Below are 123833 nucleotides of genomic sequence, written 5' to 3'. Positions count from 1 at the left end.
TAGGACCCTTCTAAATTATTAAAATTGTTAAGGAAAAGAAGATAGTATATTAATTTATATTCCCTATACATTATTAAATCTACCTAATATTCCTTATTACTTTATTAGAGCCGTACTATAAGGATCCTACTATAGCAGCGCTATAAAGGGAAGTTATAAATATTAAGGAGGATAATATTTAATACGAAGTTAAGGCGATTATAAAATATTATAGATTTAATCATTAATATTAATTTTAAGTTAAATAGAAGGGGTATCCAGATAATAAGAATTTGTAGATTTTATAAGAGAATATAAATTATCTAAACCTTTTTAAAGAATATAAAATTAAGGAAACACAATAGTAGCGTACTAGCGGCGGACTAACTACTAAATTAATAAAGGTTAATTAAATAGTAGGAAGAGAATAGTAATTATTTAGAGATTTAAAATAGAGACGTAAAATACAAATATAAACTATAAAATAGAAACGTAAAATATAAATATAAAATGTAAAATATAAACGTAAGACGCAAAACGTAGACGTAAAATATAAATGTAAAACGTAAACGTAAAATATAAAACGCAAACGCAAAATATAAACGTAAGATATAAAACGTAAACGTAAAACGTAAATATAAAATGTAAAATATAGACGTAAGACGTAAATGTAAAATATAGGTATGAAACGTAAAATGTAGATGTAAAATATAAACGTAAAACGTAAAACGTAAATATAAAATATAAACGTGAGATGTAAAATATAAATGTAAAATATAAATATAAAATATAAAATACAAATATAAAATGTAAATGTGAGATATAAAACGTAAATGTAAGATATAAATGTAAGATATAGATATAATGAAATGGCGAGAAAACTATAACAATAACACCAACACTACCACGACCAGCACGATGTATAAGGACCGTAGTTCTTAACTATCTAATCAAGTAGAGTGGTAGATGATTTTCAAGTCTTTTCGGATGGTCGAGATGGGAGGCATTAAATTAAATACAACTCATTGGAGTCACGCATTTGTTGAATGGCTTAATATTCAGTTTTCGCCGGAAAACAAGGGTAACTATCGAATCTTTCTACATCTTTCTTTCGAATATAAATAGGGATACAAATAAACATTTCCCTAAGAAGGATAAAGGATTACTCAATATACTAAATAAATAAAGATAAATAATTAACGACTATTAAAAACTAATTTTATATAATTAAAAATTACTAAAGAATTAGAAACTAATTATTTAGTTTAATGAAAAATTTATATTCTATTAATTTTCTATCCTATTTCTTTATATTCAATTTCCTTCTTTTTCTATTCTTTTTCTATACTAACTGTCCAGGTTTGCTCAATCTAGAAAGTACTTCCCTAATCCTATATACTTTGAAAATTTTTGAAAAAAAAAAAAAATCACTACTAAAAACCAATATATATATTCCTATATACTACCCCAAATCAAATCTTCCCTTTAAATCTACGATAAATCCCCTAAACAGACTCACCTTCATATATATATATATACATAATTAGTACCTTCCTCTATTATTTCTATTACCCCTATATCCTTTCTTACCTTTTATAATTAAATATCTTTCTCTAACGCCTTTAATAAGGAAATAATTATTTATTCTCTAAATAATATTGTTCTAAATCGTTCTAATAAACTATAAAGGTCCCTACAATCTTAAACGAATATTTAAATCAAATCTTTCCTCAAATTCCATTATAACTTAAAAAGGGTTATTAGGATTGTATTTAGAAAGGTTATCCAAATCGTACTCTATATAGCGAATAGAGTAGACTAAAAAGTTCACTATAAACTTATAGGAATTAAAATCAAATAGTACTACTACTTATAGTTAATCAATTATTAAGCTTTAATTAATAATAGAAATTTCTCTAGCTAAGTAAAAACTCTCAAATCCGGATATTGGGGATAATCTTTACTACGATATAAATATAGGGTTTAATAGTATATACTTATATTAAGAGGAATTGGAGGGAATAAACAGGTTCGAAGGCCTCTTAAAATTTAAAGGGATTAGTAACTAATCAATCCTCCTTACCTAAGCAAATATCTACACCAAACTCATAGGTGATCCCAAAGCACCTAATAGGCTAATACTTTTCGGAACCGATAAAGCTCTATTTTCTAATAATAGTTTAAAAATTCCTATATTTTTAAGCGGAAGAGGAGTTTATAATTATATACGATTTATTAGAATATTAATAGAAAAAGCTCCAATTTCCCTAGGAGGGTTAGATATAGCTAATATTAAATTATAATATATTTAATTATTAATAATTAATTAAATAGAAGCGCTTCGTTACCTAATTGAATAAGGATTAAGAGGTAACAATATTATTAGATAAAATAAAATTAGAGTAAAGGATAGTTAATTCGTTATCCTTAAATTTTAAGAACGAATTATAATTTATTGAGGCGGAATTAGAGTTAGAATTGAATTTTAAGAAGAATTTAGGGGTAAATAAATATTATTTAAAGAAGAGATTAATCTTCTAACCTCTCTTTATTATATTATAAAAATAGGAGAGGAAGAGGTGGATAATAAAAAGTTAAATAACGAAGAATTTTTACTATTATTTTTCTTAATAGGTTTGGTTAATATGTATTGGAATAGAGGAAGGTTAATTATAGTATTAGGGCTATTATATAGTTGGTAGCGAGGAAAGATTTTTATACTTTCGAGCCCTTATAATTAGTTTTCTTTAATCTAAATAATATAATCCTTAGACTATATAAGATACTAGGGCTTTTCTCTAATACTGTATATATATTTACTTTATTAAGAAAGGATATTATTAAATCTACTATCTACTATAAATAATACTTCCCTTAAAAGATTCCTAAGTAGGCCTTTAGATTACTATTACTTTATTTATAAAGTATTATAAATTATTTTCTAATATTATCGTACTATAATATTCTCTCTCTATTCTTATTTAAATATTATATACTCCTTTAATACTATATTCTACTTCCAAATTTCAAGTATAAATATTTAAAAATTTAAATTACATTCTACTAATCTTATTCGTATAATTTCTATTACTATTAATCTACAAATCTAATTAGATTTTTAAGTAACGAAGTCGATTTAACGAATAAAAAAGCCTAAGTTAGACTTTATTACCCCCCAAATGTTAAATCTTTAAAATAATAAAACTAAGGCTAATTCTATATTCTTTAGTATAGAACTATATAAATTAGAATCGTAATAATCCTATTGGCCTGCTAATTAATTAAAGATAATTACCGAGAAATATATATTTTATAGGTAAATAAGGATTACTTAAAACCTTTTTTCCTTTATAGGTGATTTAATATTATTTGAATTAGTTGTATATTTTAGAGTTTTATTAGTATTATTCAATTGAGTATACTCATTCAATACGAAGATTATTCTTAACCCCTTTCTAATTACCTATAGAAATAGGGTAACTAGATTATTAATATAGGTGAAGGTATATTTATCAATACTATCCTAAAGGTTGGCTAAGTGTACTGCAAATCGTTTCTAATTATAAAAATTATTTTTATTTAGTAAGAAAGTACTTATTTAATTAAATTATAATTTAAAGCGGAAGAGCTTACCGAATAGCTCGTCGGCGTCCAATTCGTTATAAGGTAGGCTAAAATCAAAATACTAATTTAATTAAGTGCCGCTTAGCCGGGGATAATTAAGAGGTATATGCTTATTCTTTAACTTCGGATTTCGAAGAGGGTTAAAATATATTTTATAAACTTTATACTTATTATTATACTTTAATATCTAATTACGTAGTTAATTTATTTTTATAATATTTAGCTATTTATTAATTATTTTTAATAAGCTAGGGAAGGATCCCTAACAATCCTAAATATATTAATTAGTAAAGCCTTGGAATACGGTCTTTAACAATTCAAGCGCAATATTAGTATTTAACCGAAGTATTCGATTAATAATATTCCAATTGAACATTATTCTAAAAGCTTCCTAAGTCTATTTGAATTAGAAGCTTAATAATAGCGTAATTACCCGTTTATTAAATTAATTAAAGATTGGTACTTTATTATACCTTTGTAAAAGTTAAAGGCTATGAGTAGGAGTAGGCTGCTAGGGTTATCTATCGTTAATATTATTAGATTTTATTACTTTAATTGGGTTTAAAGTAATTTGAAGCTTTTTGCCTTTAATTTTATCGGATCTACTTATATTATTATTACCTAAGGTAGTCTAAACCTTATTATAGGAAAAAATACGGTTGTTAGAAGATATATTAATAAGGTAATATTGCGAATAATTAATTTATAGGCGTTGGAGGAAAAAAAATTGAGATTAATATTTAATATTTTAAAACGTATTGAATTATATATAGTAAAAGAATTAATAATATAAGTCGGGCTGGATTAGGGTTGCTTTAATAGAGAAGAAAAAGTTCTAGAAATTTTTAAACTTTTTAATATTATTACTATAGGGAGAAGAAAAGGAAGGTAGGAAAAAGGCTAGGGGAAGAGGGTATTATATAGATAATTTATAGATTATCCGACTATTAAATTTAAATATTAGAAATATCTTTTTAAAATTACTATTTACCTAATTAGTAATATAATATTTAACTTTATAATATTTACCTTTAATATAATTGATTTATTTATTCTTTTAAAGTAAATACTTAAGCGGTAAAGGTAATAAACTATAAAAGTTTAAGGTAATAGAAATTTTTTATCTCTTCTTTTTCTAACGGTTATAGTAACCTTAATAATTACCTAGAATAATAAATTTTCTCTAAATAATTACCTTCTCCTAAAATAATAAATAATAAATTAAATATTAATAATAATCTATTATTAGGGTATAAAAACCTATTTCCCTTAATTAAATTTCCCTTCTTACCTCCTTCCTTTTTTAATTAATTCCCTATTATTTTATTAATTTTCTTCTTTCTATATTAAATACCTACTATTAAAATATCTACTTATAGCTCCAATTAACTTTAAAGATACGTAAATCCTATATAACTTCTTCCTCCTACTATTATCAATTAGCTAATTAATACCCGTTAGAACGCCTATAAAAATAATATTCATTAGCCGCAATACAATAATATTTCTAAGCCAATTTATCCCTATTTTATTTCTTACTAAATTTAATATAATAACCGCCCTAAAACTTACAAATTTCTCTATTTACGAATCTAATAATAAATTGGGCTAAGATTTTTATTTATAAATATTATTTAAGGAACTCATACGCTAACAGAGGGCATAAAATTAATTATCACTTATTTAAGAGTCTATACTGTACTCTACCCTCTTAAAACATTGTATTTTATTCTTTTATAGGGATTCCCTAATTATTAGGAAACGTTCTTATAAATACTTAATAATTTTAAGGCTAAGGGACAACTTCTAAATTAAGTTAAATAAATAATAACTTCCCCCAATATAGTATTGAATTTAATTTAAGTTAACGCTAAAGGTAATTAACCATTTAATCGCCATACCTATTATATAATTCAATAAAATAAACGGTTGAAAGCGTTAATTATTCAGATCTTTAATAAAAATACGTATTTTTATTTATTTAATTAATTCTCTACTAATTTTCTTCTCTAAATACCAATAATTCGCTATAATATAATTATTATATTTCGATATACTAAAAAGAATATATATTAATATTCCGCAATACCTCTAACGAATTTAAATAGGCTATAATTATAAATCCTTTTATAAAATATCGTTTACTTCTATTACTTAACTTTAAGGATAATATTTATAATAATTATATATAGTATTATAAAATAGCTAAAGAGTATACTATAAATTCTATTTCTTTAAAATTTATTTCTAAAATAGGTAATTCTAGTAAACTTAAAGCTAGATAGTATAGTAATTGGGAAGTTTAGACTGTAATTAATATTCCTCCTTTATAATTTTATACTAAACTATTCTTTAAGGGTGAAATTGGGCTTTAAATTGAATATCTTCAATAGGAAAGGGAATTGTATATTAGGGGTCCAAGGTTAAATTCCTCTAATATATAAAGGTTAATAAGGTAATTAATATATTTGCGTAGTATTTTAGGACGGGAATTCTAATATAGGAAATATGCAAAAAATTTTTCTCTAGGGGTAGTAGGGGCAGTTATTTCAAACGTTTTTAAACATTTTAATTTTTCTTTTTAATTTTTGTATATTACTAATTAGGAATAAAGTAAATTTAATAATATATAGGGAGATGGTAAGTAAAGTCTATAGGGAATGTTTCTTAGTATTATAATAATGTGTAATCCTTTTTATTTTTCTTTTCCCTTCGAAAGGAATAATAATATTTACTCGGTTCCTTTCGTATAAAATAATAAATTAATTAAAATTCCTTACTTCCTAGCCTATATATTAATTTCTAATTTTTAAACTTCCTTTTAAATAAAATAATCTTAAATTTCCTATTATTCTATTATATTATCTAATATATTTACCTTCTACTATTTTATTTAATTATATAATCTATAGTTTTTCTAATAGTATTTTTATTAATTACGGGTTCCTTTAGAGTCTCCTTCGGGCATAATAAAAGAAGTATCTCCTATTCAATTATATTATAATTTAGTTCTAACTATATACTATTATATAAAAAGTACTTTTTAATTCTTTTAACCGGATAAGGGTTCGTAATATTAATTCCGTCTAAAATTTTTAAAAAGTATTTATATTTGGAAGCAATCTTTCTAATACAAAACAGGCCAAGCTAATAATAAGTAAATTTTCGGACTAAGTTTATATCGATTTGTTGAATACAATTGTAAATTAATACTAAATCCCCTACCCGTAGTTTTGTAATATTAAGTCTAATCTTTCCTTTATTTATTAAATTGCGGTATTCTATAGCCTTCTACTATATTATAGAAATTCGCTCTACTGCAAGGGTAAATTTATATTTATTATTTTAGAATAAACGGGTTTTAATAAGTATTAAATCGAGCCGGGCTTCTAGTAATCTATTATCCCGTATATTACCCCATCGTATAATTCTCTAAGAAAGCAAATTAAATTTAATTAGCGAAATCGGATTATATCCGTAACCGAAATAGAAGGGAGTAAAACTATAGTTTCCCTAGATTGTAGTCCGATTTATAAATAGAACGTAGGGTAATTAGAGTTTCTAATTAGATTCTATACTACCTATAATCTTTATTAATATTATAATAATTAGGAAATATCTAATTTTATTTACCCTATTTACTTTAGAATTATAAAGTAATATCCTAATAAAAGGAATATTGAATTTCCTTAATAATCCTTTATAATCTTTATAAAATTCTAATTTACTATTAATAACGATTAATAAGGGAAGGCCCTACCGATAAATAATTTATACTTTAATAAAACGAATAATATATTTCGAATTCACTATAAAGAGGATATTTGCTTCAACGTAACTAGTAAGATTATTTCGTACTTTAATAATCCCTATCCTTTTTCTATTTTTGCCTGGTATATATTAGATATTTAACGTCTATTTATAAAATAGTTGTAGTAACGGATTAATATATTAAAAAATATTAATAAACCGTTTCGGATTCTATTTCTAATAATTTAAATAGGATCTAATGCGGTTTTCTATGTAGGAATAAATACCCTTCTACTAATAGAAATTAGTAATATAATAGTAAATTATTTCTTTTCCCTTATAACCAACTTCATTATAATATTTACGGAAAATAATATTATAATTAATATCGTTATTTATAAATTTATATAGCGCTTAATTGATATATATAAGCTACAACCATAAGGCTCCTTCCTAAAAGAAGAACTTTAAAGCCTCTATCTTAAAGTATTATTATTCCTATTCAATAATTAAATTAATAAGTAGTTTTAACGTTTAAAAGTATTTAATAATCCATTGAAAATTATAAATCCAACGACCCTTTAAAGGTTCCTAAGTTTTCTTCCCTTAATTTAGTATTTTATTAAACTTAATTATATAAATCTATTAATCTATATAATTATCGATATCTTCTTTATTAACCTTATCCCACTAATCTATTACCGAAGGAGGTATACGGGAAAGGCTATTAATAATAATATTCTTTTTCCTAGGGATATATTTAACCTCGAAATTAAACAGTCGGATTTAAATAATTTAGCGTATAATTATTACTATTAGGATATTAAACGCCGTACTATTTAATTAATATACTATAATCTACGTATTAATTTTAATAATAAAATAGATACTAAATAAATAATACTTTAGCTGTTTTAAAATATAAAGTAGCCCTCGAAGTTCTTATTTAATAGTATTATATTTTTTCTTAATACTTAATTAAATACCACTCTTAAATTGATAAGGGTAGTGTCGGCTATTTAGGCCAACTTATTTAAAGACTACTCCCTAACTAATTAGTAATACGTTTATTATAAGGAAAATCTCGCTATAACGGACATTATTATAAATAATAGGTATAAAATAAAAATAGATAAAACCTTATATTATAAATATTTTAAAATAAATTATTTATTTTTAATCTATTACTATCCAATATTTTTCTTAAGTAGAATATATAAGGGTTAAATAATAGTATTAAAGTCCTTAATCTAAATTCGGTAATACCTAATAATTTTTAAAAAGACTCTTAATTATTAGAATTCTTTACCCTTCTATTTAATAAACTTATAATCTTCCTACTAAAGGATTTTAAATACTTTGAAAGGAGAAGGTCGTCGATTGTTCTTTAAATAGAAGTATCCTACAAATTTAACTTCGGGCTAATATTATTTAGATTTCCTAGTTATAATAGTATAACTACTAAGTTCGATATTAACTAGGACCTTATTGATATTTACTAAATAATTAAAAATATATTTTTATATTCTAAATCTAACTTTAAATCTATTATAATTTATAATTACTAATTTAATATAAATATTATTTAAGTAGGGCTAATAAATAATCGGAATTAAATTATATAATACCCTAATTATTATTCTAAAGAACTAAACAATAGAATTCGTTCCTCCTTAAAGTAATATAATTATTCTTTTTATTCCTATTACACTTTAGAAGGTAATTATATCTTTACTCTTTTTATTAAAAGGGATTTAATTATAATTAAAAAAGAAATCGAGGAGGGAAAGTATTTTAAATCTTCCGAATTCTTTACTAAATTCTTTATAATTAAGAGGAATATTAGAATCCTATAAAATAATAATATTAATCTATTAAATATTATTAATCAATCGAAAACCACTATCTTTTTTAAATACTAAAAATTAATTATTCTAGTAGGCGGTATAACTATTTTTTAATATTCCTTATTAGACTTAATCCTTTAATAATTTATAAACTTTCTAATAATTAACCTTTAATATTAGGATTAATTTATATTACTATACCGAATATAAGACCGTTCTAATTTTTTAGGGAGGAAAAACGTCGGATTTAATTTTCCCTATATAGTTAAAATTCTAAATAAGAGTTATTTTATAATTATAAAGAATATAAATAAATATCTCTTATTCCTCTTTAATCAAATTATTATATAAATTATTAAATATAATTTAAAGGTATTCGGAAATTAGCTATTCTCCTTTAAATATTTTCGAGAAACGTAGTATAATAACTTTATCCTATAACGACGGATAAATCTTCTTTTATTACTCTAATTTATTTTTTAAAATTATAAAACGTTATAATTTCTATTCTAAATTTCCTTTTAATTTTAATCTATTAGAAGGTGCGTTGTCGATTAATAATACCTTCTAATCTTTTCGCTTATATATAGTACAAATAGCGAAGTTCTTAGAAGGTATTATATTATTTATTAGTAATTTATTAACCTTCCTATTAATAAGTATAAGCTTATTATTTTTATAAATTTTCTTCCCTTAATCTATATGCTTCAACCGTTGTACCGATGCTTAATATTGAATAAAATTATATATTTATTTTCTAAACTCCGCTATAAACTTCTTTTCTTTAATTATAAATTAAGGAATACTCCCTATAATTATTATACTAAGTATATTACCTAATTTATTATAATCGGTATTATTAAAGTCTCTAAATAAAAATTTTTCAAATTGTTTAATATTGAGTGGTTCGTCCTATAAAAATTCTTAGAAGAATCCTAAGATGGCTTTTCTTAATAAATAATATCTTTTCTAAATATACTATAAATATTTTAATAATTTATTAACTATCGAATCTTCTATTTATTTAAGAATATTATTTTAGGCTTTACTATTATACTAAGTAAGAATTAATATATTAATTTTAAAATTAATCTTTAAATAATTAATAAATTTATTTAGGGGGGACGGCCACTTAGCGAATTCCTAAATATACGGCAATACTTATATACTTAGCCGCACTCTTTCTTTCGGAACCAGGGCGGCTTTAACGATTATTTCCTCTATTAATACGTCTGTTAATTCAATACCGTTAATTAAATAATTCAATTTTACTTAGGTATTTTTAAAGAAGGGCTACCTAAATATAATATTATAATATAATAGGTAAATAGTAATAACGAAGAAATATACTTCCTGTAGAATATTAATTAATTATATTTAATTATATATTTTCCTAATGAAATTCCGTTTACCGCCGTTACTATTTATATTTAATATTTTAGTACTAGTAATAATTAATCCGTATTCCTTAGCTAAATTATAAATAATTGTATTTACTTCTACGCTGGTATTAAGGAGGGCTCTAATTTTTAGCCCTTTTTACTATAGGGAAATAAATAAGGTTAGTAAAATAAATATTTTAATTACATTCTCTAAATACAATAGGTAAAAGAGTTTATATAAATAGGTATATAATTATATAGGAGTAATTACCTTTATTATATAGTCAAAAGCGGATTTCAATATATCCTCCTAAATAAATTTAATTGTACTGTCTAATCTTTAATCTAAATAGTAAATAGAGGTTTCGGTAGAGTCCGGATTTTCTATACTGTCGTTTAGGTTTCCTATAATAGATATACTATTAATTTTGTACTAGGTTAAAGGAATAACCTTATTTGCTTCTTTAAACTAATTAATTATTATACTACCTTTATAGGAGATTTTAATAACGTTTTCCTTATTTAAGCTAGTTTTATATTAAATTAGAGTAATAAGTATAATAGTAAACTATTAATCTATATAATATAATTCCCTAATTCGATAGAAAATATTATAATTGATAGTTTTAGAGACGAGAGGGTATTGCTCTTTTACTTATTGGATAGCCTCCTTTGTAATAGTGTCGGTATTAATTATTCTAGTAAATTTTATAAATAAAGCGTTAAGTTTTATATTTTCCTTATTAGAATTGGGGGTTAGTAGATTAATTGTTTTATTTTTTATAGTCGGTTTAAGGATCTTTATCGGCCGGTTTACCGGAGGTATTTAATTAACTTTTAGGGAAATGGGTTAGGGTAGATTATTTTTAAATATAGTAGTGCTATTGTTAATAGTATCCAATTGCTGTAGCTGCTTAATTAAACGGTTAGGAAAGGATACTTCTCCCGCAAGGCTTATAATTTACTTACTAGACCCTTTTATATTAGTGTTTTAGTTAAATAGCCTCGGATTAATTACAATATTGGTTATCTTCTAACGGGTATCCTTAATTTTATAATTTAAAGATTATATTTTTTAAAGGAGTTGTACCTAATTTACTTTAAATTTATATAATATTTCTATAAGAATTATAAAAGGATTTTGATATTTAAGTTGTATGGAAGAATTTATAGGGGCTTCTATATAATATAAGGAAGAAAGTATCTGTTTAGTAGATATAATATCGCTTTCCGATTTTAGTATATTTTCGGGGAGTATATTTAGTAAACTATTAGGTAGAAGTAATAATAGCCCTATAATAATAGGATTAGACTCTTCTAATATATTCCCTATTTCTTTAAATACTTATCCTTCAAATAATAGTTAAATTAGATAATTTTTAATAATATAGGATTGGCCTATAAAATAGCTACCGAAGTTTTAGGGATATTCTACAGGCGTTTAACGGATTGTAACAACTTTATATTCGGTTAGAGATTTCTAGTATACCTCTTGGGTAATATTTAATCTATTAATTATATAATAATAATTTAATAAATTAATACCCGTTATATTTATAAAGGTATTTGTACTATTATTCCTTTACTATTATTGGCTATAGGTATTACTAAGTAATAAGGAGAATTCTAATTCGAAGTAGCATTTTTTCTTTAATATCTAAACATTCTTTTCCCAACGGTCGAAGATAGCCTTATATTCGGGAGATATTCCGTAAACTGCTATCTAAGATTATATTAAAAGTCCTAACTTCCTATCTTTAATGGTTGAAATTAATAAATTATTAGGAATAAAATTATTACAATCTTCTTTATTACTAATAATAATAGTTATTTAGGAAGCGTATATAGAATTCCAAAATTGAAAAACTACTAATTTACCCTTCTAAATATTATCCACTATCTCTTAATATTAATTCTAATAATAATTACCACTGCACTAATAGCAACAAATCTAGTAAGAGTCTCTACAGCCTTAATTCCCTCTTCTACCGCCTCTTTATTTACCTCTTATAAAAGAGCTGTTTATATATCCTCCTCCTTCGTTAGTAGCGCTTCCCTAATTAATTATTAATAAATAATTAATTTGAACTTCCTCCTTTTATTTCTTTACTAATTTTTTATTAAATTAGGACTATATAAACTTTATTTGGTTAAATTCTTCGATTATTTTATTAATATCCGATTTTTCAATTAAATAGGAAATAGTAGACGCTAAAATAGTAATTTAATTTACCGAAGGAGTTTTCTTACAAGAAGGTTAATTGGAATTACTATCTAATTTAATTAAGCTACTTCTCTTTTCAATGACTATTAATACCTTTTTTTTAATTTAATCTATATCGAGGCTATTATTTAATAAAATAGCCACTTTATTGTTAATACGAATATTATCTTTAAAGTCGAAATATTCGTAAATAGCTTTAATCACTTTAATATAGAATTGTAATTAGGTTATTTAATAGACCTTTTCTTTAAAGCCTATAATTGTTATAATTATTCGCCTAATCCTCTTCGCAAGTTTCTTATAGAAATTACGTACTACTATAAATTAAGTAAAATCCTTCTCTTTATCTAATTATTTCGTTAGAAATATTAAATACCGAAATATTATTTTAACAATCTTCTCTCTATTATAAGGAATTAATTTATTATAAAAGACTTTTAGTAAAGTAGCTTTACTATCTATTTAATTAAGGTCCAATGCTAAGAATTCTCGCTTTAGAAGATAATAAAATTCTTTCTATATTTAAATACCCTTATTAATAACATCCTTCGCTATTTCTCTACAAATCTTTTGGGCGTTTAATATATACTATTAGTACTAAATATTCAATTTAATTTTATTAGAAAGGCAATAGCTTTAAACCCTATTATTGAATTCCTCTAAGTATATAAATATATTCTTCCTTTTAAATTGTATATTAGGCGTGTAGTCTTTTACGAAGGAAGTTATAAAAGTCTTACCTATTAACGTTTATACTAAATATATATTAAATAAACCTTTAAATAGGTCTATACCTAAATTTTACTATAATTTATATTTAGATTCTTACAATTATTTAGATTATTTAAACATTATAATACTTAGTCCTAACAGTCCTAAAGAAAGATATTAACGATTATTAAAAGGGGTAGAAATAGGGGTAATAGAATAATAGTCTTAGGGGTTCGGAAAATACTATTTAAATTTAAAGCTTTAAGAATAATTAATTTTTAATTTAGTATAATAAAGTCTTAAAGGTAATTAAATAAGTTGTAAAAAAACAATACGAGGAAGCGGAGGCCGGGTTCGAATACTAAGTAGAGGGGTAAATAAAATATATAAATATAAGGTACGAATAGAACCGGGTAGGTTTAGTGGTAAATTTTGAATAGTAAATTGGTTGTATCCGCTATTATCTCCGTAGTAAGGGATTTAATAACGGTCTTCTCTATTTAGGTTGGGTAAAGGATTTCCTAAAGGGATTAGTAATAAGTTTTTTAATAGGATAGGTAAAGGCGTTGGAGATTAATTAAGTCTTAGAAAAGGAAAAAAAGTAGTTTTTAACGTAAGAATAGAGGAAGGAAGAATAGGATTCGGGAAAGATAATAAGAATAATTCTAGTACTAATATAGGAAGTTAATTTAATGCTCCCTAATCGGTATCCGAAGCTAAGATTATAAAGATATTTTAATTATTCTAAATCCTGTTAGTATTGTTTATATTATTTTGCGTACTTGTCTTCGTTTTATTTTTCGTTATACCCCCTTTTTTTTTTCTTTTTTTCGGTTAAGGATTTTTATTCTTCTTTTAATTATTTCTCTTTTAATAAAGTATTTATATACTTTTTCTAATTAGAGATTTTTTATTAGTATTCCTCTTTTTATCCTTCTAATATTCCTTTTCTTTTTCTTTTCCTAAGTAAAAGGAACTTCTTTAGTTCTTATTCTCTATTCTTTTCCTTTTTATTATTTCTATTATTGGTATTAGTAAAAAGTAATTCCTATTTACGTTAGTGATATCGTCGTTAAAGCCCTTTTAATAAGGACTTATAATAATTAATTACTTCTTCTTAATTCTTTAAAATGTAATAATAATAATAATTATAATCTTGAGAGTCTATTAATAATAATAGTTAATATATTTTATAAAGGAGGAATTTAGAGATAATAGTTAATACCCTTCCTTTTAAGGAACTAATTATAAATTTTCGAGGAAAAGGGTCTAGGGGCCGTCTAATCTTTCTACGCTTAGGCAAGGGTTATATACTATTAATTTAAAGATAGTAGTCCCTAAAGGCCTAATGCTAATACTTACCCTAATTATCAACAGATTCTTTTATTACTTATTATTCTTAAATGGTCTTTCAACTAAACTACCGCTTAAATAGCCTATTAATTGTCTATTCTTATTATTATTTAAATACTATTAATTAGGCATTTATTTATTTATTAAATTATATAATCGAATTACTACTATCTAGTAACTTATTTATCGTTTGTACTTACTTACGTTTAATTATTATTATTTAGACATTTATTTATATATTTTTCTTATCTATTAATTATACTATTATTCGTACTCCAACGTTATATTCGAATAGTAGTCGGGTAATTACTAATTAGTTATATTATTACTAATCGTAGTACGGTTATTAATATAGCTATATATCGGTTACTATCGAGGGCCCCGGACCGTAGTAAACATCTAATATTAAAAATCTTTATTCTTTTTTAAAATAAGGCTATTCAAGCCTTTTCGTAATAATTGATCAAACATTGTTAATAAATATCGGACAAACCTCAACGAGGATAGGAAGTTGTAAATTCCCTATATTCATTTTAGCTAATTTAGTACAGAATTTTAATACCTATTTCGTCCTTGTCACCAATTTGAAATAGCGAGAAAACTATAATAACAATACTAATACTACTACGATTAATACGATATATAAAGACTATAATTCTTAGCTATTTAATTAGGTAGAATAGTAAATAATTTTTAAATCTTTTCAAATAGTCGAAATAGGAAGTATTAAACTAAATACGACTTATTAGAATTATATATTTATTAAATAGCTTAATATTTAGTTTTCGCCGGAAAACGAAGGTAACTATCGGATCTTTCTATATTTTTCTTTCGGATACAAATAGGGATACGAATAAATATTTCCCTAAGAAGAATAAAAGATTACTTAGTATACTAAATAAATAAAGATAAATAATTAGCGACTATTAAAAACTAATCTTATATAATTAAAAATTGTTAAAGAGTTAGAAACTAATTATTTAGCTTAACGAAAGGTTTATGTTCTATTGATCTCCCATCCTGTTTCCTCATGTTCGATCTCCTTCTTTTTCCATTCTTTTTCCACACTAACTGTCCAGGTTTGCTCAATCTAGAAAGTACTTCCCTGATCCTGTATACTTTAAAAATTTTTGAAAAAAAAAAAAAATCACTACTGAAAACCAATGCATATGTTCCCATGTACCACCCCAAATTAATAAGGCGTAAAGTAGGGATGTGAAAATAGAAATATAAGGTAGAGATATAAAGTAGAAATATTAGAGGGGATAAGAAATAGAAAGGGAAGGTAATTTAATTTAATATAGGATATTAATAAAGCGCTAGGTAAAATATAGCCTATATTTTCTATTATCGCCCTAAATAAAAAAATCCTCGGCGGCGTCCGCTATTATTAATATAGGATTAGAACCTATAATTTTAGGAAGAATATTCCTACGTACTATTATATTTATTAATAATATTTATAAATACTATTTTATACTATTTATTTATAATTTTCCTTTATAAATTCTAATAATTCGTTCAATTTCCTATTTATAAACGCTAACCTCCTATTAACCATCTAATACTAAGGACCCTAACTATAATTAAAGAAGGGGGTAATATAAATAGGAGAATTCGGCGCAAAGATATTTATAGGAGAGCCGCTATTACTAATAATAAAACTACTAATAGGGGCTACCGGATTAATATTAGTATTAGTATTACTAATACTACAATAGCTAAGTCTCAAATAGCCCTTACAATCGAAGTTCCTAGCTCGGAATATACTAAGCAACATCGTAGGGAGACTATTATTAATAAAATATACCTATATTGTAACCTAAAACGCTACCATAGACCAATGCAACCGTTATAAAAGGGGGGTAAGTAGGGGGCTACTAATATTAATAAAGCGTATAATCTCGGCCGCTATATCTTATATATTATTTTAGAGATTACAAATACCGCAAGGGACTTCGAGTATATAGTAGCGTAGCGATAGCGAATATTGCGATCTCTCGTTGAATTTTGGAAGGAGAAGACGTTAGTAAAAAAAAAAAAAAAAAAAAAAAAAAAAAAAAAAAAAAAAAAAAAAAAATAGGGGAGATATTAAGGGGAAAATAGCGTACCTTTAATCTAGTAGGTATGCGTATTAATTAAATAGAGTACTTTATATAAATTTAAAGTTAGGGCGCTAACGAACGCCTAGGTTAAAGTAGTATTATATTTTAAATAAATAAAAGGGCGGATATTATTAGAGCATAAAAAAGGAATAGCCAATTAGAAGTTAGTTACGGGCGTAAAGCGAGAGGAAAGAGAGGATAGGACGGAAAGGAAGAAAATAGGAAGGAAAAGTAAATATATTAATCGGACTTATAAAGGAAATAGAAATTAATATATAAATATATAATAGAAATACGTATATCCATAGCGGAGGGCGGTTTAGGCAAAGGGGTAAATAAAGTGGCCGTAAAATTAAAGGAGGGGGTAATAAATATAATTATAAAGGTAAGGATGGAAGGAGGAAAAGAGGAGAGGCGAAGAGGGTAGGTAGAAGGGACGTTATATAAATAAGGGAGGAGGTTCCTATATAAATATAAATTAAAGTAAGCGAATATAATTTAAAGCGGGCGAATATAAAATAATATAAAGTAAGTAGAACGTTAAGTAATTATATAGGTAGTAGGAGGGGGTAAATAGAAGAATAAAACGAAGGCGATAATTAAAAGGAGAAGGATAAAACGAATAAATAATAGCGGTAGTTATAAAAAAATAGGAGGGAAAGACGGAAAATAGGAAAGTACATACCCCGGATTATAGTAGGGAAAATAAAAAAAGTAGTTAAGAATTATACTATTAAAAAGGAGGGAATAATATAAAGAACAAAGCAAGGGTAACGGGAAGGCGATAAGGAAGGAATAATATAAATAAAAGAAATTTATAGAAGAAATAATATATAGAATTATAGGAGGCGGGGGATGGAAACGAAGGTTCCGAAGTCGGAACCTATAGGAAGGGGGATCGTATCCAAGTATTATAATAAATTGTAATAAGCGCGAATAATAAAGAATAATTTACAAGAGGAACTTCGGGTTTTAATTACATAAATATTCCAAAGTAGGCGTAAATAATAGAAGGTACTTTACAAAAGTATTAAACCGCGCCATAAGCGTAGATAACAGATAGTATCCAGGGAAAAGAATTATAAAGCATAATTATATTAGCATCCTAAGGTATTTATTAATACTTTTAAATTCAGAATAACACTCCTTATTAAATAAAATAAAATTTACTACTTTATACGCCTATAGAATAATAGTCTTAATAACAGTCGGGAACCCCGCCAGTACTTTAAATTTAATACCGGTTTTATATCTATATTAGAATTTATAAGAATAAATATTACAATACCGATATTCTAGCGGGTAGCACGCTAATACTTTAAATTTAATATTAGTTTCGTATCCGTATTAGAGTTTATAAGAATAGACATTATAATACTAATATTCTAGCGGACAATATACTAATATTTTAAATTTAATACCGGTTTTATATTTATATTTGGAATTTATAAGAATAGATATTACAATACTAATATTCTAGCGGGCGGCTTCGTATCTATATTTAGAATTTAAGAGAAGGGATATTACAATACCGATATTCTAGCAGCCAGCTTCGTAGTTATATTTAGAATTCGGGAGAATAGACATTACAATACTAATATTCTAGTAGGTAGTTCGCTAGGGGCGGAGCGGCTACAATCCGGAATATAGCGTCGGCGGCTATAGTAAATAACGCCCGATAACGCTATAGTACCTAGCGTTTATTATAGAAGTTCCGAAGATAGAACCTATAAGGGGGGGGGTTGTATTAGGAAGCTAAAAATTCGTATATAGAGGCACTTTAACGGCTACTATTCCCCTTCGTTAATAGAAGTATAGGATTATTTATAATAACGCCTATATTGGGTCGGACCCGCGGGAAGGATAATCCGGTACCGCGCCGAGGCGCTAAACTAGTATAAGGCTCTATAATGCTCGTTAGCGGAGGAATAGAGTTTGTATAGGTATAAAAGAGGTTCAACGGAGTGTATCTTATTGTAGTTGGTAGCTATCAATACATCTTTGGATTGACCTCTAACTTGCCGTCCCCTACGTGCGGCTACGACCGTAGTTACCTCAACCTACCTTTCGCCTACGTTCCTGACACCGATTTAATAATTAGAAAAGTTATTAAGAATTAAAACGATCCGTTGACTGGGCTTTTTGCGGGTATAATAGTTATAAAAGGATTGTAATTATTCTACTATAATTATACCCGTTATTTATACTTTTTTATTATATTTCTATATAATTTTAGTACTATTAAAATTAAATTATTTTAAAGTATAAGGGACCTTTGTTTTGCCTATTACTTAAATTTCAAATTAATTATTGTTAATATTATTAATCGTAAGAGTAAGAGAAATGTATAATTTATTGTATTTAGCGCCGGGTTTAACCTTGCTAAATAAACCGAGGTTTGGAGTTTATTTCCAAAAGAGCCTAGTCTTATTTATATTATATTGGTTACCCCGCAGGAAGTTCGCTACGAAGTCTCGTAGTTGAACTATTTTATTAAGTATATTAGAATTGTAAATTAGCGTAGAAGTAGCCTTACTAGCGAAGGTACTCTTAAATAAATTATAGCGATAGCGAAAGAGATAATATTACTTTTTTTTAAATTATAGTACGAATTAAGGGTTTGTTGGTTTGTAGTTTTAAATTTCTAAATACTAAAGTTATAAATTCCTTACCTTTTACTATAAAAATTTAATAGAAATACTAAAACTACGAATTTCAATACCTAACTACTATTAGTAAAATAACCGTTTAAAAACCGACTATTCTCCCTTACGTACGCGGGGAGTTTATAAGAATTGGGCATCGAATAGTTCTTACAGATTATATTTCTTATTAAAATAATATAAAATTATATATTGTAGGAAAGTGAAGTCTTATTTCTTCTTAATCTATACGGTAGTAATTCTCTAATTAGAACGAGGGGTTTTATAATAGAACTATTCTTAGAGGAGGAATCTCTATGCTTACGTAAGGGAGTCGCGGTTTATAGTATTGCGGTGCTTATAAAGCGTTTTTTTTCTACCCCGAGATATAGTTTTTTAAGGAAGTTACTATTATACAAATCTATTAGCAATAGGATTTCCTAAAATAATAAAGAGGAGGGGAGGCTACTGGATATATATATTAGCACCTAGTAACGTTATAATTTATTCAAAATAGTTTAGTATAATAGTATAGAAAATTGGGATTTTTGGCGGTTTTAATATATATATTAGGGACTTAAAATCTGGGCTATTAGGGGAGTTGTTAAGGGGTTTTAATAGCCCTATTAGGGCTAGTAAGGGTTGTTAGACTAATTAATAAATGTATATCCACCAATTTGACGGCCCGGTAGATTTGTAAAAATGCACTTTAGCACTTGCCTATACTAAATAATTGCGGCCAGCACTCTATAAGCATTTAGAGGGTGTTATGCACGAGCAGGTGCATGCACGAGCAGGGGTAATTACTGTAGGTATCAAAGACTGTATATCGTAGTACAGCCTCGCGAATAGTTGAATCACTCACTATCCGCAACCTAAGTCTGGGCTCTACCATTAATGTGCACAGACCAACGTTGATATCCGACGATGGTTTGACTTTCCAATACACTACACTACTATGCTTGGCACTGCCTAGGTGCCTCTACCTATACAACAGTTTCTTCTGAGACGAGACAATCACTTCCGTACAACATTATTGGCCAGCCCACCGTCTGGATCACAGATATCTCCTTCCCACTATGTGATTTTGGATTGTCCAGTTCGGAGTTGATCGGCTTCGTTTCCGAAGGGTATCACTTCAAGGGGTTGTCGGTTGTTGCAAGGCTCGAACAGCCAGCATGACTAACCCCTTCCAAGGCGGCTGAATGGCTGGCTGCTTCTTTACCGTCGAGCTCACTATGGCGTCGAATTGTCTGGATGTTTGTTCTCAAACAATGGCTCCAACCGTCCCTTCAACAATGCACATTGCTTCAAGCCCTCTCGGTAGCCCTGCTTCTCCAGATATGGCTGGCTGACCTGGTTTTTGGCTCCTTCACTGACGCTATGAGGCGGTTTGCCAACATCACTACATACTGCCGTTATCTGTTGATATAACGGGACAGGAATACACCCTCCAGGACTTTATTAAAAGTATTGTATTGATGTTAATGTCTAACGTGTTAGTATGGGTCGATTCCGGTTTCGACTTGACAACTCGAACGCCAAATAGAATTAGGTACGTGACGAAAACAAGTGATAATATCAAGATAATTAATTCTCACCAAGTCTAGTAGTGAATGATGCCGTTGGTGAGGGGAACAGGCTATGAGCCGCCAGCTTCGACAACTCACGGGGTAAGAGAGCAAGAGCTGTCAAGAGCCAAAGTTGACTCAATGCAATCGACCGTCCAGAATACATATTCGAGGATGGGTGTTGCCGTGGGAGCCTCCGCGTGGGATGCCGAGGCGAATAAATGTGTCCCAATCTGTCCCTTCACGCGTAGCCATCTTAACGAAACCAAGCCATGGCCTGTTAATTTACCTGCTCGGCAACGTCTGCATGACAATTTTTCTGTGGTTCCGCGAGAGGTACACACACACATACACACACATACTTATATATACGGTGGTTGAAGACCCGGGTCAACTACACCATTCGCGTACTTCAAGAGGACTGCCATTCCTCATGTTAGTCCACGGACTTGACTGGCTCACTTAGTCATCTGGCCCTCACCTTTCACCTACGTGTTATCGATTCTGTTACATTCTCTCTCCTTCCTCTCCTCGTTCTCTTCGCTTTCTGCAACACCAATGCGGAATCTCTACTCCGGTTCCGGAAATGCCGGTATTTTCAGGTTGCATTATGTCTTTCCCAATCAGAAACTATGGGCGAAAGAGCTTCCTGTCTCTGTCGAGACGTCGCGACTATCAAGGGCAAGTAAAGTCCAATAAGCACCAAGTGGCCTCGAATGATGAATAGTCTTGTGTTGTGTAACAACATTGTAGCCACTGTAGCCCCTTTCAGCGTTGTTCGTTGGCTGTCTCTGTCTGGGTTACTGTAGTCGAGCATTACACTTGGAGGCGAAGGGTCTGAAACTCGCCATCTCGATGCCCTCGGTAAATTTGCCTGTCTGTCCTTGTGTCTTGTCTTTGTTTTGGTGATGTGTCATTGCAGACAGGACAAGGAAATGTCAACCTCGACTCCAGACCGCTTCCGTGGTTCAGAACCTTTGGTTTCCATAGCCCGAGGCACACCACCGTCGGTTTTGTGTCACTCGAACACGTTTCTAGGTGAAAAAAAAGTTCGAGTTTAGGTAGGTATGTCGTCTTTTCCGTGTAACAAAGGACCCTTGATCTTCGTAGGACATTTCCTGATGTGTGTGCGAGTGCGTCGTGTCCGTGTGCTGCCCGGTAGCGAGTTCCAGATCCCACAAGTCCGTTCTTTGTTGCGTACCTAAAAAATTCGCGACAGATACTGAGAACGACTTAGTTCGATGTCTATGGTCACTTCTTGGAAGAAATACAGAGAAAGAAAAGCCATTAATTCGCTAGGAAAAATACAATGTTCCTTCGGGCTTCTGGGAGGATTATGCTGGAAGCATTTCGAACAACAGAAAGACCAAACCTACCCCTTATTTGACTGGTAAAAGCAAAAAGGACAGGATGCATGGAATCCGAAAGTAACCTTTATCATGCAGGTGGATGGCGTTGGGGTTACCTATCAGTTCGAAAAGTGTTCCCAATGGGGACCATCCGTTGCCGTCACGATGCAACTTTGCGCTGTCAATTGAAGCTGCATGACGTGGGTGGGACGGGCCTCGAGCAGGGGGGAAAAATATGAATAAAAACAACAATAACAATAATAATAAGATTTGAGAACTTTCAACACTCTGTGATCCACGATGCCATTCGAGGTAAAGCTTTTCATTGCAGTGATGGTGTGGTACTTTGTGCAGGATCCCATGAACCAAGGTGCCGAAGCCCTATCATGATTACAGCAACCGTACAAGTTGCGTTTGTTGGCCTGTGAGCAGATGACTATTCACATATGCTTGAGCCCAGCTGGAGCATGGTTCTTGTTCGCTATGATACGACCGTGGGGGTTTGTTGACGATGAGCTCGCTTCTGGCCATCCTTTCTCTGGTTCTGCGCCCTCTGCTTGCAGACGAGAGACAGGATTACAGAAATCCAGATATCTCCGGGTGCTGCCACGACAAAATGTCCAGGGATTGATCAACAATGGCGTTAATGACTCACGGTAAGAACAGAAACTAGCAGCTGCGAGACGACCGCAGTGCAGTCTGCGGTTCGATGTCAACCTACGACAAGCGAACACCGGCTCACAACAATTGCTGATGCAATGCACTTTCGATGATGGACCAATGTCGAGCTCGAGACGCGGGATGTGCAAGAGGGAGACAAAAATCGACAGACCGCCCTTCATGCTGCCGTTAGGACCGGGACGCTACTAGTAGTGTATGTAGTCACAGGTACCTCCTTATCGGGCTCGGCACCCGAATCTGTCCGTTATCGAGCGGGCAAATCGGCAGGCTTGGCGTTGCCCGCTGTCTGGCGAGTCCCGTCTGGATGGCCCCAGTGCAAGATGGTTCAGGGGTTTCGGTGTCCGGACCGGTGGGTGGAAGACCCGGCACCCCACATCGTCCCCAACCTCCCCCGACAGTCCAACCTCACAACCGACGCGCCGTGGCACGATGGCCCTGTCAGGTGCGGGTGAACATTTGACTAAAGGATTTGTTGGAAACCCCGAATATTCGTCCTTCTGTCGAAAAGGGTTGTACAGACCTTGTCTCTTACAGGGGGCAACTTTAACCGGCGCCTGTCGATTCGGCCGCCGAAAGGGCAGACTGCGGATTCAGACAGGATCAGGATGTGTATGCGTGTTGAGGTTGTTGAACAGATTCTGCTCCAGAAAGCAGGTTGTGCTCGTGCTTGCGTACGTAGGTAGCTATGCCTGTACGCGAGTGATTGTCGTTTCCATCTGATACCAACGTGGCCCAGCTGGGGGGAACTGTTGAGGTGCCATTGGAAGGTGGATGAATCGACCAGGGAATACAAGATCAAAGAACCATCCCGGGGTTAATCACGTTCACTCTTTTGACGTTATTATGTACTGTGTATTTCCTGGGGATATCGGCGATGGGCGTTTGCCATTGGTCGTGGCACGGGGTCGTATTACTAGCAGAGTCCCAACATATCGTGAAATAAACATCTGATTCGACTTTGCAATCTGAAATGACAATGTCCTCTGCCCCGGACCGGACAGGCAGATGCCACGGGCGGGCAAGTCTAGAGCCCGAAAACCCCGGAGCGTGGACAATGGTTGCAAGATCCCTGTATGTGCCAACTTGTATGGTAGTCTACCCCCAATTGCATTGCCCTGGCGCGCGATCTCGGGCGCCCAGAGTCTCGTCTCCCCCCTTGACCGCCCGCCGCCCGGCCGCCGCGCGCGTGGTGCATGGGAAATGGAGCTCCAATCTCCAGGACAGCCGACGTGCATCCACATCGGAACCACCTCACGAGAGGCTAATGAGGTACATCTCCCGCCATGTCCCTTGCGGGAGCCCGTGGCCTGTTTGTCGGGTCCTCAGGTATATAAAGAAGGCCCGTCAACCAACGTCTCTTGCTCGTTCTTTTGTCTCGATCCCCCATCGTCTTCAGAAAGATCCATACCGGTCACGACCTCGCACTCCCCTCCCCTTAAAGCAACTAACCATCTGATCGCGCTCCCGAGCCGCGATCCCATCATCCGCCAAAACGTTTTCCAACCTACTCAACTCGTAAGTCGACGGTTTCCAGGTTTCTGCCGCCGTTTGCATGTTCCTGCCATCCCTACGACCGCCCTTCTGTTGCGTTTTCATGCCCTCGTTTGTTGACCCTTCACCACGCGGGTTGGTGTGAGTGAAGGGTCGGGGGAAATGTGTTTGAGGTTGTCCCATATTCCCTAGCCCAGTCACAACCCTTGCGGCTCTGCGCTTTGTGCCACTGGCGGCCGTAAGAAAATATTACAATCTTTAGATCTTTCACTAATATAAATTATCAGAGTCCATCACCCGTACGCAGGAGCCCGTTGTTCTGCCTCGCCCGGAAGTTCAGCGGACTCGGTCTTTACCCCATAAAAGACCGTCAACAGCCAAGATAGCCAACCAACCACTTACCTGCACCTGAACAACCACCTTTACCGTCAACATGACTACCAACGGTATCAACGGCACCAACGGCGCTCATGCCAACGGTGATGGACATATCAACACCACCCCCAAGACTTTCGTTGTCAACTCCCCCAACGTAGTCTACACCGACGAGGAGATTCGCTCCAAGTACACCTACCGCACCACCCTGTGCACTGTCGAGGGCGACAACTATGTCGCCGTCCCCAAGGAGACTGTCTACGACTTCAAGGTCGACAGAAAAGTCCCCAAGACCGGTCTGATGCTGGTCGGCTGGGGTGGCAACAATGGCACCACCGTGACAGCCGGCATCCTCGCCAACAAGCACAAGTACAGCTGGGCTACCAAGGAGGGTACCCAGGAGGCCAACTACTACGGCTCCGTCATCATGGGTTCCACCATCAAGCTCGGCATCGACGCCAAGGGCAAGGATGTCAACGTTCCCTTCCACAACGTCCTCCCCATGGTTCACCCCAACGATCTCGTTATTGGCGGCTGGGATATCTCCGGCATGCCCCTCGACAAGGCCATGGATCGCGCCAAAGTCCTTCAGCCTACCATGAAGGAGCTTGTTCGCGAGGAGATGTCCAAGATGGTCCCCCTGCCCTCCATCTACTACCCCGACTTCATTGCTGCCAACCAGGAGGACCGTGCCGACAACGTTCTCCCCGGCTCCAAGGCCTCCATGGAGCACGTTGAGCAGATCCGCAAGGACATTCGCGAGTTCAAGGCCGCCAACGGCCTCGACAAAATCATTGTCCTCTGGACTGCCAACACCGAGCGTTACGCCGACTTGATTGACGGCGTCAACGACACCGCTGACAACCTCCTTAAGTCCATTGAGGCCGGCCACGAGGAGGTCTCCCCTTCCACCATCTTCGCCGTTGCCTGCATTCTCGAGAGTACTCCCTTCATCAACGGCTCCCCCCAGAACACCTTCGTCCCCGGCGCCATCGAGCTTGCCGAGAGACACGGTGCATTCATCGGCGGTGACGACTTCAAGTCCGGCCAGACCAAGATGAAGTCTGCCCTGACCGACTTCCTCATCAATGCCGGCATCAAGTTGACCTCGATTGCGTCCTACAACCACCTGGGCAACAACGACGGCTACAACCTTTCCTCGCAGAAGCAGTTCCGCTCCAAGGAAATTTCCAAGTCCAACGTGGTCGACGACATGGTGGCCGCCAACAGTGTCCTGTATAAGGAGGGTGAGCACCCCGATCACACCGTTGTGATCAAGTACATGCCCGCCGTCGGCGACGACAAGCGCGCCCTTGACGAGTACTACGCCGAGATCTTCTGCGGCGGTCACCAGACCATCTCGCTCTTCAACGTGTGCGAGGACTCTCTCCTTGCCTCGCCCCTGATCATCGATCTCGTCGTCATCACCGAGATCATGACCCGCATCCAGTGGAAGGCTGCTGAGGCCGGCGCCGCTGCCGAGAAGGACTTCAAGCACTTCCACAGCGTCCTGAGCGTCCTCAGCTACATGCTCAAGGCCCCCCTCACTCCGCCCGGCACTCCCGTCGTCAACGCGCTTGCCAAGCAGCGTGCTGCCCTTACTAACATTTTCCGCGCTTGCGTCGGTCTCGAACCTGAGTCTGACATGACCCTTGAGCACAAGCTCTTTTAGGCTGTCAAGTGTCAAGCATGCGCGGCTGCAAGCATATTCTTGAGTGGAGGATTTAGAGATCCGAGCTTTTAGATGGAGGGATTTTGGGGTAATGCGAGCCAGCCTGAGAGTCGCTGTTTGCAACAGCACAGCGTTAATGGGAAAATTTGAGAAAACAGTTAAGAGCGGGTGATTTGCTGCCAGGAGGGAAATTAGAAAAGAAGATTATAGTTAGTAGCTTGATCTTTGCTAGATGCCCTGAAACGTACAATAATGAACACCGTTCTTACATGTGTGGTTTTGCTTGACCTTGGTGATTGATGTGCAGTACTACTGTGGTGGTTGTTGACCGTAATATAAACTCCTACCACATAAACCACAACATCTTGTCATTACTTTTCCTCCTCGGGTACTATCATTCCACGTCCATCATATCAACCATTAGAGTCACCAACGCCCGTTTTCTCGAACATCTTCACCATTCCACGCCCAACACACAGAGCCGCTTGACCCCCGCAAACCAGCCAAACGTCAAGGTAACACGGGAGTACAACAGCCGTTCTTCCAAGTCTCTAAGTTCCAATGGGTCAACTTTGATCAGGTCCTTCCAGATATATTGGTCAGATTGAGGCACAGCATAGTAAGCATCATGATTGTCTTCATGTGAAGTAGTAAGGTCAGAGAAATCGTTATTCGGCGATGGTTCAGTCGCTGTTCCATGCTCGCCGTCAAAACAGATGCCACGACCACCTCTGAGCAACTCAGACCATGCTCTGTCGCTCCATACTAACTTGCACGGGGTGACGCATCCTGTTTCGTCCGCGACAGGTCCGATTACACGGGGGTTGATGGTCAGTTCGCAGTCTTTGTGGCAGTTCTTGCACGTCGCGGAGGACTGGTTGGAGTAAAGTGGGAAGTTGCAACTGGAGATAGGTAATGTCAGTTTTCAGTAACTAGTCTTTTTTTCTCGCCAAGAGTGGAAACAAGAGGCATGCTATTCTGCACCAGCTGCAGTGGCGACCTGCGATCGGAATCGCTGCGTCTTCGGGCAACAATCAATATATGAACTTCGTTCGAAAGCAGGTGGGAATGGAAGAGAAAAGTACGGAGAACGCGTCGGGGCTCTTTTCAACCATAGATGAAGGCGACAAAAACAACAAGAAGCTCCGTCGCCCGGGAAACTTGGAGGAACGAACCATCATGCTCCAGCAGCGACCTACAAAAACTGTACCATGGGTACCTCGCACACCGGCAATATTTTTGTGAGTAAGGCCTGGTTCCAGACCTTATACATGATATGGTCCGTAGGTAGAGGAGTAAAGATGAGCGATGGGAGAAAGGCAGTCTTGTGTGAAGTACCGTACGGGCTAGTTCCGGTAAACCGACTCACCATTCGAAACAACAGAGTCTGTTCTGTCTCTGGTTCTCGCAGATACTGACACCAAGGATGAGGACGTTGAGTTTCCCGGTAAACACAACGCTGGCGTCCTCTCTCACCCTCTCATCCACGTCTGCCAAGGTATAGAGTACCCTGTTCGGGCCGTTGATAGCTTGTTCGACGTCCCATACACCAACGGGGAACGGCGTGTGTGCCCGCTCTCTCTTTCTTTGAGCTTCAGCCATTCGTCGAAGCCAGCGAGCATCGGGAAAGTCGGGGTCCACATCCACTATCGAGTTCAGGGCAATACCCAGTCCTGGGTTTTCGTTGACTTTCTTTCGGGGATAGAACTTTGGGTTGGTTATAAGTAGGATGGTCTGTCCAGCAGTCCATGCGCGTGCCGAGATAATCTGGTCACTCCAGAGTTTGAGAACACCATGATCTGTTTCGTCACAGACATGAACCTCGACCAGTTCCAGAGTGCTTGGATTGTTGTTGGCCTGGATGGTCTTTCGAGGGCCAATGCTTGAGACACAGACAAGGATTTTTGTCAAGATATCATCCTCGTGCTTCCCCTTGGTACGAGTGCCTTTCATGAAGGCTCTGAGGCTTATCAGTCCCGGCATCTGAGAGGACGCAGAACTAGTGTTATATTCCAAAGGGATGCGACAAAGACCCGTCTCCTCTAAATTAATTCCATCTTGGTGGAACTTGATGCATGATTGCGAAGCCGGGCCTGGGTGAACAGGAATAATCATCGAAACGAAAGGGACTTGGATAGTGGCTGCCGTTGAGTATTCGGCCACAAAGCCGGTCCATACTGTGACCAGGTTCCCGAGGTGGAGGTTGATAAGGTCGGATTGCGTGCCGAGAAGTTTTATCTGGATTTTCTTTGGTGTGAGCCAGATGTCCGGAGATTTGTTTCAGACGAAGATGAAAATGTTAAGGATGTTGAACTCACGGCAACTACTCCAGAATCGTCTTTGACGACCATGAAATGGAATCCAGAGGGAAGAGAGGAAAGGGCTCTGGGCTGATGGTCAGGCTTGGCCGGGCATATATTGACAATTCTCCCCATGAATCGGACCTTGCCTCTTCCTGGCTGAAGTTCGGAAATGTTGACTCTGGCATAACTGCCTTGTGGCTTCCACGTTTCTGTCAACGGCGCTCGGCTTATGTCTGCATGATTGGATCTGGGTGTTCCTAGTAGTGTCTGGGAGAAGGCGGAAGAGGCAGGTGGTGCCTTTTGATAAAAGGATTGAATGGGTGGAATGACCATGGTCGGTGTTCGTGACAGAGGCGCCGGACAGTTGCAAATAGGTAATTAGCTTCCAGTATATGGACCTGGCCAGGATGCGCCCCGCTAGATGTAGATAGGTAATGGTTTGACTTGACGGGGGACACAAGTTCGTAGAGCCCATGTGTTGCTTCGGTCAACTAGCGAGAAGTGAGAAAGGAGTGGAGGAAAACAAAGTCGAAAGTCGGACTATGACTGCACTGGTGGTGTGGGGGCGGCAGTAAGGTACTCTTGCTCTGCCCATCTCGAGGAAGGTGCTTGAGAGCACTTGCCTATGGCAAGCATCAAGGACCAGGGGAAGAACCAACCCACTCACTCCTTCTTTCAGAAATGCGTCTCATGCACCTTGCTTAGGAGTTTGCGACCCTCCGTTCAATTCATCCATCAACTCCCGTTCCCGCGGCATACCTCTATGATCCGTATTATCTTAGTACCGACACTCTTCTTGCACCCGATGTCTGGTAGATAACCTCAACTCTATGCATGCATTCCATCGGGTATGTACCTAGAAAACCATTATCCTTCAAAGGTATGCATGTTGCAAATCTGGCACGTTTCTCTACCCATTGCTTCCACCTGTTTCCTTCATCTTCCCAAGTCCTCGGCCATGAAGTAAAGGTATGTGTTGTGGAACCAGTCTACTCCTGTCGGTACGGTCTTCACCATCCTGCTTGCGAGATGCGTGAAGGGTAACAACGCCGGCACTTGTCCATTTCTCTTTAGAGCTTCGATTTAAGATCTCCAACTTCTTTGTCCGCGCGATCACGAAGCTGCCTACGCAGAATCTTGCCAGACTGTACGAGTTACGCATTAGCGCTTAGGTGTGTGCAACGTCAAAAGATATAATCAGAACTTACCGGATTCTTCGGAATGTTGTCCGTAAAAACGACGCCGCCCTTCAGCTGTTTGTACCGAGTCACCTTGCCGGCCATCCAGTCGGCAATCTCCTGTCCAGTGATCTTTGACTTGGGATTCTGGCGAACGATGTAGGCTCGAGGAACTTCCTCGCCGTTGATTGTCACACCGATCACCGCGGCATCGGCTACTTCAGGATGCTCGAGCAACAGCCCTTCAAGTTCAGCAGGCGCCACCTGGTTACCCTTCACCTTGATCAACTCCTTCAACCTGTCGACGATGTGAACAATACCTCCAGGCTTGTATGCATCGAAGTAGGCAATATCGCCCGTCTTGAGCCAGCGAGTGCCATCTGCGTCGACGACAACGGTATCCGCTGTCGCTTCAGGCTTTCGCCAATAACCGCGCATCAAATTAGGGCCTGTAACCCAGAACTCGCCTCTTTCCCCTGCCTTGGTGATCTCGACTTTTCCGTCTAGGGACATCAGCTTTCCAGAGCAGTTGGGCATCATCTCGCCCACGCCTGAGCTGGGCTCCTTGTTGAGAGGATCCCATGACATGCAAGTACATGTCGTTTCCGTCATGCCCCAGCCCTGGCGAAGACGAAATTTCCCATTGAACAGCTTCTCCGCTTCGTCGGAGACCTCTTTTGCCAACGGAGCGGCTCCGGAACCCAATCCCTCGACACTTGAAAGATCATATTTCTTGGTAAGAGGAGACTTGGCCAACGCGACCACAATTGGTGGCACGCAAGTCAGTGAGGTAATCCGATAGCGCTGAACATACTCAAGCATCTTGACGAAATCGAAGCTCGGCATAATGTAGATGGGGATGCCGGCCCGCGGCATGTTCGCGACAAAGTATGTCTGGCCATAGGCATGGTAAAGCGGCAGGAAGCAGAGGGCACGGGCTCGCTTTTGCCTTTCCTCCCAGTCGGGGTTGAGGTTGTTGAGGTGAATAACCTGAACTCCGTTTGCGACATAGCAATAATGACTGATCTCAACTCCCTTGGGAACTCCAGTGGTCCCGCTGCTGTAGTTGAGACAGCATGTCGTGGTCTGCGGATCCTTTGGCTCTTTCCAGCTCCAACTCTCAGCTTCTTTGGCATTTCCCTGAAGAAGTTCTGTCCAGTGCCTAGCTCCCGCAACCCGGCCCTTCAGCCCTGGTCCAGGATTGGAAGATAGCGCTACTTCCTGTGCTGCAGGAGTATCTCCGCCGAGAACGAAAATGCGATCCCTCGGCAGGCCAGCCTCTTTAGCTGCCTGAAAAGCTGTCTTAAGGGAGCCCTGTGCCGTGACGAGGAAGATGGCTTCACTGTCGCGAAGCTGGTATGCCAGCTCTCGGGCCACAAAACTGGGATTGGCACCTGTGAAGATGCCTCCGGCCATCAAGATGCCAAGGAAGATAGAAGGGAAGAAGATGTTGTTGCCAGAGAAGAGGAGCACTCTGTCGCCTTCCTTCAGACCAGCTTGTTGTAAGCCCAAGGCGACGCGCTTGGCCAAGAGTCGGTAGCTGCTGAGGTCGAGGTAGTTCGTATCAGGTTCCTCAGGATCGATATATGCACGACGGTCTGGAAGAGGACCGCAAGGCGAGTCAAAGATCCATTGTTGCAGGGAGCACCGAGGAACATCGGCGGCCCATCGTGATTTGACCGGCATCTTTTGAGGGGAGATTTTCTTCTGAGCTTTCCGTTGAGAACGGTCTGTGAAGAAGGGGTCAAGTACCGGCACCACCTCTCGTTCATATATGTCCAGGGGCGGGGAAGGGCGGAAAGGAGGTGAGTGAAGGACAGAGCCACTAGGTGTCAAAAGTCCAGCGCCACAAGATAAGTGAATGGGATGGCTCAACGGGAACAGCTGGCTATAGATGAAGCACGGCAGTAGCGTACCGAGAGGTGACCATTCACTCGAAGCCGCTGTTTGGACAACCTTCCTGACCTCCCTCCCAAGCAGGGACGGAAGATAAGTCCGTCCCCCAGTGCTGCCACTCCCGCGTACCTCAGCATCTCAAAAGGTATGGACAGGGACCGGTATGAGTGAGTGGACAGGCTGCCTGGTAGCGGAGCGAACTTTGCCTACTCTTGAACGCCACTGTTCGTCAAACAAATGTAGGCATTCAAGGTTGCCCATTTTCGGAACTCAGCTTGCAGTCAATTGGCTGAGAAGGCATCAGGGTGTCTCCTCCCCCCGCATTTACAGGGGAGCAGATCCCCCGCAACAGCTTGGGTCAGGGGTTGTTGTGCCGAGGCATGGAATTTCTCCTCTTCGAACAGGAAGCCAAAGAAGAATTCTTGCATCGAAAAAGATGGAATGCCTCGATACATGATGCACAGGCAACGGACTTCCTAGGTCCACCAGAAGGTTGGGTCGTCAATGACACGAAAGCCTTGTGGTCTCGGCTGTGACGGCGAAGCAATGTATGGGATTACTTTACAAAGGTGAAGAGATATACTATGTAAAAGTACCTATCGATGTACATCAACCTTGAACTGTTCGCCTCAAGCTTGTGCGGCGAATCCAATGGAGTGGACGGCCTCAACTGTTCCCAAGAAGAAGTCTACGGGTGACGATTGATCAAGGGGTATTGTCTCTCGTCTGAAACTTTGGCATTGACCAAACAATACATATTAGGCTTTGGAGCCGATGGTTATTGTTTGTCGTACATTTAGGGTATTCGCGCCGCCTTCCGGCATAGAGGCTCGTCGTACCGTGAGAAATGGTAGTAGAAGTACATATGTCCGATGGTTTCGGTAGCTGTCCAAGAGTTCCGGAGTGATACCGGATCGTGGAAAGAGCGGTTGAGGTTCTTGTGGTCTGTGCTTTCTCACTTGCCTACGCACGTACGTACCTTGTCAAAGTACCTACCCTCCTACCTGTACCTACCTGACCGTGGGATTTGCCCTTTGCGACGGCCCAGGACTTCAGCTTGCCTCTTACTTATAGAAACATCTTCATGTCGGCCACTATGCCTTTGCATCTTTTTCTTTACAATTACGTGGGTCTTATACTTCATAAAACTTATTTTTCTCGGAGCTGCACCATCGTTTCTTGCAATATCTGAGGTCCGTCAGATTCGCTGAAAACGAAAGATACTCGATAGTCACGATCTCATAGAGTCATAGGCGGTAACGCTGAAGCACAGGCCATCCCTGCTGAGCCTTGGAATGGGTTGAAAACCGGTCATTGACTTCAGTTGATGTTGGTTGGTATGTGGTCATGAACTTCCTGTTCACTGCAAGATAATCACCAACAGTATTTTGCGAAGCCAGGAAACTCGAAAATTAGTATTGCTAGGATCAAGGTCATGTCGTATTGACCTTGTGGTCGGTCTTTCCCTTGTGTGGTTTTATTTTTCTTTTTCTTTTTCTTACTGCGTTCAAACGAACAAATTGCCGAATTGGAACCAGATGGCAATCAGTTGAAAAAATATCACTGCAGTTTAGAGTTCCTGTTTTGCACGGGGTTTTCTCCATTTGAACATCGCATCGCATCCAACAACCAGCACCGAACCCCCGTCATTCGCGATCACCCCATAGTACCACACGTCTTGAGTTGCCATTCATTTACATTTTTTTTTTACCATTTCTAAGACGCAGCAACTTGTTCAAGATGGCTCCGCCGATGATTGACCCCGCGCTCTTCGACCAGCTCAAAGACAACATCGAGAAGGACAGCAGTATTCGCAAAGATCTTGAGCAGATAATCGAGGAGCTCAATCAGAATGTCTCTTATACTCAGGGAGTGTTGACCAAGATCCATTCCACTCCTCGTTCGAAATGTACGGTCCTCGCACCTGGGCTGCCTTCTCAGGAATCAATCACACCCCATGTCAAATTGTCTATCCAAACCCCCGAGGACCCTTCTCAAACTGTTCTCTACCTTGGGATCTGTGGGATGAGGCATTGCGATTATGCTGATGATGAATTTCTCAAAGTTCGAAATGGGATGCTGACTTACCAACTCAGATCCCGCACTTCTTTCTCAGGTTGAAAGTGGTATCAAGAAGGAACTGGAGACAACAACTCGGCTAGCCCAGTTTGCCTCGCAGTACCCTTACTACAAGTGAGTATAAGCACCTGTCACGTACTTGAGGCCATGAGCTGACGGATCTGTCCCCAAGGTACAACTACAAGTGGGGCCGCACACTTCAGGATGCCATCGCTACGGTGCTCCTTCATGCTTGGTTGGGCGGTATGGGCAGCGACAGCAAGCCTGGTGAAGTCGGTCGTCTCCTGACTTTGGAGGAAGTTGGTCACGTATTCGAAGGTAAGTTCCCATGGTTTCATTGGTTCCCGCTGTCAGAAAGCGCCGCGGGGCACTGGAGAGACAGATGCTTACCACTATGAACTCCTTTTTTTCTAGTTCCGGTCAACCTCAAGGACCGTGACGCCTTCCACATCACCATCGAGGAGTATCTCTTGGCTCTCATCTCGGTCGTTGAAGACCTTAGCCGCCTCGCCATGAACTCTGTGACATTAGGCGACACAGAGCTGGCTGTACAGATCAGTGGATTCATCAAGGATCTACACGGAGGATTCCAGATGCTCAATCTGAAGAACGATATCCTGCGGAAGAGGGTGGACTCGGTCAAGTACGCTGTGAAGAAGGTCGAGGATGTGGTGTATGACTTGTCTTTGAGAAACCTCATCCCGGCTAAGGATGCTCAGTAAATGGTGATGAATCGCATGTGTGGTCAGAGACTTGCATGTTAGGGATGTTTTGGAGGCCCTGAGGCCATAGTTGATGAGAGGTGTGTCGTCCTATACGAACCGGCACGTATGGGTGTAGGCATCTGCGAAGCGTTCGGCTATACATAGAAGCAGCGTGTATCCCACAACTGAAATGTGCTGAACAGGGTTGGCTCTGACCAGCCTACCAAAAGAAAAAAAAAAGAGGAAAAAGGGGGAAGGATAAAAAGAACCATCGACAGTATGTGTTACATTTCATTCCCGACTGAGGCCTGAGATATTCAAGATTATTCTTCAAACGTCGCTAGTAACAAGTCCTTGGCTCGCACTGAGAAGCCAAAGTTGCAGGTGGTAGAGGGTTAGGGTTCTACGCTTGGGTGCTTACAGTGGATCCCGAATTTAACCGTCTAGAATAACCGTCCAGCCCGCCATCAACTGGAAGCTTGGCCTGTTCATTCCCTCGGCAACATCGCTTCTCTTCCACTTTCTTTGCGACGGCTGCTCGGTCAACGACTGTACATGCAGGTACAGCCCCCCTGCCACTGCACCAATAATCACGATCAATTGGCGCCACGAGGCTTCTTCAGCTTGCCTCGTTCAGTCCATTTCGTGCAACCAAAATGCCCCTCGTGGATCCGGTAACAATGTCCTCGTCAGCAATCGTGAAGGGCGCCGTAGCCCAGTCGACATCGACAACAAAAAGTACACCTGGAAGCCAAGCGACAGAGTCATCGACGACGACGGCCGGTTCCAGCAGCTCGCTGGCGACTCTACGACCCGTCCAAATCAAACAAACGCCCGCTGCTCAGACCATCCGCCATGCTCTACCGGCCGCCTTGACCGCCTTATACCTGTTTCGATTCGACGCCCTCGTCACCAATCCCGTCCCAGTAATGCTCAACGCCTTGCCCGTCGTCGTGGCATTCCAGATGACCTATGCACTTCTTTGTCTGCCTGCGGCAGGCGAGCCCGCGTCAAAGTCGAACCGTAAACCCCGGCCGGGCGAGAAGAAGAAGGGCGGCGACATTGGGTCGAGCACGATCATTGTATGTCATGTCCCATCTTGTTCTTTTCCAGAGATCATGCGGTCTCGTTGGGAGTATACCTCGCTAATACTCGTCATAAAACTCTAGACCGCACTCCTAGCCTCCGTTTTGACCTCTATCGTCACCCCCTTCCTATACTTCGCCATGGTCCTCTTCGGCGCGCCCTTCCTCACACATGGGTCGCATACCTTCCTGTGCGCCGCGCACCTTGCCCTCCTTACACTCTTCCCGCTCTTCTACGTACACGGCGTTGATTCGGCCGCCTGGGCTGCGGTCGGCGGATTCCGTGCACCGCTCGATGAGACCTTTGGCGGTCTGGTGGGCGGCCTTGTGGGCGCGTGGCTGGGCGCTGTGCCTATTCCACTGGATTGGGACCGCGAGTGGCAAAGGTGGCCGGTTACCATTCTCTGTGGTGCTTATGGAGGTCACTTGCTTGGTAGGGTTTTGGGAGGAACATTGTTCTGGGGGAAGAGATTTTGAGTTGAAGGGGATGTCTTTTGAAAGCTGGCTTTCCTTCAACGGAGGAATCCTCCTCTGCTCCTGGTCATCCGCTACGTAACTTGCGCCTCATCTTCACGGCGGGAATCGGCGGTATGGCGTAGGTTATCTTGGGGTGTGACATGGTCGGTTGTGGTACTGCTGGTAATGGTGTCGCCTTTCTGCAGGTCGGAAACGCACAGAGGGAACGGGGTAACGGGTCGTGAAACCCTTTTCGGGTTTGGAGGTTGACCGTTACCCGGCATCAAAATAATTCCGATCAAGTTCCTCCAGAGAGCAGTTAATGTTTTGTGCGGACTCTGGATACAATACCGGAGGACCCAGGATCGTGGAAGTCAAGAATGACGGCAGAAGTTGACGAGGTTAAGCATGGAGGCCGATGTTAGGAGCTGTTCGACGATTTGTCGACCAATCACAGCACCGCCCGAGATATCACTAACACGACATCATCGCGGAGCCCTACTAGTACTATTTCCCTTCTGAAAGGTTACACTCGATACATATCCAAGAGTGAGCCATTTAAAAACATCCTGAGATTGTATCCCCGTCGCAAGGCGGTCTGGATGAGACCTTTACACATGTTATACTTTGCTAATGTGGTAAACGGCAATGGCGGTTACTACACTCCACCATTAACCCCACCAGTGCAGCACCTTTTTAGCGGGGATACTTATTGATACCCCTGGATGGACAGTCAGATCGACTCCGATGAGGTCCGATCCGTAACTTGGGTGTCCGATATGCCGGTCGATCGAGCGAAAACGAGATAAACTTTAGTCCGTTTATTTCTGTTTCAGACTTGACTTTGGAGGGAAAGAAGCACATGTAGTCAAGTGAGATTACTAACCTGCGCATCCCATACCTTCTGGTATTTCCTTCCTTTATTGACGGGCTTGGAACCTTCTTGACATCCATACTTCGACAGGATCTTCCGGTCCATGATATAGAACGAGGAAAGAATACTTCGTATGCCTTGAGGTAGAAGGAAGCCAGCGACACCATGGGTGCCAACCTGAAAGAACACCAGCAACAGGCTCCAGGCCCTGCTACCGCACCGGTAGCGGTCCAGAAAGCAGCCGCGAACTACAAGGGATTCGTAGCTGGCGTCTTTTCGGGCATCGCCAAGCTCTCCGGTGCGTATTTATTCACACACACTTGCACTGACATAACTGTTTCCAACGTCACACCACCTTCATTTTGATTCTTAATGTAGAACCAACGTTACTGACCCATCCTCACAGTCGGCCACCCCTTCGACACCATCAAAGTGCGCCTCCAAACCACCGACGCCACCCGCTTCTCCGGCCCGCTCCAATGCGTTACCCAAACCATCCGCAACGAAGGTATCCTGGGTCTCTACAAGGGCGCCAGCCCGCCACTGGTCGGCTGGATGTTCATGGACAGTGTCATGCTCGGCTCTTTGACCGTCTACCGCCGCCTTTTGCGCGACAACCTGTTCAACCCGCCCTGGCACCCATTGCACGACCCCGCCAAACCCTTGCCTTCGCATGGCCACGGGTTGGCGGGTATCCTGGCGGGCATGACGGTCAGCTTCATTGCGGCGCCCGTGGAACACGTGAAAGCCAGACTGCAGATCCAGTACGCGGCGCGTAAGGAGGAGAGGATGTATAAGGGCCCCATTGACTGCCTCAAAAAGGTGTACACGCACCACGGCATCAGGGGCGTGTATCACGGCTTGGGAGCGACGATATTGTTTCGCAGCTTCTTCTTCTTTTGGTGGGGCACGTATGATGTGTTCAGTAGGTGGATGAAGCAGTACACGCAGATGAGCACGCCGGCTATCAATTTCTGGGCGGGCGGGCTGAGCGCGCAAGTGTTCTGGCTGACTAGTTACCCGAGCGATGTTGTAAAGCAACGGTTCATGACGGATAATCTGGGAGGAGGGCTCGGCGATGGCGTCAGGAGGTTCCCGAGGTGGAGGGACGCCGCGGTGGCGGTTTACAAGGAGAATGGCGCGAAGGGATATTGGCGCGGGTTTTTGCCTTGCTTCTTAAGGGCGTTCCCGGCGAATGCGATGGCACTGTTGGTGTTTGAGGGCGTCATGAGGTCGTTGCCTGGGTAAGCGGAAGTGCTACCGAGGTCGGACATTGGGTTGGGGTGATATACCTCGAGAGGTTATGGCGGCGCATAGGCGTTGGGTTATCTGTTTACGTTTGGCTTTTGGGTATGATACTCCTAGAACGGAGGCGTTATAGATGGTTCACGATTAACCGGCAATGTTACAGAGTTCACATAGTCACATGCGCATGGGATAGACGGAAATAGGTTTGGCCAGAACGCCATGCCTCACAAGGAGGCGACTTGACATTTGTTCATTGAACCCGGTTTCCCGCTAAGCACAATGCACACCCGTCCATCATATGGTATTCCCTGCCAGATAACCTCAAATCTCCAGAATTTCCCTTGGGTTATCGAATTTACTCCTCATCCTCCTCAGCCTCGTCGTTGACGACGTTGAAGAACTTGAGCTCGTAAACACCGCGGGAGGTGGAGACGACACGGAGCCAGTCACGGAGCTGCATCTTCTTGAGGAACTTCTTGGTCCTGTGTCGCGAGGTAGATGGTTAGCGCCAGTTTGGCTGTTGATGGTCGCGAGGGGGAACACGTACAGGTACTTGAGGTAGCGGCCAGAGAGCTCGTTGTGGGCAACGATCTCAATCTTGCCATCACCAACCTGGGAGATCTTGATGGTCTCGCCGAGGTTGCCGACGCGGCCCTCAACCTTGATCTTCTCGGTGAGGAACTTCTCGAAGGCAGAGACGTCGAAGATCTTGTCGCTGGCGGGCTGAGAAGCGTTGATAACGAACTTCTTGGTGACCTTGGGGCCCTTGCCCTTGGCAGACTTCTTCTGTAAAACACAATTTGACTTAGCCTACTGCTTCACGCCATGGTCGCTCAGACCAACATGAAAGCTGGGGGGATTCCACATTGGCTGAGGATTGGGCCAACAGCAAAGCGATGGTCATGTGGGCGAACATACGGTGATGGGAGCCATTGCGTCGACGGGATGGAGATGTGCTTGTGGGTTGACAAAGGACAAGTCGAAAGAAGGACGCAAAGAGGTTGGATATCCTGCGCCTTTTGTTGGGTTCTGAGGGTTTGGTGGACGGAAGTGGTGAAGTGGAGGTCGCAACGCGCTGGGTGGAAAATTTTTGACCAAAATGTGTGGCCTAGGCCTGTCAAAATTTTAGGGCTCCGTCGGCAGGCAGAAGGCGGGGCTTGGCGTACGGGTGCACGGGGCTCCACATCGGCGACAAGTGGGGAGTTCGGCCCATCAAGGGCGGCCAGCTTTGTCTTCCCACCGCCCTGTCGATCACATCAAACTCCGATTTTCCATATCCCGTCCGTGCTTGTTCTCGAGTCCAGATCTGACGAAGGCACAGTTCTCTCCTACGCTGCTGGCCATGATTTCACACTTCTTTGCGTGCCTGAACTGGAGCATCTTGAGATATCGCATGTCTGGATGGCAACCTTTCATCAAGTCATCGGGCTGCCTGTTAGTGGTCCATACTGTCGGTCGACGTCGAACACTCGGCTTGAGAGGTTTTGATGACCGGCAGCGGCTGTATCTTTTGCTTTTCAAAGTCAAGAAACAAACACATATCTTTTCTTCCTCGACAAGTAACGAATGGCATGTGATATATTCGAAGGGCCGTTCTGTTGTAGAGCCATGGGCTCTTGGTCTTACCCGTTGGGGAGGGGGATCAAGTTTCCTACCTGTTTACCAACTCTGCTTTGTAATGTATTCAATGCTCAAATCGTTGAACCTTCAATGACCAATCTCGTGTCCATCGCGCACATCCCACACAGAGAACCTCACGCGACCAAAGTTCTCTTCGCATCCGAAGCCCAGAATGCCAATGACCATACAACTTCCGCCATACCCGGTATGGCCTGCTTGGCAGCCGCCCAGCTATGAAGCCGAGCCCTGGTCATCGCTTGAAAGAGACCTGAGATTGTACACTACTATCGCGCTTCGCTTAGATTGTGCGGTGAAATCAAGATCATCAGTGATGGCACCGGAGATCGTTCTGGGCGTGAGCCGGCCGCGCATAGCTGAGCCTTCCAAGCCTTCATTTCATGGTTAATGCGCCACACTTCTTGCGGGTCATTCTGGTGATGTCACTGGCTTGGGATCTTGGCAAATGCTTGGCTCTCGCTTGGCCGCTCGAGGATAGCGCTGGACGGCAAGCTCCTGGCGGATCGTAACGGTTCGGCTCACTGGACTTGGTTACGTCGTCAACGTTAGGACCTTTTGATTCGTAGTGTACATATTTAGTGTACAACTTTGAAGACTGTTTGCAAACCATGATAGGCATGAATGGCAGCATGAGAATAAAGTCCCAAGCATTTTCATTGCGAAGGGGCTTTTCAATCTACCCATCCCCGTTGGGCGACCCAAAACACTGCCCGTGCTCAGGTTCCTGAGCTGTGGCGGTAGATGCTTGAACCACATGTGTCTGGGGCTGTGCTGCGGTGTCGAAATTATAGGTACAGTTCAAGTTCACCCCTAGAAAGTCCGTTAGGGCGGTACCTCCTCTGCCTACAGAGGGCTCTTTCTACCACTTTTAGGTTGGCGATGCAAGAGTCCTGGAGTCGGGTAGCAGCGTCTGGCCCGTGGTTGCCCGCTATGGATGGAGGCCCTTGGTGCATGTGCCTTTTGCGGTGGTTTGCACCAATTTGAGTCACGCCGAATAATCCCTTGTCCTCTCCCTTGTCAAAAAAGAGCTTGCAAGTCTCGGGCTAACAAATTTCTAAACATTAACTATGAAGCGGTGTACACTACGTTTTATAGTACTTGTAAGTTAGCGCTATAAGACCCTGTGGTTCTTTCGCCGGGATGTCCGCGTGTTTACCCTGGTTCATTTTGATCACTCATGAGGACTTCGGAGTCCCGTCCCGAAGTCGAGCCCCAGCTTCCTTGTTCAGCATCGCTCCAGCACTTGACCAGGCGGCCCTCTCTCAGGTGTGTTCGTGTCGGGCACAGTTCCTCGCTTCTCAAGGAAGCATTGCGAGTTAACATAGATGTTGACAAAACTGGGTAAAGTAAGACGGCAAACCACCGTGCTATGTCTACCTCGGTACCTAGGGTACCTTTGCCTGTTCGTCGCTGAGTGGTGTGTACCTTATGACGTATTCTAGCCGACTCTCCAATCGCGTGTGTGCACCGCCTTGTACATGGCTTGCTTTGCGCGCGAGCTTGCGAAAGGTTGGACCATCATCTCATCAGGTTCCCTCGCCTACCCGCTTGGCCTCGAAGGAAGGGAACTGAACTGACACACAAACGGCTCCAAGCAGCCAAAGCAAGGAATGGACTGCCCGGGCAGAGGAAAAGACTACACAGACAAGCGCACCCTGTTCCCTGTCCCGTTTGCCCTGCAAGAGCACAGAGGTGTAAGGGCCCCGCCAGGTTTACAGATGACCTCTACAGTTCATCTTGGCAAGGCTGTCCCGTAGGTCCCATGTTGTTCCTATATAATTCTCTCCCGCCCGCTTGTCTCGCCGCTGTTTTACGTCAGTCCACTCGAGCAAACAACAAAAAGCATCATCCAACCTTCACACCCAGCAAGCCTCCAAAACTTTTCGATCAACGCGCGATACTCATCCCAATCTTTAATACCTTACAATACTAATCCATCACAATGGCTTTCACCGCTAGGTAAGAGCCAGCTGGCTATTCCCACCTGCTTGACGCAGCGCGGCGTCTCTGGTTCTAGGTCACCATTGCTGACATTTGCATCCTCTTCAGCGACATCTGCAAGATCATCGTTGCCGTTATCCTCCCCCCTCTCGGAGTTTTCTTCGAACGTGGATGCGGTGCCGATCTCTTCATCAACATCCTACTCACCATTCTGGGTGTAAGCTTTCCTTTCCTTCCTTCTTTCCTTCTGCCTTCCAGCTGTCGCACACATCGGAACCCTTGCTAACTATTGCCTGCAGTACCTTCCCGGTATTGTCCACGCTCTCTACATTATTCTGAAGTATTAAATGAGCAACGACACAATAACGACAACAAGAAACACCAACTAATTGATCTTCTTGTTTTTTGTCGTCGTTCGTGAAGGAGAAGGAAAGGGAAAAAGAAAATGTTACATCGGGAACCAAGTGGTGTGGGCACATCACCACACCTTCATGGATAGGTTGATTCCTTTTCCCGACGGTTCCGGCGCTTGTTTTCGCCTTATGATACCCCTTGTCGAAATTACGCGCTGCGCCCTGGGGGATTTACGCGGACGTTTCGGCACGCATTTGTTGCAGGCATGCGGAAAAGCTCAGAAAGTGAGAGAAGAAGAGACAAGTTTAATTACGATAGGGAGGGATGGGCGTTTAACGAACGGGTTTACGAGAACGCAGGTGGAAAGATGGGGTTTTATGTAATGGAAGGAGCTCAAGGGGTTAATAGGCGCTCAAGGACAACAGAAACGCATGCCTTGCGGTTATGAGCATTTTGCTACTTCAAATTCGCACTATTACGCCGGTCACTTGTGCTCTTATGAGCTCTCCAAGTAAGCTGATTTAAGGGAGTTTGTGGGATGCATATCGTAGGATAAGGCTCCTTTTGCTGTCCCTCCATGCGCTCTTGTTTGGTAGCTGTTTATGACACTCTTACGCATTGCCTTTTATCTATCTACTCGGTTCGCGAGGGTGTACTAAACTGGGCTGTGTTCCTCTTTCGGCTGTTTATGCTCGGCCTACCCTGAATGATAAGATCTATGTGAAGGTCAGTAAAGTCATTTGAAATGGTAGTAGAAAGGTTACCCACATCATTCTTCCCAACCGTAACAATCTGGTCTTCCGCAACTCGGATGCCGCCCGCACCTTCGACGTAGGCAATCGGCGCATCACCCATAATCTTCCTGGCCACGTCGGCTACGGTTGAGTTCTTCTTGACCAACACGCAATCTCTGAATACCGCCTTATTCGCCGACTCATTTGCACCCGACGTAAACGTCGTCGTATTCCTGACTGGGAAGACCGGCACCAAGCCGAGGATCTCGGCGGCTTTGGACAGCACCTGATTGACGCCCGTGGAGCCGAATCGGTAAAGGACCATGTCTTTCAGGTTCTCTATCCTGTTCCGGTTCTTCTCGTCCAGCTCTTTCAAGCCTCCGCCGTCCGGATCGCCGTCGGCTATTAGGTCTTCCCTCGTGTCAACGAACTCGCTGCCTTCTGTGTACTTGATATACCCTTGCTTCGCCATCTTGCGCAAGAAGATTTCGGAGATCGCAGAACAAAGGACGATGGAGTTTGGATCTTGCATCTTGGCGATCTTGGCAATGTTCTTGTCGGCGTCTGGGTGGTCGATTTTGTTGAGTGCGATCACCGTTGGGAACTTCTCGTCGGTGAAGGCGTTGACAACGCGGTCGACGGTTTCCTCTGGGTGTCGGAAACTAGTGTTAGCACCCACGCCGCAGTCGGACTGACGATACCCACCAAGGTGTTTAAAGCAAAGTCGCAAACGTACCGGACCACTCCTCCAACGGCTCCTTGAGCCCCAGCTTATCCAGCGTCCGCGCCACCACCGCAGCGGTACTCCCGTAACCACTGAACTGTGCCTGGAGCGTCTCCACCGCTGTCGCCTTGACAGCAATATGCCTCCTCTTGATTGAACCCCACTTCTCCCAAAGGTTTCCCTTGATCCAGGCCACGATCTCGGAGCGCAGCCACGCAATGTCCACGGATGGATCGTACCCGCGCGTGACCTTTCCTTCGGCGTCTGTTGTGCCTGAAGCGTCGACAACGTGTATCAGGGCGTCGGCATGTCGCAGGTCGTCGAGGAACTTGTTGCCCAACCCTTTGCCCTCATGCGCGCCGGGGACGAGACCGGCTACGTCGAGCAGTTCAATAGGCACACTACGCTTGCCATTGACGCAAGACCCGTAGTTTGGCTTGCACCTTTCGCTAACATTGTAGCGCGCGCAGGCGCAGTCTATCTGAAGGTAGCCGATCGCTCGTTGGGGGTCGATGGTGGTGAAACTGTGGCAGAATAAAAGGCCTTGTAGTCAGCGCAACATCCTTTGCGTCTGCTTGCGGTTGTATTCGTAGACGATGGCAGTCATTTTATGGGAGCAAACAGGACGATGTGTTTCATGTGTATAGACTTGAGAGAGACAGGCAGAAGATGGGCAGGTTGTAACGGAAAGAAGCCTACGGGAAGTTTCCTGTATCGCATGGCAAGCCGTATCAGCAGCCCGTTCGTATGAGACGTAAAGCGTCCATCTTCGCAGCCGAGATGTCGAAGGGAAGGGAAGGTAAATGTCTTTGTAAACAAGATCACGAAACTACCCACCGACTTTAGAGGAAGCATCTGTTAGCGAGTTGAGCGTGCTGGATTTGCCAGCGCTCGGTTTGCCGACCAGTCCGATTAGAGGATCTCGGGGCATTTGGAGGGTTCGCTCTGGTTCGATTGGCGGTAATCGAATATGCCAGATGGGCTAAGTTATGATGATCCGGATTCAAGAAGGTGTTGAGCCTAGTAGGGTGATTGCTGAATGCGGCAAAAAGGTCTTGACTATCGTGCTCTGTTCAAGACTCCAAGGCAACTTCAAGCAGGCAGCTGCAGCTCCCAGGTAATTGTGGAGGAGAACGAAATTGAAATTCGTTATCAGCCCCACCAAATAGAGATACGATCGCCCGCGCTGGACGGGACGCAAACGCTACTGCCGTAGTCTATAACTGAGTTGAAGTGTTGAAGTTAATCCTAGGTATCTTTCTCGCTATCATTGTCGCTATCGCTGTTATTATCGATATTATCATTATGTTCATTGTTTGAATTTACTTGCCTCGTCACTATAGTAATATGTCCAATACGAATCCTTAGTGCACTACGACTTTAAGCCAAGACCAGGCAGCACGAGTGTATAGACAAGGTACTCACAGAAGGCAGTTGCGACATTGGGAAGCTGTTCCCACACTCAAACGCCTGTGCAGTCTTGGCGGATGTGTGCGTGTGCACACACACACGACTTTTTGGCAAAACGGACTATCGATGAGATTTCATTTGTTTATATCTCTACTAAACGAAGAGATAAAAGAAAACCAACTCAAAATTCTGAATTAGCGTACTTAAGACTATGAGGAGAATAGTCTCTCATATAGGAGAATTGAGTTTCTTCATCTTCGTCTTTCGTTTCAATAGTCCGTTTTGCCAAAAAGTCGTGTGTGTGTGTACACGCACACATCCGCCAAGACTGCACAGGCGTTTGAGTGTGGGAATGCTAACTGGGAGTCTTGGGTTAGGGTTATCTATCTCAACGGTCGTACATTCAATTTACTCCATCTTACAAGCAAGACCTTTACGACCAGGGTGCTTTTGTTACGGCAGTTGCTTCTGTCGGTGCGGGTTCATCGTAGATGGAGCTTAAATAAACTCTATAAACTCTCTGTTATCTTATACTTACTTCTTAGCAGGGTGGAATGCACCTCTCTTCCTGTCGTACATCAAGCAGTCTCTCACAAAAATGGCACAACCTGGGCTCCCAATCGAGACACTGCCCGCTTGGGCTCTGCTCAACGGCATCACATTCCCGCATGTCAAGGTCGCCAACATCGAAGGGAAAGGCTTTGGCGTAGTAAGGGATGGAGAGCTCAAACCAGAGGTTCCTCTTATGACGGTCCCAAACAGCCTCGTTCTCAACGTACAAGCTGTTGATGAATATGCCAAAGAAGACAAGAACTTCAAGCAACTGTTGGGTGCTGTTGGACATCATGTATGAGCGAGCTGTCACAGATCAATTCCCATCCCCTCTCTATCCGGGAACTCCCGACCTTCCCTATTGACATTGTCCGGGAAACTAGCTGACGTTATCTTGCTTACACGACAGTCAGCCAGAAGGGATACATTATTATTTCTCCTTGTCCAGTTGGTTCTGGCTTCTAAAACACACCAAGCTCCAGTGGGTGTCTCAAACCCATGGACCGAGTACATCAAGTTCCTACCCAAAACGGTCCTCGTGCCCACACTGTGGACAGAAGATGAGCGGCTACTTCTCCGGGGTACATCTCTCGAGTCAGCCGTGAACGCAAAGATGACGGCCATCACTGCCGAGTTTGATGCGGTCCGGGAGGCCGCATCTAGCCTTCCGATCTGGAACGACATACTGTGGCCATACGAAGACGGCAATTCTGCGGCATCTCTACGCAGTTGGATTCTTTTAGATGCGCTTTACCGGTCTCGAGCCCTCGAGTTGCCGAAGTCGGGGGAGTCCATGGTGCCATGCATAGACATGATCAACCACTCGACCCGTGCGTCGGCTTACTATGACGAAAACTCCAAAGACGAGGTAGTCCTTTTGCCCAGGCCAGACAGCAGCATTTCACCTGGTGAGGAGGTGACCATCAGCTATGGCGATGCCAAGCCGGCTGCAGAGATGCTGTTTAGTTACGGGTTTATAGATCCGGAAGCGACTGTTGAGAGCCTTGTGCTCCCTTTGGAGCCGTTTGAGGACGACCCGTTGGCAAAGGCCAAGCTTTTCGCGTTCAAGGACCTGCCCAAAGTTCTCGTGGCTCGCGACAAGGGTAGCTCTGCCGTGTCATGGAACAGCCCATTCGCCTACCTCATGTGCGTGAACGAGGAGGATGGCCTGGATTTCCGGGTGCTACAGGACAGTGTGGGTGGCCGACAGCTCCGTGTTTTCTGGCGAGAGGAGGACGTTACAGACCGGATAGGGGACTTTGAAACCCTTATCCAGAACTATGAGGTATCTACACTTATCAAGTTGCGTGTTGTCACTGTGGTCCAGGAGCGGTTGCAGCAGCAGCTTGAGAGAGCGCAATCTTTTGCGGATCTCGCTTCACTCCCCATCGGCGACGTTGACCTGATGAGGGACGAGTGTCGCCAGGCTGCTTCTCTTCTCAGGAGGATCGAAACCGATCTTCTAGAAGTTGTGATAGATGACTTGGAGAAAGAGGTGAGAATCCACCCCCGCAAAATCCCAGGGTCTCCCCCTCACGCGATGGCATGCAAGGTAACTGACAAGATGACATTCAGAGGCGTATGCTACTGGCTGATGAAAACGTGGTGGCATATCTCGGGTCGATGGAAACTGCCGAATCCGACTTAGTTGGCGAGGAGGCGTCCAATGAGCCCGACGATTTCAGTTGACGAACCACCCACTTTTGATATGGAGACTGCAAGGCATCGTGATGCTCTCTGATCCAAGTGTCTGAAGGTTTCTTCGTGAAGGTTTCTTTGTGAAAGTTTCCTTGTGAGACTTTGTTTTGGTATGATCGGTTTGTAGGCCTAGATAGGAGATTGTGTAAACACCAAACCATAAGCTCAAAATATACGTACATCGACGATGCCGCCGTAATGTTTGGCTGTCAATGAAGAATGAGGACTAGGCATTGAGCAAATTACCCAGACTACTGCGATGACAAGGCCAAGAGTTGAGGAGATTGCGGTGTTGAGGCCGATCTTATGCTCTGGGAAGCCATTAGAAATTAAGAGAACGAACATTTTACATGAAGCGATTAAGAACATGGTTGCCCCAAGCTTTACACTTTCCAGACATATGCTCCTGGCGCAGGATGACCACGAGTTTCATGTCGAGGCATGTTGTTGAACCAGCTTCTTCCATGTCCGGTCGCCCAAATGGTTCCGCCCAGAAGGCCTGGGACCACCACACAATCTCATATTGCCCCGCATTTCGGCGATGAGTGGGAGAGCAGCTTGATATGTTACCGGGGCTCTGGCCAGCGATGTGACTGCGCTGATTGGGTGGTGATGCTCGTGAGCTTAGTTTTACTGTCTATGCTGCAAGATCTCTGGTCGGAGTTTCTGCCAACTTGCGGACGGTGTATGGGCGACATAGAGTAAATCCGAGATCTGGTTGTCGAGAATTACTAAGGCCACGAAACGACGGACTACCATGGTTCATCCTTTGAGATTCGTTGTTTGCTTGGATTCGCCCGAGTTCGACTCATCAAAGTGGTGATATATACTGCCCGATCGAGAGCGAAAAGGAGAGGAACCCGTCGCTTGGAGTTCGTTCTTGGCATTGCCCAACCAAAATGCGGGGAAGACCAACTCCAGATTTGGTTGTGAAGAGACGGAAGGTTGGTGGAACAAATTGATCCTGCTGCAGCATTCAACCAATCAGAGATGGAATTATTGGACTATGCTATGCGGTACGGCCCCGCCGTTCCAGGTCGTGTTTTTACCTCTATTTACTGTGTGGAGGCGGCCGGCCCCATCTCACAGCACTGTTTTATCCTTTGGAGGTTCCGTCGTGTGCAACTGTGACGGCCATACAGAGCGTACTGTAACACGTACATACATGTAAGTACTGTGTACATCGGTACCTAGGTTTCCCCTAATGCATCATCGCTCGCGTCTTTTATAAGAGCGAAGTGAACCACCACCACGCAGACCGGTGACCGTCGAAGATCGGACACTTTTCTCCATATTTTCTGACCATAGTTATGGCTCACCGAAATTTCTTTGGTTTCCGTTATGACTGGTGTGTGTTCCAATGGCCCTGTTACCGTAGTTGACCCAGCACACTTGACGATCCATCGGTGGGCCAGCCCTGGGCAGTTTGAATTGATCGCAAAACGTCCACGTCGTCGTCAGCGACCCCTTTTAGTGGAGTAGGCTGTTCATGTCTCCAGAAGGTGTTTATTTCGAGGTCCGTTAATACACCGTACATTCGGTGCTTTTTGATATGGAAGTATCTGCAGGAAAGAGGCTTTGTGTTGCGCGTGGAAGTCAAATGACTAGTCTCAAGTTATGAGAATCTGGGTTGGGTGACGGTGTGGAAACCATTCAACGTCCCGGAGCCAATCCGAAACGCTCCTTTCGATGCTCAATACTGCGTAGGTACATGCGCGCCTCTTCCGCCTCACACATTGACACCCAAGACAACGGACACTGCTAGTTGGCCGTCTAGTCCCTAGTATTACATATTATGGTTTCAACATTGGAATATCTTTGCCAAACTACAATGTCCTCGACTATGCAAGGTGAAGAGGGCTGCTGATCCCAAGACATGAATACCATGGTTGTCATGATCCTATTCACGAGGAGTTCCCTGTCTCTTTAAGGTTTCAATGCCCCCATCCAGCGTCACGCGGACCATGGACCAAGTCTCGCTTGGCCTCGAAGAGGTTAATCCCTAATCCGAGCCATCGGTGCCCATGTATGTACAAAATGGGTTCTCGACCGAAGCCGCAACTCAAAGAGGAGGCTGTTCGGCGAGGTCCCCGGCTGGTTCCTGAGAGTCCTAACCACGAAGGGTATCGTCCCGTGGTATCGCAGCAGAGGCCGTATGACGGTGCAGCTTTCAATTTCGCTCAGGGTTTCGGTAAGCAAAACTGCTTGATGCCCAGCCCGATCGGGATGATCTTGAACTTGGCCTCGCTAGTCTCTAGGTCGTAAGCAGGTCAGTGTTCTCGTTAGTGGCTACTTCCAACAACTGCCATGACCTGACGATCCATGCAGCTTAAGACAACAGGGTCTAGGCCAGCCATGATGCCATCAAAAACGCCCGCCAGCCCTCGCACGTCGCCGTCCCAACAAACACAAAAAACAATGGCGTCCCTTGACGGTAGCCCTGTGGCCCCATTCATGCCAGGAGGTGCCGAGGTGCCCCGGATCTCGCTTGAAAATCCGACCACAACCCTCTTTGAGAGCCAGGTGGAGGTGTGCTGCTGTGTAGAAATAGAAGCCGGTGGGTCCCTCGCGACCGCTACAGGAGCGCTGCGATTCGTCGGCTGGACCGGATGATGGGGCTAGTGGATGCCGTGGATTCTCGCTCACAACGGCCATGATGATTGGCAAATCCATTACAATACGCAGTACATTGGATTTGACGAGTAAATCCCTGTTCACCCCAGATTCTTCTTTGGCCAGGGGATGGCAATCAAATGGAGTCGATAAACCCAAAAGGTAAGCAGGGTCAAGGTGCTCCGCTCAATGGACATGCCCCAATCGCTACGCAGTAGCGCAGTCGTCCTCACTTCCACACCGTCCGTTGCCTTGTCCACCCTGCAGTCTCACACTGGGACTCTCTGTTGATCTTCTGAGGCTTAGCAGAAATACGGCGTCGAGGCAGCAGCTCAAACGTCAAGATGCTGTCACGGACGATAGCGTCCCGACGTTCACGTCCGCCCTTGTCGTGACCCTCGAGGTTCCAACTTTAGAGGATCTTCGTTGTGTACTTGCGACGTCGGTACTGTAGGTTGCTGTGCAAATAGAATTAGAGAGATCTCGTAATGGCATGGTAAGAATCGGGTACGTCTCGACTAAAGTGTTGAGGTGACTGTTCTCACCGATCAACAGAAAGGCAACGGTACCGTACCGAGTACAAGTACATACCCCACGGACGACCAGGGACTCCTTCCCGCCCGCTTTTCCCCTCAGCGTGGCATCAACCCTCCTCGCGCCCTCGCTGCCTCGCTGCCACGCAGTGCTACGCTTCTCGCTGGCCCGCTAGCCAGTCCTGTCCCCCTGGTTCCGTCCCTCTTGGCTCACAGCAACTCACCAATGTACCCCGTATGCTCCTTCCCACGGAATTCATCCTTAAATCACGCCGCCCCGCCTGTCGTGCTCTCCAAATCCCCCCCTCCCCCCCCCCCCTTTTCACTGGACCGACTCGACTTTTGAAGGATTTGGAGATCTTGGCTTGCTTCTGTCTTAGATTTTTCACCTTTAGCTCCTTGACTTACACCACCATTGCCACATCCATCACCACACAAGCAGTCATCTACCGCCTCAACTTTAACTTCGCCTGTGGATTACGACCAAATCAAAGTCAAGAACAGACACCAGTGGGAACGTGTCAATACCATATACGCCAATTGCCTTTTCTTCACCACTACTCTCTTCGACCATATCAACCTCGGCATTGACTTTTGTGACGATCCAAGACGGGTTATATTCCACGATCTGGTGCTGTATCGACAACCTTGGGTTTCGTCCTCGACACAAGCACTTGCCCGTTTTACCCACAACTTGATTACCGACATCATCGACTATCGACAGGCACGGGATTATCCCGGCCGCGTGAAAGGCGCCCAAAATGCCCGGCATTCTACCCATGAAAGTTATCAAGGTGGGCAACAGCTCACAAAGTCGTATCGCTCAGGCTTGCGACCGCTGCCGCAGCAAAAAAATCCGCTGCGACGGGATCCGACCGTGTTGTTCGCAATGCGCCAATGTTGGGTTCGAGTGCAAGACTAGCGATAAGCTCAGTAGGCGCGCTTTCCCCAGAGGCTACACAGAATCGCTCGAGGAGCGAGTACGAGCGTTGGAGGCGGAAATCCGGGAACTCAAGGACTTGCTGGATGAGAAGGACGAGAAGCTCGATATGCTTTCCAAGATGCACAGCAATCGCAGCCGATCTGCCGAGCCACCTCGAAGCACTCCGGCAGCAGAGATAAAGAGGGATTCCGGCACACCGGCAAAAGAGGATACTTTCCGCGTCCAAGCATCGCCCTTGTTGCTCGGTGTCGAGAATTCCGACTCCTACTTCATGGGCGCTTCCAGTGGCCGCTCTTTTATCGGTATGTCTCCCCACTCACCCCAGCAACTCCCGAAAGATCCGCATTCTTGATGACTGACTACGTATCCAGAAACATTCAAGCGTAAAATCCAAGAGAACGGCAAGTCCTGCACCGACTTCAACCCAGAGGCCTTCTTGCACATTCAGGGATGTTATCCTCTTTCGACAAAGCTGGCCCCTCAGAGTATGAGGATACCGCCTCGGCTGTTTTCTGATCGCTGCGTGAATGTTTACTTCCAAGAATGGGCGCCATTATTTCCGGTTCTCCACAAGCCCGCTTTCCTTCGTGTCTACGAGGAATTCGTCGCGGATCCTGAAAAGATCAAGAACAACCACAAGCTCACACAGCTTTACTTGGTCTTTAGCATTGCCGGCCTGTCCAGTGAGCAGCCTGACTTTCAGCAGCTGGCCGCTTGCGAGACACAATGGCACAAGTCTTTGGAGGCTGTCTTGATGGACAACACCATGCTTACTCTCCAATGCCTCATCCTTGCTTTGATGTACTGCACTGTCCGGGCCGACTATAAGCGGCTGCAATACTACAAGGGCATTGCTGTGGGACTTTCTCACCGCTTAGGTTTACATCAAAGCCAGAAGCGCTTCTCATTCGGTGCCCTGACTATCGAGACACGAAAGAAGGTGTTCTGGACTCTGTACACACTTGACTGGTAAGTGCACTCGTTCACACAAGGCATGGATAATTTCTAACAGATCTAGCTTTTCTGCCGCTATCCTTGGTCTCCCAAAGCTTCTCAAGGATGAAGACGTCCACGCCGAGTTCCCATCAGACACCGACGACGAATATGTCACAGAAAAGGGATTTCAGCCAAGCCTTCCCGGCGAACCTACCAGGATCTCCAGCGCACTTGCCTTGTTCCGAGGATCCCGGATCCTGGGCAAGGTCCTTGAGAAGATCTACCCGGCTGCCACTTCGTACGAGCTGTCGCTACAGCAGATGTCATCACTTGAGGGAGAACTCACCGAGTGGTTTGAGAACCTACCGCAGCACTTGAAGCTCAACTTCAAGCAGGACAAGCCCTCGACCGATGTGACAGGCAGCAGGTCTCCTCTTCTTGCCCTCGCCTATTATTATACTCGAATCCTTATCTATCGGCCGGCTATTGCATCTAGCCTGGGCCCGAAGGCTGCTCCTGCACTCATGTCTGTTGCCGAGTCCAGTAAGAGCATTGTGCAAATAGTTCAACTGCTGGAAGAGAGGTCCATGTCCTTCTCTTTCTGCCTGAATAAGGCAGACATCTTGATCGTCTGCGGTATGGCGTTGCTGTACCAGACACTGGGACTCAAGCACGACAGCAAAGTGTTGAAGGATAACGAGAAACTGGTCAACGGCGTTGTCAAGATCGTTACCAAGGTGAACGCTCCAGGATCGTACGATTTCAAGAGGATCGCTGGAATGCTGGTTACCGTCGAGGAATCGCTTCCCCAGTCCTTGCCGACACCCCCGAGACAGTCTCCAGAGGCGTGTATGCCCACACCACCGGCGCAGCAAGGATCTCCTTCACCTCCAGCTGTTGATCGCGGTGCTCAACCAACCCTTGCTCGTCACTCTAGCGCTAGCTTGAGCGAGACAGATCTCATCATGCAGCGGGACAAGCTACTTGGGATGGCTGTGACTCCTCAGCACCAACAGTATCAACATCAGCAACTTCAACAACAGCACAAAAATGAACTAAATCGCGCCCGTTCTCAAACGTCATTCGATAGCTTACGGCAAAAAGCGCAACAAATGCGACCTCATCATCGCCACTCTCTGAGTCATGCCCAAGTCGCCCAAGCTGCGCTTATGGGACGTACATCGACTGGCACACAGTCGACCCCAAACTTGGATTATCTTTCATTAAGTTCACCTCAGTCACCCGTTTCCCCGGTACAGATGCGCAGTCAACCTCATCAGCCCCAGCAACAACAACAACAACCACCACCACCACCACCACCACCACAACAACAACAACACCAACGCTCTTCCATAGCATCCTCTCACTCTCAGCAAGGCCAAATGTTCCCGCAGAAGACATCAACCGGCATGTCGACAGCTGAGTGGGAAGCACTGGTAAGATCGTTGGATGGTGGCCCGGTCAGTCTGTATACTGCAATTTACGGGGGTCCAGCTTTGGCACCCTTGGAGACACCTGCGTCTGCTACACCTTCGTCAGCCACGGCATGGGGGCAAGATCCATGGGATATGTCATCGTTTAATCTTGGTGACTTTGTACCAGGCGCTCCAACAGCACAGAGCGTTCTCAGTTTGAGTGAAGAAAGTATTTCTTCTTGCGATGATGTTCCGTCCGGTGACATGGGTTTGAACAACGGAAATATGGATTACCGCAACACGCTATTGCCCGTGACGTCAGCGGGCACAAACAACTTTCTTTTGGATGGATTACATGGGTATGGACTCTAACGACATTGGTGGACAATAGGAATATTTCTTGGAATTGGTGGGCGCGGGTTCTCACGATACTTTTTGGTTATGACTGGGTACAGGCCGGGAAAACTATTTCTTCCATTTGGATATGTTGGCCAAGGGTGGAGTTTCTGGGAGTGCTTCAAATTTGCCAGGTTACATGACAGAGAGGAAATCAACCGAGGTCAGATAGTGTATCGAGCGGACGACGGCTTTGAGAGCAGCCGCGAGTGTTGCAGCGAGCCTAGAGCAGGGGTGGCGAGTAAGTAAGGGATTATCGTCATCATGTGCTTTCACACTCCTATGGACAGTCCTTTTTCCCGCTGTTTGTTTATGCAGCTCTTTAGCTGTTGAGCGGGATGCTTCAGATGTTACCTGAGTACCAAGCACACGCGATATTGACAGGCAAGGATGATCATAGTCGCTATCTGATACGAGATACTTGCCATTCTCACCCTTTCCCAGTTATATTACTGGTAGAATGCAAAGATATTACAGACCAAGTCGCATTTGACGTGACATCCGAGCCCTATCAAACCCGTTCTCGACTTGCTACAACCGTCCGGTCGTTACTACCATGCCATGGATTCTTCCCGCCCGTTTCACACGTGTGTAGAGTACCCCAGAAGACGGGTAATGCCTTCTGATGCGCGCGCGCGCCTTTAGCCTGAAGTGAAACATGAGGCCCTCCCATTATCTGGGGGACAGGATAGGCGTACCGACGGCAATACTAGGCTCTTCATTTTCGATATCCAGATTACTGTATTGCTGAAGGTTTGATAACGACGACTTGCGACATGGCCACAGTCCATCTCTAGTCAAGTTCAAGGGATCATTTAATTATTTTATTTTTGTTTTTCCAATTTTGTATTCTATTTTCTAGGAAAAAGGGTAAAAAAGGCCAGGCGGAATCTTGCTTCGCTTGCCGCCTCGCGTCATGTCGCCCTTACCATAAACCCCTGAACATCTGCATAACAAAACAAGCCTTTTTGATCGCCAGGACCGGCAGAGTTGTAGTGTAAGCCGGCGCCGGGCAGCGGACTTCGGACAGCGGACTACGGAGTACACCTCAATGAACGTGGAATTCAGTCGACCCTCACCGTACAATAGCACGAAGTACGGCCTGTCTCTGCAGTGACTGCCATGCTTATCAAGCATATCGACGACAGAAAAAGGTGGCAATACGAGTCTCGTTGGCAGTATCCGCCTCGCCCGCCGGCGCCGTGCCAGGAACAGGGCTTCTTGCGACTTGTCATGTTTCAAGCTCCCGGCCTTCCGCAACTGAGAGACAGGTGGAGTCTAGTGTACTGCCGGCGTACACCACATAGAGATAAGGAAAAGAGGAGCCATGTCTGTTCTCTTCAAGTTGTTTTGTTGACTACACTAAGTCCAGTGTGTCGAATGGAGTCAACCCCTGGAACGGAACGGGAACGGAGCTCGAAAAAGCGAGCTTGTCAAAGGTGTCAACGATGAGAGCGGAGAAGGAGCCTTTTCGAAGTGAACAAGAGTTGCTGGAGCCCTGGGGATACACATGCAGACTCCACGGCGTGATGTCATGCCTGGTGCCACTTTCACAGGAGGTTCCACGCATTGCTGCAATTGCCTGGAATCCCGACTTCTTGCCGCCCTGTATGAAGTACACTATGCACTCCTCCCTCTACGATAGAGAAGAATTATGTATCTTCGCGTGTCGAAAAGACATACCTACCTATGATTGACGAAGTGGCCATGGCTTTTGATCAGGATCACACCGATAGTGTGGGAAGTGCGGCCAGGGGACCACCTGGGCGCATGTCCCTTCTTTCCACTTTGCATGCATTACACTACTTGCCGTTTCTGTCCGCTTACGGCCTCAAGAGTAGCCCGGCCGCAACGATGCCTACCGGCCGGCCTGAAAGTCTGGAACAGGTACGCGTGCTTAAGAACATACCGAACGCTCGGACACGGTAAGGGCCGGCCCGGGTTCAAGTGTCCGACGACCGAAGATCTGCAGGGTCGTCTCCAAACCTCCTACACTCTGACGGCTCATCGAGCCAAGGACACTAACAATTGTCCTGAAGGGGTCCATGCGGATAACAATGGACAACACAACAACATAACATTCACAATTTCATACAGTTTTACTAATCAAGAGTATTTCCATCACCTCAGTGGTCCAAGTTTCCGATGAACTGTCCAGGTCGTGTCTGAGTTTCAACCTACACAGTAAAAATTTCGAGGATCACCATTCCAAGCCTGTTAGTGTAGGGTCGATCCAGGGCTACGAGTTGCCGCTTGCCTGCCTGCCGCTGGTTTGGTAAAAGTGGCTGAGGTGTGAATAACGATACTACCTCTACTCAGGGCAGATCTTCTCTTGGGGTAACCTTCCAACCACATCTTACCTTTGAACCCCTTAGTTTTGCCATTTAACCCGTCTTCCCACGATCGACTTTCAGTACAACCATACCGTGAAGAGCGAACTTGATCAAACATTTGCAACGAGCGTTGTTAGTCGGAAGGTCCTGAACGGTTTGGTCGCCAGGACATGTCGCACTTACAGACACATTCAGGGGAAGAAGCCCCACAGGCAACAGGTAAACATCGATCTCGCCATGTTTCGAGCACCAAGTTTCTACCAACAACCCGAAGCTAACCACCTATCTCTCGCCCATCTAGAACCTCTTACTCGCACCCCTTCCAATTCCGGATCAAACACCAGTACAGCCAACGGCAATGGACAGAAACCTGCGGGGCCACGGCTTCCCCAAGCGATCGCGCATCGTGGGTATAAAGCCGCTTTCCCCGAGAATTCCATGGGAGCTTTCCAAGGAGCTGTGGACGTCGGTGCACATGCGATCGAGACTGATTTGCACTTGACCAAAGATGGGGTTGTCGTACTTGTACATGTATGTTTTCTAACGTCCTTTTCTTTATCTCGTTTCCCTTCACCTACATCCTCAGTACGTAAAGTTGTGAGGACATCCGTGTTAACGCACGTGTGTTCAACAGGATCCGTCCCTCAAACGATGTTTTGGCATAGACAAAAAGGTTTCGGAGTGTGACTGGGACTACTTGAGTACGTTGAGGACTATAAGGGAGCCACAGCAATCAATCCCGAGGTTGCAAGATCTGCTAGAGTATCTAGGGCAACCTGGTTTAGAGTCGGTGTGGGTGTTGTTGGATATCAAAGTGAGTTTGGCGGTCTTCTTCTTCTCAACGTGAATCCGAATTATGCTGAGATATCATGGTCAAGATCGACGACGATCCGGACGTCTTACTGAGCACCACAGTCAAAACGATTGAATCTGTGCCAACGACACGAGCCTGGAATGAGAGAGTAGTCCTCGGTTGCTGGAATGTATGTGATAATTTTCGCTCATCGTCAATCTTTTCTTTTCCTGCGTCTCACTTACTCATACCCCTTTAAAAATAAAGGAAAATTACATCAACGTAGCCAAATCCTACTTCCCCTCCTACCGATTCGCCTACATCGGCTTCTCCCTCCCTTACGCCTCCCGTTTCCTCTCCGAAGCCCACTCCAACGTCGACTTTAACCTCATGCAGCACATGCTCGTCGGTCCCATCGGCGCCCGCTTCATCAGCAAGATCCGCAAGGCGCAACGGAAGCTCTACATATGGACGGTTAACGAGGAACGGTGGATGGAATGGGGGATACGTAAAGGGGTGGATGGTGTCATCACGGATGATCCAAAGTTGTTTTTGGAGGTTTGTGAGAGGTGGTCAGAGAAAGGGAAGGAGCAAGTAGGGTCAGGTCCAAACAGGGGAGGAGAATTGAAGAATGTCCAGATGCATGTAAATGCGTTCATGCTGCAGATCTTGGCGGTTATGTTTATTTGGGTTTATTGGCCAAGGTTGGCAACGAAGGGAAAGAGGAAGCATGATAAGGAAGAGCCTACGACGGTGGTATGAATAAAGCGTGGCTGATGAACAAGTGGTGGCATTTGGGGAGACGAGGTAATGATTAATGGGGGTGGGGTTTTGACTTTTGCCTTCTATTTCATGATCAGTAGATGTAGATGTTGTTTCTCGGACAGGCTAGATTGCCGATGTGAGGTCGATTCCGGGACGCTTGGGATGTTTGTTTCAGGTCGGTAGCTTTCTCGTCCAAGCGGGAGAGGTATTCTACAGGAGCGGTTCCGTGGTATCTCAATGGATGTTTTACTTTATCCTTCCTCGGAACCAACAAAACCTTATTTCGATCTGCTTGGCAAGTTCCCAGTCTCCAGTGAACGCCAACGTAGTTATCTCGTATCATGGCCATCCTAATTCCTAACACCCACCAAGTGAAGTTTGAGGTTGCATGCGCTATGCATCTCCGTCACTATCATAGAGCACATGTTTCATGATTTACCAGATTCACATTGTGGAGATGTTGAATGCGCTTTAAAAGCAGCCGTTGCGGCCTCATCACGATCTCGAGAGCATCGAAGCTTGCTTCGATGTTCAGGGGAAAAAAAAAGAGAGAAAAAAAAAACATTCAATAAAAAAGGGAAGAGAAAGGAGCCACGAGATCGGATCCAACTTTCATTTCGAGAATGCCTGGTCACTCGGGCTTCCCTGGGCTCTGGCTCCAAAGACAAAGAGTCCGCCCTACCTCTACTTCTCCGGCTTCGAGTTGCCATTTGCATGTTTCTGCTTCGTGTATGGTTGTCGAAAGACTCGTCGAACCCCGGGTCTGTCAGGAGACAGCTCTAGCGGCCATGGCCTTCAGGAATATTCCCGCGGTCGGATATAAGGTACAGGGTCGTATGGATCGCAAAACCCCACCGGGTTCAGTCCCTATTCTAGGTAGAGGCACATGAGCTCGCCGATGATGAGAAGGGGGCACCTCTAGTGTAGTTGCGCTGGTCGTCCATGTACCGACCTCACTGTCGTCATCTCTCCAGGCATACGGTCGTGTGGCCGGACGCGGCGTTCGAGAATGAGAACGAACTGCGGTTGCTGCGCCTGCATAGATAACCGACAAATCTCCCAACCAAACAGCGCCATGCCATGAAACAGCATGAGAGGTGAGCTCGGACGCGGACTTTAGGGTCTTTGCGGCCCATGAGAATGCTCCGCGGCCGCCGCGCCGCGTGATAAGGGCTTATGATTCGCCACCTGGACAGCTGAGCCCGCGGTTGCTCGTGACGTCCGAATGAACATCGAGCGGGCGCATCTTGATTCCCGTTTTCCAGTTTGATGAGCTTTTGGTTGACAAGCAATCTCTCTTCCAGGACGTTTCATTAGTGCTGTCCGGGCGGGCAGTGCTTGGGCCTAACACAGCGCCCTACCGTATCAGCCCCCCCCCCCCCCCCCCCCCCCCCCCCACTCATCCCGTGGCAGCATCGCATCCAGGCGGGCTGTTTTGGGACGGCGTCCGATCTGTCCGCGCCGGGCAACCAACCAGCCCAAAGCGTCATCCAGACTATCCATCGGCTTTGCAGGGACATTTCCGGGTTGTTGGGTTGTTGTTCAGGGGGTTGCGCTATTCACGCCGTAACGCTGCCCACCTTGATAACCCACCGCCAAGCTCCCTCCCTGCAAAGGCGACCTTTAAATAAATTGCTTTGGTAACGCACCACAACAACTACCACCAAACTGTTAGCATTCTCCCTCTTTTCGATCTAGGTATCTACTGGTCTCTGATCGCTGACCACAAACGAACCATGGCGGATTATATCGGTGGTGACGTTGAGGCCGACCACCTCTGCGTCTTGGTACATGGTGTAAGTCCTGTTACCCTACGCTCCTGTCCATGCTGTGCTCGTGCATGGCGCAATGATCGCCGAAACCATGTGGCACTTTGCAGAACCACCAACTCTGACCCGCAACCTGAACACTAGCTATGGGGTAATCCGAACCATATGGCGTCTGTAGCGAAGGCTTTGCGAGCTCAGTATCCACGCGACAAGTTGAACATCCTCGTAGCGAAGCGAAACGCCGGATCGTTCACTTACGATGGCATCGAGCTCGGCGGCGAACGAGTATGTAACGAGATCGAAGAGGAACTCCAAGCTGTCGAAAGCGAAGGTGGAAAAATCAAGAAGATCAGCATCGCTGGCTACTCCCTCGGCGGCCTGGTGGCCCGTTATGCGATCGGCCTTCTTTATGCGCGAGGTGTGCTGGACAACCTCGAGTGCATGGTATGGACTTCCCGAACGAAAGAAAAAAAAAAAAAAAAAAAAAAAAAAAGAAAAAAAAAATTTGAAAAAAAAAAGAACAAGACATTGAGCTAACATGCTTGCGCTAGACATTCACGGCATTTGCTAGCCCATTTCTGGGGGTGCGCACTCCTCTTCGCGGTTGGCCAAACCACGTATGGAACGTACTAGGTGCGCGTACCCTGTGCATGTCAGGCAGACAACTTTTCGGTATTGATCAGTTCCGTGACACGGGAAAGCCCCTTCTCGCGGTTCTGGCGGATCCGAAATCTATTTTCATGTGCGGTCTTGCCAAGTTCAAGCGTCGAATCCTCTATACAAATATCGTGAACGACAGGTCTGCCGTCTACTACACCACCGGCATAGCGAAAACGGACCCTTACACCGATCTGGACAAGGTGAAAGTCAATTACGTCAAGGGGTACGAGCCTGTTATTCTAGATCCGACAAACCCCGTATCCCCCGCGCCACCCAAGCCGAAGGAACCGCTTGTTGCCAACCTGAAGAAATGGATAAACAGGGTGCCCTTTATCCTGGCCGTAGCGGTTTTTGTCCCGTTGGGATTGGTCGCTTTCTTTATCAATTCGGCGGTCCAAACGGTGCGAAGCTCCAAGAGAGTGAAGTTACACGAAAAGGGCCTGGCGGGAATCGACGTTGAGAGTTACCGGGTGGACCTATGGATCAAGGAGATGCGCGAAGCTGTTGAACTTGCGTATGAAGACTTAAACAGCTCTCAGAACCAGGAGTATCTTGGACTGTCCGATGGCGATCTCGACGAAGAGACGGACGATTCCTCCAACCAGGAGATTCTGGCGCTCGAGCGCAAACAGTCACACCCACATCAGCCCACGCTTGCTCTGGCGCCATATCAGTTTGCTGCCATCAACGCCTTGGATGCACTGGGCTGGCGTAAGTATCCTGTTTGGATTCACAATGATCGACACAGTCATGCTGCCATCATTATGCGGATGGAAAAGCCTACGTTTGAAGAGGGCAAGGTAGTGCTCAGCCACTGGGTGAACGAGGAGTTCCTGATTTGAAGCGAGCGTTGTTTGAGTCCCTTTTTGACTCTTTAGTTAGACTTTTGGAAAAGGTCATCTTCGGCCTGGATGGCGCGGCGTTCTGAGGCAGCGTTTCTTCATCATTCACGAAACATTTATTTATAAAAGTATGTTCATCATGCTTTTTCTTTTTCTTTTTTTTCAGACTGGCCTTTAGACAAGGAGAAGGAAGATGTGCGTGGCCTGTTCTTAGACTGGCGACAGGATATCTCACACACTCGTAGCGATCCCAGAATCAAAGTTACTTTCAAGTCCGCACGTTTGATGAGAAACAGCCCATGGTGTAAACATTGAAATGATATCAGTTAGCATCCCAAATGAACCTGGTGCCCTGTCTGGCCGAATCAGCACTACGTAGTGTACTGCGTAGTATGTACTACGTATAGCAGGCGAGGATCCACAGTACTTATTTTATTTGCTCTTCGAGTTTACACAGTATGTACTTTATGGCTCGAGCTTCCTGTTTCGGCGTTTCATCTGATTCCAGTCTGCCATTCAATACAAGCTAGCCATAAAGGTGCACGCGTCTCCCCCAGGCTACACGCATCCAAACAGTTGAATTATCCAACCATGGCCGCGCAAAGCAGCAGATAATTTCAGACGAACAGGCAAAGCCTCCTCATCGTTCAATCACGGTCATCGATCAACCGATGAGGGCGTCGCGCATAGCCAAGGAGACATCGAGGTTGTTCGAGGGAACAACAGCCGCCATGGCAACGCCAGCAACACCACGTCGCTCAACGCGTCTGAGCACTCTTGCTCGATTTGCCTATGAAGCGAACAATGCGAATGCGAATGCCAGCTCGAGCTCTGCGCCGGTTGACTTACGATCCTCGCCATTGCGCGCCACGAAGCTCGAGGAAGACCATGAGGAAGACGAAACCGGAGTTACCTTTGGATCGGACATAGAAGACGCTGTCAAGTCCAGTGGCTTGTCATCACCAAAGGGGAAGCGCAGAGACCCAATTGGCACGCGAAAACGGAAGCGCATTACCACCACAACCACCACAACAGTGCTGAAGAAGGAGGAATCATTGCCTGCCCCAACGAGGATCAAAACCGAACGGAGGAGCACGCGAATTATCAACCAAACCGTAGAAGCCGAAGTGAAGTCGGATTCGGAGATCGACATAAACGATATCCCGGTCGCGGGCACATCTACTACATCCAGCAGAAAACGAACCGCTCGCAAACCCGCCCGCAAGACGACCGACGCCGTCACCGGCGAAGTGAAAGTCGAGCCTCCTTCTGGGTGGGAGGAGGTTTATAACCTCGTCAAGGAGATGCGCATCTCCGGTCCCGCCGCCAACGCCGCCGTCGACTCGATGGGATGCGAGCGCTTGGCCAGCAATAACGCATCAGCACGCGATCGGCGATTTCACACTCTTGTTGCCCTGATGTTGTCAAGCCAGACCAAAGACACGGTCAACGCGGAGGCGATGTTGCGGTTGAAGAAGGAGCTGCCTCCCCACGCCGAGGGCGCGGAGCCGGGCCTGAACCTAGAGAATATGCTGGCTGTTGAGCCAGCCGTTTTGAACGAGTTGATTGGCAAGGTTGGCTTCCATAACAACAAGACTAGGTACGTACTGTCCTCTTGTTCACATCAAGGGTCCATATACTTATGAGCTACTGTGATAGATACCTCAAACAAGCCGCCGAAATCCTCCGCGACCGATACAACTCCGACATTCCCGACACCATCGAAGGTCTCATGTCCCTTCCCGGCGTTGGGCCCAAGATGGCGCATCTTTGCATGTCCGCCGACAACGGCTGGAACCGTGTCGAAGGCATCGGTGTGGACGTCCACGTCCACCGCATCACCAACCTCTGGGGCTGGCAGAATCCGCCCACTAAAACCCCCGAGGAGACTCGCCTTGCGCTGCAGTCGTGGCTGCCCCGTGACAAGTGGAAGGAGATTAACTGGCTGCTGGTTGGGTTCGGACAGTCGATATGTCTTCCCGTGGGGAGGAAATGCGGTGATTGCGAGCTGGGCCTAAGGGGGTTGTGTAAAGCTGCGGAGAGAAAAAAGGTTATTGAGGGTAGAAAGAGGAGGGCGGTTGTTAAGGAGAAGGCGGAGGTGGAGACCGAGGTTGTGAGATTCAAGAGAGAGCCGAAAGAGGAGGGTGACAACGAGGAAGACGAGCGGGACATGGTAGTCAAGAGGGAAAAGAGAGAGGCAAGAATTGAGATCAAAGAAGAGGAGGAAGCCAGGGTCAGGGATGTTGTGGTCAACGAGCCTGTACTGCCGGTGACTCAGGAAGCTGTTGCGGATGACGCTGTGAAGATGGAAAGCATTGAGGATGTTGAGATGGAAGACGCCGATGAGGTTCAGTCGACCATTGAACACAGCCCGCCCATCATCAAGCAAGAAGGTATGAGGGTGAAGCGCGAGAGGTTAGCCGACGCGGAAGAGGACAGTGAAGAGGCTGACCAAACATCTGTTGTCAAGGAAGAAGTTCTTAGGGTAAAGCAGGAACAGAGTGTTCATGACATGGGCGCTGGGGAAGAAGAAGAGAACCGGCTCCCGCACATCGTCAAAAGAGAACACGTACGCATCAAGCAGGAGTCAAACATCCACGGCGAGCAGGTGGAATCGGCACATCGACGTCGCATCATGAAGAGAGAACCCGGACGGGACTTGGCGACCGTTAAGCAGGAGCCTGGTTTCGACGAGGAGAAAGCAGACGACCTTCAACAACAAGCTGTAAAGCCCGAGCATCCGAGAGTGAAACAGGAGTCATGTATCCCAGAGCAAACCGAAGAAGAAAACCATCGCTCAAGCACTGTGAAGAGAGAATCCTTCAATGGAGCTACGATTGTCAAGCCGGAGCCGAACCTCAACAATGAGGACGCGGAGGGCCACCAGGCGCGGACACGTTTAGTTAAGAGGGAGCCACTGCTGGAACGCACGATGGTAAAGCAAGAACCTAACCTCGGTGACCCTGAGGGACGGGAGGGCCAAAATGGCCCAACCATTGTCAAGCGAGAGGTTGGGCAGTTGAAACAGGAGGCTGAGGATGAGCAAGGTGAGGACGAGGAAGTCGACGAGCCAGTCGTCAAGAGTGAAACTGTCGAAAGGCAGCAAGAACCTGTGAGGGTGAAGAGGGAGGCTGCTGATGAAGGCGAGGAGGAGGAAGACGGTTATGTGAAAACGGAACACGGCGGTAGAGTCAAAGTGGAGGATGGAATGGCAAGGATTAAGTTGGAGAGATGATGTCGGGATGCACTGTTAAAAAGGCATTTGTTTTATATAAAGATAGCCAGAGGGGAAACTTTCAGGGTAAATAGGTCGTCATACGAATGAATGAACAGACAAGTCCAGTTGAAATTCAACGTCTCATCGCTTTTCAATGTTTTTTTTTTTTTTTTTTTTTTTGTTCTCTCCTTCCTCCTTTACCCCCTTATATTTTCCCTTCTCCGATGCCCCCTCTCATCATACCAACCAAGCCTTAGCCTCCTCCTTCTCAAACACCTCACCCCACGTCTCGCCCTCCTCACGGCGGAACTCCTTCACGTCGACGACATCCTTAGCCCCAAAGTTGCCGTACAAGTGCGGGCACCCGTTGGTCTCCTCGACCTCGTCCCACTTGACGCTGGCCTGGTCAAAGTTGGCCAGGCGAAGCTTGATAAGGTAGAAAGAGAGCTCATTTTGGAAGAAGAGGCCGGCTGTTGTTGGGATCTTTGTGGTTTTGGAAAGCTGGGATTAGCGCGTTCATGTAATGAAGTGGAGAGGATAGAACGTACCTGCCACGAGGTGCTCAGATGCACAAATCCATCTTTCTGGTCCAGCTCCGACAGTGGGTAGGACTCGGGAATCGGACTGGGCGGGGCTTCGAGCGTGATCTTGTACACGAACTCGGGGAGCGGGGAAGGAGGAGGGGGGATGACCATTTTGGGACGTGGGTAGTGGAACACGATGATATGGTTAGAAAGGTATGAGTTCGTGGTCGTTTCTGCCTTCTTCAATTTGTGGAGGATTATTTAGAACTAGCGAAGTCCATGTGAGATACTACTTACTGATGTGTTGTCATTGGTTGTGACACTGCAGTGTTGCTGATCTACTGTGCCTCTTAAGTACCTACCTAGGGTTAGGGGTGAAAGTGGTCTTCATAGCAACATGCTCCACGTTGCTTGTCACCGTCTGTCTTCAACTCTCACAAGCTCAACAGGGCCTGTTCTGTCGAGAACTGTTTGGTTCGACACTTTTGACGCCGAGAGACAATATGATCAGGCGAAGTCGCTGGGGATAGCGAGAGACAAAGCTTCGGTATCATCACATGTAATTGAGCCTGGAGGCAACGAATTTCACAGGGCGGCTGCACAATCCTTGGCTTAACAGAACGAAGTTTGAACGACAAGGAAATAGACGACGAGAGGTGAGGGTTGACCTGTATTTAAGATTACTATATTGCCTATACCAGTCGCAGCTATTTCTCTGCCTTAAACAATTCACCGACTCAAGTATTGTTTTCTCACAGTATGGACCTGGATTATGTATCGCCACTACCAATTCCAGTCCGTCATCACTTCGTACTGTTGTCGTCGACCTCACTTCTGATAAGGGGTAGGTAGTTAGTGGACCGTAACCTGCGGACTCGGAATAGCTCATCACACATGGTCGGCAGCCGGGAAAGATGAAATGTACCTCGAAGACAATTTTGACGTCCAGCCGTGGTCAGAGGTTATTGCGGTGATTCTATTACTTTGCGGACGACAATGTAACATTGGCGGACATAGCAGCTCCTACAATTCAATACTTATTTCCAGCCGCTAGAGATGTAAACCCGAAAGCTCGACTCTAGGCGGCCGGCACATTGGCACCTGTTGAGCGGTACGAGGGTTTTCCTGAGGCTAGATGTACATGCGAGACGAAATCTTCAATCACGTAATTCTGAAGACATATCTGACGATCTGTCAAAGCCTCTACGTGAGGCGCTAGCGTGCACAGAGCAGTTCACGGAAGGCGGGATGAGACCCCGCTATACATAGTTCGCTGCAAACAGTAGAGGGGAAGAGATTGGGAGGAATGTACATATCAAAATGGGTGAGAATCCAACATCATGCCCTGAAATTGTCAAGTGACCGTCAATGAGAGTTGGTGAGCTGATAAGGCTTTTCCAGTCGATAAGGCACTTGGGGTGTTGTTAAGGTATATACTGCGTATCCGAGATAGCTGAGCAGGAGCGTCACCGATTAATAGGCTCCAGTTAGATAAGCACTCAAACACGTTGCTTAGAAAGCCGCAGGAATCCCCGAGATGCCGTGAAATCACCGAAAACCATGTCGGATAACCAGGCGAGAAAAACACTTCCCGAGACCTTTAGCGCTACCTCGTCACCGAATTGACTGTACGCGGTGTATTCGTATGCAGTGTACGAGAAGGAAAGAGGCCTGGAAGCCAAGAGAACACTTCCTCTCACTCAGAGATCCGATCCATCGATGATCTCCTTTAACCGGTACCTTCACCGTACAGAAGGGAACTGCCCACCTGGCTGTGCCCCACCTTTTAGAAGGCGGGGTCGGCGCTGCGGTTGATGGAACTAAACAAGCCCCGTTTTGTCATCATTCCAAAAGACGTCGACTTGTCGCCATGTAAATTGCCTCGACCTATTTTCAAACTTCATTTCAACTCTGTGTTGATTTTGGATTTTACATTTCATCCCATTCAGACACAATGGCATCCACAGTAGGAAAGGTAAGAGAGAACGTCCAAGAAGCTCAAGCTGAAGCTCAAGCTCCGCTGCCTGCACGATATACGCTTGCTCCAATTCTTTGGAGAGCAGCGTTGCGATTAGGAGGACAGAAGGACTTTGCTTCACATCGTCAGAGAGAGAGATGAGCTTGCGTCATTAGGGACCATGTGCTGATCCGATTGCCATCTTCCGCAGACCATCACTTGCAAGGCTGCCATCGCCTGGGGCGCCGGCCAGGAGCTCAGTTATGAGGACGTTGAGGTGGCTCCGCCCAAGGCCCACGAGGTCAGAATTCAGATCAAGCACACCGGTGTCTGCCACACGGGTGAGTTCACTCACACTCCAAGAACCTTGATGGCTCGCTCGGTTGGGCTTCCGTGCAGTTCGCAGTCGCATTAACCAAAGACATGGTGTGATATGCAGACGCCTACACCCTCTCGGGCAAGGATCCCGAGGGCGCCTTCCCCGTCATTCTCGGACACGAGGGTGCCGGTATTGTCGAGTCCGTCGGCGAGGGCGTCACCAACGTGAAGCCCGGCGACCACGTCATCGCTCTCTACACCCCCGAGTGCAAGGAGTGCAAGTTCTGCAAGTCCGGCAAGACCAACCTCTGCGGCAAGATTCGCGCCACCCAGGGCAGGGGTGTGATGCCCGACGGCACCTCCCGCTTCCGCGCCCGTGGTCAGGACATCCTCCACTTCATGGGCACCTCCACCTTCAGCCAGTACACCGTCGTCGCCGACATTTCGGTCGTCGCTGTGCAGCCCGAGGCCCCCATGGACCGCACCTGCCTGCTCGGCTGCGGCATCACCACCGGCTACGGCGCCGCCACCATCACCGCCAACGTCGAGAAGGGCAGTACTGTCGCCATCTTCGGCGCCGGCTGCGTCGGCCTCAGCGTCATCCAGGGTGCTGTTGCCAACGGCGCCTCCAAGATCATCGCTGTCGATGTCAACCCCAGCAAGGAGGAGTGGTCTCGCAAGTTCGGCGCCACTGACTTCGTCAACCCGAGCACCCTCCCCGAGGGCCAGTCTGTTGTCGACAAGTTAATCGAGCTGACCGACGGTGGTTGCGACTACACCTTCGACTGCACAGGCAACGTTAAGGTCATGCGTGCTGCTCTCGAGGCTTGCCACAAGGGTTGGGGTCAGAGCATCATCATCGGTGTTGCTGCTGCCGGCCAGGAGATTTCCACTAGGCGTAAGTTCTTCTATGCGTCAACTCGTTCCCCTGCTAGCCATAATATGCTCAATAATGCTAACGTACGTTCATCCTATAGCGTTCATGCTGGTCACCGGCCGTGTCTGGAGGGGTTCCGCCTTCGGTGGCGTCAAGGGCCGCTCTCAGCTGCCCGGTCTTGTCGAAGATTATCTCAACGGCAAGATCAAGGTTGACGAGTTGATCACCCACCGCAAGAAGCTGGCCGAGATCAACGAGGCCTTTGAGGTCATGCATCAGGGCGACTGCATTCGTGCGGTCGTCGATATGTCGTAGGAATAGTCATTGATTGCAATGCGTTTAAATCAAAGCCGTCAATTTGTGTCTTTTTGCTTCATCGATGTAAAAGCCATCTGGGTCAGTTTGAGTAGTGCCAGACTGTGATACTATCCAAACTCTCTCAATGCACACCGTATTTCAAGGGGTCAGAAGAAAAGTAAGCGTTGCATGCCGCTGCCCTGGTCTCGCTATGTGCGGGTTGGCTAGTATTGGGCAAGTCGGAGAAAACGGCTACGATTGTTTTGCTGTGGCGAACTATCTAGTCGTTACGGTTTGTCAGGCTGAAGTGACGAGGCGAAAGAAGACGTGTCTCGCACGATGAGTTGATGGGGACCTTGGAGATCAAGAAGTGCGCGACAAGAGGTGATTTGCCATGAAAAGTATCTTGTTTTTCACGCAATACCATGCGGTGTTTGTAAGTCACGGAGCTATTCCAATCATAGCAAGATGGTGAGACAAAAGCCACGCGACGTGTCGTTGTCGATGCAAGCCAAAGAGCCACACGGTTCTTGTGTTATAAATGAAGTGGTAACGTGGGTGAGCGCACCGATAAAGAGGACCTCTGCGGCACCCTGCCATCGAGTTCTCTCCGTGCTCCGCGCCGGAATTAACGACCCGGAAGAAAATACCATGAAAGCGTCTAGGCTCTTGATTGTGTTGCTTTCCAACACCATGCAGGTTCGGAAAGTCATGAGAGTAGCCAAAAACATGGACAATTGCACCTTCATAAACGACAGGTAGGATTCCATCGAACAAGCAGCAGTCAGGGAGAAGCAAGCAAGCCCCCCACGCATCAAGAACGGCAAGCACTATCCACTCGCCGTCGGGTACGCAGTATTAGAGGGAGCCATCGTGTTCTTTGGCAATTCGCCGACATCGCGGTTGTGACAGTGACATGCAATCTCTTGGATGCAGGCGGCAACAGTCACTTGCGGTGCTGGTTCCTGAATGGCAACAGTGAATGTGGCAAGTGTAGAAAGCTGGGGTGCGCTAACGAGCTCACGTCTTCCTCCTCCGATGGGGGTGGGGGGGCTGGAGTCTTGGGGAGATGCTTCCTTCTCTGGAGACATGCGCCGGCCGCCGGAAGCGGTGTAAGGGAGCATGGGCAAATGCTGGCAATCTGACCGACCTAGGATCGGATGTGATACGGAGGATGAATGGAGGAGAGGGGCTTGAGGGGCTAAGAGGTTTGATCGCTTGCTAGGTAGAGGCAGTGAGGGTAGGTACTATGCATATGTATACTTGCTTGATGACGGGAGCATGCGAAATCCCGGGCATCTTTTTCGTACTCTTGTCGATGCAGGCAAGATGTTGTTGATCTGAGAGCAGGTCGACGGGATGGCGTCTATTGGCCTGACCAAATGGCCTATTGACGCTGACGGATGTTAGGTGGACGCAGTAGGTCGATCAACCAACAACAGAAAAAGGAGCCGCATCTAAACCTTCAACATCGTTCCGTCCAGGCCGCTGAGGCTTCTAGAATGTTAGTAATGTTCAAGTAGGTGTACACAGTATAGCCACCCAGACCCGGTCAACGTCTTTGTCCGTTGCACATGGTACACAGAAGGGGAGGCATAAAATCAAATGCTTGAGCTTACCCCTACTTGGGGTTCTCTCTTATCTCGGGCTGTTTAGAAAAAACGACAAAATCTCCCAATAGCATCTGTTGTGGCGGTGTTGGTATGGTTGGTCTGGAGCTCCTAATCGTCTTCTTCCACTGGAACGTCGTCTACAGTATGGCCACTTCGACACAAGAAAGCAGCGAGACCGGCATCGGTGCTAACGATGATTTGTTGCTTTCTAGATGCTGTGGCTTGTTGTTGCTGCAGGTAAACGCTTCCCGAGACGATGAAAAGCCAAAACATGCAGACGTGGCCGGGAGATGGGCCACGCGAGCAACCATGACTCTCAACAAAGACAAATGGCAATAGCAGCAAAAAGGAGAACCGATGTTTCGTGCTGAAGCAAAGGAGGCAGGCCATCTGTAGTGTAGTGTACATGGAATGGAATGAATACCTCTCTGACGCAACCCCCCGTCTCGCAGCAGGCCAAGTTTCGTTGGAGGTATCTACGACCAGTGTCTTCGGATAGACCTCCCTCAGCACCTAGTAGTGTACACTACAACCCCGGAAACCATAGCAGTGATACCCCGGGAAAGCGAGACCCCTACCCTGCGAGTTACCCTGTGAATCAATCCCCGTACTGGATGGATGCAGCACCCTGATACTACCTGTACTCACTAGGTACGCTAGTAGTGTAGCTTATCGACCTGATCCTTGGTTGTGATGGGATGCAAGACCAACTGTCGTCCTGTGTGTCTGGTGCCTTGTCCATCCAAGGCCCGGGCCCGCTGCGCTGCCGGACGCGCATGATTACGCATGTCTGTAGCTGCCTGCAGGCGATGCCCTACCAAAAAGAGTGATGATTCAGTTGTGATGCATTCATTACCAGGAAGGCGGCTTGCCGAGTGCCACTCAAAACCTCACTCACAACAACAACAACAAAACACATAAACAATGGCGTCCGGGTATCGAAAAGGTTGGTTGTTGGTCGCTGCATGGACTTCCAACCCCCAACCGTCGTGATGGGAGAATCTGGACTGGCGCCCGTGACGGACTCTTTCACTATCAGGTGGTGACTGATCTCTAAACGGCGCAGGTTCTCGCTGCTCCTTGACTGTTCTCGGCAGGCCTGTCGAGTTCCATTCCTGACAACTCGCCTGGTCCTTTGGGAGCTTTCTCCTGAGCTCATCCACCAACCTCATCGTCTTCGTGGGTCCTCGGCTTGTACGGAGTCGCTTCAAGTCGCTTGGAGTCACTGGCACCACTTTCCGTCGATCCAATCCCTTCCAATTCCCGGCGCCAACAATGACGGACAAGGGAGCCTTGGGCATGGTGCTAGCGGGGCTTCGCAACCAGAACACCAATTGGGCCCTGGTTGTCGGCCCCAGCATTGCCTCCCGTGCGGCCGTGCCGTCATCGACACGCCCACGATGGCCGTGCTGTTCTCGATGGGTCAAGATGTCAGCCCCAGACCTTGCCATTCAGCATATGCCATGCCATGCCATGCCATGCCATGCCATGCCAGCAGGTAGGCTAGATCTACCGCTCTGCCGCTCTACCGCCTCCCTCCTGCACACTGCGCACCGTCCTCATGGACGACCTTGTCACCTCTCGGGGCACTTGTAGCTCCCTTGTCACTTACACTGTTTGGTCACACATCACGTCCGAGTCGGGCCACCAGCTACCTCAGCTACAAATCTTGTACTTAATCATCCTCACTCGACTACATACCCCCTGGCCAACGAGGTCCAACGCTTTCCAGCCATTTCCACTTGTAACAAGAGTCTCGCGAAACTAGCCCAAGTTAATCTGCCACTTGGCTGCCTATCCCTTTGCTTGTCCCCAAACATCACACCACGTGAGCCTTGTCACCTCCACCGGCTCTGTTTATAAGCATCCCATCCCGCCGACCTCGAACCTCTTATCGTTCAATCCTCTTCCTGACTCACTGCCTTTCGTCTCATAAGCTGCCAACCTATTGATCGATTTGTCACCCACCATCCACTCATCTTATCCTCGGCATCTCCAGGGGGCAACTTGAAAACACACACCCGAACTCACCTCAAGAGACGCTGCTCTTTCCCCCTCGCTAATTCCACAACCTCCACCCAAACATCGTCTTCACGTTATCCAACCTCCACACTAAACTCAAAAAACCACCTGCGACAACATGCCTGCCCCCAGGAGACTCAAGTGCTCGCTCACCGAGTGCAGGCTTCCCGCAGCACCCATCACAGGCGATTGTACTTTCTGCGACGGTCACTATTGCAGCAAGCACCGACTATTAGAGAGCCACAAGTGCAAGAACCTCGAAGATGTAAGTAATAACAAGGCAAACTGGTGGCTCGCCGGGCTATCGGATGTCTTGCTTACAGAGGAATTTCGTGCTGACATGAGTGCTCTTCCCATCATCAGTGCAAGAAGGAAGCGTTCGAGGCAAATGCCCTGCAGCTCGAAAAGGAGCGGACGCGGGTCATCAGAGGCGTATAATGGACGGCCCTATCAGCGCCAGCGTCGGCGTCAGCGTCAAAGTTGTCAAGGGCAACTTCTTCACTCGTCTTCTATCGTTGGGTCCGAGCTTAGCATATCGTCAGATAATCTATCTGAAAGGATAGTGAGCAACAATTTGCCGCAACGAGAAGCGGTGGCAAACTCTTACGATGCGATCACCGGTACCGGCGATACCATCAAACGGTTGAAATGGGCAACGAATACAGCGACGAACTAGCGTACGGCAGCCGTCAGGTTCCTTGCCCCCCTCGACGGTGACGCTGAGCAAGCAGGGTGGCAACACTCACTCGAGAGTTTCGGGCGATGCGACTAATCATCAGCCACCCACCCTTTGCTGGCAACTCTTGCTTTTGCATTGCTTTTTTTTTTTACCTCTTCAGGCGGGCGTTTGATATTTGGTCGGGAATTCTTCATTTCGAGGATTGGCGCTTAGGGGAGCGCTCACATCCGGCAACACATTGGAGCAACAGGGTTTTGCAGCATCATCTCTGCACGGCGTCAATGGACCTGGTTCATCTTCTTTTGCTCGCTGTTTTATGCACGCGGTTCTCAGTCTTTTCGCGTGGAGGAGGGAAGAGGTTAGCCGAGGGGTAGCTTACCGTGGTCATGGTATTAGGTGCGGAATAGATTATTATTTACATACAGATGTGGTAGCCGTCTTGGAACGGCTGGCTGGGTCATGACCGGTCGGCGAACCGGGCTGTGAGCTCGTTTCAAAGCCGGAAATCTTGAACCTGAATATTGGGCAAAGTACAAATAAAACATTTGTCCAACGAATAAGTTCAAAATCGTATCTTTGCGTACTGTAGTCAAATCCGTGAATCGAGTATGCTAAGGTGTCGGAGGATCGCTTGGCCCACCGAGGCATCTTCCTTCGCAGTCAGGCCAGGAATGGAGCGGGTTGCCGGACGGCAACTGAATATGTCCACCCCATTTCTTATCTTTCGATAACCCCCCCCCCCCCCCCCCCGCCGGGGGGCCCGAAGCCGGAGCTGCTTCGGACTTCCTCACACGAAGAACAGCAGCCAAAACAGATGACCCTGTGCTTCCTCCCGTATCAAGGAGCTCCTCACCCAACTTCGCGATTCCTTATATATGAGCATAACTTAGGAATGCCATGAACCTCGATAGACTAAATTCAACTGGAAAGGGTGACGAAAGGCCGCTCTCTATCCTCATTATAGACCCAACTAACGCTCACCTACGGGCACACTTTACACACGAGTTTTTCCTTACAAACCTTGTCTTATGTTTATTTCCTCGTTAATCTACAAAGCTTTCCCGTTTCATGGGCCATGCCATTTTATATTGCACCCTTGGCTGATAACAACGACTGGCGCTTGTCCGCAAACGCAAAATCCTTACTTCATCCTCCCAAAGTTAAACTCAGTCGGCGCTTTAAGTTCGCCGCCGCTTCAATCCAAACGCCTCTATTCAGAAGACAGTCAAAGTGCTGAATAGATTACAGCATATGTGTGGCTTGGCTTCAAAACATCGCCATTGCTTCTACATAACGACAGGATCTTCCCACCGCGACTAGAGGCGGTCCTCTGGTACTTGGTCTACCGACGTGATCTTGCAGTCCGCGGACAGAACTCGGCTTCATTTATCAATCGTCAAGTATTCATCACCCATCACCCGACCAACCCCACAGATATACCTACCGCTTATGTTGTAACCGGCACAGCTCAACAATTCTTCCGGCCTCCTCTCCTACCTTACCCACCAGTAACCAGTGGTCCTATCCCAGTCCAAGCAACTTCCCAACGTCTTGGCTCCTGGAATCACCGGCAATGTAACCCCATCTTGCTGAGAGAGGATCGGCTGTGGATGCCAAGACGTGATGAAACCTACGTGCCTTGCATGGATACTGTAGTACACTAGTAACTAGTATCCGTTCGCGGTTTCTTTCTGTTCTCACCTCCCCAAGTTACACATGAGAAAACGTACGCAATGCTGTGTGATGACTGGGTCAGACACCGATACCGATACCGGTGGGACTTTCAGGCTCTTCCAAACCCCAAAGGCCCATTCTCAGTACACATCGGCTTATAAGGTTCGTATGCTGTTGGTGTAAGTAGGGAAAAGAAGGATTCTTGTCTTCTTTCCGCTTTTGTGAATTCCGCTTTTGTGAAAGGGTGAGCTCCGCCGTGAGGGGATTCGGGGCAAGGGCATGGCGTTAAAGAGCTTCAATTAGGTAGTGTCCTCCGGATCGACGGTCTTGTCCTCAACAAGGCTCCTGAAGGTAATCATCTGCCGGGCGGTTGCGTCCATGGCTCCTCTTCACCGTCAACCTCCAATCACGGTCAACTACCAAAAATTCTCTGTACCATTCTCAAGATTTTCTAGCAGTTTCTTGAGCAAATGCTAAGGAAACAACCAATCAAAGCTCCAACTTGAACCACTACTTATAAATCTTAGTCACAGATGACCTTGTGGCTCTTCCTGTTATACCCATCTTCAACTAAAGAAGCAATGTCAGGTTACCATTCACCTCTCTCATGCATGCTACCCTCTTGCTCTTTCGGGTCTGGTAAAAAGAGTGGAAGACTAGGTACCAGAGGGTGTGAAGAATGCATATACCCTTCGCCCACGAATGAAATGTAAGCCTACAAGCACGCCAAACAAAACGTCCACCACCCATCCGCACCGCATTTTCTTAAACGGCCAACAAGTGACGGGCATCATTGCCCATTAAGGCAGGTTACAATCCGTGATGATGGGATAGTATATCACATAACCGCTCTGTGAGGAAGAGGGGAAACATCGTGGTTCATGTTAAGCGTGTGTGTGTGTGTGTGTGTCTGGTGTGTGTTTGACTCGTCGATCGACACTTTACATGCTAACTTCGACGTCGAGAGCCCGCACAGAGAGAGGGGGGGGGGGGGAGAGAAGAGGCACCGAGAAGGGAGGTATAAGGACCGGACCGTCTGGCCCAGTTGAGAATAAAAGGAATCCTTCTCTTCTGTGTGCCAGCAGTTTAGCAGTCAACGGTTCTACCTGGTTCCTCATCTTCATCTACCATCAAGATGAAGTTCTTCTCTGCCCTCGCCCTCTCCTCTCTCCTGCCGACGGCCGCCTGGGCCTGGGCCGGTAGCGAAAGCGACAGTACCGGCGCCGGCTCCCTCTTCCGCCGCGCCGAAACCATCCAGCAGACGACGGACCGGTACCTTTTTAGCATCACGCTCCCGCAATTCACTGTCTACCGCAACGCCAGAAGCCCGGCGACACTGGACTGGTCCTCAGACAGCTGCAGCTACTCGCCCGATAACCCGTTGGGATTCCCCTTTTCGCCTGCTTGCAATCGTCATGATTTCGGGTATCGCAACTACAAGGCTCAGTCGAGATTTACGGATAATGATAAGTTGAAGATTGATGGGAACTTTAAGACTGAGTATGTCCCTTTTTTCTTCTCTCTCTTTTCCTCCCTCGTTTTATTCCTCTTGTCTCCTGCTTCCCCTTCCTTGCCTACCCTTCTCCCTTTCCCCCCGTCGACGGTCTCCGTCTCTCTTCACATCCTCCTCCATGAGTAGATTTAATAAAACAGATAGCTAATCCATCCCTCAACCAACTAGTCTCTACTACCAGTGCGACACCAACGGCTACGGCTCCACCTGCCACGCTCTCGCCAACGTCTACTACGCCGCCGTCCGCGCCTTCGGTCGCACCAAGGGCGAGCTCCAGGAGGAATACGATCTGCTGCTGGCTCACTACAACGAGCTCGTGGCTGAGGCTATTGCCAAGGGCGAGGATCCGTTGTATTATTAGCTTTCTGTATGTCGGAGGAGGGGGATGAAGGCTATTGAGGGACAGAAAATTGACTTCCTTTGCACAACTTGGTAGCCGGTTTACCTATATGGTATGTGGGAACAACCCAGCCGACACAAGGTTATAAACGGTTCACCGCTGCTTTAAACGAGCGGTTGTTGGTTTTTTTTTTTTTTTTTTTTTTTTTTTTTTTTTTTTTTTTTTTTTTTTTTTTTTTTCTCATTGAGACGACGCGTTTCGAACATGTCGTCGGTCACTTTTTTTTTGCCCGTGCTTGAACTCACTTGAGTAATATTAAAAAAAGGCAATATGAGTGTGGTAACTGTTACTTGGGTGCGGCGAGTTGGGATGTAGTGATTCTGGATGCCGGGGTTAGCATGGCGTCATGTACTGGTAGGTCGGTATAGAGGCACTGTTCCACGATGTATATACACAGCATCCGTTAGTCCCATGCTCTACTTACATGGCTGTCATATAGAGCAACAAACACTTCTATTTGGTTTGTGCTTCCACCTGATTCGAAGCATTATCTGCTTCTATCATCTTCTAGGCATTGCCGCTGCCTTACAAGGAAAAGCCAACATCAAAACGTCAATGACCATACCCATCAACAGTACACTCTCTACCAAAACTCCTACCACAGCGCATTATCCGCATCAGCTAGCCACAATCCCGCCAAATCTTTCGCCACGCCCAGCCTCAACCTCCGCATGACGTCGTCGCCGGTAGTCTTAGCCGGCACGTCCGCCCTCCAGTCCCAGCCGCGCTTGACGGGATTCATCTTGGCACCACTGCCGACCAGCCCGCCGCTGAGCGAGTTCTTCAGTTGGGTAGCCACCATGGTGCTACCCGCCAGCACAAGGCTACCGCTGGCATTCTTCTTGAGAAGGTCGGCGGGTGTGGTTCCCTTGAGACCGCCGGGCGCCGAAGCAAGCACGATCTGCAGGAACTCCTCGCACGTGTTGCGGACCCGGTCGCTGACAGCCTGGAGATCCTCGACGGCCTTCAGGATAATGTCGATCTGATCGAGGTTGAGGATAGGGAGGGCCTGCTGGCCGAGGTGGACGTTGGTGTTGTCTGGGTTGGTGACGAAGGCGAGAGCTTCACCGAGGAGAGCGAGCAAGAAGTCCTCGCTGACGATGCCATCACGCGTCGGGTCGAGAAGGCCGCCCCGAATGTTATCGTCGGAGCTGGCGATGACGTTGACCAGTGCGGTGGCGGCCTGCTGCTTGCGTGCGTAAGGGGTGGCGTTGGGTAGGACGGCTTCGTCGTCACGGATAACGAAGTACTGGCGGAGTGAGGCGTACCCACTGAGCATCTTGCCGAGGAGCTCGGCAGCCTCAAGATCTTGCTTGGCACACTGCTCGAGAGTTTCGTTGCGCTCATTGAGGAGGCGGTGAAGCCAATCGTCGAGCTCTTCGTTTGGTGGGAAAGCTGTTGACTGGATGAGGGAGTATGAGATGAGGAGATTCATAACCTCACGAACCTTGTGCGGTTTATGTGCCAGAGCAAAGTACCACATCGCTTCGCCATAACGGTGAGAGTCGCGAGCAAGAATTTCAGCATAGGTCTAGGCGAACGGTTAGCGGATATAGTCCTTCTGTGTGCCCTGAGACGTAGTACTTACTTCGACCACCTCTTCGGCATAAGGGATCATGCCAAGTTCGTTTAAGAGTGACCAAGTCTTGTCCACCACTTCGTTCGAGTCCACGTGCAAACTGTCGACAATATGCCTGACCAGGATTCCAATCATTTCCTCGGAACGCTCTTGCGAGTCCATACGACCCAGCACATGAATGGCTAGCTCCCAGCCGTCCCGAGAATCCCCCAAATGGTCCGCGATCGTTCCGATATCCTCGTCATCGGTCAACTTCTGCGCGTACTGAATAAGCGTGCTGTCCTTGATTCCATCGATTTCGTCCGGCGCGGTGGGGTCGACTCCAAGCACATCCAGATCATCCTGATCGAGGCCCTCCATGAAGAAGGCTCCTGGCTGGTGCTGTGGAAGCCATCCACCCAATGAAGCAATCTCGGCGACCGCAGAGGCGATCGGAAGCGACCAGCCACGAAGTAGACCGATGAGACCCTTGACATTGTCCTCGAAAATGCACGCAATTCCCACCTCTACAGGATTGTGGGAGTTCAAGTAGAAATCCTCCTCAACGGCCACATGGAAGGCATTGTTCAGCCTATCCAAGTAACTGTCCGTAGTCGCTGACTGTGAGGCCAATGTGAGGGCTTGTGAGCGGGCCATGGAGAGCGGGTTCCCAAACTTATCGGCTCTCCTGTCATCCCACCAGGCAGTAAGACCGATCGTAGCCTCGCACCAGTCTTGCGCAGCATCGAGGATGGCATTCTTTGACCCCAAGACAATGTCGAAGATGATGTTCAGCTTTTCGTAGATTTCCCATGGAACCTGAGACTCGGCCCGTCTCGCCAGACCGGCCATAGACTCGCGATTCCGCGTCGAAGTAACGGAGGCCGAGAAATCGGAGAATGTAGAGTCGCCTAGCATGGTATCGCGGCCCTCGGCGAAGCGTCTGAGGTGATCAAGTGCACCCCGAGTCCGAACACGCCATAGGGTCCAGTCACTGTTCCATATGTCCCAGTCCTCATTATAACCGGGGCAGTTCTCCAACATGGCAACTGTTTCAGCCGTGGCAAGCTGCACACTTTCTAGGGCACGGTTTATGTACTTGTTTTCGCCGTTGTCTTTCCGCACTTTGTCCCACCCGGCTTGTCTGAGCAGCTTGGCCGCATCATCCACCTTACCCCTAAGAAGGGCGACAAAAATAGCCTGCCAAAAGAGAGCGTGAGACGCCGGACTCGGCTTATATCGTAGGATTTCTTCCGTTTGGCCACTATAAACGTTGTGGTATTCGTCCAGCCACTTGAACAGTGTCTCAGGCAAGGGCGTAGGCCTAGTACGTCCCGTGTTGTCTTCATATCGTTCGTGGTGGACATGTAGCGCCAGGTTGGCCAGGTAAGTCGCTTTCTCGAGTGGAGAGGTGTTGGGACCGGGTCCGATCTCCACCGTGTGCTCCTCGTCGGGCTGGGGGAAGTCGCTGATGGCTCTCTTCCAGAGATCAGTAAGTTCACCAGCGACATGCGCGAGCGCCTCGTCCAGCTTCTCCTCGTCCTCTTCTTCGCCGACACCCTCGTCATACAGACGCGTAACAAGCCTCTCGGTATTCAAAATAAGCTCTCCGGGCTCGATGAGGGAAGCAGTGCCCATGTGTGTATAGACGTCCTTGGCGAGGGCAGCGAATCTGAAATCGCGTATTCGGGGTCCAGACTGCGCAACAGAAGCGCGGAAGATACCCGCGGCTTCCTTCCGGACGCGCTCCGTTGCAGCTGGGGTATTGAGCATCATCAGATCGGAGTCGTCATCGCGCATTTCCAGGTCGCCGCCAGGTGCGCCGCTCATCAAGATGGAGCTGTCGTCCAAATCGTAGGTGTCGTCGAATGGCAGGCCAAATGTGCCTGACCGGTTAGCCTTGGTTTCCTGCTGGTTCGGCTCCCTCTCATCTTCATCGTCGTTGTACATGACTGCCTGGCCAAGTCTCGAGGGCTGGAGCGGTCCTCTGGTAGATGGTGCGCCGGACCGTTTCTGCGCGCGCTGCTGAGCAAACAAGGGCTTTTGTGGAGTTGAAGCGAAAGGCGACCCGGAAGGATTGAAAGAATTGGTGCTGGAAATCAGCGTTCCTCTGCCTGAGAAGGTCATGTTGACGAGGATGATCGTCGGCGCGGAGAAGGGGCGGGCCGGCAGAAGTCGTTGAGGTTGGTTGACCGTCGAGGTTGGGCGATGAGCTCCCACCGGTTGAGGCTTATGTCCCTGGTGCAGATAATGGGATCAAGATGCCAGATGTGTTGTCGCTGCCACGAAGCGTCAATATCGGACCTCTGGAATTTGTCTTTTTGATGTTGTTGGGCGAGTCGCTTTGTTGTCTTCCTTCGCTGGAAGTTCAACCACAATCAGACTATCCCAGGTTGCTCCGAGCCGTTATGATTCGTCAGAGGCGCCAATGATAGGGCGCGCTGGATGGGATGATTTTGTCCACCTCTGTTTGTGATGATGCTTTTTTTTCTCGGACGCCGGTCGCGAGGTAAGTGGTTGTGGCGATGAACGTGGGTTTGGTTAGGTGTTATAGTGTAGTGCGGGCAACCTGAAATGTTGATTTGGGAAGCTCCCACAAAGTGCGAGCTGTTACTGCGGGCCTGGCAGGCCTAACTCCGACACTGACGCGACTTTTTTCTGGGGACACTTGCGCGACGCGGCATCTTCCGGCAACCTTCACAGTGAAGTACCTCTACCTAAACCAGAAAGTAACGTACATACACGTACATACAATACTAATATAATACACCAAGTCGATGTCGTTTCAATCGCGCACTTGTAGCTGAACACTCACGCAGGCCCCCGGGAACAGCGAGAGATGAAAGACTTTCAATCGCCATTCGTTCTGAGATACAAAAAACACGACTCAGTATCTCTTTATACTAATCCTTTCGCTACCTGCCATTGCCTCACTAAGCCTCGGGCAGCATGGCATAATGTACCAGATGCGCCCCGTTCCGTTCCGTTCCCTTCCCAATTGCTCTTGAAATACATGGCACATTAGGATGTACGTCTTGAATGGTGATTTTCAACAACGAACCAAAATAATAAATAAAAGAAAATCAAATCGAGAAGATAAAGAAAATAAGACAAAGGGGTTGAGATCTCCTCCTTCCATGTGAATGCTGGACGTAATGCAAGGCCGAAGGTGTGGTTACGTAGCCAGATCACACATCGATGGGCCTCGGATTGGGGGTTCCTTAAAATCGCCTACGCGCTCTGAGGAACCGATCCATTCTTCTCATCAAATCCCAATCCACCTTCATCAATGTGAGAAAGTCCCAGCTTCTCAAACCCCGCAACTCCGCTGTCCGCCTCGTTGTAGCTAATACCTAGGCCATTTTGCTCCTTTGCGGGCCCCCTTTTGTCGTCACCAGCATTGTCTTCACTGGCCTCCACCAAATTCATCAATGCTGGTGGTCTGTGAAGCATCTGGCGCGCCTTGGTGAGCGAGATAGTTTTCTGCTGGTATGTCGTCGTGACTGCTTGGGTATCATCGCGATCAATAGTCGCCTTCATGAGAGCTGCCATCCACAGGCGACCCTGCTTGATGTTGGGTACTGCAAAGTAGTGTACTGTAGGCTTTGTGAAGTTCACTGCTCGCGAGAGACCGGCTCGTGGCGGAACAAGCTTGAAGATGAACATCTGATCCCCCTCTTCCGTTGGATCCCGCTCTGCATCCGCGTCTGCGAGCGTCTGGACATGGCTTCCAGCCGGGATTGCTGGGGAGGTACTAGCCCCCATAAGCGTCGCATGGAAGCCAGTCAAGCGTTCATTGTCCGCCGGAAGTACCCGATGGAAGGAAATGTCAATTAAGCCTTTCTCCTCTTGGTCGTCTTCAGAATAATAGTAAGCCAAGCGTCTACCCTTCAGGACAAAGAGTCGCGGCTTCCATGTGGTCATCAGGTTGGCACTCCTCTTCTTCATCCATCCACTGTAGTCCGCATCCTTGATCGATTCTCGTGGGCCGATCTTTTGTAAACCACGCGTATAAGCACTTGTCTCCTTCTTGGTCTTCTTCCGGTTTGCTGCTTGTTTCGCTGCAGAGGCCGCGGTTGCCACGGTGCTCAAACTCTTGGCAGTCTCCTGGTCGAGATCCAAACTTCGGCCGGCCGAGGGCGTGGTCGAGCCGGTGCGTGTGGGCGAATAAATAGACGAGTCTTTGGACGGCGTGTCCACTGGTGACGCCACTTTTGCTCGTTCGGTACCCGTGATCGCGTCTGAGGCGGCTCGTAGCCCGCCGAAGCCGTTCTTTAGCATGCCGGCCATATTAAAGTCCGGGTGGTTGACTTGGCTCAGGCGTTTGAGAGCCGATCTGGGAGAGGACCTGCTTTGCTCCGGCGATCCCTCGAGTTTGGTAACCGTAGGGTGGTTGCGTTCGATGGAGAGACGACCTGATTCCATGGTGGCCGTGGAAGCTGTGCGCCTAACCAGCCCGTAGTATTTCTGTGCAGCAGGCAAGATGCCAACTGCTTCACGGGAGGAATCAATGCTGCCTAACCGTGACTGTCGAGAAAGTGTTGTGGCGCTCCGCACACGCTGCTCTTCCGTGTAGCTTGTCTTTGGCGATTCCGCGAGAGCAGGCACCTTGCTCTCACGCTTCTTCAGCACGTTCCGCTGCCGAGAATCGGCATCGGTTCCTGACAAGTAGCCTCGATCCAAGTCTACTGCCGAATCCTGGATCTCAGGCTCCTGAACAGCCAGAATATCTTGTTGCCCGGCCGAGGACTCGGAATGGCTAAAGTTGCTTGCACTGCCCAGCGTCCAGTTTCGGTCGAAAGACGGTTGCTTCTTGTGGGGCACCTCTGTTCCGTGCAACGTTCCACCTGAGACTTTAGGGGTGGCCGGGGATGCTCCTGTTAGACGGAAATCAGTCGAGGAATGGCGACGGGAGTGGTGCAAGTCTCTGATGTCTGCAGCGGAGGGTCTCCTTTCGTGAAACATACGATTTGGGCTCTCCATCAGAGGTGAGACTGGAGACACGGGCTGGACAGGGTCCATTTTGGGGGTTTCCGACGAGCGCTTTGTCTGGACTGACAGAGACTGGCTGGTGTTGGATGAGTACCTTGGAGTCGACCCTGTGAGGGTGTTCGTCCTGCTGCGCATCTTCCCTTGTGCATCAGACCCGACCTCGCTCCCATACGTCTGGCTGAGTACGCGCGAGCCTGGCCCTTCTCCGTTGACCTCATCCTGTAGGTTTTTGATCTTCTGCCAAGTTTTTAGCCGTCTTCCCACAGACCCCAGATCAAAGGCTTTAATAAATAGTGATGTTTGATCCATCCCGAGAATGACCTCTCCGGTGATCTCCTGGTCACGGAACACCTCACAGTGGTGCTTCTCCACTCCTACCGTAAACAAGTACTCGGCGACTTGATCGGCAGACCAGGATTCGACCTCGCTTCGTGAATGGTTTCCTTCTTCCTCCTCATCTGTTTCTTCGCCTTGAATGTATGAGACACGGTTGCCTATGTGCGAGCTGTATTCGCTACCAGAATCGCCAGTGTTTCGAAGAGCTCCGTTGCTTTGCGGCGAGTTCAAATCCGTAATGTGTTCGTCGATCACATTCAGAGTCTCGTGTAGGACGTGGCTGTCAGCGCCGGGGCGTCCGATACCCCCTATTGGCAAACTACTGCTGAGAAACGAATGTGCAGGGCCGTCGGGTGCTGAAGCTGGCTTGAAGGAGCTTAACGGTAAGGTTTCATCGGCCGATTCCCCAATCTTGTTGAAGTTGCCGTAAGAATAAGTGGAATTTGCTGTTTGCTCGTTAACGATCTCGGCCAGCGGCGCGAGAACAGGCTTTTGGAGAGACGGGCTGCTGGAATGGGGCTTGGGTGCAGGACGCGTATACACTGTAGGGCGAAGTCAGTTACAGCGCGGGCACGAAAGAGCTGTTTGCCATGCAGCTCTTCTGTGGCTTATACATAGGAGGGGGTGTGTATACCTTCTGGGAAAAGACCACTGTTGCCATTTGCCAAATGCTTTCCCAAGAACCAGCCGTCACCGAATTCGTCATCGCGTTCAATCAGTTCCACGCGGTCACCCTTGGTTAAGCTCAACTCGTCCGAACTACGAGCTTGAAAATCGTCTGTGAAATAAGCGGGTCAGCCTCTTGTTTATCTAAAGTTTGCGACAGCCTTGACACCACGTGGCGCCGTCTGTTGGATCTTTAAAACACAAACACGCTCCGGAGAAGAAAGAGAGGAAAAAAACAGAGAAAAAAGATGCCCCACGATGAAACTGTGTTGTGTCGAGCTATGACTGGTATAAAAAACGAACTTACGGATGACCACCAAAATGTCGCCCACTTCGGGCTTGTTGGAACCCGGCGCAGCCATCTTCAAATCTTCAGCGATTGCTCAATTGCCGCACTCGTTTGTTGCGATATGGAAAGCGTAACCGTCGACTAACAAACCCCGTCGATGTGAGTCGAGACCAATGGGGGTGGGCAATCGGAAGGCGAGTTAAGGTCAAACTATAAGCCCAAACAGGTCGAGGCGGTGCAAGAACTCTCAGTCGCAACACAAAAGCGCGTGCCCAGGTTGCGATACGCAATTGGCGGAAGCGGCAGCTTTGGCTTGTTGAAGAATTGGTCTTTTAGGAGCACTATTTTCGTTCTATGTCCATCATTCGATCAAGGGAATTGCTCTGAGGCCTTGAACGAGGACGCAAGCAGTAGGGTAGGAGCTAGATATAGGTCCCAGTCTCGCGCAAGCCGTGACAGACGGGTGTAAAGGAGACAGATCGGATCAGACTCAATGTCTCTCAAGCGATCGTTGGCGGACAAGGCTCCGAATCGAAAATGAGCAGCGGCGTGTGCAATTCGTTACCGAGGCCGGTTTCCTTTGAATGTACCGCAAAGGCAAAAGTCTTGAGGGATCTGCGTATGTAAAATATGGAGACGGCGTCGCGATTGCGATAGAGGGCGGGCGAGGCGGATATGGTGGTGAGCAATATCAGGAGGCGGGTTGTCGTGCACGGCAGGACGATGGCGACGGCGACGATCAAAGCGAACAGTGACGGCGACGGGTAGCGGATCGAGGGACGGGGGGGGGATGGCCCCAGGATGTCGTATCTCGAGGAAGCGAGAAAAGATTAGGTAGAGCGAATGGGACAGCTAAGCGGATGCCCACAGAGCGTCACACAAGGGCGAAACCGTTGGCTATCGAGGCTCGAGTGGCTCCTTGGGCCAAAGCAAGCCAAAGTGTTGTTGAGGTCGAGATTGCGCGCTCGCGGTCGGGAGGGGGAGGGAGCGTGGGAGGGTGAGACAGAAAACGAGCTCGACAGAGCCTGGGGTTCGGAGGAACTTTGAAGCTAAGAAAAGGATGTCGTCGAGTCGCAAGTTTGGGGTTCCAGGGAATGGAATGGTAGGCTGGAAAAAGTCACAATCAGGCCTGGTCCTTGAACCATTCAGCCTTTGGGGGCGCCAATGAGGTGTCGATGAGGGCCAGACGAGCGGCCGGAATGCGATAGTGATTGGGCCGCTGGGCATCCACGGAGCGTGCTTGTCATGGATCACCTCACTCGTCCGTGGTGGGCTCGGTGGGAACGCTGATAGTTGCTGCAGGTAAAATCACCGGGAGAGGAGCCTAGGTACCTCTACATTACAGAGTTGGTAAGCGTTAGGTGCTCGCGTGGCCTTTTGGTCCCGCGCCAGGCGGCACTGGAGACGGAGCGGCAGGTACAGCTCTCTTTCACAGTTCACGATGCTTGAAGAAGCAGCATCCCCTGTCAAGGCAAAAAGGCTGCTTCCGTCTTCCCCTTAATACCGCCCATCATGTCAGACATGTCCACCATCTCCACCATATGCTTTGCCGGCTTTTCCCAAGACTTCTTCAATGTATACATGCCAGGGCAAGGCAGGTCAAGTAGGTACCTCTAGGTAATAACACAAATTCATACGGTAATCAGCGAAAGTGGCATCCCCACCACATATGGGATTTTCCGCTATCTTCTTCTATGGACGAAACTGCCGCTCGTGCACAAACTGACTCGAGCTCAAGTCCTCGTTTCCTATCAACAGGCACAACAAGGGAATGCATCACATTGCACTGTCGGCGGGTTGGAGTTTTTAACAACGCTTCAGGTTAGGTGGTCACGGTACGTAGTGTAACCTGGAGTCCGGCCGGCGCATAGTACCTAATCACCCATCTGCACATCCAAGGTAACCCTGGGAGGGATGATAAGCGCCACTACCCAACAACGAGTACCCACCGGGAATGCGAGGCACTGGAGGAGGGGTAGTGAGCGGCACCCTCTTCTTTTTATTATTTTTTTTCTTTTTTTCTTCTGGCTTGGTGGTGTCAGCTTCTCAATCGGCATCGATGTCTCTCTGATGCAAGTCGCTTTCGGTTTCATCTACAATTGCGCGATTGAAGATGCACACGACAGAGTGCAAAGACCGCGTTTGAGGTCTATAGAGATGCTAAATCTTGAACACTGTTCACATGTCTTTTTTAAGAGCAATAGACAGCACAGAGAGATCCAAAGATGTTCGGAAGGGTGGGATCACCCACTTTTACTACTGCACTCAATTCCCCCGCAATGGGTCTTGTATGATCCTGTTCAGTTGGTCCGATGTGGCTGCCGGCTCCGGCGTCGGGTTCTTCAACGTCACTGCTTCCCGGCCGTCCCATCGCTTCTTACCCGACCGTTTAACGGCCGCTGAACCTCGGCAATTTTGACAACGTATCAGTCAACAACTATTTCCTATTTGCCTAGGGTACCACCATCAAGATGCATCCCAATATCTACCAATAATCATCATCATCATCATCATCATCATCATCCTCAGAACCATTTGCAGCGTATTCTCATTCGACTTGTTTGCACTTGAGAACCTCACACACATACGTGCCCTTTTCCAATCCGTTTTCTCACATCATCGCTCCCAATCCTGTCTTTGAATCCCCATCTTGAAGAAAACCAGCCCCGCAGCACCACGATGGCGCAACAACAACCCCAACTCAAAGGATATACATCCTACAAACACTTCAATGTGACCTCCGCCGGGCCTGCCTTCGTCGTCCACGTGGAGATCAACCGTCCTGCCAAACTTAACGCCTTTTTCGAGGCCATGTGGCTGGAGTTGGGCCAGGTCTTCCGGCAGCTGTCGTCGGACCCGGACGTGCGGGCCGTGGTGCTCTCGGGCGCCGGCGACCGGGGTTTCACGGCGGGTTTGGACATCCACGCGGCCAGCTCGAACAACCAGCTGCAGTCGAGCGGCGCCCTCGACGTCGGGCGCAAGGCGGCCCAGTTGAGAAGATACATTACTGAATTTCAGGATAGCATTTCGGCTATTGAACTGTGCGAGAAACGTATGTATTGACGGTGCCGACTTGTCACTACAGTCTTGGTTACCCAGGGTGATACATATACGTCAAGCCAATGAACCAGTACATGCGAATTCTGCTAACCTACAGAAACTCCCTGAAGCCGTCATCGTCGTCCTCCACGCCATCTCCCTCGGCCTCGCCATCGACATCGCCTGCGCCGCCGACATCCGGCTCTGCACGCGTGACGTCCGGCTGGCCGTCAAGGAGGTCGACATCGGCCTGGCCGCCGACATTGGCACGCTGAGCCGGCTGCCCAAGGCCGTCGGCAACTTCTCGTGGGTGAAGGAGGTATGCATGTCGGCAAGAGAGTTTGGCGCGACCGAGGCGCAACAGGTCGGCTTTGTCAGCCAAGTTCTCGACAGCAAGGTGGCTGCCCTGGATCAGGCGGTCAAGCTGGCGGGCTTGATTGCTGGGAAGAGCCCGATTGCTGTGCAGGGAACTAAGGAGTTGTTGAACCACGCAAGGGACCATTCAGTTTCTGAAAGTACGTTTTCCTGCTTGGTTTCTCTTCCTCTTCATTGCTCGTTATCGTGAAGAAAAGGCAAAACTGATAATTTTGACACAGGCTTACGGTATACCACCGTGTGGAACTCGGCTGCTTTGCAAACAAGAGATATGATGGACGCGTTATCGGCTAGTGTGCAGAAGAAGAAGCCCGTCTTTTCGAAGCTTTAAAGAGGATCAAGTAGTCCATCGCGGCTGGTAACTGTTACGCAGTGTTGAAGGTGTATAAATAAATGCATGTAATTCAGGGGGGTTCGGCGACTTCAAGTCACTACATATGCATCTCCTATCTACTAGGCAACTCCTAGTCACTATCTGCCAGCGGTTCCTCGGGCCTGTATGTTTCCTTCAGGCGCTGTTATAGGTAGGATGGTGTCAGCAAGAGGAAGGTGATATAATCAGACATGATATTTAGCTCACAATGCGGGCCAAACGGTCACACTGGACATGGCAAAGGGGAAGCAAATGACTTACGTCCTCGAGTTTCTGCTTGAGCAGTTGCACCATGTTTTCCTTAACAACCAGAGTCTGCTCATCAAGATCTTCGATGATGATATCGTTGTTAACACTATCCAAGTGAACGATGATGGACTTGATGGCTGGTTCGCACTGGATGAGTACACCTGAGCCAGGGACCAGTGTTAGCAAGGTGAATATTCGTTTTGCGTTAGAGTCGTGCTGTGCTGTTGCTCATGAGTCTTGACTAGACGAGTCCATGTACACGTCATTTATATGGTATTTCATGGGAATTCATACTGACCTCTGATTGCTCTCGGCATCTTGAATAGCTGTAGTTTCTGGCGGGATGGCAAAATGTCTTGTGATTTTTTTATGTCGCCGTAGCCCTCATCAAGTTGGCTTTTTGGGTATATGCTCTGACAACAATGTCGTATGCGACGTGTTTTGGAATGTATCGGGCTGTGCTGGTGGTTGGTTGGTCGGGATATGGGTGGATCGTTAGATGGTTGGCATGGAAGAAATGGGTTTGTGTTGCTGTATGGTAATTCAAATACAGCGTTTGAGCGTACAATTTGTTGGCAGCGCCTTCTCTGTAACGACGCGAGTAACCTGGCATGAAGTGATGGAGAAGCAGCGGCAGACACGGGTACCTAGGTACGCTTGCAGAATACGGAACATTGCGTACGTACGGGTTCAGGTCAGAAAACTTGCCTTGCGATTACATACCCGCAATTATACCTCTACTGAACCTTCAATTCAGGTGCTGTCCCTCCAGATCAGATGAATACCTAGATGATGAGGGCATTATGACCTTCACTTCAACCTCAATTGCAAGAACAGTGTGTATGGATGATTCTCACATTCCCTTACCAACAAGCTTCAACAAATAATTCGTCGATGAGTGGCCGGCTGGTCTGGATGATCACATTGGATCTTGATGGAAACCCCGAATGTGATCAAAGCAGTCACAGGCAAGGGGGGACGATGGCGTCTCAAAAAAAACGAATCCTGTAACCACTTTCCCACATTGTGTGGCCGTTTCGGGCCCTGGGCGCTGCCAGGGATCGCTGGGCGGGAAGGCTTAACCGCTTGCAGTAAACCACCCCACCTTTTCGCTTGAGAGTGCCAGCGTGGGAGCGGAGATCGAATCTCAAAACTCGTGCCAATCGCAAGCTCAGATTAGTGATAGTATGGCTCGGATATTGGGTGCGGATACTGAGTGGTACCTAGACTGAGAGTTGGGAGTATGTATTTCACGAGGATCCAGGGCAGGGAGCTGCGATGGAGGTCAAGAAATATCTCTTCTGTCCAGGGAGGCCCAAAACCCTCTTGTTTGCTCCTGGATTGCGGCGCGGGGACCGAGGTAGTATGTCGTTGGCTAACAATGATGAAATAGGTGCAGCAAACGAACATACCCTACCCGGTCGAAACATGCCATGTCCAGTCGTTTATCCGTCTTGAGAAAAAAAGAAAAAGAAAAAAAACGTCGATATGACGAGGGCAAATAGAGGTGACTAGGTACGACTTGCCGATGGCGGTTTCAGATTCTGTGCATCGGGAGCTCGATAACCGGTAGCGCCTTGTTACACCAAACTGAAATGTGACAAGAGTGAAAGACCCGACGAACTGTTGAAAATGTGATCGCAAACGAAGCCCGCATTCTTGAACATGGCGGTGCTTCCTTCCTCTGAAGACGGCGTTCTGGAAGCGCGAGAAGAAGACCAGGGCCAAGACATGCCTCATCACTGCACTTGCCGTTGCCGTACAAGTTGTGTCGTCTGGCTGCCGTCAATCCTGCGGTGTAGTGACCCGCGCTGCAGTCAGAATGCCCGCACCGCACCCAGATAATAAGGTTGGGCAGTTGGTGAAATTACCTCCATCGACTGCAACCTCAGGTGCTACCCTGCATTGCAGATCACAGTATCCCCCGGCTTCACAAAACTAAGGTAAGCCAAAAAGACCACTGCAGTGAAGCACTCGGGCTGTCACTGGACAGTTGTTTCACGCACCAGCAACCGCAGCTTCCCATTGTCCACTTACAGCAGCCCAAGGCCCCGAGCTGCGCGGACCGGCATTCAACTCCATCATCACACGTACCGCTGTCGACCGACCTCCATCCCTCATCTTACTTATGTTCTCCCCGACTCCAGCTCCCCCTCTCTCCTTCTTGTGAACATCAAAACCAGCGCTGACCGGCCCAGTCATGGTATCGACATCAACACCATTTGCCGTCAGATCGAGTAATGTCAGCGCTCCCGGTTCATCTACGGCATCCCGCGTCACAACCTAAAAAAAAAAGAAAGTACCGCCAACAGTACCACAGCACCATACAGTACGGATTCCAGCTACTCAAGACTACCTCTGCCACGACTAGTCATGAATTGACTACGAAAGCACCCTTCCTTTTTACTACCTTGATAGCCCTTGAGGGGATCTGCCAGCCGACAAAGCTCTTGCCGCATTTTCCCTCCGCTAATCTCTTGCTAACCCGAGTCGAAATAAAAAAAAAAAAAGAAAAAAGAAAAAAAAAAAAAATACGGCGCAAGCGAGCGAGTACAACTTCAAAGGATACGACAGAACGACACTTCTTCGGCTATCACTCGCTCTGGAGCTGAAGTTGGAGCTCCAGCCTAAGCTGTCTCACCGACCCCTGAACATAGTTCTTCTCCAGCTTTCGCCGCGGCCCCTGCACCTCCTTTCGACCCCGCCAGTTTCGGACAGAGATATAGACCGAGATGTCCTCAGAGTCAGGGTTCGGGGGCTTCCCCCCAGGAATAACCGATGATGGTGATGATGATAACAACCACCCTTGGGTCTGGGTGATGATCCCCGTCGGCCTTGTCATCGTACTGGGCGGTTTGGCCCTCTGTCTTCACATCCGCCGACGCAAACAACTCCTCGGTAACCACAAGACTTCTCGTGTTTCTACCCCGGCACGACGACCTTCCGCCCACCAAGCATCGATAAGCCACAGTCGTGACGGGCAGCTTCAGTTCGGAGTTCGTGAGGTCGATGCCCCTTCGTTGGCATTGATCGAGCGTGACCTTCAGGAGTCCTGGGTGCGTGGGGCGCCCACACAGCGACGTAACAATACTGGCTCGAGATCAGGAACGGGGGGCGTGGCATGGGGTGGTTCTCGGTCGACGGCAATGAGGAGATGGGACTGGGCAGGTATCTTCAGACCCGAGGAAGGACTAAATGAACTGGGCGAGGCGCCGCCGCCATATGAGAAGCAGCCAGTTGCGGAAGAAGGTGGCGATGTTGATCTTGAAGCGGGTGGAAATAGTTATCATGGCTATGGAAACGAAGCGTCGGCGGGTCCAGCCGCGAGGGCAGGAATAGCGGCAGGGTCCGCCGTCGGCGAAGGAACCAGTACTGCTGCGTACGTCGGTGTAGAAACGCGAAACATGGCTCCCTGGAATTACCATACCACCTTCTCGCAACAAACTCTATCATCGCCACCGTCGGGATCACAGGCAAGCTTACAGCCACCCCCACCGGTACATTACTACCATCAGGACGGATCTGGAATACACAGCCAGAGTCACTTGAGCCACCTGAGCCAGCCAGGATATAGTAGTGTCGGCACCAGCCTGTTGAGCACCAGCATGACCCAGAGCGCCGCCACCACTGCGCCGACATCTCCAAGCATGACTAGGTATCCCTCACCCAGTCCGGGACACAGTACCATCCACAGTCCGGCGCCCGAAATGACAGATCAAGATCAGGTACCACCACCTGCATATGAAGAGACGTCTCCCTTGTTGATGATGGGAACGGGGACCAACTCTCCATCGCAGCAGCCTACTACTAATGATGAAACAAGTCCAGAGCAGCATGGCGATCCTGCTACTGTTTTTTCTTCTACTCCCTCTCCTGCCGCCGCTCCCACATTTGAGGCGGCGGCGGTCACTTCTGCGTCAGCCTTAGGGGCAGCTTCTGCCTCCCTTCCACCTGACCCATCGTTTGGATCATCTAACAATGGCAATAATAACGCCTCCGTTACACGTCGGTCTTCATCACAGTCTGGTGTGCCACCACATTATTAAAACCCTTTGAGGTTCCTTCTTTCCCGTTCCGTCCCTTGAGCTGAAGGGTTTGGTCAACTCGGAACGGGTGTTGTGAGGAAAGCATGTGGAACAAGCTGACGTTCTACAAGCTCGTTACTGTCTTTCTCCGTCGCGCTTTTGTGTCAAAATGACAAGGATCTACTTGGCAAATCGAAGCGAGGCGTCAGCTCACAGGGTACTGGGGAAATGACACTCGCAACTGCGACTGATGGGAGGAACCAGCAGAGCAGCTTTGAAGGCGGACAAAAAGCGACCTCCATGAGAAGTGATCTTCGGAAGGGTATTTGGCGTGGCATACGGCGAATGGCACAGCGATTAAGGATGGCGTAATGCCACGGAAGGAGTGATGGGGAATGGTTACAAACCATGGCAAAGGGGGAAAAAAGGGTGCAGGAGGGCAAGGAGACGAAGGTAAAACAGAACCTTGACCGCCAACCTTGCCTGGCTCACAAAACTTAACTTAGTAATGTAATGAAATGACAACAGCAAACACAAGGCGATAACATGAAAATGACAAGAACAAATTCGGAAAAGACTAATACTTGTTATCGAGAACTTCAGCTGTGTTCAAGTAACTGGCAAACTCCTTTCGTTCCTCACGTAAAGGTTCCACTTTTTAACGCTCCTCAAAAGGGTAAAATGATTAGAAAAACCTCAAGTGACGGGATAATCACGGCGCCATTGGATACATTCTCTTTGCCGTGCCGCTATCAAACTGTTTGAACAAGTGCTGCTTCCGAAATATGCTCGGTGCTTGTTAGAATCTTTTTCCTGGCTGTCTTCACCTCTTCCGTACCTAGCTCTTGCGCCTTTCTCGCTTTCCGCGACTCTCTTGTTTAACTTCCCCAAAAAGCGATTTCAACCTTTCCATCTTATCATGAGAGGGCCCAAGGAACCCAACTTTTGAGGATCACGAATAGACACATTCGGCAATTATCGACTGAAAATCCTGCGCGGTATAGAGGGATAGCCAGCCATGAGAAAGACGCGCAAAAAACAATGTTATACCCGATACGTATGATGCAATCCCAGTTTTCTGTCTCTGAAGATGAAGTGATGGAGGGACTAATAGAGTGCAACGAACCGAAAGAAGAGGTAACGAGAACATGATGCTCGCAAGATCAATGAGAAGGACTGCTTGGAACGCAAAAGAATCTCGTGACATCAAAACCCAGGACGGTCCTTCCATCCATCTAATGCATAGCAGAAATGAAAATACTTGTAATTGGAAAAAGCAAACCCCATGCAATTTTCGGACCTTACCTTACCTGAATTTCAGAGTGTTCAAACCTCACCGCCTCCTCTCTCATCGACACCGAGCATGACCACACGCGGCACCGCCTTGCATTCATTGTCCGGTCCAAGAACACTCCGCTTTTACCCCATTGAAACCAAAAAAGAGAAAGGCAAAAACTAAAAACAGAAAAAAAAAGTCAAAACAAATGTCGTGAACTACTAACATTTTTCTTTTGCAAACAACTCTTCCGATGCTATTCATCATTTGAATCTGACCTATTCATCCATTCATCTTTGTCCACCAGACAAACTCATTAATCCTTCTTTTCATTTGCCTTCTTATGTTCTTCCAGCGCGTCAGCCAAAGCCTGCGTGGTTTTCGTGGTGAGCATCCAAGTCTCCAGACCCTTGCCATCGTCCGTCGCCGTGGTGATCTTGATGTTCTTGGGGGCCGAAGCCTCGGGCTTGTAGGTGAAATTGGGGAGGATGATTTTGTTGAGCGCAATATTGCCGCGGGGTTCGACACGCATCAGCATGCGCACCGCACCGGTGTTTTTGTGCTTGAGAAGACGCAGGGGGCCGACTCCCTGCGTCTTCCACACGGAGGGCTTCTTCTTCTCCTTGGACCCTTCGTCGTCATCGTCTTCGGGAGCGACGAGCTTATACGCCTTGGCACGAACTTCATACACGACGGACTCGTCCTCTTCCCCCGGGCCGCCTTCGACTAGCGAGATTTGCTCCTGTGGTGCCTCATCCCCGTCAGCGTGCGTTCCTTGAGCATCCTTGGACTCGGCGGCCACTGGCTCTGGTGTCCCCACAGCCGGCGTCGTGGCCAAGCTTGAGGCACCGCCGAAGGTTTTAGGGGAATCTGGTCGTTGCGGTCGATTAATGATAGTTCACCGGCTAGAAGCGTCGTCGCGGTCGAGGTCTCAACTTACCAGTACCTGTTGATGTCCCCCCTACGGGCGGCGCCAGGTTGAACATGGATCCACCCCCAGAGGGCTGTTGACCACCAAAGGCGAACATGTTAGAGCTGCCATTTTGTTGTGTAGAGTCCTGGGCACCGCCAAAGGTGATGGATGGAGTGTTTTGACTACTTTGCCCAAAGACAAACGGCGCAGAGGTACCACTAGTTTGGCCAAAGGTAAACGATGACGAGGTGGGAGTAGCGGCACCTCCGGTAGCAAAAGGATTGTTGATAGCAGCGCCATCATTACCTCCAGCTGAGAATGTGAAAGAAGTGTTGGCTCCAAAAATGTTACCGCTCGGTTCGGGCTGCGAAGGCTGCGAAGCAGGGGTGGCACCAAAGGAAAAGCTAGTGCTTGGCTGAGGTGTAGGCGCGGGAGAACCAGAGCCGAAGGTAAAGCTAGAGGTAGCAGCCGGAACAGGTTGACTAGTAGCTGGAGCCGCTGTGGACCCGAAGGTGAAGCTCGATGAAGCAGAAACAGGTGCAGGAGCAAGGTTATTGCTTCCGATGATGGAAGCTGGCTTGGTGCTTTCAGGTTGACTGCTGGTAGCACCAAACAAAGACTTGGAAGCTTCGGGTTGACTGCTGGAGGCACCAAAGAGAGGCTTCGAGGCTTCGGGTTGGCTAGTAGTCGCGCCAAACAGAGGCTTTGAGTCTGAGGGTGCGCTTGAGGTAGAGGCGCTACCGAACAGACTCTTGGTCTCTGCAGGGGCAGTGGTACTGGTGTTACCAAAGAGGCTCTTGGTTTCGGCAGCAGGAGCAGTAGCGTTTCCAAGCAGACTCTTAGTCTCCGTTGCGGATGCGCTAGTGTTGCCGAAGAGGGCCTGGGTTTGAGTAGCAGGGACCCCAATGCCTGTACCGCCAAACAAACTCTTGACTTCAGTGGCAGGACCAGGAGTGGTGCTGACGCCAAAGAGATTTTTAGTCTCCGTAGCAGGTGTAGCGCCATTGGTGGTGCCAAAGAGGCCCTTAGTCTCAGGTTTGGCAGCATCGGCAGCGGGGATGGTAGAGCCAAAGTTGAAAATAGAGGCGGCGGGCTTGGTTTCAGTACTGCCAAACGCAACCTTCTTCGCCGCCGGCTCGTCTGCTCCAGGAGGATTAGTCGCGCTGCCAAACAAGCTGGACGTGGCGGGCTTTGACACGCTGGCCCCGAACAACGACGAAGCCGGAGCTTGCGTGGTTTGCGTTTCAGCCGCCGCAGGCTTATTGAAGAGGCTAGTGGGTTGTGTCTTTGGTGGTTCGCTGGCTACCGGAGCACTGCCAAACAGCGTATTCGACTGGAATACCGAGGGCTTGGAGGCCTCACTCGTTGCGGGCTCTGCAGGCTTAGTACCGAAGAGAGAGGAGGGAGCTTGCGTGGTCTCCTTAGGCTCCTGCTTGTCCTTTGCTTGGCCGAAGAGAGGAGTGCTGGCGCCCGAGCTGAAGAGCGAATTTGCAACAGCCGGTTCTGGGGCCGAGGGCGCAGGAGTACCAAAGAGGGAGGGCTTGGAAGCAGCAGTATCAGTGGTCTTTGTCCCAAAAGAGAACAGTGAAGCTGCCGGTGCCTTGGGGGCTTCGGTAACAGGCTCATCGGCCTTCTTGGAAGGAACACCGAAAAGGCTCTTAGGTGCCGAGTCCTGAGCGGGTTCCTCTGCCTTCTTAGCCACAGGGGCTCCAAAAAGGTTGCTCGACACAGCGGGCTTGGATGTCGCAGCCCCGAACGGGTTGCTGGGGCCAGAGGAAAACTTGATGGGCGTTTCCGTGTCCCACGTGTTGTTGACTGGAGCAGGGGAAGAGGCTTGCTCGTGGGTTGTGCCGAGAGCTCGGTCCTCCTTGAGAGTGGCAGAGAACAAATCAGACTTGCCATCTTGAACGGGCTTTCGAATTGGTTGTCCGTCAGATCCTCTGGTGATACGGTCGAAGATGCTGCGTCCCTGGAAACTCCCTTCGGCGTCTGAGGAGGCACTAGACCCTCCATTCACCGCTGCTTGGCTTCCCAGTCCAAACTGAGGGATAGCAACACCAGTGCTGGCAGACCCATCACGCTGAGCTCCATGCTCATCCTCATCATCAACATTGGAAGCGGTCTCGGCATCACTATCCGCATCGGCATCATCGTTGCTGCTCTTGCTGTCGGAAAGATGACCAAAAATGTTCTCGGAGGGGGCGGGAGCCTTGGGACCAGTTTCGAATACGGATTTAGGCGCAGATTTGGTCGTAGCGGCCTTGGCAGCACCAGTCGCAGCCTTCTTCGCTGCCGTGGTTTGTGTGTTGTTGACAATGCTCTCAAAGACAGACTTGGTGGCAGAGGACGCCTTGGTTGGGGTTCCCGAGGCCTTTTGCAGCTTGGCTGGCTGGGCTTCGTCTGGCGATCCAACCGTTGAGGCCTTGCGCTTAGGCTTTTGCTTGATTGGCGAAGGGCTGGTCGGTTCAGGAGCGCGCGGGCGCTTGTTACCAGCGGTGGTGGAAGCTTTGAGGGCGCCGTCAATTGGCGACAGATCCTCCTCGGCCTTCCTCTTCGAGCCAGCCGGTGTCTTTAGATTCGAGGATGCGCTGGCTTCTTCCTCGGATTCTGCAATTCCATGCTTTTGCCTCCATTCTTTCTTGACTTCTTCCGAAGCCCTAACCGTCTTGAATTCGTACAGGCCGTACCGCAACATAATCAAGCTACGGCTTTTCTCGTACTCCTTTGCAAAGTTGAGAATATTGATCTTCCAATCCTTCTTGGTGAATATCTCATCGGCGGCATACTTGAGTCGCCTCAAGTCGAGGATGCAGAAAAACTGCTTTTTCTGTTGCTCATCGAGATCGGGCGGACAGTAGTGTGCCAAAAACTCGTCGGCATAGATGGAACCGGCCCTGTTGGGGTCATCTGGGACTTCTTTAGCCAACACCTCGCCGGTCAAATGATGAGGAGGCTCAGGGATTCTCATCTTGAAAAGCTCCGTGTTGACCGGGACGGCGCCAAGGAGCTCAGCGGTGGTACCGCGCGAAGTGCGACCGGGGGTGCTCTGGGGAAGGCTGCTCTTCAGACCGCCAGGAACGATGCGAGGAGCAAAGGCCGTGCCGCCGGACCGCTGATAAAGGGAAGGAGTGCCAGAACGGAAGATGTTGCTCGGCGCTGTGCTCGTGCCGGTTCCAGAAAAGCTGGCTGCTTTGGCACCGTTTCCGTTGACAACGGGACCCTTGGCTGTGCTTGTGAAGGAAGGTGACTTGTAGGGGTTGTCGCCGGGCATCCTCCTCGTCGCGCCGGCCGCCGAAGCAGTATGGAATGTGATCTTCCTTTGCGGCGCCGATGACAGTTCTGTGAAGTCTGTGCTGGTGAAGGACTGGGCAAGCTTGCTGGACGGGCCTTGAGGGCGGCCGATGAGCTTGCGGGATGCCAACTGCGCATCAGACGCGCGCTTGGCAGGGCTTTCATGCGTTGCGCTGTTGAAGTCGATGCGCGGGACGGACTGGGCCTTGGTGACACCATTCTGCTGGGGGGACTCCGTCATGGAATCGGAGTCGTCGGCAGGCGCAGAGGAGCCACGGAAGAGATTAGTGGCCAGGCCAAAGATGCTACGCCTCTTGTTCGGTTGTGAATCCATCGCGAGAGACTGGGCGGTTCGCCGACCGATATGTCGATGGACGAGGGCAGAGATGTAGTTTTAGGAATAGGCGGGAAGCCGAGGCGAGCAGGTAGGTGGTGTGGCGGTGTTGATTATTCCAGAGCCGAGTCACAAAGGCAGGACTATGAAAGGACTCGCTGTCGCTGTCGTGCATAAACAGAAACCCGCGATGGGTTTCGGCGCGTTTGTGGGCGCGTCGCAAGGGACGAGGAAGCGAGGTGGACGGGATGCTGCTCGACGTGGTGGTTGAGTGTTTTGTGTGGGAACCTGGAAAGGCGTGGGAAATTTTTGGGGGTTGCGCGACAAGGCGGTCGGTAATCTAGTACCAGCAACGGCGGCAGCAGGCGTGGCAGCGGTGGGAGAGCTCAGGGCTTCGGCTTGCTTTCAAACGGTAATCAAGGGTGGTATGTGAAGTCCGAGACCGACACCGATGGCTGCTACTTTTACAGTAAGTAGCGACAGGGTTCGCGCGACCGTCAGATGAGGAGTACCGTGTGGTGGAAGCTCGTCACAGCAGCGAAGGGACGAGGGCGGAGGGCGGGCAGTATAAAGACCGACTTGGGTCTGTCAACAAAGCAAACTGGACGGCAATGATAAATACAAGTGGATGGATGCTGGCCCGGAAATGGGATAGAGTCGATGATAGCTGATGTGTTTGTCCACAGGAAAGCGTGAATGGGAGATGACAATCCTGGTTCAGGCCTGGCGGTTCAAGCACTTCTTGTTTCTTGATGGCGCCGTGGCGGACGACCGTGAGAAAAAAAAAACACCCAAAAAAAACTGCAGTTGTCTGGATAGAGGCGGGAGGAGGAGGTGTACCCTACCTCTACCTACGTAGGTCACGTCGCTATGTGCTAGCGACAAGGGCGGCCGGCAGAAATCGTGGGTCGGCAGTGGCCAGTGCCCTGGCGACGGTGTCAGACCGATGGGGAGACTGGACAGTTTGAAGGGCGGGAACAGGAAACCAGCTAGGTACCCTATGCTCTCACCGTATTGCATCCTCGTGCACGGGCCATCCACCCCCCCGAAGAATACCGACACACAAAAAGAGGGATCGATGACTGTAAGTAGCGTGCGCCAATGCAGTGGACGTGCAAACTGTCGCGATTCTCTTGGCTGCTGTGCACGGACCCGGCTGTGGTTTCCTGTCAGTGGAACGTCCACTTCGAGTTCTGACTGGATCGCGGTGCCTGCCGAACCACCCATCAAGCCATCGGCCGCCATCGTGAGCCCCGCTGCCTCCCGCTCTACCAGACCATATCTACACTACTTATCTTTTTGGGCGTCCCTTTGCTGTGCAGAAAGTCGAAAGGAGTTCACGATTCCAATTTGTCTCGCCAGTCGCAACCAACGCGAAGCCACCGCGCACAAATGGTACCCATGATCCCTTCCTCTCTTTTACCACCTAGTGTACAGTCTGGATCTGAACGGCACGAACACCTCGCAACCTTGTCTCTGTGAATGGCTCACCAGGGCGACACAAGCGTCATGCGCCACACCTATAAGTCGTTAGACACACTGCTGACAGCCCGCTTTCTCAAAATCCCGTTACGAACTGGGTTCGGCTAACTACTTTCTGCCCATCCTAGCCCAAAAGTTGCAAGTTCATGGGTGGCATGTGGTTGGCGTTGGACGAGCACTGTCACATGTCAATGACAACATTGGACGATCCGCGACTGATAAATGCGAAAGTCGTCGGGATGAAAGTCTCGACTATTGAAGATAAAGATACAGAATACTGACGGACAGCTTGAACATGATTTACGTTGTGTAGAGAGCCGCTGGCTATACCTAAAAGCTTCCCCTTCCAGACGAGTATTCGTAACAGCACAACACGAAACACAACTAGCACCATCACCATCCCACCAAATCAGTACACGTTCCCCAGGTAGCTATGTTCTTCTGAAATGACAGCATTATGGTATCATGCTTTATAATATAACTATTTTTTTGCAGGTGTCTTTGGGACTTGCTCGCATGTAGAACTAGATTTATTTAGAGCTTAGCCTTGGTCTGCGCCTTCTTGAGGATGGGGTCGAGCTTGGTGGCCTTCATGACATCGCCCTTGATCTTGAGCTTGCCGGACATGAAGAGGCGCTGGGCGTTGGCCTTGCCGGCAACGAGGCTGGCAAAGTCGGCATCGGAAAGGGAGAGGGTGACTTTATCACGACCAATTTTGTTAGTTCCATCATCATTGCGCAAAATTAGAGCATCGAGGCACGATTGAAAGGGCAAAGGCAAATGGATGGGCAAGTGGAAGGAAAACTAACCGGTAGGCTTCTCGCCAAGACCCTTGCCAACCTCGCCCTTGTTCTTGAGGTCAATATGCCACTCGTCGGTCTCGCCGGCAGCGTTCTTGAGGACAAAAGCAAAGACGGCGTTGCCCTGCTTGATGGCGTCTTTGCGGTCAGCTTCGCTGCCGGTGAGAGCGCTGTTGATGGCGTCAAAGGCGGCGGATGAAGGGAACTTGTCTAAATCGTCACACGGCTACGGTCAGCACTGATTCGGTTCCAGAAACACATGGAAAGTCTTGCGCCATCACGGCTGGTACAACAACGACAACAACAAAAGCGCGAAGGGTGTGAGCGGGTTTGGTCCATCGCTAGACATACCGTTTTTGAGAGACATGTTGAAAAATTTGGATTGAAGGGGTTGGTTGAATTAGTAAAGTAAAAGGTGAAGTGAGTGACGATGGATTAGGTATACGAATAGTAGTGAATGATGTGAACGTGTTGGCTATGGATGGAACGGGATGGCAGCAAAGGGGAAAACGGGGAGGGCGACACTATATAAACCACAAGGGACACAAGAGAAGACAAGGGTTCCCTATGGGCAGACCTCGAGCAAAGGTCAACCTTTCACCAGCAGGCGGCTTTCCAGGACAAGCTACGGGACTACCAACGAACAGAGCTACTCGATTAAGCAAGCGGCTGCGCAAATCACCTGGGGAATTGAATCTGGCGTGAGTTTCACAAATCATCTTGGTTCCCTGGCGTCGACCTTCCACGGCTTCTCTGTTGGATGCGATGACGCTTGTCCTGTGACGGGAGGCAATGCGCCGAGGTACATTTCACATGCGGAGAGATGGCGTGCCCAGGAAGCTCGGTCGACGTTCGTTGACGCTTGGTCGACAGCGGATGCCAGCCGGGACTGTCTCCAACGTCTACCCCACTTGCACAAACCTTATGTATATATTCCGTCCGCGCGGTCGCATCTCATTGCCCATCCTGTACTGTAACGCATATCGTGTACCTAGTACATCTGTCACTGTATCAATTCAGACGCTGACTACAATGCACGGCTCTCACGTGCAGACGCGCGATTATACATGCCAGAGAAGCTGTTCCTTCCATATATGCTGATATCGAATGTCGATTCTTCAAGTATACCTTGTTCTAACTGCGATTGTCCCTGCAACTACAGAATTGGAGACCGGGCAACGTTCGAGACACGACTGTGATAATTACCGTATGGTCTCGGCTGTTACCAACACGAAACAACACCAACGAGAATACACAACAAGACAACAGCCCCAAAATTATTGAGCCAGGAGACTGCGGCATTTGACGGTTGCCACATTGGTATCAAGCTCGAACGAACCTTCTGTCACTGTCATCCAGGATTGTACTTTATTTGAGTATACGGTGGCCGTTGATGCTCGTCTGCCTGACCGTACTGGAGCCCTGTCCGTTGTCGATTCGTCTTTCCACAATCACGATTAGAGGTATGGTGTCGACGTCTACACCAACGGCACTATCCCATCGGTATCAGTCCGCTTGTACTTCATCACGTCACCGTTGAGGATAACAACGTGAAGGGGCTACAGTCATCGGATCTAGGAGGTCTAGCTCAATATCAGCAATGGAAGTTCCATATGTAACATAGACACGAGAACAGACTTTAGTATTCGCCCTTGCGAATCCAGTGTTTGGCATAAAAACTCATGGGTCTGCGCTAACAACCTTAGATACTACATACGTATTCATAAAGGAGCTTCTCCGCTCAATTCCAAACGCAAAATTCCCGCGAGGATTGTTCCCTTTCCATCACATGCTGTTCTGGCCAGAGTCTACAGCGTTAGCAATCCTGTTCACAGGCATGAAAAGCCGACGCACGGCGGGAGCTACTTAACAATGCCCATTGCACAATAAGACAGCAATAAGGTTAGTCAGTCTGTAAAAGTAAAAAAAAAAAAAAAAAAAAAAAAAAAAAAGGGGGAAAAAAATTTAATAAATTGCCCTACTTCTCTCTGTGTGTGAGTGTGTGTGAGTGTGTGTGATAGGAGGAGGAGGAGGACGAAGGCAGTAAATGGACCGCTTCTTGCTTAGTAGCATTTGGGTGCTTCTGACTTGGTTGCTCACAAGACGTTAGATATCTTAATGATAGACGATAGAGGAGTTATCCAGTTACACGACATGTTGTTTTCGGTCACTTACGTGCTTCCCGGAGCAGTCATTGTTGAACTAGTCAACATCGAGGCCAGAACTCCCGGTTATGTCGGCTTTTGGAACTGCGTTATGTATATTGGCGATTCTGACGACTCTGTGGTTCTTGGCAAGAAGTGTCGGGATTCCAATCCAAGGCTAGCGAAGCGGCATCTGCGCTGATGCATGTTACCCAGACAGCCTCCGACTACCTTGAGAACGTTTGAGGTTACGTGGTAGAACGCGGTTTGAGCGACGCATTATCAAAACCCCTGGACATTGCAACCGTTCGCGGTCTCCTCCTCGGAGATACTTCGCCAAATTGGCTGATTGGGACCTCGATTTAATGCTGCACCTTTTATTATTGTGATACAAATTGCGCCTCCGATGTCTATATCGGTCTCCTGCACGCTGATGACCCTTACTGGGCAAGGCAACGGGATCCAGCAACGAGCTCCGGCGCCCTAGGTAGCCAATCCATTACGTCTATATGGTGACCCATCACTCGGTCTTTGCGCTTCTCATCGGTACAGCAACGACAAAGACAGGTCTTACCACACCTACGGCCAGCGCTTGGTTGACAGGAACAATGTGGTCATCCATAGATCTGCTCTCTGGGCCTCCCAAAATGCCATAACCGATAACAAGTGGCACGACGCAAAGTGTGACGAGACGTTTGCGGTGTATCAGATTGATATGGTGTTTATGAGAGGCGTATTTAACATAGGTTGGATTTCGGTTAGCACAAAGTCAACCCGAAACATGACGTTCAGAGGAAGGAGGGGATAGGCGATAACAGCATATTTGACAACAGAAGAACTTGGTTCGGGACAAAACGTCTGGTAGCGGCGCTCACGGCGCTCACGGCGGAGGTGGCCGTGATGATATTGAGATTATAGAGCGAGACTTCAGTCCTCTTAGCATTTTCCATTAGTTGAATAGTTCCATGTCGACTGGTGAAGGTCTGCCGCGGTCAGTCGGCAAGCCAGCCACTCATCGAAAGCAAAACGAAGCTTGAACCAGCAGCAGCGAGGGAGAAGCAACGGGAAATTGGAACCAAAATTATAAACCCACACAATCAAAGATATTTAACCCACTACCACACCTTTCCATCGTCAGCCCAGTCGTTTACAAGGCTACATCCCTAATCCACCGACCAAATCCATTGCCCTCGCGCCCGTATCATTGTTCACCGTCGTGGTTTGGATCTTGAAGTTGCACACCGCCATGTAAAGACTCTTCACCGCCCTCTCTCCTTCTTACAAGGGGTCATCATGCGCATCGATCACCAGACCAATGCCCAGCGACGGGTTGGCGAGCAAGGTGGGAGGTTCCAGGGCGTCATCGATGAGAGAGAGGTCCACGCGAGAAGCTATACGGGTTTGGCGATACGGTAGGTTCCCAGAGGCACGATATGATGACTTTTGCTACAGTTTTGCAGGATCGGCTATAAACTATTTGTTTGCGTCAGACTGGGACGACTTCTTGCTGTGGTAGGGTTCATGTCGGAGCGAGGCAGGTGTGGTATGCTAGGAAATCACAGCGGATATACTCGTCGAAGAGTCATGGGGAGTCACTGGTGCCGGTTCTGTCTGCTCCGAGCTCTGTCACATCAAAATATTGTTGATGGCTAGCACATCCAACCTTTTGTTCGAACTGGGCACGTCAACACTTCTGTTGTGTGTAAGAGAATCAGCGGTTTTTTGCATGCCGGTGTTCGCCGATGTTTGCAAGGTCTAATTATGATGCGAAGGACGTTTCAACACCATGTTGGTCCGAGTAGATGGGTATTTGCTGTTATGGCTGACGATACAGTGACTGGAAGGAGGAAGCGAAGCCACGCCACTGTCGGTAGGACCGTGGTAAGTTGCATCTTGACAGGTTGTCCTGATAATGATTATTGCACCGTAGGGTATATACTCCGGACTATGTCGTGATGCACCACACATCTCTAAAAAGTTCACGGGATATCTGAAGTTAACTCCCATTCAGGTACAGTTGCAAGCAGAGACCGGCCGCTGGGCGTGCTTTCCCACAGGTTCCTCCCATCCAGATGGGAAGTCGCGAACGTTAGTATTTGGAGAACAAGGCAGGCCCGATCTGCTTGGTTATTGACTGCGAGGGCAGCTTGGCTTCAGGCATAGACTTGACTGAAGGTTTTGAGGCAGCCATCATCAGCGTCGTCTTTTATCATGACAGGCATCACTTATATGACCTTGACCACATTCTATTATATTAGAACATGTACCTATTCGTAGCTTCCTTGGTAGTTACACCAGTGTATAATGTAACCGAATTAGACTGGTTTGAAAGCAATGACATTTAAACTTGGCAAGAACTTGAATCTTGTGGATAATAACAAGTGGAAGGAATGTTGTTGTCACTGACCCATTGGGGAGTGTCATACCACGACTTCATAAACTTTGTCAAGAAAAAAAAAAGGAAAAAAAAAAAAGGGGAAGAGCTCGTAGCGAGTTTGCTTCCAGGATTCAAAGAAAAGCATGAAGATTAATATCAAAACATATACCGAAATATAGATACTAAAAAAGAAAGAAAAAAGTTACAAATGGTCATCGTGCGACGTGGGCCTGATTCGAACAGACGCTCCCGAAGGAACAAGATTTCTAGTCTTGCGCATTAGACCACTCTGCCACCACGCCTAGTGATTAGTAGATGTTACAAACTTTGAGTCTATTCCCGCGTTCTAAGCAATCCTTACTGCTCCGCGGATCCGCGGATTGGTGCCGCGTAGAACCCGACTATGTTTCCTACTAAGATCCCGCGATTCGCGGTGAATAGTTTCTCCATATTAGGATTCTACTGTAATGACCCTTTGAAAACCAAGAAAATGCTAATTGTATTTTGTCCGACGTTACTAAATCCCCTGCATCTGTCAATATACAGTAATGATCCCTGCTTTTGCAACTAATGCGGGCAGCCCAGAATTTTTGCAAAAGGGGGGGTTTTACAATAGAGGGTTACCCCATGTCAAAAGTGCTGAAATCCTATATATTTTTATACTTTTTTGCATTGTAACATCCCCTCAATCGTAACCTAAGTCTTCCTATTAATTCGCCATCCCTCTACTCACTATTTCAACCGTCGTATCTATTAAACTTCGTCGAACTTAAGACAGTCCTTCTCGAGAGCCCAGTCTAATATATCGTCAAAATACTTCACTACGTCTTTACTTAAAATTATTACTAGCGGCTTATATAAGCAATTATCCTCCTCCTCCTTTACGGTCTTACTTTTATTATTTTCTACCTCCCAATCCCTAATAATATTCTTAAGTACCTTATCCGCTATCTTTGGCTCTATTGGTACCTCGTTCTCGTCCTTAGGATTTAGAAAATTGAATAGACTTAGCCATTCTTGTATAAGGATATAGCTATTAATTTACTCAAAGAGGGTATTTATATTTAACGGCAACTACTTAATAGCTCTAGAAATTACTATTTCAATACTTAAAACTATAAATTTAATTTAATAATTTTAAATAGTTTCACTTTTGACCTCAAAGTACCAGATTTGAGAAGTAAATTTGAGTACCCATCTTAAATTCATTTTAGACACGTGATTTTTAATAGTAGAAGTATTAGTAAATTAATTATATATTTAATATAAAAAGTAACAACGATAGTAGGCTTTAAAATTATTAAATACCCCTTGATTTATTAATTAATATATAGAAGTGCTATTTGAAAGGAGAAATTAGATAATAATATTGGGGGGTAAAAGTGAAAGTTTAATATTAAATTTATAAGTAGAGAAATTATTAAGTAATAAAAGAACCTTTTCTCCAAGCTTTTTACAATCGATATACGTATAAAAATATTAGAGTTATTCTTATATAATTTTCCCTATTATTTACGTACTATTGTTATTTCTCTAGATAATACGTATAATATTCTAATTGAACCCTCTTAGAGTATACGGTTCTTTAAACCTCCTAATTGCCTATATATTAAAGAAGTTATCGTTAGTATCGTTTGTTGTAAGGGTAAAAAATATCCGTAATTTATCTTTCTTGGTATTTAAGCATAATTATAAAATTAAACTATACGAAGTAGTACGCTACTAGTATAACCCTATTTTATTTATATTATAATAGTTATTTCTAAGTATTTCTATTGCGAGTTTCTTAATTTCTTCTATTATTTTTATTATATCTTTATTATTTTTAGGAGTTTTAATTACTTTACTATAGAAGTTTCGTTTATAAATGTAATACTATTTTTTAAAGAGAGTATACTACTTTTTGCTAAAGATTAAGTATACCTCCTTATTAGTTAATAAATTATTACAGGCTTTAGAGTACCTTAATTAGATTTTGTGTGCTTTTATTTACAAAAATTCCCTAAAAGTACCTATACCTCGCGTTTTAAAACTAATTTACTAGTAGTAGAAAATAGTTTTAAATATTAACTATTACCCGACTTTAATAAAAGTACTATTAAGTTATAAAGACTATTCATTAATTTAAGCGAAATTAGTAGGGTTCTTCTTTTTATTGAGATATCGACACACTAAATAGGGTGGTACTTAGATACCCTATTGCGATTTAATCTAATTTAAGGTTTTCATAAATAATAATTTAATTTTTTAGTTATTTGCCTATTCCTAGAATTATAATCGTTATTCCTATATTAAAGTAGGGTACTTAATTTTAGGTATAGCGGGTGCTAGAAATTAGGGATATTTAATTAGGAATAAGATTACTAATAAAAATATATAGGGAATAGGTCTCTTATAAATAAGGTTGGTAAAAAGGGGTGGCGCAAATAAAAGAAATATAATGTAAAAGATATTAGTATAAAGAAGTGGGTAAAAGAGGGTAAATTAGGGTATTTTGAGTGCCTTTGGGTATGGGATTTAGAAGATTCTATAACCCTAACCCTAAGTCTAACGGTCCGTATATAGTTGTTAGATGCCTTAATTCGATTGCTAGCACCCCCCCTTTTGCAATTTCGGGCCGTTAGTATTACAAATTGCAGGTTGTAGGAATAGCCACCAGAGGGAATGCAGGCAGTAGAAATCCTTTGTAAAAGAAGGGATTTTGCAAAAGAGGGGGGGTTGCAAAAGCAGGGATCATTACTGTATGGCTGATGATGTTACCACGCGGGCAGCGGATGTTGCGCTGTGTCTACCGAGCCCACCCTCGATCTCTTCTGCACGCGCCGATCAACCGAATACATATTAACGTACCACCTTCCTCATCACGTCCCGCTCTTTCAAGCTCTTCCAATTCTTAAAACATCTTCTCCAACTGCGGCGTCAATTCGAATCTCTCCCACTTAGCTTTAGCTCGTGGTTGCCGCTTCTGACGCAACTCATCTGTTGCTGCGAACGATTTGCTCTCCTTACCTCAACTCAAATCCACTCCCGCGGCCGCCGCGCAACCCCGCCACCCAATCTACCTATGCTCCAGACGACCGTTGATGCGTGATTATGGATCGCGTACTCAAATTACTCTGCAGCCAAGCCCTAGTCTAAACGTTCGTGAGCGTCATCAACTTCTTTCTCTCTCTTCCCGTCCGGCATAGGACCGCTCGAATGGATCGATCAGTACCATGCTGCCCACGCAAACTCGAATCCTATTTTGTTCAATCTTCAACAAATATGCAGCGGGTTAATAGACTACAATTTTGAACCTTTATTCAACTACAATCACTAGGCGTGGTGGCAGAGTGGTCTAATGCGCAAGACTAGAAATCTTGTTCCTTCGGGAGCGTCTGTTCGAATCAGGCCCACGTCGCACGAATGACCATTGAAATTCTTTTTTCTCTTTTTTCTGGGAGCTTTGTGCCAACATTTCCTGTTCTCGACATTCCCTTTCAAAGTGTTCACATTTTTGTCCCTATAGTTTCCTCTACACGAACATATAAGTGTCAGGTATTTTCTAACTATTCTCTATCCAAAGCATTCTATTGCATCTTGATAACACGATAGACGTGGTCAATTTGTCTGTCAGCGGATCCTGCAAAGTCGAAATAGTTCATTCAACAATCATTAACGCTTACCTTCCTCTATAACACTAATGAGATTATTATTCAACGTTGTAGTATTAACTGGTTTATTAGTATACTTGTTGATTGATGACCAATGTTCCAGCCTCTACCTAGCTACTGGCAAACTTCGAAGTACGTTCTCAAAGAGTGCGGAGTCTAATTTCCCGTGCTCCTACCTAATAAGCACATACCCGGACCTTGCCTTGCTGACAGCTTTATAGAAATTCTTTAAATTCAGGTCTCATTGAACTGGTAATTTTCATGACCTACCGGACTGAGAGAAGAGACAGGGAACCAACCTATGGCAGAGGTCTCAAGTCTATCAAGCACTTTCTCTACATTTGGTGTATACCACCACGTCTCCAAAGGCCCATGTACAATCGAGTACTCCAAGCCGAGTTGAATGAAATAATTGAAAGTTGTCAAACAATACTGACCATGATTACTAGCCGTGCCCAAATCGAACAATAGATACCAATCAACTTTATCATACCATACCCCCGCGCCGCATGGTTCTTCAGTCTGCACAATACCATAGGCATGACAACGGCGGTGATCACTTCATCAAAGTTGTATCAAGTAAGTTTGAATGAAGCATATAACCTTGCATTCAAGGTACGCAATACTACCGGCATCATTGCCGACACCGTTACTGTTACCGTCGATTACTGTTACCGTAACGGTCCGGTTCCAGTAAGTACAAGGGTACCAACATGAACTCGGCTGTCGTTTTGTCGAACCTGAACTTCTTTTAAAATATTTATGCGTGCGTGACCTTGCAACATTGGCCATACCATATTCACGAAAACTTGGTACCGCGATAAGCGCGGCTGTGTGGTGTTGGCAGGACGAGTGTGTAAGCAACACTTGCAGGCAAGTAAGACATTTTGCGCGCTTGTGATGATTTGCGATTTGCGACTTTCCCGTAACCATTTCCCGACGCCGATTCTAAAAGTCTTGAACTTCCGTCTTGGGGACCCGGGATGGAAAAGCTAGTAGAAAGCTTGATCGCTGCGATGTACGAGGCCTAGGGGATTATCGAAATGATGATTATTGTAAGGTACATAGTGCTCTGCCTAATTTTATTAAAGCGTTGTTTCATGACAAGATAGTCATCCACTTCTGCGATGCACCATGCTTCGTGTCGAGCGGTTCTGTGAAAGCTGAAAGATCCTCAGCCTAGTTTCAAATTCCGTTTCTAAAACTTTTGCACGGTACATTGCCTGTTGCTTTGTAGATTGACTGCGGACTGGTTACTTGTAGGCAGCAGAATAAGGATATAACTATAAGAGTGCAGAATGATAGCAGGCTAGGAATGATTGAAGGCAGTATGAAATATACACTAGAATTTGACTAGAATAAGTAATAAAGAATTTGATTTCAGGACTTGATGTTTTGTAGAGAGGTAGGCAAGGTGGCTCAGCGAAATCAAAGCCGCCCCCGACCTCATGTCTTTAGTCGAAGTAATTTCAATACTGTCACAGGCAGGCATCTTCGGCAAAGCAAAACCAAAACAAAATGTACCAAAGACTATTGTAGCCAACCACCACCCAGTCACTAGGTTACCCAGCTGCTCCCTCGAATCCCAACAGGCGAAAAGCAGCTTGCCAAGGCCGAGCTGAATAGAGCTGAATCGTAACCCCCAATCAGGCAGCCGGGAAACGAGGGTAAGGCGAGCCAGCAATTGACGACCCTCGAACTTGAGCCGCATATGTACTGTACAGTACATATATCCGTATCAGACTTGGTAGGTACGTCATGAGGCTAAGGAGGTAGGATAGGTAGGTATGGTTCCACTGACACAAGCAACGGTCCGTCCTCGCGTATGACAAATCGGGACGGTAAGGTTGACTCGACTTGACCGTCAGGCACGCCATGCGACCGTTGTAGGCGCATGCTTAGAAAGGCATCGAGGGTGCATAGTAACCCCGGACAGGGAAGTTGGTGATACCGCTATGTGATCAACCCCGGGAGTTAAAAGAGGCAGTGAGACATCCGTATTGCTTTAGATGCTTCTTGGGACGGCAGTAAAGCAGGTACCAAATCACGGTGGTGTCTGGAAGTAATTGAGAAGCCCCCACGCAAGATCCACTACATCCATATGGGCGATGCGTTTCAACACCGGACTGTGAGTAGGTACTTTGCAGTTGATTAATATCCCCGCTATGAGCCAGTCCGACTGGTAGTCGGATTAGTCAAAAGTTCTTGCATATTTTTTATGCTCGGCGATGATTTCCGGATGATATTGGAATGCCGTAAAGCTTGTAGTTGGTGACCTCTTTTGTGTCCCTTTGAAACGGACGACCGGTTCAGACGACGTTAGACAACAAGGGTACAGTATATTAGCCTGATATTGATCGTTGTGTAATGTACGGTAGGTAGGGACCTGGAAGTAAGGATAACTTGAGATGGTCGCCTACAAATCAATCTGGCATGTTCGATGTGTTACGGAGACTCGAGTTTGCAAGGCACATTATGGGAGCCTCTGGATAACCCCCGTCTGCGGGCAGATATCACGGAGGCGCAATTGCCTCGAGGAGTGACCGAGTGGGAAGTTTTGCCGAAGTTTTGTTCAGATGACTGCTGCAATGTAACTGAAGTGAAGTGCGCGAAATATCACTGCCTGCTTGGCTGGCGGGCTCCTGCCTGTTGAGGTTTGGGGTAAAGTTGGCGATCTCCTTAACTCCCAGCGAGGTGAGGCTGAAGACGAAGCTGGATTTCAATCGTGTAAATTACTAAGCTTGAGATCGTACCAGCGACATACGATGATCCGGCGTCCCGTGAAAAGCATGTCGAAGACGGCGTTTGTCACCTACCATTAGTAAGACCGGTGCGGTGGTGCAGTCATAGTAGCATTCAGATGGATGGGATCTGAAATGGGTGCACATGGCAACCATGTGGCTGCCACGCATTCCAAAAGATGACAAAAGGGCAATTTGAGATGGTGGTGTTGTGTGGTATCGAAGTATGGATTCTCAAGCTTGGTGGTCAGGAACATGCAGAGCATGCCAACGTGAGAAAAAGTGTGTTTGCGCTAGGGAACGGAGATGGTGTGGTAGGTCGTTATTGTGGTGTTCACCGGGTGTCGGTCGGGTGTCCCGCCCGCAGCATCACATCATCCAATTCGGGACCCCCAGATTCCAGAAAAAGGGTTGGAAGCGCCCGCTTTGACCCAATTAGAATACAAGCTTAACAGGAGGGGTATTTCCAGCAGATCGGCAGTCTCCACTTTCCTCAACGCAACCCATGAAAAAGCTTGGCATCCCAGGAACGGACTCAAGAATTCTCCTTGGCAGTCGTGAGCCCCGCTAAACGGGAAGCTTAACGGAACCTAACTGGCGGGACTGATTTTAGAGTGGACCTCGTAGCTCAAGCAGGCGAGGTCGGGACGGTTGAAGCCACAAGCTTTTCAGTAAGTAACTCCCATCGATCATTATGGTTCAACCGAGACACCAAGTCAACTATCCGCATACCGAATGACGGCTGCCTGTACGGGCATGACATTGTGCGACTTCACATTAAGCGCCTAAGCGCGCAAGGACCGTCTCGCACTTGGTTGTCTTGGCTCGACAAGCTCTTCGGTTACCATCGTGCACTCCCAGTAATGACCGTTAGGATGATGGCTAACATGTAGACTATGTAATTACTATGCAACTTCCATATGTAGTCCCGGCGATAAGTTCTGGCGGATTCCAAAGGTGAAATTACTCAAGAAACAGCCAGGCTACTTGCAGGGTTCATGTTTACGGCACAGTAAACAGAGAGTAAACATCGGCCAAGTTGTGAATACCATAATGGGGCACAACTCTCTACTGTCGCTATTTTCAAACTTCAACCACTTGCGGCATCGTGATGTGAAGGCTCCGAGTGCTTTCAGTCGTTTTGCATGTATCAAATTGCTATGAATAGGTAGTGACATGGGTATGTCCATAATCTGAAGCTGTTGTCATGCTTCTGACCAGGTAACACCAAAACGCTCCCCATAGGAACCTGCCAGGAGCAGCCAAGCCTAGCACCAGACAAGCTTGAAATATCGTGACCGGGGAAAAGGAAATCCATCGACGGGCCGTTTACTATGAGCAACGTGGCTATGAAGCACACAGTGCTCTTTCATTAACCATATTCCCGTCCCTTGACCTGTCCAGTTGTGTCCCCTCCCTACTTCCAGCGCAGAGATGAGGGCGAAAATGAAATTGGACACTGGTAGTACAATGTGTAGTGGTTGTACTGGAAGAAAACTGCAATGAAAAACAAAAGAAGATTGAAGAAAGGAAAAATGCAGTACGGAAATTTGAACTGAGAACGCAAACCTGAACCCCTTTTCCAACACCAGAACCAAAAGTTGACTTTCCGAAACGCCTGGTATCGTACCACGTATGCATCGCACCATGCTACCCCAGTCTCTGGGGGTATCGAGATTTGTGAAACAAGAAGTGTAAATGAAAGGAAACATGAGCAAACTGAAGCTCAAGGTAAACCGTTCCGTCGTTTGAAGATGTCGTGTGTTGTTGTACAGTTTATCGTTATGCCCGCTGTATCGGAATGCTGAAGCCATCGTCCACGCTATGCCTTCCCAAATCCCGTAAAACTATTCATATCGAGTGACATAATTAAAGGGAGTCTTCGACGTGATTCCTTATCTGAGGGAGCGCTACCGTGTCGTACTAGAGATTCCCAGAAAAGCCTGTCCCATCCTCCGGCGGGAGTGAGTTCACTGGCTCAGCGAGCCATAGGCCCTGATTTTTGGTCTCCGACAATACACTGCTGGGATTTTGGGACCAGGCTGCACCCTTCCAAGTGACAAATTCGGGTGGTCGATCTTATAACAAACGAGGAGTCACCATAGTGTCTTTTGGCGCCGATAAAGACCTCAGACTACGATGAACCCGGAAGAGAAGAGAGAGCTGAGATGGTAAACCAGCTGATCCACCTCCGAATGAGAAGATGTACGAAACCCAGTCCGCAAAGTCGAAGCGTTTGAGCCCCGCTGGATGCAGTGAACAGCAGCAACCCAATGTCAGAGACACGATCCTTCATCGATAGTGGCCACGGGAGGAGGATTTGGGTGAGTGGCTTGATGAGTAGCCAGAGTCCGAGTAGTGTGATGCGCCGTAGGAATGTCCGCTACGGCGCGAGTGAATGCCGCAGGAGTGTCCTACCAAAACCTCCTTCTTATGAGGATAATGGCCGGGTTGCCCATATGCCGCGCACCGATCAACAGCGTGCTGGTAGTAGAGGCACTTGCACACCGCGTAAAGTTCGACCACCTGATAACACATGGTTGCTAATCTTTTTTTTTCGATGTTTTTCGACCTTTGTTGTGGTTGATAGATGCTGGGAGTGGGTTTTCAGGGCCGCGGCCGAGATAGTTAATAGTCGGTTGGTCGGTAGCGGCAAAGTAGTTGTTGTAGTAAGAGGCTTAAACGTATATACCGGAGAGTATGAGCCGGAACTGGGAGAGTTGGAGATCAAGAAGCTCCGAATAGGCGAGATACCGTGAGGCAAGGAGTCTATAACTGAAAGACAGAGGCAGACTTGAGGAAAGCAGTAGAGTGGAAGCGACTGTTGATTAAGAAAGCGAGGCCTTGACTGATGATAGAATGAAACAGTGTTTGATATCGAACATGCCGACCAACATCATGGAGGAGGGTATTTCGCGGCCTTATAACACCTGATGTTTTGGCAGCCTGGCAAGGTTTGTAGAGTACCTTCTGCATGTCAACGGTACTGGATGGAGAAGTGACTGGGGAGCCATATGCGGCGTGAAGGCAGCAATGACGCCAGAGACCACCGGGAAGACTACGGGAGTGTGGAAAGCTCTCACCTAGACGGCACTTGGTCGTCTACTTGGTGACAAGCTGAGGTAACAACGGCACCGGGTTGGGGGTAAGGTACCTTGCACCTGGGCTCCGTCTCCGTACCTGGCTCGTACATGACGGGCAGCGCGGTGTCGAGTGTGGATGCTAGTGTGAATGAAGGTCAAGTGTACCTCAGAGCTGGAAGAGGGCACAGGCAGGCATTGGATCTCTGGATTCAGATCAGGAGCTTTGAAGGCGCAGCCGCAGACGGAAGGTGATGGTGTTTGACTGTTGAAGCAGGAACAGACGGAGAGAGTGCCAATGAGAATGAGAGAGAAGTCGAAGAACTAGGTAGGTACTATGGTACGCCGGGATCGAGGTTGCATCGATTGATTACGGACAAGGGGTTGGAAACCGTTTCCGCAGAACCTAGTTCTGTATCTTACCCGTACCTGCCTGTAATTTAGGTACCTACTGTATATAACGAGGAGCGGACAGGGGACAGCAAGTAAAGGTGCCCTATAAGGCAGGGTTCTACACACATACCTCCACAGTGTTATCAAGGGACTGTCGCCCAAAAAAAGACCACAGGGCACTGCAGCAACACCTCCAGGCCGTTCCAAGAAAAGGCCTGCCTCTGAGGCTGGAACCTAAATCGCACCTGTAGCCTCTTTCGACTGGCCAGGGAAACGGTGGCTTCACCCGACCCTAGTGTACGATTACAGGTGCCTAAAAGCTAAGCTTTTCATAGGTAACCTTTTGACGGTTAATTGCACTACTAACAACGGGTCTATTATGATAGACTCGAGGTACACTAGCATGCCGTTGTGGGGGCCCGGCCTTCCTTCCATCTTCGGGTGCTCGTGGAGCGGTTACTGTACGGTGTCCTCCCGACGGACTTGCACTTTTGGGTTTTGCGAACCTGCGACGGCATGAAGGGAAGGACACATCCAAACATACATCCAAACGGTCCAGGTACTGACAAAGACATTTGTACCGCAGAGGACCGAAGCAACATACGGCTCAATTGAGCATTATCGCCGAAAATTAGGAAACTCTTGTCTATATCACCGAGCCGGTATGACTAACATTTCTTCCACAAGGTGGGTAGGTAGGTACATATCGTACGGAAGCCTGAGGTCAGGTCAGAGGTCACAACCACTAAAACCCACCACTTATATAGCTTGGTTTGCGGATTACCGCCTATAATACCTCGATCTACTGCGTCTTGTTAGTATTCTCACCTCTAGCGCAGGTAAATCTTACCCAATTTTACCGCCGCTGTCACTTCCGGATTCGCACCACGAGAATGGACTGGTCGACTTATACCACTCCAGGCTTACGTTGACGTCAACCCCAGCGTCGCGTTCAAAGGTGTACCCGTTCTGTTTGGTCACTTTGCGCCCAGATCTCGGTAATCGGTAGACATCGTGTCATCACGACAGCGAAACGGCACCAGAAGGAGGGTCCCTGGCCCAGTTAACAGTGGGCTGAGGCTGACATTTGACCCTGTGATCCAGGGCCCCAGAAAGACGATTCTTTGCGAGAAACAGACGCAGGAACGCGGCTGCGATAGAAGTCTGGTAGTCAGACTTCGATACCCCGGTCGGACAACGACCGGTAGGTTGTCCAGAAAGAGCACGACCGTTCCTTGGTATACTCTATTCCCGATCTTGAAGGTAACTCCGGTGCCATGCCAGAATGCCCCGAGGTCCAAGGCTCCGAGTGTTACTAGCAAGAAGACGCCGTATTATTTGGACGGCACGGGATGGTTCCAAGGTCTGAAACGCTCTTGATGACTCTATCCTCAGGTAAGGTGTTCAAAACATCCACTGGATGCTCCTTGGGTATTTGCCCGTCCGGATTATTTAGAGTCCTCTTCTAAGGGTAAAGGGTGGGAGGCATGCTGGGGAATGCCATCTTTGTTCAGATGGGAATCTTTTGACTGGCTCATAACGATCATTAGCCGCTCCAAGGTACCCTCCGGCGGTCATTGGAGTCAACGTGGAGAGGTTATTTTGCCTGCCTGAAGAGCAAGTTACCTTGTGATTGACGTTAAGGTAACGGGACATACATGGACCGAGCACGGCGGTAGTACGCACTGATATCAAATACCATAGAGCTCAAAACGAGCCGAGAAACGGTGCTCATTATGCAAGCTTTCACAGCGGTGCTTATACTAGCTCTAAGAGCCTCCCGCAACGCTGACTTGCTCGAGCAGACTATTTTGCACCACCAGTCATAGGAACATTCCCCGTTACAGCCAGATAGACTAATGGGTTACACACACGATCTTTGGTATCAGAGTGTTACCGGATATGTACGATTAGCTATAGAGTAGGGTACTAGGCTAGCATAGAGCTCAATTGAGCCATGCCTAGTCCGGTACCACGGCCAGGGCACAACCAGTACCATGGTGCAGGCCAGTCGGCTGCTATTAGCAAACGGCTGCCGGGAAGTAGGGCGGCCCACCCTACAAGCTAGGGTGGGCCCTACTCGGACCAGGGATTCTTGCATAAAAGAATCCCTGTCCGAGCCGGCCAACGGCCGCTTACTTTCCTTCTACATCTCGCTTTCTTACTTTAATATTATTAATTACATTAAGGATATTTAGAATTTCTAAACAAACCCAGCGAACCGTAATATTTAGTAATTATAATTAAAAGATCCAATTAACTAAACTATTCTTAATCAATCAATCCCTTAATTAGAAAGTCGCTTAATCGCTCTATAATATACTTTGCGCTCCTAATTATTAAATCCTATAACTCTCTTCGGCGAACATCGACCCCGCAATCAACCCCCCTTTACCGGCTATTACTACTTCGGTTATTTTAATTACTTACCTCTCTCTTCCACACTCTTACTTAATTGTACTTCGGCCCTTCAACAAAATCCTCACGCACTCTCAATACTACTATTATTACTAATTAATACTAATATAATTAATTATACTACCCTAATCCAAACTATCGTATAAATAGACTTCGGTACATATATAATTCCTTAACGTAATAGATATCCCTCGTTCTAGCGATTTTACTTCGGTAATTTCACTTAGTAATTCTCCCCTACTCTATATCTATACAGCTCTATAATTATAGTATTTATACTATATTATAACCCTATAGCTATAGCTAACCCTATATTTAATTCCTTCGATAATAAAGAGTTGCCCAATAAACCGGCGCTATTCCCCCCCAACTTTCTTAAAATAATTTATTATAAGATATTTAAAAACCCAATAAAATAAATCACCCTTCGTCTTAACTACAACTTACGTACAATAAATACTAGACTTAATAATAACACTAATTTAATCTTACTACTTTTAATTAATAGCCCTAATAAAACTAATTTATTTAGTATGCCTCCCCCTGCCATACCCCTTCCGATAATATTAGCTAATAAAGCTCCTTTAAACCCCCGGAAGTTATCCAACCCTATTCCAACTTTATTACCTCAATTTAATATTATTTTATCTATTTTACCTAAGCCCCGTACCTTATTTACTGAAGCCCCGGCGCTTATCTACAAGTTATATTAGATTAGAGGCGGTATTCCGTTTAATTACAATTATCTACGTATAAATATTCCCCCCAATTTACTAGCTAGTAAGAACACTAATTAATTTATATTCACTCGAATAAAGTATTACAATTAAAATACGGGCCGCGAATTCGATAATATCCAAAACGAATTTAATACTAACACAGCCAAAATTAACTTAATTAATATTTATATCGACAACCTTAAAGCTAAAGTAAATAAAGATATTTCTCGCCTTAATAAAAATATTAATAATATTATTTCAAATATTAAAGATAATTTAAAATACTTTTAAGGCGTCTATAATATAATTAAAAATATTAATAATAATTTAAATAGGATTAATTAAAAAACTAACCTATTTAATACTAATATTAATTAATTAAATCTAATTTTCTATAAAGAATAGGTAGAGATTAATCGCCGGTTTAAAGGCGTAGTTAAATCCTTAAATATTAGTAAAACCTAAGCCGAAAAGATATTTAAGGTAATTAAGGCTATCGAACAGTAGTTCTTCTCCATTATTAAACTCCGCAAAAATAATACTTATTCCCCTATTATTAATTAAATTCTTAATAATACGGAGGCCTCTGCTATTAGTAAATTAGCGGAAATAATAACCTATATAAACCCTAAAATTCCTATTATTAAACTCTACTCTACCGAAAAACCTATACCCAGCTACGGCTACCCTCCGATTAAATCTAGTATTAAACCTAGCAAGTACTACGCTACGGTAGCTAATAATACTAGCAACCCTAACCCCGCCTGATTCTATCGCGCTAAATTAATTAATTTCTCCCCGAATATTAATAAAGTACCGGCGATTTACTTACTATATACCCCGCCTACTTAAATGGGCTTATCCCCCGATGTCGAATAGGTAACCGGCCTTAATTTACGACTATTCCTAAAATACAATAGCCTTATATCGAATCTTTACTTAGTAGAACTCTAAGGACGTTTAGAGGCTACTACCTAATTCTAAAGATAATTAGCAGTTAAGGTCCGTATAATTATTACTAAAGGAAAAGGTAAGTAAATCCCTAAGATTTTATACTAGGGCGGAGGAAATAGTAAACCCCCTAAATCGAGAATTAATAATAACCTATTATCGAATTCTAATTCTAATGAATCTAATTCTACTAATTCTAAATATAAGTAGCGTCGTAAAAAATATTGTAGGGCTAAAAAAACTTGTTGTAAAAAACGTTATAAATTTAGCTATTAAAGTAGCGATTCTAACCCTAATAGTTTTAATTCTAAGGATAGAAATACTCCCTCTCCCCGCCCCCCTTCTAGTAGCGGTCCCCTTAATAGCGGCGGAGACCCGGTCGGAAACAATCTTAATAGCCGTAATTGTACTAGTACGGTCGATACCGGTTACTCCTCCTATTTTTAAAAATCCGATTTCAAATTCAAATGTAAGGATATTAGCCAATTCGTCCTATTCTATACTAACCCCAACGATATTAGTATTATTACTAATAGCAAGACCCTAATTTATATAAATGCCTTCCTTTTTTACGAACGTTTATTATCTTTCCTTAAAGATAAAAATACCGTTGCTAATACCGAGAAGTAGATTATATAATACTTCTCTATTTTATTTAATAGCGTAGCTATACTTTAGTAGAATAATGAAATCGATCCTTTGAAATATTAATTCCTATATTAGAATAGTTTCGAATTTATATTTAAAGTACTAATTAATTATGTCTTACCCAATTTAGCTACTATAATTAAGAAGTTTACTGAAGATCGGCTTAAATTTAAGGATATTACCCGCGACGAGAACGTATTATTACAATTTATTTAGTGTAAATTCCGTTACGCCTGCGCTATAAATATCTTCTATTGTACTAGTAAGAATTAGTATAGCGTTATAGTCTAGATTTGGACTAGTATAAATTTAAAAATTAAATAGTACTTTAATTTACCCAATAAGAAAGGTACCTTCGCTAAATACCTTATTAAAACTAAAGGTACTAAAATAGTCCTTTTAGCGGCCGCCCATAAATATTATTTATACATTTATTAAAAAATTATTAGTACTGTAATAAAAATTAAGGCGGTTATCCCTACTAATTAATATATTAGAACCTGCGACCGTTATAGCCGAAATAATTAATACGAAGATTGTAATTATAAGAATAATTGAAACCGCCGTAACGACCGCTGCGATAATTATAATAACTGTTGTAATAACCGATGTAACAACTATTATAATAACCGACGTAATAATCGCTATAATAAGGGTCGTAGCGATCGCGCTTACTATATTAATTCGGGAAGTAATAAGGATAATAAAATTAATTTAAATAATTAAGCCGCCTACGCTAATAACGCATCGGTCGCTTCTAAAAATTCGGATTTAAATAATAATAGAAGTATTTTCTACGCTACTAAGGTATTTATATTTATTTCCTGTAGTAAATTAAAATATATTAATTATTATAAGGTCTTCCCTTTAATAAAATTAAAGAGATGATACGTAAAATAATATTTAATGTATTGATAATCTAAATTACTATTATCGATCGCGCCCTCCTATTGAATATATATCTACTACTTTTAAATATTCCTATTAAAGAATATACTCTTTAATTACGTAAATTCTTATGAAAATATAAAGCGAAGATATAAAAGGATAGCGCTACCGAGAATCTCTTCTATTAATAACCTACTGTTCTTTAAGGTACTAATCTATAAAAATAAGGAAATTTTAAAGGGTCTACTATCAAATTACACTTATTTCCGTATTATAGCCCGAATATCGCCTACGGGTATGGAGACGGAAGTTTATATTAATTTAAGAATTATAAAAATAATAATCGGACGTAAATTCCTATCTACCCTTAATTATACTATTTCGACCAAATATACTACAAAAATCTAAGGAATTAGTAGTAAGATAATTAAATTCTTAGAATAGGCTACCTTTATATTGTTTATAGAAGGCGCTATCGATAGGAAACTAAACTTAGTCAAAATTAAGATTGCCGGATAGGTATTGGATAAATTTCAATTTAATTTACTTTTAATTAACTCTTTCCTCTACTTCCAATAAACTAATATTAATTATAATACCGAATTAATTACCTTCCTAAATATAGGCCTGCTAGTAATCCTATCTAAAGTTTAATAATACGGAATTAAATGTGTGAGAAAGGTAATAGTATTAAAAAGGATTATTTTATAACTAAGGGAGGAGGTAATAGTACTAATCTATTATAAGCCCTTACTTAAAGGCCGAAGTTTTATATTTAATTCTTAGAATAAAAGCGTTATAAATACAATAGTCGATACTAAATTACCCAAATTGATTCTCTTTAAAAATTTAATTTGTAGAGTACGGGTTATTTTTAAGAAGTAATATATTAATTATATCGAAGAATATAAAAATAGTAAGTACTTTACTAGCGATTAGGGAGAGATTAAAATAACGGCTTTCTCTATCCAAATATTTAATACCCTTAATAAAAACCCTACGGTCACTATCGACGAAGTTATTAAATATATTATAATTAATTATATTCCCCCAATTAACCTTAAGATAAACTTTACCCCCGCCGTCGAGGCAACCGTCCGGGGATAGCGGCCGGACTCTATATTTACTACTACGGACCCCAATATACTAAAACCGCCTATAGTACTAAAGAAATATTTAATTCTAAGTATCCGTATAAATAGACCGGAAATTATAATAAAAGAAAGCGTATATATCTACGCCATTAATAAAAATTATACTTAAACCCTAGAGAAACTAGTACAAGCCTACCCCTCCTTATAAATCGAAAGCGGACTAATAAATATATTAAAAGAAGAGTATATATATATTCTATTGGTAGAAGGATAGCAAAACCAAAAAGTAGCTACAAAGATATACCTACTAAATAGGAAGGAGTAGGCCGTTATTAATAAAATTTTTAATATACTCTATAAGTAGGGTAAAATATAATAGATTATTTATATAATACTATTCGTACACCCGGTTTTTATAATATAGAAAGAAATAAGAGACGGGAAATAGAAGGGCTAACCTATTATTAATATAAGGGTAATTAATAGTTTAACCGTACTGGATAATTACCCCCTTCCCCTATAAAACGAAGTAATTACTTTTATATAGGGCAAATACTTTATTACTATTATTAATATAGTAATTTTCTTCTACCAATTTAGGGTATAACTATCCTACTAGGATTAGTTAATACTTATTACCTATAGAAGCTTAAAAGCCCTAATAGTAATATAAATAGGCTTCTGAAATACGTTTGTATATATTTAGAGATTTATAGACTAGTTTTTCTAAGATTATAAGGATTATTATTATACTTATATCGATAATATTATTATCATCTTTAATATTTAAAAAGACTATATAACCTACTTAATTAGTATTTTCGACCTCTTCACCTCTAGGAATATTTCCCTTTCGCTAAAGAAATTCTTCCTAGGATATCCGAGCGTTAAATTCCTAAATTTCCGAGTAGATAGTCTAAACCTCTAGAATACTTAGTAACGGGTCGAAACCTTTAAGAAATTCGTTTTTCCCAACTAACTAAAAACACTCGAATAATACCTAGGGGCCTCTAACTTCCTTCAACACTTTATTCCTTACTATACCCAACTATCGGAATTACTTTAGCAATAGAAAGTATAACTCCTCGTAGTAGGACGTATAGAAGGCGCTATAGTTAATAGTAAATTAAGGAAATAAGCTATATGTTATTCCCATACTAAATTCGAACTAACGAAGGAGGAATTAATATCTTTCGAAGCTATCCAATCCGAAATTTATAATAGGGTAATACTTTACTATCTAAATTTAAATAGGTAGGCTTTCCTTCAAATTAATAATTCAATTAAGAAAGGATTTAGTATAATAATATTTTATTTAAAGAACGATTATATTTAGGAACCTAATTCGTATATCCCCGTAAATTAAGTCCTACCGATTCTCTTTCTCAATAAATGCCTTACTAATACTAAAATAAAGTATAGCCCTTTAAAATTAGAAGTCGCTTACTTAATATAGGCCGTAAAAAGACTTTATATACGGATTCACTCCTATAATAGGACTATCGTAGTATTTACAGATCATTCTATAATAAAAGGCATTATTAAATAAAGATCTTTATATACTTCTTCTACTAATAGGAATAACCGGCACTTAATTAATATATTAATTTACTTTTCCTAATATAATATTAAAATTTACTACTTACCTAGAAAATTAAACTTTATACCCGACGCTTTAAATCGGTTAATATCCGTAGATAATATATAATTATAATTGGAAGGCGTCCTAATCTTAAATAATATCTAGCTGATTACCAACTAAATTTACCTTGCTATTATTAAGGTTGTAATAAATATCGATTTAAAGAATTATTTTACCGCTACTTACTAAAAAGATAAAAAATACACTATAATATTCGACAACTTTAAGGACTTTAAATTAAATAATAAAGATATTACTATTTTTCATCGCCCAAGCTACCCGTTCTTTATAATTAATAATATTATTTATACTAACTAGCCGGACGGATCAAAGACCCTTTATATATTATACAACTACGTATAGAAAAT

At 45.7% G+C, this 123833-nt stretch overlaps 34 protein-coding genes and 2 non-coding genes across 36 annotated transcripts; 20 read left to right on the top strand and 16 right to left on the bottom strand.

Annotated features, from left to right (window-relative positions):
- Window positions 1–21678: 21678 nt before the first annotated feature.
- On the bottom strand, window positions 21679–22197 carry B0T23DRAFT_27169 (uncharacterized protein). Its single transcript, XM_062834224.1, has one exon. The coding sequence runs from the start codon at window positions 22003–22005 to the stop codon at window positions 21787–21789; it is 219 nt and encodes a 72-aa protein (XP_062697473.1). The 5' UTR covers window positions 22006–22197; the 3' UTR covers window positions 21679–21786.
- A 2791-nt stretch (window positions 22198–24988) lies between these two features.
- B0T23DRAFT_27130 (putative myo-inositol 1-phosphate synthase) lies at window positions 24989–26852 on the top strand. The gene has a single exon (XM_062834223.1). It carries the CDS (start codon window positions 25143–25145, stop codon window positions 26754–26756), a length of 1614 nt encoding a protein of 537 aa, XP_062697472.1. The 5' UTR covers window positions 24989–25142; the 3' UTR covers window positions 26757–26852.
- Window positions 26853–28029: 1177 nt separating this feature from the next.
- On the bottom strand, window positions 28030–29642 carry B0T23DRAFT_27115 (uncharacterized protein). Its single transcript, XM_062834222.1, has 2 exons — window positions 29075–29642; window positions 28030–28994 (listed from the first exon to the last, which is right to left on the bottom strand). The coding sequence occupies exons 1-2, from the start codon at window positions 29390–29392 to the stop codon at window positions 28122–28124; spliced, it is 1191 nt and encodes a 396-aa protein (XP_062697471.1). The 5' UTR covers window positions 29393–29642; the 3' UTR covers window positions 28030–28121.
- A 474-nt stretch (window positions 29643–30116) lies between these two features.
- On the bottom strand, window positions 30117–32015 carry B0T23DRAFT_27113 (uncharacterized protein). The gene is made up of 2 exons (XM_062834221.1): window positions 30268–32015; window positions 30117–30204 (listed from the first exon to the last, which is right to left on the bottom strand). Exons 1-2 carry the CDS (start codon window positions 31921–31923, stop codon window positions 30130–30132), a joined length of 1731 nt encoding a protein of 576 aa, XP_062697470.1. The 5' UTR covers window positions 31924–32015; the 3' UTR covers window positions 30117–30129.
- A 1470-nt stretch (window positions 32016–33485) lies between these two features.
- B0T23DRAFT_370810 (Translin) lies at window positions 33486–35382 on the top strand. The gene is made up of 4 exons (XM_062836616.1): window positions 33486–34042; window positions 34230–34326; window positions 34385–34530; window positions 34627–35382. The coding sequence occupies exons 1-4, from the start codon at window positions 33874–33876 to the stop codon at window positions 34932–34934; spliced, it is 720 nt and encodes a 239-aa protein (XP_062697469.1). The 5' UTR covers window positions 33486–33873; the 3' UTR covers window positions 34935–35382.
- Window positions 35383–35409: 27 nt separating this feature from the next.
- On the top strand, window positions 35410–36514 carry B0T23DRAFT_27007 (GPI biosynthesis protein family Pig-F-domain-containing protein). The gene is made up of 2 exons (XM_062834219.1): window positions 35410–35998; window positions 36086–36514. The coding sequence occupies exons 1-2, from the start codon at window positions 35573–35575 to the stop codon at window positions 36476–36478; spliced, it is 819 nt and encodes a 272-aa protein (XP_062697468.1). The 5' UTR covers window positions 35410–35572; the 3' UTR covers window positions 36479–36514.
- Window positions 36515–37027: 513 nt separating this feature from the next.
- B0T23DRAFT_27040 (mitochondrial carrier domain-containing protein) lies at window positions 37028–38851 on the top strand. Its single transcript, XM_062834220.1, has 2 exons — window positions 37028–37629; window positions 37738–38851. Exons 1-2 carry the CDS (start codon window positions 37497–37499, stop codon window positions 38577–38579), a joined length of 975 nt encoding a protein of 324 aa, XP_062697467.1. The 5' UTR covers window positions 37028–37496; the 3' UTR covers window positions 38580–38851.
- An 83-nt stretch (window positions 38852–38934) lies between these two features.
- On the bottom strand, window positions 38935–39512 carry B0T23DRAFT_425249 (ribosomal protein L22e; the record flags this gene model as incomplete). Its single annotated transcript, XM_062839902.1, has 3 exons — window positions 38935–39061; window positions 39127–39365; window positions 39498–39512. The coding sequence occupies 3 exons, from the start codon at window positions 39510–39512 to the stop codon at window positions 38935–38937; spliced, it is 381 nt and encodes a 126-aa protein (XP_062697466.1).
- Window positions 39513–40590: 1078 nt separating this feature from the next.
- On the bottom strand, window positions 40591–41383 carry B0T23DRAFT_401352 (uncharacterized protein; the record flags this gene model as incomplete). The annotated part of the gene is made up of 5 exons (XM_062838576.1): window positions 40591–40769; window positions 40923–41027; window positions 41065–41245; window positions 41278–41282; window positions 41338–41383. 5 exons carry the CDS (start codon window positions 41381–41383, stop codon window positions 40591–40593), a joined length of 516 nt encoding a protein of 171 aa, XP_062697465.1.
- A 776-nt stretch (window positions 41384–42159) lies between these two features.
- B0T23DRAFT_425248 (uncharacterized protein) lies at window positions 42160–42505 on the top strand (the record flags this gene model as incomplete). The annotated part of the gene is made up of 3 exons (XM_062839901.1): window positions 42160–42176; window positions 42267–42375; window positions 42458–42505. 3 exons carry the CDS (start codon window positions 42160–42162, stop codon window positions 42503–42505), a joined length of 174 nt encoding a protein of 57 aa, XP_062697464.1.
- A 412-nt stretch (window positions 42506–42917) lies between these two features.
- Window positions 42918–45044, bottom strand: B0T23DRAFT_26835 (P-loop containing nucleoside triphosphate hydrolase protein). The gene is made up of 5 exons (XM_062834218.1): window positions 44808–45044; window positions 44670–44679; window positions 43983–44494; window positions 43281–43894; window positions 42918–43228 (listed from the first exon to the last, which is right to left on the bottom strand). The coding sequence occupies exons 1-5, from the start codon at window positions 44899–44901 to the stop codon at window positions 43199–43201; spliced, it is 1260 nt and encodes a 419-aa protein (XP_062697463.1). The 5' UTR covers window positions 44902–45044; the 3' UTR covers window positions 42918–43198.
- Window positions 45045–45816: 772 nt separating this feature from the next.
- Window positions 45817–47973, top strand: B0T23DRAFT_417250 (uncharacterized protein). Its single transcript, XM_062839653.1, has 3 exons — window positions 45817–46227; window positions 46342–47427; window positions 47508–47973. Exons 1-3 carry the CDS (start codon window positions 45979–45981, stop codon window positions 47619–47621), a joined length of 1449 nt encoding a protein of 482 aa, XP_062697462.1. The 5' UTR covers window positions 45817–45978; the 3' UTR covers window positions 47622–47973.
- Window positions 47974–49667: 1694 nt separating this feature from the next.
- Window positions 49668–51171, top strand: B0T23DRAFT_401348 (uncharacterized protein; the record flags this gene model as incomplete). The annotated part of the gene is made up of 6 exons (XM_062838575.1): window positions 49668–49821; window positions 49972–50159; window positions 50354–50388; window positions 50511–50693; window positions 50768–51011; window positions 51157–51171. The coding sequence occupies 6 exons, from the start codon at window positions 49668–49670 to the stop codon at window positions 51169–51171; spliced, it is 819 nt and encodes a 272-aa protein (XP_062697461.1).
- A 281-nt stretch (window positions 51172–51452) lies between these two features.
- On the top strand, window positions 51453–54522 carry B0T23DRAFT_26784 (transcription activator protein acu-15). Its single transcript, XM_062834217.1, has 3 exons — window positions 51453–52021; window positions 52091–52688; window positions 52738–54522. The coding sequence occupies exons 1-3, from the start codon at window positions 51538–51540 to the stop codon at window positions 54440–54442; spliced, it is 2787 nt and encodes a 928-aa protein (XP_062697460.1). The 5' UTR covers window positions 51453–51537; the 3' UTR covers window positions 54443–54522.
- A 616-nt stretch (window positions 54523–55138) lies between these two features.
- On the bottom strand, window positions 55139–56094 carry B0T23DRAFT_409727 (uncharacterized protein; the record flags this gene model as incomplete). Its single annotated transcript, XM_062839380.1, has 4 exons — window positions 55754–56094; window positions 55546–55717; window positions 55230–55259; window positions 55139–55182 (listed from the first exon to the last, which is right to left on the bottom strand). Exons 1-4 carry the CDS (start codon window positions 55793–55795, stop codon window positions 55139–55141), a joined length of 288 nt encoding a protein of 95 aa, XP_062697459.1. The 5' UTR covers window positions 55796–56094.
- On the top strand, window positions 55879–56615 carry B0T23DRAFT_306316 (uncharacterized protein; the record flags this gene model as incomplete). Its single annotated transcript, XM_062834366.1, has 2 exons — window positions 55879–56074; window positions 56308–56615. Coding segments are annotated over 2 exons (504 nt in total), but the record flags the coding sequence as incomplete, so codon positions are not given.
- Window positions 56616–56969: 354 nt separating this feature from the next.
- On the top strand, window positions 56970–58354 carry B0T23DRAFT_308661 (PLC-like phosphodiesterase; the record flags this gene model as incomplete). The annotated part of the gene is made up of 5 exons (XM_062834482.1): window positions 56970–57018; window positions 57101–57330; window positions 57434–57613; window positions 57678–57782; window positions 57860–58354. The coding sequence occupies 5 exons, from the start codon at window positions 56970–56972 to the stop codon at window positions 58352–58354; spliced, it is 1059 nt and encodes a 352-aa protein (XP_062697457.1).
- Window positions 58355–59750: 1396 nt separating this feature from the next.
- Window positions 59751–61945, top strand: B0T23DRAFT_350396 (putative serine esterase-domain-containing protein). The gene is made up of 3 exons (XM_062836053.1): window positions 59751–60153; window positions 60271–60570; window positions 60678–61945. The coding sequence occupies exons 1-3, from the start codon at window positions 60094–60096 to the stop codon at window positions 61626–61628; spliced, it is 1311 nt and encodes a 436-aa protein (XP_062697456.1). The 5' UTR covers window positions 59751–60093; the 3' UTR covers window positions 61629–61945.
- A 199-nt stretch (window positions 61946–62144) lies between these two features.
- B0T23DRAFT_26714 (uncharacterized protein) lies at window positions 62145–65011 on the top strand. Its single transcript, XM_062834216.1, has 3 exons — window positions 62145–63228; window positions 63288–64021; window positions 64103–65011. The coding sequence occupies exons 1-3, from the start codon at window positions 62300–62302 to the stop codon at window positions 64861–64863; spliced, it is 2424 nt and encodes an 807-aa protein (XP_062697455.1). The 5' UTR covers window positions 62145–62299; the 3' UTR covers window positions 64864–65011.
- B0T23DRAFT_370783 (uncharacterized protein) lies at window positions 65003–65688 on the bottom strand. Its single transcript, XM_062836615.1, has 2 exons — window positions 65394–65688; window positions 65003–65328 (listed from the first exon to the last, which is right to left on the bottom strand). Exons 1-2 carry the CDS (start codon window positions 65538–65540, stop codon window positions 65083–65085), a joined length of 393 nt encoding a protein of 130 aa, XP_062697454.1. The 5' UTR covers window positions 65541–65688; the 3' UTR covers window positions 65003–65082.
- A 1635-nt stretch (window positions 65689–67323) lies between these two features.
- B0T23DRAFT_425239 (putative alcohol dehydrogenase) lies at window positions 67324–68836 on the top strand (the record flags this gene model as incomplete). Its single annotated transcript, XM_062839900.1, has 4 exons — window positions 67324–67344; window positions 67538–67667; window positions 67766–68542; window positions 68622–68836. 4 exons carry the CDS (start codon window positions 67324–67326, stop codon window positions 68834–68836), a joined length of 1143 nt encoding a protein of 380 aa, XP_062697453.1.
- A 741-nt stretch (window positions 68837–69577) lies between these two features.
- Window positions 69578–70017, bottom strand: B0T23DRAFT_370778 (uncharacterized protein). The gene has a single exon (XM_062836613.1). It carries the CDS (start codon window positions 69940–69942, stop codon window positions 69649–69651), a length of 294 nt encoding a protein of 97 aa, XP_062697452.1. The 5' UTR covers window positions 69943–70017; the 3' UTR covers window positions 69578–69648.
- Window positions 70018–72571: 2554 nt separating this feature from the next.
- On the top strand, window positions 72572–72891 carry B0T23DRAFT_401339 (uncharacterized protein; the record flags this gene model as incomplete). Its single annotated transcript, XM_062838574.1, has 2 exons — window positions 72572–72718; window positions 72817–72891. The coding sequence occupies 2 exons, from the start codon at window positions 72572–72574 to the stop codon at window positions 72889–72891; spliced, it is 222 nt and encodes a 73-aa protein (XP_062697451.1).
- A 2896-nt stretch (window positions 72892–75787) lies between these two features.
- Window positions 75788–76844, top strand: B0T23DRAFT_409719 (prokaryotic phospholipase A2-domain-containing protein). The gene is made up of 2 exons (XM_062839379.1): window positions 75788–76306; window positions 76488–76844. Exons 1-2 carry the CDS (start codon window positions 75942–75944, stop codon window positions 76678–76680), a joined length of 558 nt encoding a protein of 185 aa, XP_062697450.1. The 5' UTR covers window positions 75788–75941; the 3' UTR covers window positions 76681–76844.
- A 57-nt stretch (window positions 76845–76901) lies between these two features.
- On the bottom strand, window positions 76902–80891 carry B0T23DRAFT_350376 (uncharacterized protein). Its single transcript, XM_062836052.1, has 2 exons — window positions 78308–80891; window positions 76902–78250 (listed from the first exon to the last, which is right to left on the bottom strand). The coding sequence occupies exons 1-2, from the start codon at window positions 80402–80404 to the stop codon at window positions 77315–77317; spliced, it is 3033 nt and encodes a 1010-aa protein (XP_062697449.1). The 5' UTR covers window positions 80405–80891; the 3' UTR covers window positions 76902–77314.
- Window positions 80892–81405: 514 nt separating this feature from the next.
- Window positions 81406–84888, bottom strand: B0T23DRAFT_26571 (uncharacterized protein). Its single transcript, XM_062834214.1, has 3 exons — window positions 84579–84888; window positions 84240–84383; window positions 81406–84147 (listed from the first exon to the last, which is right to left on the bottom strand). Exons 1-3 carry the CDS (start codon window positions 84631–84633, stop codon window positions 81509–81511), a joined length of 2838 nt encoding a protein of 945 aa, XP_062697448.1. The 5' UTR covers window positions 84634–84888; the 3' UTR covers window positions 81406–81508.
- A 2213-nt stretch (window positions 84889–87101) lies between these two features.
- B0T23DRAFT_26543 (putative delta3, 5-delta2, 4-dienoyl-CoA isomerase precursor) lies at window positions 87102–88443 on the top strand. The gene is made up of 3 exons (XM_062834213.1): window positions 87102–87612; window positions 87731–88114; window positions 88196–88443. Exons 1-3 carry the CDS (start codon window positions 87240–87242, stop codon window positions 88303–88305), a joined length of 867 nt encoding a protein of 288 aa, XP_062697447.1. The 5' UTR covers window positions 87102–87239; the 3' UTR covers window positions 88306–88443.
- B0T23DRAFT_26537 (TFIIH subunit TTDA/Tfb5) lies at window positions 88257–88942 on the bottom strand. The gene is made up of 3 exons (XM_062834212.1): window positions 88895–88942; window positions 88609–88757; window positions 88257–88489 (listed from the first exon to the last, which is right to left on the bottom strand). The coding sequence occupies exons 1-3, from the start codon at window positions 88911–88913 to the stop codon at window positions 88439–88441; spliced, it is 219 nt and encodes a 72-aa protein (XP_062697446.1). The 5' UTR covers window positions 88914–88942; the 3' UTR covers window positions 88257–88438.
- Window positions 88943–91082: 2140 nt separating this feature from the next.
- Window positions 91083–92713, top strand: B0T23DRAFT_26496 (uncharacterized protein). The gene has a single exon (XM_062834211.1). The coding sequence runs from the start codon at window positions 91329–91331 to the stop codon at window positions 92640–92642; it is 1314 nt and encodes a 437-aa protein (XP_062697445.1). The 5' UTR covers window positions 91083–91328; the 3' UTR covers window positions 92643–92713.
- A 1500-nt stretch (window positions 92714–94213) lies between these two features.
- Window positions 94214–98435, bottom strand: B0T23DRAFT_306097 (uncharacterized protein; the record flags this gene model as incomplete). Its single annotated transcript, XM_062834349.1, has 3 exons — window positions 94214–94767; window positions 94838–95225; window positions 96627–98435. 3 exons carry the CDS (start codon window positions 98433–98435, stop codon window positions 94214–94216), a joined length of 2751 nt encoding a protein of 916 aa, XP_062697444.1.
- A 1749-nt stretch (window positions 98436–100184) lies between these two features.
- Window positions 100185–101494, bottom strand: B0T23DRAFT_26460 (SCP2 sterol-binding domain-containing protein). Its single transcript, XM_062834210.1, has 3 exons — window positions 101069–101494; window positions 100727–100927; window positions 100185–100615 (listed from the first exon to the last, which is right to left on the bottom strand). Exons 1-3 carry the CDS (start codon window positions 101082–101084, stop codon window positions 100452–100454), a joined length of 381 nt encoding a protein of 126 aa, XP_062697443.1. The 5' UTR covers window positions 101085–101494; the 3' UTR covers window positions 100185–100451.
- A 207-nt stretch (window positions 101495–101701) lies between these two features.
- Window positions 101702–102325, top strand: B0T23DRAFT_26454 (uncharacterized protein). The gene has a single exon (XM_062834209.1). It carries the CDS (start codon window positions 101825–101827, stop codon window positions 101999–102001), a length of 177 nt encoding a protein of 58 aa, XP_062697442.1. The 5' UTR covers window positions 101702–101824; the 3' UTR covers window positions 102002–102325.
- A 1829-nt stretch (window positions 102326–104154) lies between these two features.
- B0T23DRAFT_401330 (uncharacterized protein) lies at window positions 104155–104995 on the top strand (the record flags this gene model as incomplete). Its single annotated transcript, XM_062838573.1, has 5 exons — window positions 104155–104273; window positions 104378–104399; window positions 104515–104563; window positions 104696–104742; window positions 104873–104995. The coding sequence occupies 5 exons, from the start codon at window positions 104155–104157 to the stop codon at window positions 104993–104995; spliced, it is 360 nt and encodes a 119-aa protein (XP_062697441.1).
- Window positions 104996–105458: 463 nt separating this feature from the next.
- Window positions 105459–105540, bottom strand: B0T23DRAFT_t26. Its single transcript has one exon. It is a non-coding gene; the product is annotated as a tRNA-Ser (tRNA).
- A 3016-nt stretch (window positions 105541–108556) lies between these two features.
- B0T23DRAFT_t45 lies at window positions 108557–108638 on the top strand. Its single transcript has one exon. It is a non-coding gene; the product is annotated as a tRNA-Ser (tRNA).
- Window positions 108639–113924: 5286 nt separating this feature from the next.
- Window positions 113925–116840, bottom strand: B0T23DRAFT_401329 (uncharacterized protein; the record flags this gene model as incomplete). Its single annotated transcript, XM_062838572.1, has 6 exons — window positions 113925–114175; window positions 114813–114854; window positions 115142–115145; window positions 115276–115418; window positions 115978–116074; window positions 116805–116840. 6 exons carry the CDS (start codon window positions 116838–116840, stop codon window positions 113925–113927), a joined length of 573 nt encoding a protein of 190 aa, XP_062697440.1.
- Between the last annotated feature and the right edge of the window lie 6993 nt (window positions 116841–123833).

This window comes from Neurospora hispaniola (genome assembly GCF_033458365.1).
Source record: "Neurospora hispaniola strain FGSC 10403 chromosome Unknown B0T23scaffold_1, whole genome shotgun sequence".
NCBI classification, from domain to species: domain Eukaryota; kingdom Fungi; phylum Ascomycota; class Sordariomycetes; order Sordariales; family Sordariaceae; genus Neurospora; species Neurospora hispaniola.
This window is presented reverse-complemented; position numbering and strand designations above follow the sequence as displayed.

Bases quoted from the DNA above. Each gene is read 5' to 3' on its own strand.
- B0T23DRAFT_27169 (XM_062834224.1), bottom strand. From the start codon at position 22,005: ATGCTCGACTACAGTAACCCAGACAGAGACAGCCAACGAACAACGCTG.
- B0T23DRAFT_27130 (XM_062834223.1), top strand. From the start codon at position 25,143: ATGACTACCAACGGTATCAACGGCACCAACGGCGCTCATGCCAACGGT.
- B0T23DRAFT_27115 (XM_062834222.1), bottom strand. From the start codon at position 29,392: ATGGTCATTCCACCCATTCAATCCTTTTATCAAAAGGCACCACCTGCC. The intron at 28,995-29,074 runs GTGAGTTCAACA...AAGAAAATCCAG, and splicing joins ACGATTCTGGAGTAGTTGCC to ATAAAACTTCTCGGCACGCA.
- B0T23DRAFT_27113 (XM_062834221.1), bottom strand. From the start codon at position 31,923: ATGCCGGTCAAATCACGATGGGCCGCCGATGTTCCTCGGTGCTCCCTG. The intron at 30,205-30,267 runs GTAAGTTCTGAT...TAACTCGTACAG, and splicing joins ACAACATTCCGAAGAATCCG to TCTGGCAAGATTCTGCGTAG.
- B0T23DRAFT_370810 (XM_062836616.1), top strand. From the start codon at position 33,874: ATGGCTCCGCCGATGATTGACCCCGCGCTCTTCGACCAGCTCAAAGAC. The intron at 34,043-34,229 runs GTACGGTCCTCG...TTACCAACTCAG, and splicing joins TTCCACTCCTCGTTCGAAAT to ATCCCGCACTTCTTTCTCAG. The intron at 34,531-34,626 runs GTAAGTTCCCAT...CTTTTTTTCTAG, and splicing joins AGTTGGTCACGTATTCGAAG to TTCCGGTCAACCTCAAGGAC.
- B0T23DRAFT_27007 (XM_062834219.1), top strand. From the start codon at position 35,573: ATGCCCCTCGTGGATCCGGTAACAATGTCCTCGTCAGCAATCGTGAAG. The intron at 35,999-36,085 runs GTATGTCATGTC...ATAAAACTCTAG, and splicing joins TTGGGTCGAGCACGATCATT to ACCGCACTCCTAGCCTCCGT.
- B0T23DRAFT_27040 (XM_062834220.1), top strand. From the start codon at position 37,497: ATGGGTGCCAACCTGAAAGAACACCAGCAACAGGCTCCAGGCCCTGCT. The intron at 37,630-37,737 runs GTGCGTATTTAT...CCATCCTCACAG, and splicing joins GGGCATCGCCAAGCTCTCCG to TCGGCCACCCCTTCGACACC.
- B0T23DRAFT_26835 (XM_062834218.1), bottom strand. From the start codon at position 44,901: ATGCCCCGAGATCCTCTAATCGGACTGGTCGGCAAACCGAGCGCTGGC. The intron at 43,895-43,982 runs GTACGTTTGCGA...TCCGACACCCAG, and splicing joins GCCGTTGGAGGAGTGGTCCG to AGGAAACCGTCGACCGCGTT. The intron at 43,229-43,280 runs GTGGGTAACCTT...ACCTTCACATAG, and splicing joins TTACGGTTGGGAAGAATGAT to ATCTTATCATTCAGGGTAGG.
- B0T23DRAFT_417250 (XM_062839653.1), top strand. From the start codon at position 45,979: ATGGCACAACCTGGGCTCCCAATCGAGACACTGCCCGCTTGGGCTCTG. The intron at 46,228-46,341 runs GTATGAGCGAGC...CTTACACGACAG, and splicing joins TGGGTGCTGTTGGACATCAT to TCAGCCAGAAGGGATACATT. The intron at 47,428-47,507 runs GTGAGAATCCAC...GATGACATTCAG, and splicing joins TAGATGACTTGGAGAAAGAG to AGGCGTATGCTACTGGCTGA.
- B0T23DRAFT_26784 (XM_062834217.1), top strand. From the start codon at position 51,538: ATGCCCGGCATTCTACCCATGAAAGTTATCAAGGTGGGCAACAGCTCA. The intron at 52,022-52,090 runs GTATGTCTCCCC...CTACGTATCCAG, and splicing joins CAGTGGCCGCTCTTTTATCG to AAACATTCAAGCGTAAAATC. The intron at 52,689-52,737 runs GTAAGTGCACTC...TAACAGATCTAG, and splicing joins ACTCTGTACACACTTGACTG to CTTTTCTGCCGCTATCCTTG.
- B0T23DRAFT_350396 (XM_062836053.1), top strand. From the start codon at position 60,094: ATGGCGGATTATATCGGTGGTGACGTTGAGGCCGACCACCTCTGCGTC. The intron at 60,154-60,270 runs GTAAGTCCTGTT...CCTGAACACTAG, and splicing joins TCTGCGTCTTGGTACATGGT to CTATGGGGTAATCCGAACCA. The intron at 60,571-60,677 runs GTATGGACTTCC...TGCTTGCGCTAG, and splicing joins TGGACAACCTCGAGTGCATG to ACATTCACGGCATTTGCTAG.
- B0T23DRAFT_26714 (XM_062834216.1), top strand. From the start codon at position 62,300: ATGAGGGCGTCGCGCATAGCCAAGGAGACATCGAGGTTGTTCGAGGGA. The intron at 63,229-63,287 runs GTACGTACTGTC...CTACTGTGATAG, and splicing joins TTCCATAACAACAAGACTAG to ATACCTCAAACAAGCCGCCG. The intron at 64,022-64,102 runs GTATGAGGGTGA...TTGTCAAGGAAG, and splicing joins GCCCATCATCAAGCAAGAAG to AAGTTCTTAGGGTAAAGCAG.
- B0T23DRAFT_370783 (XM_062836615.1), bottom strand. From the start codon at position 65,540: ATGGTCATCCCCCCTCCTCCTTCCCCGCTCCCCGAGTTCGTGTACAAG. The intron at 65,329-65,393 runs GTACGTTCTATC...AAAACCACAAAG, and splicing joins ATCTGAGCACCTCGTGGCAG to ATCCCAACAACAGCCGGCCT.
- B0T23DRAFT_370778 (XM_062836613.1), bottom strand. From the start codon at position 69,942: ATGCTCCCTTACACCGCTTCCGGCGGCCGGCGCATGTCTCCAGAGAAG.
- B0T23DRAFT_409719 (XM_062839379.1), top strand. From the start codon at position 75,942: ATGAAGTTCTTCTCTGCCCTCGCCCTCTCCTCTCTCCTGCCGACGGCC. The intron at 76,307-76,487 runs GTATGTCCCTTT...TCAACCAACTAG, and splicing joins GATGGGAACTTTAAGACTGA to TCTCTACTACCAGTGCGACA.
- B0T23DRAFT_350376 (XM_062836052.1), bottom strand. From the start codon at position 80,404: ATGACCTTCTCAGGCAGAGGAACGCTGATTTCCAGCACCAATTCTTTC. The intron at 78,251-78,307 runs GTAAGTACTACG...CCGTTCGCCTAG, and splicing joins ATGCCGAAGAGGTGGTCGAA to ACCTATGCTGAAATTCTTGC.
- B0T23DRAFT_26571 (XM_062834214.1), bottom strand. From the start codon at position 84,633: ATGGCTGCGCCGGGTTCCAACAAGCCCGAAGTGGGCGACATTTTGGTG. The intron at 84,384-84,578 runs GTAAGTTCGTTT...CTTATTTCACAG, and splicing joins CGACATTTTGGTGGTCATCC to ACGATTTTCAAGCTCGTAGT. The intron at 84,148-84,239 runs GTATACACACCC...TTCGCCCTACAG, and splicing joins CAGTGGTCTTTTCCCAGAAG to TGTATACGCGTCCTGCACCC.
- B0T23DRAFT_26543 (XM_062834213.1), top strand. From the start codon at position 87,240: ATGGCGCAACAACAACCCCAACTCAAAGGATATACATCCTACAAACAC. The intron at 87,613-87,730 runs GTATGTATTGAC...AACTCCCTGAAG, and splicing joins TATTGAACTGTGCGAGAAAC to CCGTCATCGTCGTCCTCCAC. The intron at 88,115-88,195 runs GTACGTTTTCCT...ATTTTGACACAG, and splicing joins GGACCATTCAGTTTCTGAAA to GCTTACGGTATACCACCGTG.
- B0T23DRAFT_26537 (XM_062834212.1), bottom strand. The intron at 88,490-88,608 runs GTAAGTCATTTG...TACCTATAACAG, and splicing joins TCAAGCAGAAACTCGAGGAC to CGCCTGAAGGAAACATACAG.
- B0T23DRAFT_26496 (XM_062834211.1), top strand. From the start codon at position 91,329: ATGTCCTCAGAGTCAGGGTTCGGGGGCTTCCCCCCAGGAATAACCGAT.
- B0T23DRAFT_26460 (XM_062834210.1), bottom strand. The intron at 100,616-100,726 runs GTTAGTTTTCCT...GTCGTGATAAAG, and splicing joins TCTTGGCGAGAAGCCTACCG to TCACCCTCTCCCTTTCCGAT.
- B0T23DRAFT_26454 (XM_062834209.1), top strand. From the start codon at position 101,825: ATGTCGATTCTTCAAGTATACCTTGTTCTAACTGCGATTGTCCCTGCA.